This window comes from Brienomyrus brachyistius, chromosome 5, assembly GCF_023856365.1.
Source record: "Brienomyrus brachyistius isolate T26 chromosome 5, BBRACH_0.4, whole genome shotgun sequence".
In the NCBI taxonomy this organism is placed as follows: Eukaryota; Metazoa; Chordata; class Actinopteri; order Osteoglossiformes; family Mormyridae; genus Brienomyrus; species Brienomyrus brachyistius.
In genome coordinates this window covers 7,519,010-7,654,272 of record NC_064537.1, presented here as the reverse complement: position 1 = coordinate 7,654,272, position 135,263 = coordinate 7,519,010, and the positions used below count along the sequence as shown (strand labels likewise).

The 135,263-nt window shown below is 48.6% G+C and overlaps 2 protein-coding genes across 18 annotated transcripts; one reads left to right on the top strand and one right to left on the bottom strand.

Moving 5' to 3' along the window:
* Nucleotides 1-41,022: 41,022 nt before the first annotated feature.
* LOC125742189 (voltage-dependent P/Q-type calcium channel subunit alpha-1A-like) lies at nt 41,023-126,370 on the top strand. Of its 17 annotated transcripts, none has more exons than XM_049013937.1 (49): nt 41,023-41,301; nt 60,553-60,658; nt 61,196-61,335; nt 72,383-72,474; nt 72,697-72,849; nt 72,945-73,132; nt 73,794-73,897; nt 74,555-74,670; nt 75,673-75,729; nt 76,361-76,450; nt 77,034-77,237; nt 77,840-77,952; nt 78,513-78,625; nt 79,106-79,237; nt 79,361-79,433; nt 80,975-81,092; nt 81,297-81,364; nt 81,766-81,872; nt 82,563-82,613; nt 83,082-83,214; nt 83,298-83,908; nt 84,304-84,680; nt 86,640-86,784; nt 86,884-87,013; nt 87,426-87,485; nt 87,714-87,820; nt 93,385-93,484; nt 93,681-93,841; nt 94,106-94,243; nt 94,357-94,558; nt 94,640-94,804; nt 95,100-95,210; nt 95,842-95,925; nt 99,085-99,201; nt 99,387-99,452; nt 99,691-99,788; nt 99,888-100,038; nt 100,132-100,259; nt 103,837-103,933; nt 107,921-108,026; nt 108,534-108,641; nt 109,077-109,177; nt 110,392-110,501; nt 110,607-110,742; nt 112,461-112,574; nt 115,109-115,144; nt 116,098-116,254; nt 117,644-117,879; nt 118,590-126,370. In XM_049013937.1, exons 1-49 carry the CDS (start codon nt 41,024-41,026, stop codon nt 119,151-119,153), a joined length of 7,152 nt encoding a protein of 2,383 aa, XP_048869894.1. In that variant the 5' UTR covers nt 41,023; the 3' UTR covers nt 119,154-126,370. The 17 variants fall into 17 exon arrangements, 7 of the variants coding, with proteins under 7 accessions (XP_048869894.1, XP_048869893.1, XP_048869891.1 ...); XM_049013936.1 differs by lacking the exon at nt 103,837-103,933 and adding an exon at nt 103,035-103,131; XM_049013934.1 differs by lacking the exon at nt 103,837-103,933 and adding an exon at nt 103,035-103,131 and having other exon boundaries at nt 115,106-115,144.
* A 1,314-nt stretch (nt 126,371-127,684) lies between these two features.
* On the bottom strand, nt 127,685-130,095 carry ier2b (immediate early response 2b). Its single transcript, XM_049015304.1, has one exon. It carries the CDS (start codon nt 129,900-129,902, stop codon nt 129,375-129,377), a length of 528 nt encoding a protein of 175 aa, XP_048871261.1. The 5' UTR covers nt 129,903-130,095; the 3' UTR covers nt 127,685-129,374.
* Nucleotides 130,096-135,263: the final 5,168 nt, after the last annotated feature.

The window sequence follows — 135,263 nt, the reverse complement described above, 5'->3', positions numbered from 1 at the left end:
CTTGTTTTATTTGACTTTTATTTTCATTTATAGTTGTTCACTCAACTTTCCAATGCTTAACAAGAATAAAGAATCTGCAGTTTCTGAAATAAATGGAAACATGGTAAAAGCCTGTGGTGTGCAAAGACTTTGCTGGTGGTGTGTGTAAGAACAGTTACATTAGGCCTTAAATGTGAAGCTAAATATAAAATACAGCATGTTTTGATTATGACAAATGATCCCAGATTTAGAAATATTCAGTGAAAGACAAATGTCATTTCTGTCCTAAATACTCTTAGTCAGTCATTACATTTTCACAATGATATCCAAATAACTTGTCTACAGCAATGAATCAATGTGGAAGGAAAATCACATTCATATTAATTAGCATGATTTATATTTTCTTGGATTTTTGCCCAGATGTCTTTGTTTGTAATCTTCCATCAGATCAGCAGTGCATGCCTGCGACCGGACGTCTTCCAACAAACACTTGAATTCCTTTATCCATGCCAAAAGAGATCATAAAAAAATAAATTATTAATAATAATAATAATAATAATAATGCATCACCTGCCACATGGTGAAGGAATAACAACTGAACATTCATAGGTCACTGTAACAAATACCAACAACGGTTAAAATTCAGATTAAAAATGTCAGACTTGAGGTACTTTGCGTTAAGTACAGTGACCTAAGGAAGAATCCCACTGTGGTCTGTGAGTGCTGCGGACTTAGCCTGTCATTAGCCTCCCTGTTCTCTCAATTGTCTATATGCCTCATCTTAATCTTCTAAAGAGAAGCCGTTATTGACTTGTGGAGTAAACTTACAGAGTTAAATAAATAAATAAATAAATAAATAAATAAATAAATAAAAACAAATGAATGGAAAATGAATGAAGGCAACAGAGGCTACAGCTTAATTCACTGTACACTGGCAGTATGTCGTTTTCTCTTAGATTCCCTGAATAGAAAATAGAGAATAGGTCGTTATCTAAGTGGCATTTCCTCACAAATACAGGAAATAGCATGTTTAAAAGGCCTGCATTTGAAACTGATTCTTTTATGTCTGCTAAGCTGATCAAGCAGAAGCCGTGACAAAGATCCATGTAAATCCATTTTAAAGTTGAACGGTCTCCTTATTTTTAGCTAAACATCCAGCCTGGAGTTGTCTGCTTAGCGCGCCCCTTGGGATGCGCTGTGTCGTTTGGAGCTGAGTTCAGCCGCTAAACCTGGCGCCCCGCTCTCACTGCCGCCCCCTCACACCCACCAGCCCCTGCTGGTGAGAAATGGTAATGCTGGTGTGATAAGTAGCTGAGTCACTTTTGACGAGGTTTTTCATTATTTTAACAGTGCAGCGTGCAATAAAAAGTACTGGTCTGGATGGACATTTATGTGCGTGTATTCATGCATTCTAATGCAATTGTGCTTGAAAAAGGTGTTAAGGCAACATCTAAAATGGGTTAAATGTATTTGTACAACACGTAATTTACGAAAATAACCTTATAGTAATGTTCCTGTAATCTTCCTGAAATTTTGGATATTGAAATTCTAGATGGCTTGTTCAAGTCGTCACCACAGAAAACGTAAGGTATTTTAATTGTGTCCATTCATCCATCCATCCTATAACAGGACATAAGGCAGGGGCACCCCGTCCAACTAGTGTGGGTAGTTGAAAAACAATTATTAATGTAACACTGAGCGGTTCCAGTATTTCTGTGTCCATGTATGAAAACGTATACATACTGCTGAATTAATACAACCTTATAACTGAATTTTTGTGTTTTTCGTGTACAGAAAAAAAAAATCACCCCGAATCGTCTAGAAAGGCAAACAGATTTGTGTAAAACTCTCACGCAGTCTGTACAGACAGCGCTCACGAGCCGGTATGAGCTCATGCGCGGTCTTACCGGAGGGAGCGCGGTCGGCGCGTGCAGTTACTGTCCGCCGATCAAACTGAAAGCAGAGGAGGCGCGCGACTCCGCACGCGTCCCCGATGATTTCGCATTAAGTTCAAGCGCTTAACTGCGATGAATCAGTCTTGATTAATTGAATGGCATTCCTTAAGTAATACGACCGTACCATCGTTTTAGGCATATTTGATCGATTGAACGGAGAATACCTTTGGTTTACCGATGACGAAAAAAATTAATACTTGTATGCCTCTTTGCGGTTTGCGCTGAGATTAAAGATGGATATGTTGTCTTTGGCACTGGTCACGAACCTCGCCGCAGTCGGATCCCGAAGTATCGCCTTTATTACCCCAGAAGGAGGGTCGGATTTTCCCCCCATGAGTATTTCCCGTTGGCGGGGTCATTTCAAAACCTCAATCTAACTTTTATACGGACTCGCTCCAGCTGTCAGGTAAGTACAAGTGAACCTCGCTGGATAAAAAGAATCAGTTCCTTGTAACCCGTCTTGGCCGACTTCTTTGGTTATTATCCTGAAAGGGTGCTTTTGTTGGGCTGTCTTTGCTCCATTCTAAGTGCCCAACGGATCGAGACATCGCAAATAAAATATTTTCCTATTACTAACCTTTTACTATTTTTGAGTCGCAGACTGCATTTCAGTAACAAATATAATATTTCGCAAGTAATTATAAATTCGAAAACCTTAAGAAAAATGATGGGATTCATGTAAAACATTAAATCCGAGGCTTTGCGCGGAGTTACAAACCTGCTGGAGCGCGTTCACGATGCGGGTGTCCGCTAAACCTCACCAGTTAAAATGCACTGATCTGACTGACGTTTGTCCTTTTCTGTGACTGGTTTTGAGTGTACAGACATTAACGGTTATGATATGGCAGTGAGGAAAACCTCAATACTTTAACTAATATATGTAAAAATAAAAGATATTTAATTAAAAGTCGCGTCTAAACCAAATTTTCTTTGAGAGCAACCATGCCCGTAATGACTGAGCCGACGCGTTGCAAGTGTTAAAAACCCTAGTCTTGCTCCTTCCAAATTAAATCAGTACCGCCAAACCCGATAACTGGAAAAGTGAAAAAGGGATTTTAAGGCACTGAGAATGTCAGCAGTAGACCTGGTTGTTCCCTTGCTCTGATTTTGGGGATTGCAACGTTGAGAAGTGGTACTGTAATGGTATTCAAAGTGTTGAGAAGGAGAAGGGGTGTTGCGCTGTGCTGTAATTTTAACATTACAGTGTTGTGCTTGTTCTTACAACAAATCTGATTTGATTGAACATAAGTAAATGTTTAAACCTAGATTGTTGGTCGATTAATTTTATCCCTTTGTGTGGGGCTTTCATTTTTCGTTTGATGAGTTTCGTTCCTCTCTCGATGTCTGTGATATGGACAGATTGCTGTATCCCACGTTCACTTTCGGTGTCTGGTGATCCTGTTAACTGGTGTCAAGCGCGTTCACTTAAGCGGATTCGTTAAGTTTCGAGTGTCCCGCACGTTTGTGAAATACGACAAGCATGCATGCCAGAAAAGGTTGTAAAGGTAAAGTAGCAGCCGATGAATATAAAATTAAATCTCTTATGAATAAGATTTTCACTAACACCATAATACACATTTACATGTGCATTTATTTAACAGATGCCTTTGTGGGAAGCGACGAACAAATGAGTCAAATAGCACGCTACAATTACAAGGCTATCAAGGAGTTGACTTGCTAAGCTGTCAAGCCAAGCTGCTTTCCATGAATGTCAATATACAAATCAGGATCGTGCACCATTCAGCACCGAATTGAGAATGGCCCTGAAATTCCAGTTCAGTTTGTAATTTGAATTTAATTTGAGTTGCAGTTGAAAACAGGATGCAGAATTGGAATTCGAATTTGAATTTATGGAAGTAGAATAAAAATCGAATTTAATTCAGACAAATTCATACACACAGTGCAGGTGCAGCTTTTAGCAATACAACTTAATATTTCAGTATGAATTCTACATGAACATATTGCAGCATCGGTGTGATTTGAATACCCCGATGGGCTCGTGAGAACCTCAGTGTGTAACTGTTGTTAGCATAGATACACTATATTGCCAAAAATATTGGGACACCTGCCTTTGCACACACATGAACTTTAATGACATCCCATTGTTAATACACAGGCTTTAATATGGAGTTGGCCAAGCCTTTGTAGCTATAACAGCTTCAGCTCTTTTGGTAAGGCTGTCTACAAGGTTTGGGAGTGTGTTATGGGAATTTTTGAGCATTCTACCAGGAGAACATTTGTGAGGTCAGGCCCTGATGTTTGAACGAGAAGGCCTGGCTCACAGTCTCTGCTCTAATTCATCCCAAAGGTGTTCTGTTGGGTTGAGGTCAGGGCTCTGTGCAGGCCTGTCAAGTTCCTCCACACCAGACTCACTGAACCATGTCCTTATGGACCTTGCTTTATGCACTGGTGCACAGTCATGTTGGAACAAGAAGAGAACGTCCCCAAACTGTTCCCACAAAGTTGGGATCTTGTCCAAAATAGCTTAGAATGCTGCAGCATTAAGAGTTCCTTTCACTGGAACTAAGGGGCCAAGTGCAACCCCTGAAAAACAACCCCACACCATAATCCACCCTCCACCAAACTTTACACTTGGCATAATGCAGTCAGGCAGGTACCGTTCTCCTGGCAAACGCCAAACCAAGACTCATCCATCGGATTGCCAGACAGAGAAGCGTGATTCATCAATCCAGAGAACACGTCTCCACTGCTCTAGAGTCCAGTGGCGGCATGCTTTACACCACTGCATTCAACGCTTTGCATTGCATTTGGTGAAGTAAGGCTTGCATGCAGCTGGTCAGCCATGGAAACCCATTCCATGAAGTTCTCTCTGCACTGTTCTTGAGCTAATTTGAAGGCCATTCGAAGTTTGGAGCTCTGGAGCTATTGACTCTGCAGACAGTTGGCAACTTCTGCACACTGGTGCTTGATTTTATACACCTGTGGCTATGGAAGTTATTGGAACACCTGAATATGATGATTTGGAGGGGTGTCCCAATACTTTTGGCAATATAGTGTACTTGTTGCGCTGTGTACCTGGCCGGCGCATGTACCATTATGTGTGTTTGTACTTGGTTCTTGACTGATCCTGACGTGTCTTAGTCATTGTGTAGTTATACACCCTCTTTAAAATGTCATGCTATTCAGAACAAGAAAATTGGGGCATTTCAAGTGTCACCTGTAAAATAAATAATTTAGTTGTCAATTTGTGTACCATGGTTGATCTTCTCAAGGTTGAGTGTCTTCCCACTAAAAAAGCTGGATATAATTACTGTAGTGCCCAACCACGTAACTATTCCAAACTTGGAAGTCAAACTAACCCCTCCTCTGTCACCAAAGCGTCACATAATGTCACTGTATACCTGCGCCAACCAAGTTCTGGAAGGAAGGAAACTGAGCCAGTTTTCCTGAGCTAGCACAGCAAATACCTTGCTGTACTAGCTGACGCAGGCTAGGCCATGACCATTAATTTCTGTAATAATATAGGGCGATAGAGGATCCTGATGTATATTTTTAGTGAATGTTGGTTGCTTATCAAGATCCACAGTCTTCCCCAAGGAGGTATGGGGGTGTTGCTGTCCTGCTTAGCAGAGAATAGGGACTGCCCTTATCCTTTAGATCATACCTTAATAGTAACTTTATGCACCTTTATGCCATGGCAACCAATATTCTTTTAAAGTTGCTATTGATGATCATAATACAGAATGATGCAATTGTTTTAATATTTATAAGATAATGTTCTTGCAAACGACAGTTTTTAAACTTTTTTTAACATTTGGTTGTTAAAAAGCAGTGAAGGGCTTTGAGAAACAGGTTGATATTTTTAATGAAATATCAGCTAGCTTCTGCAGCTGAGGATCGGACCGCCAAGGTCCCCGCCTTTGGCCGCCGCCCAGATCACATGGCACCCGACCCCTATGGCCCCTCCCATGGGTGGTGAGCCCATTGGAGGGGGGACCCACGTGCCTTGTTCGGGCTGCGCCCGACCAGGCCCCATGGGTGTAGGCCTGGCCACCAGGCGCTCGCCATCGAGCCCCACCCCCAGGCCTGGCTCCAGGGGGGGGCCCCAGTGACCCGCGTCCGGGCAAGGGAAAACGTGAATCCAAAATTGTTCTCTTCATAAGTGGTCTTCTGAGCCTCACTTCGTCTGGTTCCTCACCCAGGACCTGTTTGCCTTGGGTGACCCTACCAGGGGCACAGAGCCCCATACTACTTAGCTCCTGAGATCACAGGAACACGCACACCCCTCCACCACGATAAGGTGTCGGCTCCAGGAGAGGCTTGGCTTGGGCTCTGGAACCAGTCTCCTCCCTTTTCCACTCTGGAGTTGCCCACGGGGAGAGGCGGAGCTGTCAACCGATCACTAGCTGGTGGTGGGTTGGCTCCGCTAATGGGGGAGGAAGCCGGCCAGGCCTGGCAGGCCCAAGTGTATAGTGAGGGTCTGCTGGGAACGTCTGGCGGAATCCCCTGTCAGGGAAAGTTTCAACTCCTAGCACCGGCAGAACTTCTCCCATATCCTGGGGGAGGCGGGGGGCAATGAGTCCGAATGGGCAATGTTCCCTGCCTCCATTATGGAGGCAGCTGACCAGAGCTGCGGCCGTAAGGTGATTGGTGCCTGTCACGGAGGCAATCCCCGAACTCGCTGCTGGACACCGGTGGTAAGGGATGCCGTCAAGCTGAAGAAGGAGTCCTATCGAGCCTTTTTGGCCTGTGGGACTCCAGACGCAGCTGACAGCTACTGGCAGGCCAAGCGGGATGCGGCTTCGGCGGTTACTGAGGCAAAAACTCAGGTGTGGGAGGAGATTGGCGAGGCCATGGAGATTCTAGTCCACCATCCGGCGGCTCAGGGCGGGGAAGCGGTGCAACATCAGCACTATTTATGGTGGGGATGGTGCGCTGCTGACCTCAACTCAGGACGTTTTGGGTCGGTGGAGAGAATACTTCAAAGACCTCCTTAATTTCACCGACACGCCTTCCGATATGGAAGCAGAGTATGGGGACTTGGGGGTGGACTTGCCTATCTCTGGGGTGGAGGTCCTCGGTGGCCGGGCCCCGGGGGTGGATGAGATTCGCCCGGAGTTCCTCAAGGCTCTGGATGCTGCGGGGTTGTCCTGGTTGACACGTATCTGCGGCATCGCGTGGACATCGGGGGCAGTGCCTCTGGACTGGCAGACCGGGGTGGTGGTCCCCCTCTTTAAGAAGGGGGACCGGAGGGTGTGCTCCAACTACAGGGGGATCACACTCCTCAGCCTCCCTGGCAAGGTCTATTCGGGGGTCCTGGAGAAGAGGGTCCGCCCGATTGTCGAACCTCGACAGTGTGGTTTTCACCCTGGCCGTGGAACAGTGGACCAGCTCTATACTCTCAGCAGGGTTTTGGAGGGTTCAACAGAGTTTGCCCGACCAGTCTACGTGTGTTTTGTGGACTTGCAGAAGGCATTCGACCGTGTCCCTCAGGGAATCCTGTGGGGAGTTCTCTGGGAGCATGGGGTACCGGGCTTCCTTTTAAGGGCGGTTCGGTCCCTGTATGACCGGTGCCAGAGTTTGGTCCGCATGGGCGGCAACAAGTCGGAATCGTTTCCAGTGAGGGTTGGACTCCGTCAAGGCTGCCCTTTGTCACCGATTCTGTTCATAGCTTTTATGGACAGAATTTCTAGGCGCAGCCAGGGTGTTGTGGGTGTCCGGTTCGGTGACCTCAGGATTAGGTCTCTGCTTTTTGCAGATGATGTGGTTCTGTTGGCCTCATCAGACCGTGACCTTCAGCTCTCACTGGAGCAGTTCGCAGCTGAGTGTGAAGCGGCTGGGATGAGAATCAGCACCTCTAAATCCGAGACCATGGTTCTCAGCCGGAAAAGGGTAGAATGCTCTCTCCAGGTTGGGGATGGGGTCCTCCCCCAAGTGGAGGAGTTTAAGTATCTCAGGATCTTGTTCACGAGTGGGGGAACAATGGAACAGGAGATCGACATGCAGATCGGTGTGGCGTCAGCAGTCATGCGGGCGCTACATCGGTCTGTCATGGTGAAGAGAGAGCTGAGCCAAAAGGCGAAGCTCTCGATTTACCAGTCGATCTACGTTCCTACCCTCACCTATGGTCATGAGCTATGGGTAGTGACCGAAAGAACGAGATCGCGGGTGCAAGCGGCCGAAATGAGTTTCCTCTGCAAGGTGGCTGGGGTCTCCCTTAGAGATAGGGTGAGGAGCTCAGTCATTCGGGAGGGACTCAGAGTAGAGCCGCTGCTCCTCCGCATCGAGAGGAGCCAGATGAGGTGGCTCGGGCATCTGATTAGGATGCCTCCGGGACGCCTCCCTGGGGAGGTGTTCCGGGCATGTCCCACTGGGAGGAGACACCGGGGAAGACCCAGGACACGCTGGAGAGACTATATCTCTCGGCTGGCCTGGGAACGCCTCAGGATCCCCCCAGAGGAGCTGGATGAAGTGGCCGGGGAGAGGGAAGTCTGGGCCTCCCTGCTGAGACTGCTGCCCCCGCGACCCGACCCCGGATTAAGTGGAAGATGATGGATGGATGGATGGATGGATGGATGGATGGATGGATGGATAACCGATCAGAGGGGCGGCATGGTGGTGCAGTGGTTAGCACTGTTGTCTCACACCTCTGGGACCCGGGTTCGAGTCTCTGCCTGGGTCACATGTGTGTGGAGTTTGGATGTTCTCCCCATGTCGTCGTGGGGTTTCCTCCAGGTTCTCTGGTTTCCCCCCACAGTCCAAAATCATGCTGAAGCTAATTGGAGTTACTAAATTGCCCGTAGGTGTGCCTGTGTGAGTGAATGGTGTGTGAGTGATTGGTGTGTGAATGTGCCCTGCGATGGGCTGGCCCCCCATCCTGGGTTGTTCCCTGCCTCATGGCCATTGCTTCCGGGATAGGCTCCGGACCCCCCACGACCCAGTAGGATAAGAGGTTTGGAAAATGGATGGATGGATGGATGGATGGATAACCAGTTGTAACGTAACCACTGACAGGTGGAGTGAGTAACCTTGATTTTCTCATTATAATAGCATCTGTCAATATTAGGCAAGTGAACAGTTCTTTAAGTTGATGTGCGGGAAGCAGGAAAAATGGGCAGCTTTAAAGGTCTGAGAGACTTTGACACGGGCCCGATTGTGATGGCTAGATGACTGGGTCAGAGTGTCTCCAAAACTGCAGGTCTTATGGGCTGTTCCCAGTATGCGGTGTCCAGTACCTACTACAAGTGGTTCAAGGAAAAGTCAATTGGCAAACCGGTGACCGGGTCATGGGTGCTCAAGGCTCTTTGAGCAACAGCTATCCTGTCCAGTCTGAACCCACAGGAGAGCTACTGTAACACAAATTACTGAATAAGTTAATACTGGGTGCGATAGAAAGGTGTTAGAACACACAGTACATCACTGCTTGCTGCATATGGGGCTGTGTAGTCATAGACCAGTCAGAGGGCCCATGCTGACCCCTGTCCACCACTGAAAGCACTTGCAATGGGCATGTGAGCATCAGAACTGGACCCTGGAAGAATGGAAGAAGGTGGTCTGGTCTGATGAGTCACGTTTTCTGTTGCATTATGTGGGCGGCCGGGTGCGTGTGGGTCGTTTATCTCGGGAAGTGATGACACCAGGATGCACTATGGAAAGAAATCAAGCCGGCGGAGGCAGCGTGATGCTCTAGGCAACGTTCTGCTGGGAAACCTTGGGTCTTGGCATTCATGTGGATGCTACTCTGACACGTACCACCTACCTAAACATTGTTGTGGACAAACTTCACCCCTTCATGGCAACAATATTCCCCAATGGCAATGGCCGCCTTCAGCAGGGTAATGCACATGACACACTGCAAAAATTGTTCAGTAATGGTTTGAGGAACTTGAACAGGATTTCAAGGCGTTAACTTGGTCTCCAAATTCCCCAGATCTCAATCCGATCGAGCATCTGTGGGATGTGCTATTCAGACTAGTCCGATCCATGCAGGCCCCATCTCACTCACAGGACTTACAGGATCTGCTGCTATTGTTTTGGTGCCAAATACCATAGGACACCTTCAGACATTTTGTAGAGTCCGTGCCTCGATGGGTCAGAGCTGTTTTGCCGCACAAGATGGACCTACACGATAATAGGTGGGTGGTTTTAATGTTATGGGGATGCAAAATCTTTTTTTGGAAATTTATTGGATGAAAATGGAATGAGCCTGCTAATTTACATAAACAATTAAAAACAAACATGCCAAAATAAACAAACTCAGTATATATCTATTGTCTATAAATTCACTATATAATTACAATATTTATGTTTTGCTATGTTAAATGGCATTTGTGTGTTGTGTGATTGCTCTGAATTTCTTTGAATTGAAACTAATTAAATTCATATTGTCATTCCAATTCAAATTCCAATTCATGAATGAAATGGGGCATAATTCATAAATTCGGAATTTTGCAGAACCCTGTTACAAGTGTAAGCAGTACTGGAGAAGTGTAAGCAGTACTGGAGAAGGAGCTGTACAATGTCTTCCAAAAAAAAGTCGATAAACAAAGTGCACCAATAAGAGCATTTGGAGATGCTGCAGGCTATGCAGTGGTGCAGGCTAGTAGAGTTGTTCTTGAAACAGATTTCATTTCATTACAGGCATTTCATTAATTGGAGCAGGAATCTAACACAGACAACTACAGAGGGTAGGTACCATGCAGTCAGGTTTTCGAAAATTTATGAAACAATGGGACGTTCTGAAAAGGTCAGTGAATTCAAGTGTGGTGCTATCATAGGATGCCACCTTTGCAATAAGTCAGCTTGTGAAATTTCTTCCCTGCTAGACACTGTAAGTGGTATTATTGCAAAGTTGTAGTGTTTAGGCACAACAGAAACTCGGTCACGATGTGGTAGATCATGTAAAGTAACAGATTTGCGTTACCAAGTGCTGAGGCACATAATGCGTAAAAGTTGCCAATGCTCTGTTCCTCTGAGAGAAAAGCTGTGCGCTGGGAGCTTCATGGAATGAGCTTCTAAGGCTGAGCAGCTGCATGCAAGCCTCACATTATCAAGTTTTGGATGAAATGGTGTAAAGCACACTGCCACTGGACTCTGGAGCAGTGGAAACATGTTCTGTGGAGTGGCAAATCACGCTTCTCTGTCTGGCAGTCTGATGGATGAGTCTGGGTTTGGCAAATGCCAGGCGAACGTCATCTGCCTGAGTTTGGTGGCAGAAGGCATGGGGTTTTTTCTGGGGTTGGGCTAGGCCCCTTAGTTCTGTGAAGAGAACTCCTAATGCTTCAGCATACCAAGATATTTTGGACAGTTCTATGCTTCTGAAGGCAGGATGTCTACTAATACAGATTCCACGGAGTTACAGATGTTCAGTAACCAAGGCTCAGAGGGGCCATGGGTTGTACAGATATTCAATATTACAGGCTCGAAGGAGATACAGATGTTCAGTGACGGAATGTTCAGTAACACAACCTTGAGAGAGATACAGATATTCAGTAACAGAGGGAGCTGTCAGAAGTACAGATGTCCAGTAACACAGGCTCAGAGGAGATACAAATGTTCAGTAACACGGGCTCGGAGGAGATACAGACGTTCAGTAACACGGGCTCGGAGGAGATACAGACGTTCAGTAACACGGGCTCGGAGGAGATACAGACGTTCAGTAACACGGGCTCGGAGGAGATACAGACGTTCAGTAGCACGGGCTCAGAGGAGATACAGACGTTCAGTAACACGGGCTTGGAGGAGATACAGACGTTCAGTAGCACGGGCTCGGAGGAGATACAGAAGTTCAGTAGCACGGGTTCGGAGGAGATACAGACGTTCAGTAACACGGGCTCGGAGGAGATACAGACGTTCAGTAACACGGGCTCGGAGGAGATACAGACGTTCAGTAACACTGGCTCGGAGGAGATACAGACGTTCAGTAGCACGGGCTCGGAGGAGATACAGACGTTCAGTAACACGGGGTCGGAGGAGATACAGACGTTCAGTAACACTGGCTCGGAGGAGATACAGACGTTCAGTAGCACGGGCTCGGAGGAGATACAGACGTTCAGTAACACGGGTTCGGAGGAGATACAGATGTTCAGGACCTGCCCGGCATACTCATGCTCAGTAGAATTGACATGGAGACCCTGTAGAATTTAAACATACCCAGTGGGAGATATTATGCATGATTTGACAGGCTGACAGCAACAAGCATACACTGCTATAAAAATATCAATTATTAAATCATCTATTTATAACTGATATTTATTTTTAAAAACAACTGCATATGGAAGGATATTTGGCAAACAGGTGGGTGCAGGCACGGAGGGGGGCTCATTTTTAGCCCTGGGTTTTATGCCCAAGACCGGCCCGTTTTGGCTTCATTCTGGGGGAACCTTGATAAATGATGCCACAATTCAGCCTTTATTATCACGATAAATTTATTACTGATATTTCAAGAAGGAAATAAATAATAATAGCGTATTAAACTGTTCAAGGAGTCTGACTTTTTCAGCCCTGCCTGGTCTCTTTCTAACATTCAGCATTCTAGTGGTGCCTCCCCTGAAACCGTGCACTGTGCTCACTCAGCTCTAAATGACAAGTGACCGCGTATGTGTGTGTTTATGTAGAGCAGTCATGGTCGTGTGTGTTACGTTTATATTATATTGTGGGGACCAAATGTCCCCCACAATGTGATAAAAACCTGATATTTTGAGATCTATCTGTGAATGCAATCAAAAAATGAAAAATGCCAAAAGTCTTGAACAGTGGAACCCTGGAACTCGAATGGCTCTTAACTCGACTCACTCGGACATCGAAAGGACCTCAACAGGAACCTTGGACCTCAACCGAATCGCGAGCCAGCTTTCTGGAACTAATTAAGTTAGTTTTCCAAGGTACCACTGTATTTTGTTCAGTTACTTATTGTTAAGGTTAGGGCTGGTTAGGGGTTTTCTGTCATGAACCCGAGGGGTTCTGGCATGGGGATAGGGTATGCTGCAAGCGGGAAGGAAGGGAGGGGGCATGGTGCAGGAAGGAAGGGATGGGGCATGGTGCAGGCAGGAAGGGATGGGGCATGGTGCAGGAAGGAAGGGGTGGGGCATGGTGCAGGCAGGAAGGGGTGGGGCATGGTGCAGGCAGGAAGGGATGGGGCATGGTGCAGGAAGGAAGGGATGGGGCATGGTGCAGGCAGGAAGGGATGGGGCATGGTGCAGGCAGGAAGGGGTGGGGCATGGTGCAGGCAGGAAGGGGTGGGGCATGGTGCAGGCAGGAAGGGGTGGGGCATGGTGCAGGAAGGAAGGGGTGGGGCATGGTGCAGGCAGGAAGGGGTGGGGCATGGTGCAGGAAGGAAGGGGTGGGGCATGGTGCAGGAAGGAAGGGGTGGGGCATGGTGCAGGCAGGAAGGGGTGGGGCATGGTGCAGGAAGGAAGGGGTGGGGCATGGTGCAGGAAGGAAGGGGTGGGGCATGGTGCAGGCAGGAAGGGGTGGGGCATGGTGCAGGCAGGAAGGGATGGGGCATGGTGCAGGAAGGAAGGGGTGGGGCATGGTGCAGGCAGGAAGGGGTGGGGCATGGTGCAGGAAGGAAGGGGTGGGGCATGGTGCAGGAAGGAAGGGGTGGGGCATGGTGCAGGAAGGAAGGGGTGGGGCATGGTGCAGGAAGGAAGGGATGGGGCATGGTGCAGGAAGGAAGGGATGGGGCATGGTGCAGGCAGGAAGGGATGGAGCATGGTGCAGGCAGGAAGGGAAGGGATGGGGCATGGTGCAGGAAGGAAGAGATGGGGCATGGTGCAGGAAGGAAGGGATGGGGCATGGTGCAGGAAGGAAGGGGTGGGGCATGGTGCAGGCAGGAAGGGGTGGGGCATGGTGCAGGCAGGAAGGAAGGGGTGGGGCATGGTGCAGGCAGGAAGGTGGACGACCCACTTGCGGCTCACAGGACAAATGGGGTTTATTGACAAAACATAAAACACTAGAAACACTTACAAAACAAAAACTAAAACTAAAAAGGGGATAACAATGATTAAGTACAAATGGATTACAGCAACAAGGAGCAGGTCGGCAGGCAAAATACAACTAACACAACTGACATACATACTGTAACCCACTCAGGAACTGAACTAAGGAAGGAACCTAAATGCACAACTGAACCAGGTAACGACACAGGAGAAGTGAGACATGAAACAATTAACCAATCAGGAAGGGATCAGGACACAAGTACTGCCACAAGACAACAGGCAACAGGTGAAACTAATGATTAAATCAAGGAAGTGGGGCAACCAGGGAACCCAAGAAACTGACGGAAACATGGAAACCAAATCTAACACTGGGGAATAACAGACAGGTAAAAACACAACCATAGGCACAAAGCATGAAACCAAAACCAAAGGCAAATCACTAGACACAGGAAATAAAAAATTCATACAAAAGAACTAAGGGAACAAAACACTAAACACTAGGGATCAAAAAATACAAAAACAGAGGAAGCAGGATTTCCACACACGAGTGAGGGGTTGACTGGTAGCCGCATGCTTGGCTCATTGAGCTATGCGGCCATCAAGAAAGCAGGGGAAACACTAATGACTAACAACGGGGAGGACAGGATGGCCAGCGACACCTGCTGGCCAAACGGGGAGAAGACACGAACGACTGGGGCAATCAGGTGCTGACCCTGACATTTTCCCCTTAGAGATGAATGGAGAGTCCCCATAAAATTACAAGTGTGTGTTTGTGTGTGTGTGTGTGTGTGTAAGAAAACTTGCTGGTTAACATTCTGAAGCTGTAGGGTTTTAAAGTTGTAAAATTATTTTGTTTCTGACTGGCACAACAGCTAAGGGGCCCAGTGCGAATTCTCCTGAGTCTCCTGATTGGCCACTTCGAGCCTAGGTGGGCGGCTGAATGGATTTATAATAAAATAATTTGTTATGGAGGTCATAGTGGCTCATTGAGTAGCAGACCCACTCCCTCTGTGTCATCTGTGTGCTCTCATGTGTCCCTTGCCCCAATTCCAAAGGCTTCATTTGTCCCAATCTGGAAATTCTGGGAATTTTGCTTACTGGGAGCCAGCTGTGTGAAATGGCATTTATAGATTGTCCATAATTCGTGACAGTTTGCCCTGAAATGGCCTGGCATCCCATTCAGGGTGCCTTTTGTGCTACGTTTCCTGCGATAATGTCTAGGTCGCCCTGCCACCTCACTTAGCATAATCGTTTGGTAGAAGTCTGGAGAGTCCATAATTTGAAGCATTAATATTGGGTCATATAGGGCTTAATATCCAGCTACCAAAGTACAGGAACACATTCGGATGCATGAATATATAAAAACAAGGATATGTAGTTCCCTGATGCTTATGAGAAAGAAGAGGTTGCACTTGAATCATCAAGTTCAACAGCCTCTTTTATTTAAGTCATTAGAGTGTACTTGAATTACTGCACCTTTGTCTGGATCAGCTTAAACATCACAAATCGCTCTTTGCAGAGGCCACAGCTCTGGCACTCGGACTGGTCTGGCTTCATGCGAAGGCCAAGCACTGAGCAGATTGGATCCGATCTGCCCAGAATATGCTTTCCATTCCCCGAATAGCATCCGCCCGCATGCCGCGCGGCTCAGGTGCCGCCATGGAAACCGCGTCCTCTGGCCATTCCCTGGTTCCTGCGGCCGGCGACGCGGAACCCGTGTGTGTCTCCTATGAAGGTCGAAACCCTTCATTTGTGCTCCGCCATTTAGCCTAGCTTGAAAAAACGCGAGGGAGGGGGGGCGAGAGGGGATGTATTTTAACACACACACGCCCACACATACACCTACACGGGGAACGGGTCGTTTAAAAATGATTAATCGCTGATTACTCAAGTGCATTAGTGAGTGCGACTCCTGTCAGTTTGCCAAACCTTGCTAGTAAAAGGAGTAGAGATCTATTCTCTAAAATCTGCTTCCATGCCTTAGTTCAGCTGTGTTTGTGTATGTGATTTATGGTAAGACCGTGATGTATTCATTTTACTCTGTGTCCTTTTGCTTGCACTGTAGTGTAGATGGACATTTACTCTTTAGTCTTAACTCTCCATATAATTCAATGTGCAAAGGCACTGATCCAATGGTGCACTATTCTTTACTGTTGTGCCGTGCAATTATGCAAAGACTTTGGTAACTTTGTGCTTTTACTGGTACCTATTGAGCAGGCCTCACAAAGTTCAAGCAGTTCCTTTATCGCGATTACTTTGTTACGCTTTCCGGGAAAGTAGAATGTTTTGAACCATTGGGTGGTTTTACATCAGGGGTCCCCGGGAGGGAGAGAGGGAGATAGAACGTTAGGACAGATCAATCGCATTGAGTAGATCTTGTTTGGGTTTAGTAATATGGAAACAATGCCAAGTGAACACGCATGAATGGCCGGGACTTTCTAGTAACCGATTCTAAATGAACGCATAATGAATGCAGAATTGCACCCACAACATTATTAAGGTGTATTGAGTCACTGTACTGCGTGCCAGTAAGGGAATCGTGGACGACACAAGCCGATACTTTACACATGTCACACTGACATGCCCAACCACGCTCTCAGGATCGCTTAGCCTGATGGGGTCAGCTCATAACCACCATGGGAAGTTATATACAAGGCTGCCAGGGCTGTTCTGTGGCTTAGTGGATTAGGGCACAGTGCCAGTAGGTTGCTGGTTTGAATCCCTGGGTCAACAGGGTGTTTTTACTATCGCTTCCCCAATGCGGCCCGTACTTTAAGTAAATGATTAATAGTATTTTACTTTAATAAACTGAAATGATTGTCTTCTCTTCCCCTTCTCTTTCTCCTTGCCCTGTTCCATTGCCCCCATCCCCCCTATTTCCCCTTCAGCTCCATGCTCTCCCCCCTGTACGCAGACAGCTCTGTGATCATACAACGAGCCCCTCCCTTCCAGCCGGCTCATGTGGCACAACCACGGGCGCACTACCACCCCAGACCAGGCGGGGGCAGTAGGTGCCGGAGCCCCACCTACTACCACGCTGTGTATGACGTGCGGGTGGAGAAATGCCGGGATGTGCCCTTCTCCTTTGGCCGCGCTACCAGGAAGTCCCCCGAGGAGGGGGTGGTGGGTGGTGCACTGTACTCGCTGGTGGCTGGAGACTTGTCTGCACCTCCTGTTCGCAGACGCGGGGCCCTGGTGGACCACAGGGATGTCATCAAGGCGCACCAGACCCACAAGATGCAGAGCACGCCACAGGCCCGTCGCAAGAACTGGGAGTGAGTAACATCTGATGGTCAATTCGGAGAGGCTGCACTGCATTCTCCCACCAATCGGTAACAAGCCTCATTCAGCGGCGAGGATTCTGCTTCACCCATTGACCAGAGCTTCTCAAAGGTGATAGCTTGGTTGTAGAGCGGTCTGTTGGTCTGAGCCAATCGTAACTTAGAAGGGTGGTCGGTGAAGCTGAGTGAGAGGGCTCAGGAATTTAACAGTGTAACCTGCATTTCACTGGGGTGAAAACAGGTGAAAATCCAAACAAGCCTCTGGTCTCCAGTGAGCAAATTAGGTCAACAGCATAGATGTATGGTTTAAGACAAATAAGTAGGTAAACTCTCAATCATTATATTTGTTCAAAGACGCATAGTTTTCACAGTAGGAAGGCTTGTAAAAGGCTTTGACTGATGATGAATTTTTATAGTGGTACGTACCACATTCATGAGTCTTTTGTGTCATGTGCTCGGCTCAATTATCCTGTTCTGCGGCTCACTAGGAGGAAAGTGAGAATAGAGGCCATGTCGCCCCCTAGCTTCCAGGAAAGGAACTGAACCCTGAAGGCTCACAGTGAATGACGGGGTTCCTGAACTCTGCAGCCCATGATCCCCAAAATAAATGACAGTGCCAGACACTTCCAACCTCCATTTTGCTAACCAGTTGGGGGGGGGGGGGTGGGGGGTAGGATTGACCATGATCGATGATTGTGGTTATAGTTACAGTTTTTTACTATTGTCATAAAGAACTCTGGAAATCCTTTTGCGTCTCCCTGCCAGAGTCTCGCGACTTTCAGTGCTGAACCCCACGCACATAAGGTGCCATAGGGAGGGCCACAGAAATACCCAGCATGCCCTGCCAACGCACCCAAAAGACTGCCAACCCTCCATCTTGGGCTTAGCATTTCGCCAGGTTACCACCAGTGCCCGCTGAGCGCTTATTGCGGAGGTGGATGGCCATTGGTCCAAAGACATGAGTCCCAAACTTTAGGAGAGTCATACCTCAACGAGGCTTTAGCACGCCGGCGTAGTGCGGTTATTATTTAATGTATGTGTTAGGTTCATATTTTGTTTGCTAAACTTGCTAATGGTGTTGCTAATTCTTTGCTTAGCTCTTTAAAGGGGCTATATACAAACAAACAAGGGGTCTTCAGCCAAATTTTCATGTCATATCAAAGGAGGGGGTTGCTGTATGTCTCTCAAGTGAAATATGATCTTTATGGTGTTTTTACCGAAATGTTCTTTTCTCCACTTTACGTAGCTTTTTAGTTAATTATAGCTCGTTATTGTAGGTCTGTGACGGATGTGGTACGTGGGATGGGGATATTTCTGTTTGCCCGGTATGTTTTTCTGGGCTGAGTAACACCAAGGGTCACAGCCTCTCAGCTGGACTTGCTGTTTGTACTCGGCACTGATATGGTAGCTTTAGGTTTTTCTCTGAACTGAAGGTGAACTACCTGGTCAGTACCGGGGGCGTCAGTGTTCCTGTCCAGCCCGTCGGGTTGCAGGTTCTGTACTCCAAAGCAAAGGTGGTGGGTGCCGATCGCCACTTCCCTCTCGCTCGCTTGCCACAATGCATCGGGCATCTCTGACGACGAGCTGGGTACCGAACAGGAGCGCCGTGCCCGGCTGGGAGACTCGGCTTCCGGAATTTGCTCTCCTGCTCTCCCTCATTCTTTCCTTCCGCTATTTCTCCCCCGCTCACAACGCTCTTGCAGTTTCCTCACCATCTTAACGCCTCGTCGCGCCCTGTGAGGACCAACGACAGCTAAGCGTGCGGCTCTCTCACACACACCCATAAATACTACCCTCAAGATGGCTAACAGTCTGATTAAACCTTAAAATACCGCTCTGCTAACAAACCCAGTAGCTGATTACACACAGCATGACAAGTGAGTAGCAGATTGAAGATAAGAGCTTGCTTGACAGTTCCCTATTTAGCACAACAAAACCAGCCCGAAAACGGATCATTCCGGAAGCTCCCTGCCCAGCGTGGCTGATTTAATGCTAATAGCGCCGCCCTGCTGGTCGACAGGCTAGGGTTCAAATGCAGGCTTCATTCCTAATCACAGATCCTTGTAAAGCTCCTTGTGGTCCACTGGGAAGTCACCTTGCTAGTGGTTACACCTCCCCCAGGACCGGGGACCGTCCCTGCTTGGTGAGTCAGATGTTGGCTTCGGGCCCACCGGTGTCTCCGGGATGGGGAAGGGGGATGGTGCTCGCCGACCTGAGCCAAGGCCGCTGTGCTCCTCCCTCTGTGAGGATTCAACCAGTACAAATAGGAGGTAGATCTGAGGTCAGGAGAAAAGATGAGAGTCAGAAGGGTGGACATGGAAGAACAGTGGAGTCACACACTATCACAGTCCATCAAAGATATCTATCTATCTATCTATCTATCTATCTATCTATCTATCTATCTATCTATCTATCTATCTAACCACATTTTTTTTGCAGACACTTTTCAAAGTGATATACAAGTGAGGCAAATAGCACATTGCAAACATACATGCTGCCAAGTTGACTAGCCATAAGCGCAGCTAGGCTGAGCTTCCAGTGAACAGCCAGGTACAGGCGTAAGCAGGACTGCAGCAAGAGCTACAGAACAACTTCTAACGAAGCATCCTGCCTTTAGCCAGCAGATACTGTTACATATATTTACTCTCATCATGTAGGTTAAATGCTCCGGCAGGGGAGTCAAGCTTCTTGCCAGGGGAAGAAAATGCACACTGGCTTTGATAGAAAGAGAAAAGGAGCCCAGAGAAGGGAAGTAGAGGTTGAGAAAGTCAGAGAGTGGAGGGATGGAAGGAAAGTGATGTAATGGGAGAGCTGAGCCGGGAGCGGTGAGGGGGGGCGCTCTGAAAGGGAAGGAGTGATTGAGAGGAAGTAGAGAAGGCTTCAATGGAAAATGATGATGCGAGCAGCTGGCCTCCCTCTTGGCAGGAGAGCCCACTGTCATCACTGAGATTAAACTCTGCCGCTTGCCCCCCCGCACCTTGTGTCCTAACATTGCCCCCCCCCCCCCCCCACACACACTCCACTGGCTGTTTTTTAGGATTCTCTGTGTTTTCCTTTATTCTTCCACCTACCACCTTTAATTTTATTGAATTTATATACATTTTACTAAATGCCAGCAGGAGTGATCGGATGCTGTGGAAGTAATTCAGCACATTACGTGAAATGTGGGAATGTAGGTCTTGCGTTTTTTTCTCATTTCTCGTTTTGAGCATGTGTTCGGGAGAGGGTGGGGGGTTTCGAGGAGGTTGCATATGTGAAAGAGTGAGCACAGTTGGGGGCGGTCAGGATATCGCGCAAGAGGGAGAACTGCAGGAGGGATGTTGGGGTCAGGATGCCGGGGGGAGAGGGAGCACAGGTGGAGGGATGTGGGGGTCGGGATGCCGGGGGAGAGGGAGCACAGGTGGAGGGATGTGGGGGTCGGGATGCCGGGGGAGAGGGAGCACAGGTGGAGGGATGTGGGGGTCGGGATGCCGGGGGAGAGGGAGCACAGGTGGAGGGATGTGGGGGTCGGGATGCCGGGGGAGAGGGAGCACAGGTGGAGGGATGTGGGGGTCGGGATGCTGGGGGGAAAGGGAGCAGAGCAGGAGGGATGTGGGGGTCGGGATGCCGGGGGAGAGGGAGCACAGGTGGAGGGATGTGGGGGTCGGGATGCCGGGGGAGAGGGAGCACAGGTGGAGGGATGTGGGGGTCGGGATGCCGGGGGAGAGGGAGCACAGGTGGAGGGATGTGGGGGTCGGGATGCCGGGGGGAAAGGGAGCAGAGCAGGAGGGATGTGGGGGTCGGGATGCTGGGGGAGAGGGAGCAGAGCAGGAGGGATGTGGGGGTCGGGATGCCGGCGGAGAGGGAGCAGAGCAGGAGGGATGTGGGGGTCGGGATGCTGGGGGAGAGGGAGCACAGGTGGAGGGATGTGGGGGTCGGGATGCTGGGGGGAAAGGGAGCAGAGCAGGAGGGATGTGGGGGTCGGGATGCTGGGGGAGAGGGAGCAGAGCAGGAGGGATGTGGGGGTCGGGATGCCGGGGGAGAGGGAGCAGAGCAGGAGGGATGTGGGGGTCGGGATGCCGGGGGAGAGGGAGCACAGGTGGAGGGATGTGGGGGTCGGGATGCTGGGGGAGAGGGAGCAGAGCAGGAGGGATGTGGGGGTCGGGATGCCGGGGGAGAGGGAGCACAGGTGGAGGGATGTGGGGGTCGGGATGCCGGGGGAGAGGGAGCAGAGCAGGAGGGATGTGGGGGTCGGGATGCCGGGGGAGAGGGAGCACAGGTGGAGGGATGTGGGGGTCGGGATGCTGGGGGGAAAGGGAGCAGAGCAGGAGGGATGTGGGGGTCGGGATGCTGGGGGAGAGGGAGCAGAGCAGGAGGGATGTGGGGGTCGGGATGCTGGGGGAGAGGGAGCACAGGTGGAGGGATGTGGGGGTCGGGATGCTGGGGGGAAAGGGAGCAGAGCAGGAGGGATGTGGGGGTCGGGATGCTGGGGGAGAGGGAGCAGAGCAGGAGGGATGTGGGGGTCGGGATGCCGGGGGAGAGGGAGCAGAGCAGGAGGGATGTGGGGGTCGGGATGCTGGGGGAGAGGGAGCAGAGCAGGAGGGATGTGGGGGTCGGGATGCCGGGGGAGAGGGAGCACAGGTGGAGGGATGTGGGGGTCGGGATGCTGGGGGAGAGGGAGCAGAGCAGGAGGGATGTGGGGGTCGGGATGCCGGGGGAGAGGGAGCACAGGTGGAGGGATGTGGGGGTCGGGATGCTGGGGGGAAAGGGAGCAGAGCAGGAGGGATGTGGGGGTCGGGATGCCGGGGGAGAGGGAGCAGAGCAGGAGGGATGTGGGGGTCGGGATGCCGGGGGAGAGGGAGCACAGGTGGAGGGATGTGGGGGTCGGGATGCTGGGGGAGAGGGAGCACAGGTGGAGGGATGTGGGGGTCGGGATGCCGGAGGAGAGGGAGCAGAGCAGGAGGGATGTGGGGGTCGGGATGCCGGGGGAGGATTTCACAGGTGCTGAACAGGCTGAGTTTGAAAATGCAGAACAAGGTGACCTTCATTCTTCTGAAAATTGATGCAAAGAGGATCCACACATGAAATGACATGAGTAATGCACTGTAACATGATTCCCAAATATATATATAAAGCACTGTAGTTCTGGGAATGTTATATTTTCACAGTGAAATCCACATTTACTTTAAAGCAGTTCTTCGAGGCAAATGGATGATACTCATCAGTTCGATCTGTTGTTCAGAGTAATTCAGGCATGCGATAGATCATAAAGTCACATGATAATCTGAGCACGTGAAAAAGTTATTTTTACTACAATCAGCATAACCAAGTTAACCCAGAACCAGTGATCTGATTAAAGTTTTGGCGACCCTCTGGTATAAAGACAAGAAATTTGGTCAGTTTATTTTACCTGTACAGTTTAAGGTGGCAGCATCCGTCAAAGAATATCCGGACAAAAAGACATCGAACACGACAGCGAGAGCAATCTCATAGTTAAAATGACGCGGCAACTTGTTCGGTCTACGTCATACAGAATGTTCAGTCTACGTCACACCCTAAATCAGTGCAGAATGTTTTCATATCTTTATTATCAGCCACTATTGGTTTAATACTAGTAGTGGCACAGACATGGAAGGCGATAACTTACACGACATTTCAGCAAACATTATATGGTTACGACATTTACTATTAACACACGAATACACATATTAATTTACACTATTTAAAGTGCCGTGTGGTTCAAGGCATGCTGGTAACTGCATAATCAGTCCGGCTGACCAACCCCGTAGCACCACATTTATGTCAGCCAATCGTGGATAGGGATGGTATCAGAACAAATAAAATAATTTGCCTTGGGGGAGCCTGTACATGCTGTGCAGTGAAATGATCACCGCAGTGATTATGATGCTGATTCCGTTAATTTCATCTGAAGTATACGGCCAGCTTTAGTGTGGTGCAGCTCTGTAAAGCCAGCTTTGTAAACATGTATATAGTTTAGCCTAACCCAGCCACTTAAGGGAGCAAGCCAGCTCAGCTAGGTGCCGGTCCCAAACCCGGATTAATGGGGAGGGTTGGCGTCAAGAAATAGAGACTGTATGTTCACTGCATCACTGATGTCAAAATGTGGGAAATATGCGGTTGTATAAATAAATGCATTAAAGTAGGTTAATGATTCTGTCTAAATTGTATCAAAAATGTCTAGGCAGAGCCAAACAAATCTCCTCCTGTCTGAAAAGGCGTAGAAAACACAATTTAGCCACTAAAACTTTACAATTTTTGTGAGGGACAGTCGAAGTCTCTCGTTAAGTTTTTTGTGACCCTGCACCTACACTTTATGGCGTGTTCGATTATTTCTCTCCAACTCGGAAGAAAACGTCACGAAACGTCAGTAAAAACGTCACTTCCCATCGGAAACAGGCCTCTTTTATGACGTTGATGTCGGACAGAATTTTCTTTTCCGAGTTTCCTCTGTGATGTAATTTCAACGAGGCGGCTTACACACTCAACAGTAATTCTATTTTATAAATCTTTAAAAATGTAAGAAATGTATTAATAGTTATAAATGCAATTGCACGTGTTAGATTTAGACAATACCATATCATGACCGTAAACAGTATCTTAGTAGTAATATCAGATTTTTACTAGACTTGTTAGTGTCTTTGCTGTGTGTGTAGTTTGTTTGCCTCTCGAAAAAAGAGCATCGCTACGAATGTACTAAAATATTTCGTAAAGCTTTTAATGTAGTTTGACTTATTAGTGTTTCTTGTTTTTTTGTCTCTTGGAAAAATAATCTCACTCCAAATCTGCTAAAATATAAAGCAACAACACACAGCAGTGTGTTCATGGAGGCAGCCATGTTTGCTCCGAGATGTGGTAGCTCAAACGGGAGATTGTCGGACGTGATGTCACTCAACTCGGAATTTCTGATTTCCGAGAGAAAAACGAACGCACCATTAAAACTCATCTCAGCACCGCCACATACACACGTACGTGCGTGCATGCGCGGGGGGGCGATCAGCATTTTGCCCCGGGGCCTTGTGTGCAGTTGTTCCACCACCGGTACGTAGGTGTTACACCACGGTGAGTTTACCTAAACTATGCTGCCACAAAAAAAATGATGTCACAGAGCAGATTCATGCATGAAGGACGCCCTGGGCTACACTCAGGCATGTAGCTGACAGCCATGTTCATGTCAGCCTGGTGGTATTGTGGGTGGGGACCTTGTGGAAGAAGCTGCTCATCTGGTCTGTATGATTCCAGCTGTAGATTTGAACAGTGTTCTCTCCGGAGTCTAAAATAGCCAACAACCAAAAAGAGTATGTTTGACAGATGCCTAACAATGGGTGCTGCTGAAATGGAAATACCCTCACAGCCGACTTTCAGGCACGGTGAAAGTGCCATGTCAGAGTGCTGCTCCCATGTCAGAGTGCTGCTCCCATGTCAGAGTGCTGCTCCCATGTCAGAGTGCTGCTCCCATGTCTGAGTGCTGCTCCCATGTCTGAGTGCTGCTCCCATGTCTGCTCCCATGTCAGAGTGCTGCTCCCATGTCTGCTCCCATGTCTGAGTTCTGCTCCCATGTCTGAGTTCTGCTCCCATGTCTGAGTTCTGCTCCCATGTCTGCTCCCATGTCAGAGTGCTGCTCCCATGTCTCAGTGCTGCTCCCATGTCTGCTCCCATGTCAAAGTGCTGCTCCCATGTCAGAGTGCTGCTCCCATGTCTGAGTGCTGCTCCCATGTCAGAGTGCTGCTCCCATGTCTGAGTTCTGCTCCCATGTCAGAGTGCTGCTCCCATGTCTGAATGCTGCTCCCATGTCTGAGTGCTGCTCCCATGTCAGAGTTCTGCTCGCATGTCTGCTCCCATGTCTGAATGCTGCTCCCATGTCTGAGTGCTGCTCCCATGTCTGAGTTCTGCTCCCATGTCTGCTCCCATGTCAGAGTGCTGCTCCCATGTCAGAGTGCTGCTCCCATGTCAGAGTTCTGCTCGCATGTCTGCTCCCATGTCTGAATGCTGCTCCCATGTCAGAGTGCTGCTCCCATGTCTGAGTGCTGCTCCCATGTCTGAGTTCTGCTCTCATGTCAGAGTGCTGCTCCCATGTCTGAGTTCTGCTCCCATGTCAGAGTTCTGCTCGCATGTCTGCTCCCATGTCTGAATGCTGCTCCCATGTCAGAGTGCTGCTCCCATGTCTGAGTGCTGCTCCCATGTCTGAGTTCTGCTCCCATGTCAGAGTGCTGCTCCCATGTCTGAGTGCTGCTCCCATGTCAGAGTGCTGCTCCCATGTCTGAGTTCTGCTCCCATGTCAGAGTGCTGCTCCCATGTCTGAATGCTGCTCCCATGTCTGAGTGCTGCTCCCATGTCAGAGTTCTGCTCGCATGTCTGCTCCCATGTCTGAATGCTGCTCCCATGTCTGAGTGCTGCTCCCATGTCTGAGTTCTGCTCCCATGTCTGCTCCCATGTCTGAATGCTGCTCCCATGTCAGAGTGCTGCTCCCATGTCTGAGTGCTGCTCCCATGTCTGAGTTCTGCTCTCATGTCAGAGTGCTGCTCCCATGTCTGAGTTCTGCTCCCATGTCAGAGTTCTGCTCGCATGTCTGCTCCCATGTCTGAATGCTGCTCCCATGTCAGAGTGCTGCTCCCATGTCTGAGTGCTGCTCCCATGTCTGAGTTCTGCTCCCATGTCAGAGTGCTGCTCCCATGTCTGAGTGCTGCTTCCATGTCTGAGTTCTGCTCCCATGTCTCAGTGCTGCTCCCATGTCTGAGTGCTGCTCCCATGCCTGCTTCCATGTCAGAGTGCTGCTCCTATGTCAGAGTGCTGCTCCCATGTCTGCTCCCATCGCCGAGGGATCCAGGAACAACACCGCGTCGAAATATCGCCATCTGTCCGTGTTCTACGACAAACGGCCAATGAGGCACCGCAGTCATCCGAAACACGGCAAATCCGAGCCAACCAACATGAAGAGATTTCATGTCCGATAGAAACGTTGTGGCAACAGGCTACAAATCTGGAGCAGGTGAAACAGTTCTACACAAACGAGTAGGGCAAGAACTCATCGAAGAAGGCGTGAGAGAGTAGGAACTGCAAATTAAGTTAGCACCTATGGATGCTAACAGATCTGTGAGAGGTGCTGAATTAAATAACTCATCTATTTCTGCACACTTTTGAGTTAGCATAGAACATGTAGTATTATATAGTATTGCATAGTATGTAGTATTTCATAGAACATGTAGTATTATATAGTATTGCATAGTATGTAGTATTGCATAGAACATGCTGTTGTTTGCTGTTCAGCTTATTGCTGTCAAATATGAATAATATATGATCAAATCATTATTTGTACCCTTATTAAGGGTTCACATACTTTCCTGTACCTGTATAAATCTATGCATCTTTTTTGGTGAAAGTGCAGGGTTGGGATTCAATTAAAAATGAATAATTAAAACAATGAGCTGGTTTGGTAATATGATGAGCGTCTTTGATCATGTAGCTGATGCGGGTGAGTAGACAGTAAAAGATAAGATGTTTATTACAATATTGATCTCTGTGTAACAGGATGTAATTATAGGTTGAAAAATACCTTCCGCCTCCATTTCTTCCATATCAATACCTGTATCATTTAATTTTGCCCGGCCAGAATGAGCTCCGCAAATCAGCTGTGAAAATCTATATTGCTACATGTCCAGCAACATCACCTCATTTTATTTCCCTTTAAATATTGCCTCCGCAGTCTCATCCCTCTAATCTCAGTGATGTGATGTTGGGCCTTCAGTACAGGGCAACGTTGTGGTTACTGTGTCTGGCTGTTACCTCGGACAGGTGAACTCTGCTGCTGTTTTTAGCAGCATTAGAGTTTCCCGATTCATCTCTGAAATGCCGATCTTATACCAAAACCGCTTGATGGAAGAATTGCGAAAGCCTTCCGTCAACTACAGGCAGCCATGAACCAATGCATGGTGCCAAGGGAAAATAAATACGAAGGAAAATCATTTCGGGGGGGGGGGGGGGGGGGGGTCAAGAGAGAATCCTGTGTGTTATTTTTGAAAAATTGGAGTGCAGACTGCAAGTCCACATGCTGTACATGATGTATCATGTTCCTGTCTTGGTCTGAGAGATGCAGAATTATTAGGCTGGCCTGACAGCACAGGATGCTGCTCCGTCGTCCAGTTCTGCTGATAAAAACGGCCCCGTCTGCGGAGTCTGTCAGCAATGCTGCCGTTAGCGATGAGGAACAGAAGCCGAAACCGGGCCCATGCCTGCCGAGCTGAAGGCCTGGCAACTCCTGGCTGAGTCACCCAAAATATACTCGTCCGGTCAGGGACGTTCTGGGAGGCGGTGGAGGGTTTGCTGAAGTCTCTCGCGTCTGTATGCCAATACTAGCAAAATAGCAAATATGTACAGGTTGGAGGGAGGTCTGCTACTTGGATATGCGGCGCTGCTGACGACAAGCTGGTGTCGGTGTGTCGGACAGAACATCTCCCACGCGAACGAGGACGGGCCACCTGGGCTGGCTTCCAGCGTGACTGGGGATTGTCCGTGACACTCTCAGCTTCTGACGTTTGGCAGTGCGAAACAGCGGCCACGGAGGGAGCGAAGGGGCGGAGTGGGAAGACTGGAAGAGAGAACAGATAGAAAGAGATTGGAAGCAGCACCGGGGAATAAGAAAGGGAGAGAAAGTTGGGGTCTAAACAGAGAGAGGATGAAAGACGACAGAGAGAGGCACAGAGAAGGGAATGTTGCGGTATGAAGCATTTCCACGGAAGCTTCCAGAGACCCCATGTGCCTTTGGTTGTAGGTTGTAGGTAACTGTCACACACTAAGGGCACCGGCGTCACCAAACCAGGCATCCCGTGTAAGGTTTTAGAAAGACAGGCTGCGTCGAGCGGAGCCTCCCAGTGAGTCAGAGCGCTGTGACGGGTTATGACTCACAGGCCACACGATCTGGAGAAGCAGAATGTAAAGGTATAAAAAACACCAGGGCTGCTGAACATGATGCCGCTGCGTCCAGACTGTGTGTTATTTGCTCTTTGTGTATTTTAATGATATAGCGTTTACAGTGCAGGTGATCGTGACTGGAGGGAAGCGTAGGTGACTCGGCTAATTCAGTGTATATTTTGATCGACACTTAGCAGCTCTGTTATGATCACACCAGAATGAGAGAGAACATGAAGAAAACACAGTTTGAATTTTGGGGGAGGGAGACATCTTTGGAACTCCGTGTCCGAAAGAAGATGCACCCCCCCACCTTTATTTGGAAGACTGTAATTCACTGGTACAGTGTGATGATATGTGAGGCTGTGTGTGTGTGATGACTGGCCTCTCTATATCTGGGTGAACGTATTTGTGTGTGTGTGTGTTAGTATGTGTGTGTGTGGGGGGGGGGGGGGTTGTTTTACCTCACGGGGATCAAATTTTTGAAGTCCCCACAATATAAGCCTCAGTTGTTAAAAAAAAAGACAAACTCAACTGGTCTAAAAGCTCAGATAGCCACAGGTCTTGCATTTTGTTTGGTTCCTTATGGTTAAGGTTAGGGCTGAGTAAGGATTAGGGTTGTCAGAGTTAGGATTAAGATTATGCCCATAGAAATGAATGGAGGGCACCCACAAAGATACGAATATATGAACTCTGCATGCGCGGGCGTGAAGCTTGTGTATGACATTACATACGTAAAGGAAAGGAGAACAAGAGCTATTATTAGTGCCAAAGAGGTACAAGGCTGGAGAGAAACTCCAGTAGTAGGCTCCCTGCAATATTAATGAGCGGGAAGATATGACGGCAAGAAAAGAGCAATGGCTCCCCCTGGTGTCTACTGGCTATATAGCAAAAAAGAACAACAAAAATGTTGACACAAATAAGCGATTTTGTCGTTAGTATTATATATAGATTTCATCCTGATTAAGTTATTCACTGTTTACATAATGAATCTCCATTCTAATTTCATTTTCTGTATCATCTCCATACTCTCAATTTCTCTGTTTCAAAGTTTTCATCAGTTTTCTTGCACCCAAATGCCCTCGTACGCAAATTCTAAAACACCCAAATACGAACTAACAAGACTCTATTCCATGGGCTATTAAGGTAATAGGATAGGAGTAAACCAGGCTCACAGCCCATATTGACAGTCTTTCTTTATCGATATGAACCGAATGGCTTTAATCAGCTAAATTACTGAACACGGATACTGACTGCGTGCTGCGGTCAGCGCCAATTAAGCTCAAACTCAATGAGGTGCAGCCACAGTCTGCGCTTCTGAGACAGATGCGGATCCCCCCCCCCCTTTACCGGGACTCTGCGCTCACAGTCGTTTTGGCAGCATCGAGCCGCGATAGCGATAAGCTCATGCAGGTGTCCAAGCTGTTGCTCATCGGGATCGTGTGTGTATTTTTATAGGTTAACAGCGGCGATTAAACGGCTTGGTGCTGCGCAGCTCACTGCAAGATCTGACGGTGAGAGATGTGCACAGGAAGCTGCCCGCGGGTTTGGCCGGGGGGGGGAGGGATGCCGAACATCGACTCGCCCATCGCATCACCGATACACTCCCGCCGTACCGGCAGAGACGCCACGCATTGTTGTCAGCCTACGCTGGTGGATCCGTGTCAAATTTCAGCTCTGCATCAACTATGGCGCAGACACCCACAAGAGCCGTCATGGAGCGCTGCTGCCAGAGGAGCCCTAAAAAGTCTGGCCTGGAAACCCCATATATAGGGTACCTACTTCGCACGGGAGGCGGCTCCTCCTGGTAGCTACTGGGGCTTCTTCTGCCCCGCCAGCCCTCCCCCGCCAAAGCAGATTATGAGTGCAGTCATTGATCTCTTCTGGGTGCTTTTTTTGCATTGCGGGGGGGCGTCCCCAAGCGACTTCTGTAGTGTGGGGGCAAAGCTTTTAAACTGGCATCAATTGCATTTGTTTTTTAGGTTATCGGCCAGTGTCGTATGTGTGTGTGCGTGTGTGTGTGTGTCTATATATATATATATATATATATATATATATATATAAACAGGATATGCTTTTTTCCTTTAGGCTGTTGTTAATGCATTGGGATGTAATATTAGTTTTGTGCGTGTCTTTTCCTAGCACAGACGCTCCTGCGCTCTCTTATGACACCCTGAGTAGGCAGTGGGTCTTAGTGTAAAAATATCTATGATTTCAGAGATTCACAATGCAGTATGAAAAGGTATGTGTTCATAAATAATACCATCCGTGGAAAGGTTGCATTTTGATTAGGATTTAGGTTGGAAATAGGTGAGGTGGGACACGCAGCATAGGTTTGCCTATTTTTATTTCAGAATATAGGCTGCCACGTGTAAAATAGGCACTTGTGGGGCAGATACTGTGAGTTGGTGTTGGAATGGGCTATTTAATACTGATATTGGCCACTCAGAGCATGATAGAGGGCTGATTCCATTTGTCCTCCCTGACTGCACCTTTCCAGGATGAAAAGCTCCGCCCCTCCAGTCTGTCCCCGCACCCCATTGGCCAGTCCAACCTGGGAGACCGTTACTCTTCCTGCCTGCTCTTTTCTCAATGAACTGCCATGCAGTTTGATTTACAGGAGTGGCGTGGCAGAGCAGGGGGAACCCGAATGACAAGCAGTGACAATGTCACATCTATCTGTCCAAATTTCTAGCTATCTGTCTATGTTTCCAGTGCAGCTCCTTCTACATTGGTCTCAGCAGGCTTGGTAGAAAAAAGTGACTGGGGGGGCTTAAAGTGAGAGAGGTGAGGGGAGGTAGTTTGCTGGCCAGGTAAGACCTCCCACTCTGACAGAATAATTACATTTTTACATGAACATAAATATATATATAAATATGTAAAAAAAAAAAAAAAAAGCTAGCAGGTCATGACATTTACATGTTATTGTGTGATCGATTGATCTATCTATCCTATCTATCTATCTATCTATCTATCTGTCTGTCTGTCTGTCTATCTATCTATCTATCTATCTATCTATCTGTCTGTCTGTCTATCTAGGTCAGTTCCCTCTCAGCAGGCTTGGTGGAAAAAGAAACGATTGTGATACATCACTTAAGTCACACTAATTAAATGCTGATTGGGTATAATGAACAGTTAAGTCCTACAGAATAAGCAAAGTAAGCCACCTGATTTATAGGGTGATATGTATAAATTTCTCTTTGCCCCCCACGCCCCCATATGCCCCCCACCATCTCCCCGTTCACTTCTGGAAAAGGTTCTTACTCATTCCTTAGATCAGCCGCTTGTCTTTCAAATGCTTCATTAAGGCTCTCATTTAATTACTCCCGGAACTCTGCACCCCCCCCCCCCCCCCCCCGAGGATGGAGGGGCCCCCGTGTTTTCTTCCTAATTGAATGGCAGTCAGTGATGAATCATTAGATGGGATTTGCCGTTCGCTGTTAGAGAAAAAGCCGCTCAGCAGAATGGATGGATTAGGTGGGGGGGCGAGGGGCTGACGTGGCTGGTGGTTTCAGCCAGACTCGCTATTCCCCCCCCCACTACACACACACACGCCTACACACCTCCTCCTCATTCTGGCTGGGCTGACACACCCCAGCTCCACAGTCCCTTCACTCATCTCAAACTAGAACATTCCCCCTCTCCGTCTCGCTCACTCTGCCTCTTTCCTGGTCCTCTTTTCTCCGGCGTAGGCTGTCCTCCCCCCATTTAGTCTCCCTCTGTTATACATTACTATCCTTCATCTGGCTGGCCAAACATTTAGACCGTCCCCGGCTTAGTCCCGTATCGATTTATACAGCAAGCCTACACCGGCGGGCAGCCCCCCGTGGGACTAAAAATGGCAGCCGGCCAGATTTATATGTGTTTCTAACGCCACTGTTGGCCGGCCCACTTTAATAACCCACCCACCACCTGTCACGTGTCAAGGGGCGTGTGTCGGCTCCCTGTGTGGCGGCCGGATTGGGTCAGACGTCAGGCGGGTCAGGGAGCTAATCAAAATACTCGTTTGTGCAGGTATGAAAGCTAGATGTCTGCAAAAAGAAGGGGGAGGTTTCGGATGAGGTTTGCGTGACTGTGCATGTGTGTGTGTGAGTGTGCACTCGTGTGTGTGCGTGAGTGTGCACTCGTGTGTGTGCGTGAGTGTGCACTCGTGTGTGTGCGTGAGTGTGCACTCGTGTGTGTGTGTGAGTGTGTGTGTGTGAGTGTGCACTCGTGTGTGTGCGTGAGTGTGCACTCGTGTGTGTGTGTGAGTGTGCACTCGTGTGTGTGTGTGTGAGTGTGTGTGTGTGAGTGTGCACTCGTGTGTGTGCGTGAGTGTGCACTCGTGTGTGTGCGTGAGTGTGCACTCGTGTGTGTGCGTGAATTTGTTTTTGTAAGTGCTGACCATCCACAGTAGAGTGCTTACTCCACACTAGTGTCCAACCCATTAGCTGAGTCCAGCACAGCAGCCAAACCCACATGCGCCCACCCCCACCCCACATGGCCCCTCCTGGCAGCTTCGTCCCTCCCCGCCATACCATCATCAATCAGCGGATCAATTAATACGCACTCAGTCTTTTTAAAAACAAGCAGGATGGCCAAAAAATGCCAATCTCCTAATTACTGGGGACCAGCTGCAGTCTGTTTGCATCTCTCTCCACTCCCCCCCCTCCCTTTCTTCCTCCCTCTTCAGCTGTAACTGGGTTGACCGGAAGAGCACACTTGTACTCACCTGAGAATTCTGAGCATCACTGCTCATCCTTTCACTCCATGTGTCTCACACGCTTTTCTCCTCTGCAAATTACTCCGTGGCAGCATGTGCTGACCAAAAAGGCCGCGGTGAACAGGTTATATTCACAGCAAATAATTTTAGGGACCCCAGCTGAGTTCTGCAGCTGTAAGTTGTTTTAACATTCAGTCCTTCGTAATGCAGGAACTCGAAGCACATTCAGGTCATTTGCAGCATCTTACACCACCTGCGGTTACACTTGTATTCATAGCTAGATATTTACTGGAAATTTCCATTACGTTGTCTGATTGAGGGTTCAACAGCAAGGCCATTTTCTGCTGCTTCACCGCTATGCAACATGCTGATTATGAGTAAATGATGTCTGATTATGACCGAGTATGGAGTGTGATTATGGCAGAGTATGAAGCAAGGAGTATAATTATGGCAGAGTATGGAGTATGATTATGGCAGAGTATGAAGCAAGGAGTATTATTATGGCAGAATATAGAGTATGATTATGGTAAAATATGGAGTATGGTTATGGCAGAGTATGGAGTACGGAGTATGATTATGGCAGAATATGGAGTATGATTATGGCAAAGTATGGGGTATAATTATAGCAGAATATGGAATATAATTATGGCAGAGTATGGAGTATGGTTCTGGTAGAGTATGTAGTATTATTGTGGCAGAGGTATGGAGACACCCTCACGCTGCTGCCTGACCCTGCACACACCCAGTGTGCTCCATCCGGGGGTGCATTGCCTGTGTGAGCAGCTCACCACCAAGCTCTTTGCAAGATTAATTATATTGTATATGATGTATGTGTATGTAATAATAGTATATATAAACAATATAAAAATGATATATGTGGATATATATATATATATATATACACACACACATACTGTCTGTGCAAAAGTCTTAACCAGTCAAAGGAAATGTTTAAGGGTATTCATCAGGGTAGTTATTGTATATTTGCTCAGAAGAAAATACATTATTTAACATTAGAACATATGCAAATTAGGAGTAACAAAATTAAAAAAATGAATACACTTTCTTCTGTTCAAAAAATGTTACCGATATCTAGTTGGATATTTAGGACCGCACTGCCTCAGGGGCACCTCAGCCATTCCATGTATTTGTATGTATTTCACCACCAGTTCAATTCATTATTTTTAATTAAGGTAGTTTATTAAGTTGGTGAAGTATTGATTAATGAATTGCATGGTTGCTGTGAATGATCTCCGGGGCTGCGTATGGAGCGTATGTTTGTGGTAGGGCGGCATGGTGGTCTCCGCCAGTGTTCCGTGTGGAGTTTGCATGTTCTCCCGTGTCATGGTGGGTTTCCTCTATGTAATCTGATTTCTTCCAGGAGCCCAAAAACATGTCGAGGTTAATTGGGGATGCCAAATTGCCCATAGTTGTGTGTGGGTGAGTGGATGGTATGTGAGTGAAGCCCTGCGATGCATCGGTGCCCCATCCTGGGTAATTCCCTGCCTTGCGCCCATAGGCTCTGGACCCCCCTGAACAGGATTAGCGGTTTCAGAAAATGGATGGGAAGATGGATGTTTGTGATAACTTGATACATATACATCCTGCTCTGCAAAATTTGTCGTGCAGAAAATGTGCAATGAAAATAGACATCCTACTTCAGAAATGTTGGGGTGACGTTAGGCGAGTTTCACAGCAACATGAAGATAATATAAAATATGATTTTCTTTGACTGCTTAAGGCTTTTGCAACATACTGTACAGACAGACACACTTATAAAATTTAATCATTTATTGCCGTTGGTCCTAGACTGAGAAACGCGGGATGACCCTGCACTTTTCCTGCACACGTTCCTTGCCGTTTAAGACCATACCATACACACACTGACACATGAGCCCTCGCGTCGATGGGCACACCAGGCAGCCCTGGGAGTGTGCAGTACTGCTCCTGTATCCTGAGGTCTGATTCCCACTTTCTGGGGCTGTCAGACCACCTGAGCCCAGCTGCCGGTTCAGTCGCGCCCCGCTAAGCGAGACACGGAGCTCCCAAACCGCGCCACAGCAGCGCCTGTGTCATCCCGTCCAGACCGGGTCGCCGTGCCCTCGGTAAGTGGGTTAAAATGCACGGCTCCGCACTGCAGCCCTCCGAGCAGGCTGCTGAGTTTTCCCTCCTTATTTTTTCATTTTGTTTTAATGGCCAATGTACGGACGATACATTTGGCACACCATGCGCTTGTGTGTGTGCATCTCCACCAGCGGGGCCTTCCGGCCATGCCCGAGACCATATCCTCCACTAGACCATGATGCATCTACTGCGTTAGGGCGCATTTGCTTATATGGAAGTACCCGACTTGCAGACAGACCCAGGAGATCTTGTAACCGTGACGATTGTGCAAAGCCATGTGGGTGATGCTAGCTAGAGTGCCAGAGTCACACCATGCGGGGTCTCAGTAGGCGAGCAGCAGATCATCTGAAACATCTGCTGCTCTCCAAGTGGACATGGGGGGGTCCCGTGCCAGGGACAGCCGTCCTGTGGAGAGCCGCCCCAGCTAGCACTCGGCGGGAGTGACCTTCAATGATGCTTGGCGACACCTTTTATGTAGAGTAACACCACTCAGTGTTGTTAAAGCTCAATCAAGGAAAAGAACAGACGTTGGAAGAAAAATCATGAAAGAACAATTAAAATGTTCTTTATTTCTCCCAGTCACAGTGGAAGACATCATTGAAAATATGTTCTACAGATATACCTGAGGGAATTAAAGTACCAGCCAGTAATTTGTGGATGAAACGATTGTCAGGGTGCCAAGATCCTCTCTGTTATCTGTAATAACACCTCTTTACTCTTTCTCTCACTCCTGCCCCTCCATGCTCATCCCTCTTTCCCTCTGTCTTTGTCACTCCTCCGCTCTTTCACTGAGCCTTCTCTTTCGTCACATTCTCTCACTCGCCAAACCTGGCGATCAGCGTTGTGTGTGTGCAGGCTGTGCTAAGCCAATCTGCAGCCACACGTTTCCCGTTGACGTTCGGGTTCTCGCATCTAGAATTAGAGGACTGTTTGTCCGTGGATTGTGGTCATAAGCACAGACACTCACTGGCTGTCTGCAAATGTGAGGCCTTAGTAGATTGTTTTGTGGAAGTAAAAGACTTTTCTTTGCCACCAAAAATATCTTTATTGACATTATTCCTGTATTATTACTTCCTCTGTTCATGTTATTGTCTTTTAAAACATTTTAGTTATAGCAGGTGTCTTCTTTACACTCCATGTAATATTAGTTCCACCCAGGTGAACCATTTCAGATGCTAACCTTAAAATACTTGTGCACAAGATTAACTTGGATTTGTTTTACTTTTACTCACAGCTACCACGTCAGCAATGTTACGGTTTACTATCCGGCTAATTTGAAATCTAATCTGAGTGGTTCCCACCTGGAGCGATAGAAACTTGCGTACAGCTAAAGCAATGATGTGCCACATTAAACAAGGGTGGCGCCGGTTAGAGAACGTGAGTAATGACTGGATCTGGTATGAAAACAAGCCAGCTTGAAACCGGCAGCGGCTCAGTGGAACGTGGAAATGGCTCAGCGTTTTTTTTTTTTAAAAAAAGCGCATCTCGGCTCTGGCAAATTCCTCTTTTCTCCCTTTCTGTGCTCTATTAGCCACCATGCATGTCAGGAAGTAGCAGAAAATCCTCGAATCGTGAGAAACGGCGAGCATCAGCCGTGGGGGGGGGGGGGGGGGGGGGGGAGGACAAACATTCAGGGGCGCGTGGAAAGCAAGCCCATCTGCTGCCGAGGGAAGATTCGCGGCGATAATGCCGCTCCCTCGCTGTCCCGTAAATGGCAGTTTAGGGTTTGCACGGTCCCCTTTGAGCGCACGCAGATTTATAACACGAAGTCTCTTGATTAATTTCCACCACCCTAAGTGCCTCTTCTCTCCTTTTCTACTCTGATGAACGCACAGTACGCAAACCCGCCGTTTCCCTTCGCTGCGCCAGCTATTGCATAAGTCTTCGAAGAAAGCTATTTTTTGTCATTAGTACTTTGCTGACTCTCTTTTTCTAAAGCTGCAGTTTCGGTTATCTGTGAATTATGCATCACGGAGGAGTGCGTGTCTTAGGAACAGTCCCAGTTGGTATTCCAGCTTAGCGTTATCAGCCCGAAATGGCACCGTGAACCGTGCAACGCTAAATGGGCTCTGCTATCAGTACCTATATTAATGCGCAGTTTTCCTGAGCAAAAATCCTTATGTCTGATGAAAAACATAAGCAACATGATTACAGTTTAGGTTTAGCTTGATCAGATTGAATGAATAAAAAAATAATATGCACATAATAATCTGGAGAATGGCAACCCGAACACAATCTACGGATTGTGCAGCGTCTATGCAGCGTATCTGCTGGTTTTACGTTTAGTCCGACTGCCAATCAAAAAATAAGTGTAAGCTCCATAACTTATGTTCACTATAACTCTGTACTGGATAAGCGGTAAACAAGATGGGTGGGTGGAGTTTACTTATGTTTACCATGGTACACAGCTTCTTACTACAGGAAACTGCAGCCTCAGGATACCATACTGGTGGGGTAGCTCCGTCTTCTTGAAGCACCCCCAAGCAAGCCAGCGATCTGTGATGAAAATATCATCCTAGAGTAAAATCCTTGTTGCGCATGTGCCTCTATCTCTGTCCCTCGTCTATGAAGTGTGTGACCTCTCTGGCTTCATGCATCATGTGCGCAAATGAGGGTCTACGGATCTGGAACATATGGAGGAGGTTACGGTCCCGCCACTGTGAGCATGGCTGCCCTTGGCTGTCTGACAGCTGACACTTTGACAGATTGGACCTGTCAATAAATCCCCTCCAACCAGCTGAAATGTTTTAGAGATCGAGTGAAATAGCAAAGCAGAGCATAACGGGTGGATTGTGAGGGAAGGGGTGGAGGGGGGACTCTGTCTGAAAAGCAAGGGGAGAAATTTAACAAGCTCAGGTTTACTTTGAAGGGGTACAGCGACACTCGGCCTGACGCCCTGGCAGGGGGTGCGGCTTGTCGTGCGGCTGCCCTGCCGCCGAACCCATGCCCCCCCTTGGCAAGCTTCATTCGGAATTCACCGGTGGGACTCTTATTGTGGGGGTAGGGTGGGTGTCTAAAAATGAGCAACTTATGGCACAATCTGGACTAAAAGAAACACATGGATCATTTTCTTGTGTCGTGGGGGAAAAACTGATGAAATATCGAGTTGTAGCCTATATATCAACGGGCAACTGTGACCTGGATAGACCATTTCAGCACCCCGGATAGCTCCCAGACACCCCGTGACATTGACGGTTATGGAGCAGGACGGGTACGTGAGTTTCTATATATTTTAATGAGCGGTGAATCGTTCGCAACTACCCTGCTTATGAATGTAAAACGTCCCAAATTGACGAAAGGGATTCGTTTCCCTCTAAATAATGCGATTTTCTTGAGTTTAGTTGCTGATTACCAATATTGCTAAAAGAATGAGTTGGTTCATATTTGACGCCTGTCACATCTGCGTGGATGATGGATGAATGGATCAAAAGGAGTTTCACGCTTCATCGGGCCGCACAGCGATGGGTTTGCGGCGCATGCAGGGCTGGGGCGATGGGGTCGTTGTACTAATAATTTGTGCTCTCTCACCCCCTATCCCGTGGGAAACCTCGAATCAGATCCGTTTAAGTACGTATATAAACTACACATGGAGGATGCTTCCGAGGGAAAAATCCGATTCGGGCCTTTCAAAAATAGCCTTCATAAGCTCCTGCTGGTCCCAGTCACCATTTCAATTGGAGTCGACCATAACGGTAGGAAAAATATAATTAAGCATGCAAACAACAGTCGTCCTTGAACTGCGTACTGTGCAGGCAAGCAACTTACGTGTCGTATTGTATTCGTTTATACGTTATATTTGAGCGAACATCCGCTTCTTGGTAAACGTTGATTTCCTCAATTAGGTTAACAAGCTCCATTTCGTAAATTGTCTGTATGAGATTTTTATTAGAGAATTATTCTTCATTGTAGGATTAAATGAAAAGTTTCTAAAATAAACCATTATTAAGAGCTGGCTACGGTTTTTTGTAATTACGTTTATGCCGTAGATATCACAAATGTAAATGAAATACTTGTAAGAAAATCTGGGTTGAGTAAATCTGGATGATATGAGCTTTGGCGTATAAAGACGCGGCAGTATGCTTCGAAAACAGAGGTGGGAGTCGTGAGATGTGATTATCTGAAGATCTGCTTTAAGCAGATTTTGCGATTGCTCAACTGCAACTCAACCATGAAACAAGAAAATAATAGCAAACAGGTAAGAAAATAATTGCCATCATATGTGTAAACCATGCTATTCTCCATGAGACATTTTATCCATATTGCAGTTTTTATAATATTATTGAATCAAAATTCTAACATCAGAAGCCTGTTTCTCTTGACACTTAAACCACGTTATGTTCTAGTGTGAGCCAGTTTGATTCTCCTGGAAAGAGCGAACGCGCCTGAAGCCGGGGCTATATAGAAATAAAAATAAATGAACGTTATTCTGGGAATATCTCACATATCCAAATATGTCCACGGCTAAGAATAGTCCACGCTGCCTGTGCATTATTTCTGAGCGTAGGGGTCCCCAGAGATAACCCCCCCCCCCCCCCCCCCAAACAGACACATACTACGGAATTAATAACGGGTTGTGTTAATGACAGCCCGTCCAGTAACACGCGTAATTTGGAAATCTGACGGGGTTTTTTCCCAGACCACTGAAAAATACGAAACCGCACTCACGGCCCAAAATACCGATTGTCTTTGCCCCCAGTCTTTCGACAATGCACTGTTTTTATTCAGATCGATGGCTGAGTAAATGCAAAAGGTGACAGCATGTTGATACCGGTGGGGCCTCTGTTGAGTGGAATCGCTGAATTAAATTTATAGCTCCGTCGAAATGGCAGAGAGGCGAGCGAGTTATTTGGTCTGATGCTCCGGCTCCTTGCGGAAACATTTAGGCGGAGCTGATGAAGGAAGAAGCTACAGGAATCAGTGGGAGGCGCGGGCATCATGTGCCGTAAGAGTTGGCTTCAGGATGGTTTCAGGAACCTCCGACAGGGTTAAATCGATCAGATGCTCCTTGTAGGCGAACCTGCCAACTGATCGGAGCGCATCGCGTTTCCTCGTCTGTTTCCCCCCTTTTCTTCCTCTTTTTTTGCCTTGGCTGATGTCGAAGGAAGGCAGAAAGCCCACGGGGGCGCTGGACCGCGACTAGTAAAAGCGAAGCAGGCGGAGCGGAGCAGTACGGCCGGGCTAGGGGGGCGGGGGACCGTGCGGGGCGGGGGCGGCTTACGGTTCCTCTGTTGCTCTCTGTCTGGTGGCGGAGGGACGCACGATGTTGCGAGACACTTAAGTAGTTTGCCACCGTCTCCTCAGGTTTTTATGATGCTACTTACGGCGACCTCAGTGCTACTTTCTCGGGGTTTTTTTAAGCCTGGATTTTTCTACCGACCCCGGAGAGCCGATGATGACCGAAAGGCATAACCCGTCTGTCCAGCGAAAGGAAACGAAACGCAACAACGTGTCTTCTTTTATAGAAAAGTGAACAAAAAAACAAGATCCGCGCATCCATAGAGGCGATCCGCGTCGACGTGAAACACCATTCAACAAATGTTTGATCGGTCCAGGGAGAGCCGATTTTCTATGGACTGGAGGAAAGAAAAAAAACATTAAAACATTCCGGATGTTAATGAAATATTAATGCAACGTTTTTGTATAAAAAAAATCCAAGATGCTGAGTTGAGGAAAATTACGATTTGTTAACGTTTTAATGCACCGTTTGTATTATTGATTTTATTTTTATCTAGTTATTGCTTGTTAATCGTTTTGTGATGACTGTTTTTTTTTAAATAAGGCTCCTACTGGCTTCCCGTCGGATGAAAAATGTCCGTGTTGAGGAAAGATGAACTCATCTAAGAAGTTTAAGTGAAATACGTTGGAAATACACTTTTTTCCCCGTAAACGGCACAGAAGACGGACTGTACTGCACTAACGCCCAGACCGACAGCCGCCAATCAACCAGCCAGCCATACCGTGACAATTTTATTTAGTAATTTAATTGAAAAGTTGCACTATTCGCATACAAAAACAGGGAAAGCTTCTACCGTCATTCGGTCTCAGATGAGATCGACTGGAAGGACGTAACATTTGTATGTTTAAGTCCTGGAGCAGAAAGGATGTAATGTGGTGTGGATGCATTGAGTGCTCCTCTCCATCTCGGCTGCTTCGTAACGATTGGCGTTTGGTGTCCGTAGAATGGCGCGGTTTGGAGACGAGGGACCGGCCAGGTACGGCGGCGGACCTGGCCAGGGCGGCTCTGGCCGCGGCGGCGCCGGCGGCGGCGGCAGCAGGCAGGGCGGCCCGCCGGGAGCCCAGAGGATGTATAAGCAGTCGATGGCCCAGCGAGCCCGTACCATGGCCCTTTACAACCCCATACCGGTCCGGCAGAGCTGCCTTACAGTCAACCGGTCCCTCTTTCTCTTCAGCGAGGACAACGTGGTGAGAAAATACGCCAAAAAGATCACCGAATGGCCATATCCTTTTTCTTTTTCCCACCCAGATGCCAGATGCCCCCTCCTCCCCCCGGGGTTAAGGTACAGTATTGCTTGGATCAGTCTGCACGACGCTGTCAGCTGGGAATCCTAATCCCGAAAGCATACGCCGAGTCTTTAATTACAGGCCGATGCGATAATTAACTTATAACGTGTTTTGACACTTGATTCGTACGAGGAGTGTCTTTTAAATGGAATTTTAGTGTGTTGCTGTGTCGATGTGATCGCTGGCGGGTGTTCTTTCCCTCGTCGTGCTCCACGCCGTGGAGGGCGAGGGCGCCAACTGCATAAGCAGCAGAGGTGCCATTTAAAGCGCTCCATCAAAGGGGAGTCTGTCTGTCTCATTAATCACAATATTTAGACGCCTGTCCCCGTCGATGGTACCTATTTCTTTTCCGTCGATCACTGCGTGCATTTTGTTGCATCTCAGTGCCAGTATTAAACATTTCATTGCAATCCAGCTACACCGTTTTCAGGAGATCCCCTGTTTCTCAGGCTGTTGTAGTAGGCAAGGGGGTGGGGGTTCCTCTGGATTTTACGCCCCCACTATGCCACTCATCTTCCATATTTTTTATGCAAGTTGGTGCATGCGCACACATCGATGTGTGTGGAGAGAACACAGGTGACGTGTGAGACACACTTTGTGACTCGTACCAGCCACACTCAGCTGAACGGGGGGCTCCATCATGCGGAGGGTGGCCACCAGCTGCTGGGGGGGGGGGGGGGGGGGCGCAGGCTCATCTGCTGATGTCAGCACGTGCGAGGCTTGGCATCGAATGGGAGAGGCAGTCAGCAGGAAGGCAGAATGGGCGCAGGTGTGTATATATATATATATATATATATATATATATATATATATATATTATATATATATATATATATTTCATTTTTTTTGCTAATATAGCAGTGTGGGGGTTTGGGTGGGTATGATGTACAGGTGGTCTTGGGCATCCGGCTGTGGGTGGATGCCTGTATGTGTGTCAGAGTTTTTTGCTTCCTGACTGACAGCAAGCGTGAGAAGTTCCCAGTGGGCAGATGGGCAGTTGGTGTCCTACACTGTACAGTTAATCTCCTCTTTGCAGCTTAAATGCCTTCCTCATGGCTGGAGGTTTCTGGCCCTCATTCAAATTCCAGGTTTGAAAGTCTTGAATTTCAGCCACTTTTTCCTGCTAATCATCAAGGGCATTTAAGCTCCTCACTTTTTTAGGGGAATCCAAGGGACAGCTGTGTCCCTCTAGTGTTGGAAATTGCTCATGTATTACATTTACATCACATTTAATTAACAGAAACTTTTATCCTAAGCGAATTATAGCTGAGAATGTAGGATCAGCCACTTCCTGGAGCAAGGGTCTTGCTCAAAGGGTCCAACTTTGACATCGCCGGCCATAGGATTTGAACCTGCAGCCTTCCTTTTATGGATACAGAGGCCTTATCCACACACCGGTCATGTGATATAGTATATAATTTATAATGTTTGGGTTTCAGTTTGGCTTTACTCACCTTATGGTGACATCAAAGGGTGGATTGTCATGTGACCATTCTTTGAAGTGCTTTGTTTTTTCCGGATCCTGACGAAACACTGGCTGTTGGTATACACTGGTGTTTTCCGACACGGTCCTTGGGGACCTACAGACAGACCATGTTTTCGCTCCCTCTCAGGTCTTTGCCAGACAGTTCATTGGGAGCTGGGCGGTAGCAAAAACGTGGGCCATCTGTGGGACCCCGAGGACTGCGTTAGAAAACACTGGCATAGACTGACAGTCCTACTAAAACAAAGAATGCTCAAAATTCTCAATTTTTGATTGACAGGCACTCATTGAGCTGTCCACGCTAAAGACTGGGCCAGTGCGACAAGTCATGCCAGCTGGTGAGAGTGGAAATCAATCGATGTTTTGCAACTGAACACCTTACAGTTTATCAAACTAAAAATAGTCCACTGGAATTCTCCTTTTGAGTTTGGCCAAGAAATAGGTTGTAATTTGAGTTTATCTGGGTTCTCTCTAGTAAACGCTGTCGCAAGTTCTTTTGTGCTACAAAAGTTCATGTCACGGTATGGAGGCATGTTGGCATCCTAATGCCTCTGAAGTCGCGGGTTCGAAAGCAGTTCCACTTTTTCTGGCTGTGGATCCGGCATGTTCCCCTCATGCTTGCCCAATTGGACACTCGCAGTCCAAGCGTGAGGCTGATCGAACCAACGACTTGGAATCGGCCCAAGTCGGTAAGTGCGTGTATGTATTAGCGCCCTCCGATGGTCCTTTTGGCCATCACGCTTCCTGGGAGCGCCTCAGCTTCACTGTGTCCCAGAATGCATCAGGGGTTCCTGAAGATAATCGGATAGATGCCTTCCTTTTTCTCTCTTGACTGGATGCCAGGTTTTTCACACAATGGAAGTCGATTAGTATTGTGGGGCTTATTAGAGTTTCAGGCCCCGTAAATCTGCCCCTCCCACATCTTCATTATTACATTCTTTCTGACTGGTAACCGTATTGTGAATCGAGATGTGCTCGTGGTATTTGATACGGCTGAAGGAACTTCATCAGCTCTAATGTGGCCAAACAGCAGGAGGAAGGAAGTAGCCTTGTAGCCAGACAGCAAGACTGCCCCCTAGGGGTGGAGAGGGGTAGAGTGATAAGGGAGGGTTGTGGACGTGTCAGAGGGAGACTGTGTTCCTGCATGTCTGCGGCACTGTACTGGACATCACTCTGTGACCATCTGTTAGCACATTACTTCACTGGGCATCGGGTTTCTCCAAGGGAGAGGCACATGTTGTGGATTTGGCAGTGCTCTTGGTTGCACGTGTGGGACAGTGGTTCCAAACAAATGAAAAGGATGGGCTGCCATCACTGCCCTAAGGGCGGGTCTGTGGAAAGGAGGCATCTGGTCGGGCATGAAATCCAAAAAAGATATAGGACAGGGCAGGGAGAGCAAAGCCACACCCAGCTCTGGGCAGGGGAGCAAGGCCACACCCAGCTCAGGGCAGGGAGAGCAAAGCCACACCCAGCTCTGGGCAGGGGAGCAAGGCCACACCCAGCTCAGGGCAGGGGAGCAAAGCCACACCCAGCTCAGGGCAGGGGAGCAAGGCCACACCCAGCTCAGGGCAGGGGGGCAAGGCCACACCCAGCTCAGGGCAGGGGAGCAAAATCTGGTGTCTGATGGCAGCACACAGTATGGCGGTCAGGGAAACTGGCTCTGTGACCAGGTTGTTTTTGGTTCACATCCCTATAGGGGTGGTCCCTATCAAGTCAGTGTCCTTAAAACGAACGCCTACGGAAAATTCTTTTGACAGATCTGCTTGCCAATCAGCCACTCAGTGTAGCACATTTTGAATTGATGACTTTAGATGGGTTTGCCCAGTATACTACACCTCTCTGTATGACTGACCTGCCGTTGATCACCTTCACATAAAAGGGGGAGGATAGAGGAATGGGGGATATGTAAGTATGAGGGTGTTGGGTGTTGGGGTCCAGCCATCTTGGCTCTGCTCCCAAACCCTCCATTTTGACCTTTATTGGCCCAGTTTTCTCAAAACCTGTTCCCAGAGGTTGGGGGTCGGGGCTGTCATTACTTCTGACGTTTACCCAGCCCTGTCATCCTCATCAGGAGGGTTAGACAGCCACGGTCGGTGGGTAGGGAGACTGGAGCTGGAAGGGAGAGGAGAAGCAGAGCCTGCACTGCCTTGGATAGGCTCCGCCCTTGCCTGCCGCCATCTGTCTGCTCCATCAGGCACCAGTGCCAGTTCTGGGTCAGGCCCAGAGCCCGGGTGTGTGGGGGGGGGGCGTTACCTGAATGGCCGGTGTGTGAGCGGCCAAGCCTGTCATGTTGACGTCCATCAGATCTGACGTTTGAGACTAATAAGCTTTTTTTTTTCCAAGATTGCTTCTATGAATGTGACTGCACTCCTGTCAGCAATATCGAGAGGTAATATCTCGGTGTTCTTCTGTAATGTGTCCGGTAAGCGTCCGCCCTGGACATTTATGAGCTGGTTACAGAAAACAGCGGCTGTTTATCTGCCGGGCAGATCAAAGCATTAGTCGACTGACAACACGGCATTTGCCGCCGATTTTCCAGGCCATGCTAGGATGTTCCTTCCTTGATGACAGCAGTCTTCCCGCTCTCTGTCTCTTCTTCTACCCTGCCTCTGACTTCTTTCTCTCTCTCCTCTTCCTCCCTTTCTCCTCCGTGCCTGGCAAGTTTTCACGGTGTGATGACAGGGGGGGCCAAGAGATGCACTAAGCATGACTTGAAAATCTGCCTCGTAGCATGAGTAAGAGGCGACAGGTTGAGGAATGTATTTAATTACAGTACGCTTAATTACTTTTGCTCTGGTGAATGTTCTAGAGCATAGAGGTTGCATCTGTTAATGGAGAAAGATGTAGGCAGCTTTAGACCGGACGGGCGTGACTTCCATGGTTTACAGTTCCCGCGGGAGGAGGAAACGCCACGTGCGGACGTCATGAACATTACTGAGTGGCACGTTGGTGAAAATCACAGCTGTGGCGCTGATTCCAAACCCGACGTTCTTATTTCTCATTTTCATTTGAGTAAGAGGAGGATTCAACTGTAGCCCAAACTCTTCCCATAATGCACTGGGAGTTTGGATCTCATGAGCTGACTGGGCTTCTATACCATGTGGGCGATAAGCACTGTGCAGGTCTCGCCCCTTCGGACCTTGGTGTCTGGGTGGGGTGGGTTCAGTGGGGGGCGGCTTATTTGGTGTGTGACGGTAAATGGGTGTCTGACCATCCATCCATCTTAACCTGTACCTTAACTTCTGGGGGTTGGGGGGGGGTTGCCTTTGCCTTTAGCTGTTTATTTCTGAGGGGGCTCAGTCTTGTGGGAGAGACGGCAGAAGGGAAAACAAGGAAGGATGAGCGAGAGAGACAGAAACAGACAGAGAGAGAGAAAGAGAGAGAGAGTCATGAGCCAGAGTTTTCTCTCCCGTGTGCAGATAGTGATCTACATTGAATCTGCAGAGTCTAAATTATTTATTGGCTTGTCTCCAGCTACAGCCCAGATCGGCTTCTGCGATCAGACCACCGTGCAAACGACGGTTCTGCTCCCAGTGCTGATATCTGACAGGTCGGGGACGTGGAAACAGGAACGTGAAGCCCATTGGGCTTTATCTGGAAGATGCTTTTAATGCAACAAAGCACAGCAGTACATCCCCCTAGGGCACAAAACACAAAGCGGGGGGATAAATTGCACATAGAGGCAGCTGCATGGCCATAGAAGACTCACCAGCTGATCTGTGAGTTCAGGTAAACGGGATTCGACAGGGGAAAATGCTGGTGCCTATTAGCAGGTAGGGATCTCGCTTGACTCCTGGCTGTAGTCCTCAGCCAAGCATCCCTGTGGCATCCCCGTTGATGAACCTTTTGTTACCCTAACTTGTCCCTCTAACGTAAATAAACCGGACGTCGATAATATCGATATCATTTACTGAGCCCAAGCAGGAAATTCTGGAAAAAGAAACATTTAATCTTTAGTAGAAAAGGAGACACGCACTTCATATGGACGGAGCGGCCGAGAACGGGAATGAAACCCCTGACCGTTAGCTGACGTAGCTACGGCGTCGTTTTTAAAGAAGCAGCCGCAAGCTGAAGCTCAGGATCCTCTGACTGCTGCTTGGGGGTTTCACGTTTGGCCACAATCTGGGGGTGTCCGCAAAGGCCCCCCCCCCCCACCATGGTAAGCCTCTGGGAAAGACACACGGTTGATGCATGTACAGTTTTGTGCAGGCGCTGTGACAGTCACGGTTTGATGGCCGCTTTCTGGCGGAATGAAAGCTAGCGATTGGGCCGCAGTCGGGGCCCTGGTATTCTGAGCACAGCGTGGAGCACGTGTCCTGTTCCCCCCACCTCCCCCGTGGTCCTCAGCTTCTCTCTCTCTCACGCCCTCGCTGTCACTGTTTTGGGTATATCCCCGCTCCGTTACCGGGGTGATGGAATCTGCAGCTCTTGTCTCCCGCCCCTCCCCCCCCCAGCACTATCGCCTGCCTGCTGCCATCTGTATCGCACTTCCTCATGTGTTGCTCTTCTACTCGGCTCGTCGCCGCTCCGCCTCTCCGATTCAGCATCCTCCACCCCCCTTCCTCCTCCCTCAGCCTTCGTCTTCTCCTTTTCTCTTTTCCAGTTCCAGTTCTCTGTGTCACGCCCTTTTCGCTGTTGTTTTTTTCTCCACCTGCCTCGCTCCATCTCCTTCTTGCTCCATCGTGCTCTCCGCCCTTTACTCTCCTTCTCTCGCGTTTCATGAGGATGCAGGGCAGCCATTTGAGTCCTGCCCATTACCAACCCCACCCCCCCATCTCTCTCTGTCACTCTCTCCCTGCCCGTGTGCTCCCACTGTTCTGCTCCCACCTGCTCTCTAGCGCCCCCCTCTGGCAGCAATCCCTGCTCATTTGCTTCTACTCAGACATGTCATGGTGCTGGAAGAGGAAGGAGTGAGGGGGTGGGGGATGGGGGGAGAATTGATTTAGCACCCCCATGGGGATGAAGTATGTTTCTTGCTGTGTGTGGATGATGCTGTCCGTAGTGTCTCATGAGAGGATACTTACTATGTGTTTTGAAGCCTCCAGGGCTTCTGGTAATAGCTTGCTTTGCTGATAGTTTGCCGAAGGATCCTTTATTTGACTGGATCGGTGTTCTGTACACGACAGCAAAGAGGCAATCACATACACCCACCTAGTGGGTGCCATTCACATGTTTGAACAGCAGGAGGCGCTGTTGCTAGTGTGCCTGCCCTCTCATAAGTTTTGGGGCGGCTAATGGGTTGGAACGACAGAGAGGAATCCGTTGCTTGCTTTGCTCCGCGACGCAGCCCGCAGCGAATCGGAGCCGTTTGTCTCTGGCGGGGAAGGATAACACTGGTGTGTGTGCGCTGCGGTCGGCGTGATGTATGGTCTTCGTGGGCCGTGTAGAGAAGCACAGCCGCAGCCCTGGCGGTTTCAGATCGTCGCAGAGGATGTGAAGAGCAGAAAGCGGGTGTGTAACAGCATTAAATGATGCACTGCTGGGGATCCAGGTGAAGAGCAGCGGGTGCCAGATGTTAAACCGTACTTAACAGCTCAGGTCTGGGAGGTGCAGGTACAGTGGATCTGATCCAATCTGCTCTACGGCCGAACTGGGCAGGCGAGGCACAGGAATTAATATAGTAATGATCGGTAGCTACAGGAGGCGAGGGAAGTCTTTCATAGCAAAAAGCAGCACGTCAGTCTCACGTCACATAAAATCCACAAGACAGAAGAGCATCAGCACCAAAATGGTGGATCAGCATCTCAAGAGTACTTACGCGAGGCTCCATCATGTGACTCCATAGAGTCGCTGAACGTTCGTACCGATCTCTGCCACTGGGCGCACTGCTGGAGGAGATCATTGCTGGGAGGTCCTAGTATATTCACCGAATGTAGGCTGTGGAAGAAGAGGGATCCGAAGTATTTATATTTTCATTCTTTATTGGGCATTTGCCTGGAGTGAGATAAGGCTTTTAGCACAGTGTCTACATGTAGGTTTAATGAAGTTACTCAGCTCAAGATGTACCCAGCCTTCTTCTGGGAACTCTATGGAGGCCAGCTCCTTGACCACCATGGAGCTTGCTGTCCTGCCCTCCACCCCGGTTTTACCAGAACCATTACCAAGTCCCATTACCAGACCAATTACAGTCCAATTACAAATCCAATTGCAAGTCAAATTGGATCTCCCCCGTATCAGTGGAGAATCGCCATTGAGTCATTTTGCCATAAGCCTGCCTGAAGGCCACTGGTCTGCTTTGGACAAGGTCTAATCTTGAGTAATCGTGTTGGATATTATGCTCTTGAAAAAAACTTAAATTTGTGTTCAGTTATAATCAGACCACGTGACGGCTTGACATGCCGAGGGAATCCACCCAGATGCAAATGACGTGAAATACGTCACAAAATACCAAAAAAATTATATACTTTGCATACACGATTGACTCACTCATGCATACATGTACACAAATGATATTTTCTCTGCGAACATTCAGAGATGTTCCAGAGATTTCTAAGGGCACCTCCAAGCAATGAGGCTTCCACAGCCGAGGATTTTAACAGCATGTTCTACCTGATGTCCATCCAAATGCCACTTCCCGTGCTGTGTTTCCAGCGAGGAGGGGGAGCAGCTGGCCTCTGGGTCCTGTAGCAGTAGGGACATCCTGCTAGCTGTTATTTTGGGGCCTTCAGAAATGATGACTTCATTGGACAAGATGTGCTTTTTTCTTGTCTGCCGGTGGGTTGGTCTTTCATGATTCGGGTGCTTTTTTGCAAGCGTTGTGTTTTGGTCTGGTTGGGTGACGCAGCCATTAGATGGTTTGTGGTCATCACACGTCCATGGTCTGTCAGAGTCACATTCAGACCAGCTTCATCTCAGTTACCATTCCAGAATCCTCCGTACGTGTTCTGCTGGGTTGAGGTGCGCTGACTTGACTGGCCGCGGCATTCGGTCTGAAGCTCTTCAAACCTTAGCCTTTCGGTGACGTTTCATCATCTCAGAACGACCCATCGGGCATCGCCCATGCCTTCCTGTAGGATGAACTTGTGTTTCCTGAGCGTATTCTCAGAGATCAGGTGGACCTAAACCATGCCAGGAAAATGCACCTCACACAGGCCAGAACTTGCGGAGCCGTACATGGTGAGAAACAAACAGTCAGACCTGCAGGCACCATTTGCCATTGACCACACATGGGCTTATCTGCTGAGAACCTGGTGAAGAGTGACTCATCTGACTGTATGACTTTCTTTTCTATTGACCAGCAAATATCTATTCTTCTTGAAAAAATATACAGTATATTTCTATGTGTATCAAGGCAGGGCTTCCCAACTACGGTCTGTGAACACTGTTCCAGTGGCTTGATAAAATACTAAAAATAAACTGCATGTTTTCATTCCACACCGTTTTTTTTTTTAAAGACCCCAAATGTTCCCATGTTTAATAACAATGCACGCTGATAAACGTATGAAAGGCTACAGGGGTCTCCTCTTCGGTGCACAGTAAATGGAACAGTGACCACTGGAGCACGCTGAGCATTTTGACACGTGACCTGACGCGTAACTGGCTTCTTTGTTAGGTGCACTTTTGCAGAACCGCCTCCTGTTGGCATGTTCATGCGCTCAGATCATTCTCCTCGATATTATTTGCTTCCTGTCAAGCTCTAAGCCCAGTGGCACGAGTACCATAAATTTATCTCCGGAGAATGAAATGCAAAACCAAAATAATTTTGTAATTAAGTGTCTTGGCAATGAAAAAAAGTCTATAACCCAGATTTTGTTTTTTTTTTTTCATTTCGACCAAAAATAAACAAGTAAACAGAGATATAGGCTAATAATGATGTTTTACCTCCTGAGTGACTGGCAGCAGCTTGTGCCTGCATATTTCCTCAGAGTTTAGCTTGTGGGTATAACGCTGGGGCCCTTGTCCCTAACCAGCGCCACCTACTGGTTGGCATAATTATGGGATGTAGGGGTCAGCCTTAGAGACAGACAGACCCACTGTTCGCTGTTCAGTAGAAACTGGAGATCCAGGTTGCATGATCGCAGTTTGCATTTACATGGTGACATGTCCGAGGCTCCCGTTCCTCATTAATTAGACGCAGGAAATATGTGAGCGTGCTGTAGGTGCAGCTGGTGTGGGGTAATGCAGCCACCAGAACCCAAACACTATGCCGTGTCGGGTCTGTATAGTCACATCGCAGTGAGCCACTGCGGCCTCCGTCTGATCCACCAGGTGACCAAAGGAGGAACTGAAGGTTCCGGATGCGCAGCTACTGACTGAAGAGTGTAAGCCAGTGGTTCCTAACCTGGACTTCGGGGACCCTCATTACACAGTCCTACTCCCAACACACTGGTATGAGGTATCCGGTGTTCTTGATTGGCTGGGAACAACAAATTTGGGCTGTTTGGGGCTTCCTGAGGTAGCGAGACATTAGTCTAACCCAAGCCTGAAAATCCAAGTCATGTCTGACCAAGAGCAGTTGCTCAGCCAATAAATACTGTCAGATAAATTGGAGAAAGTCACGTGTCACGTTGGGTCATCAGCTGGTGCCAAGGAGGATGTAGAGGTGCACGTGTGCATGAGTGAAAAACATCGTCTGTACATTTAAAGTGCATCTGTGTCTGCTAAAATTAACCTGCCCACTCACAGCTGGAGGGAGACTGGTGAAAAGAGAATGGTGAAATGATCCTTAACTTATATTTAAATATGCATACGAGAAGGAGGGGTACCCTCGCTTTGATGGAAGATATTTTTATCTTCCTCCCTTTGGTTCTACTAGCTCATCCGCCCCTCTTCCCATCCTGGGGTGCTGGGGAGGGGGGGGGGGCAGCATTCAGCTACTCGAGCAGAGACTCTATGATGGTTGGAGGGGTGGGGGGGGGGGACTCAAATGATCGATGCTCAGAGTTTTGCTAAAAATGGAGCAGGGTGAAGGGGTAGAGCAGAGGAAGAATGAAGGTGGGAGAAAGCTGACAGAGGAATGACAAGAGCGTGGAAGAGGGCAGGAGGTGGGGAGAGGAGTGAGGGAGGGTGAACTGATACATGTGTGGAGACATAAACCTAAATGGAGAGTATCAGGCAGAATGAAAGAAAAAACGACTGGCGATGAAAAGGAGGAATGGAGGGAGTGAGGGAGATGGGGGAGATGAAGAGATCGATTGGGAGGACAACAGGAGGAACTCTGGAGTAACGGGGGGGTGATACTGGTTATACTGAAGGGTGACTTAGGGTGGCTTCTGCTCCTTAGGTGCCAGTTATTATTATTATTATTATTATTATTATTGTTGTTGTTTATGCTTTTATTTAAAGCAAGATATGGCAGCGTCTGCTGGGTTCATCACCTTCCTTTTAAGGAAACAGGATTCCTCCTGGGCCTCGAACCATGAGCCTCGTCTCTCCCTGAGCCTAGCTGTTGCCCCTGAGCCCGATGTGCCCAGCAGACTTGTGGGCTGTACTTTCCCTCTCCTCCACTCTGCCTCCGATCCCGCTGATTCCGTCTCTGAGCCTCCAGAGGCTCTGCTACCTCCCGGCCTGGCCGAACCACGCATGTCGCCGATTTCCTCGGGCCGTGTGATTCTGCCTAACCCCCCCCCCCCCGTGAAAGCCGCGGCGGGCGGGCCACCCCATTGGGACGCCGTGCTCCAGGACACCCACCTCGACGTCTCGGTGAATCTAGCCTCCAGCTATTACTCCTCGAATGACCAGTGTTTAAAAAAGAAAAAAAACTGGCTAATCTGGGGAGGGAGGGGGGGGAGATGGAGCCGGGAAGAGGAGTTGGGGTCTTTTATCTCGCGTGCAGCTATTTTTATCTGTGTATAGAGAGCGAAGAGGAATGCGTGATGGAAGGTGGTGGCGGCACGGCTCACAGACGCGCCCTCGCATCATTGGCTGGGCCGACGGCACACGCAGGCGCCCAGGGAGGCGGCTGCGTTCCCGATTGGCTCGTTTTACCAGTATTCAATGGAGCCGGCGGAGACTGAGACCGAGCCACGATGGTGCCTGTTGGTCCTCGGAGGAATCGCTGGCCCCAATGGCGGTCAGATGGCAGCATAGAGACGGGAGGCCGACCACAGCCACACCCCCACATATCAGGCCCCAAATGTAATGATTGGGTTTGGGCATCGGGGCCAAACCACAATGTCGAGTCTTGGTTCCTAGCCACTATAACATATCTGAGATCCAAAGTTTTGGTCCAAACCACAATTCCCTGCTGATTCCCCCCCCCACCACCCCTGGTTTTTTGCCGGCAAAAATTCTCTCACCTGTACTTCCTGCGAAATGTTTCCTTTATCCTCCATTTGGCTGCCCGAATAAAGGAGGGGATTCTCTCCAGAATCCCTCCAGGTGTTCTGCTTATCAGATGCCCGCCATTACCAAAGGGCTTTTTCAAGCCCGGAAAACGAGAGATCTCAGTGTCTCTGTCCGTCTGTGACATTTGGCGTCTTTTCCGTTCTGTGGAGGCAGGACCGGCAGTCCCTTACTTGGCCTGGAGGCTGCTTTTCGACCGAAGGCATCCGAACACGGTCCAGTGCACCACGCTCGGGCAACTCTCTGTCATTCGACACCCAACGCCGTTAAAAGGCTCCGGAGTGTTCCGTTGGTTTAAGTGTGTGCCCGCTGGCTTTCGTAACGGACAGCCGGTGACCTGGCATGTAGGAATGGGGAATTCTCACCCTGTGTGAGGGTGACACAGGATTCCGAGGTGTTTAATGGAGATATTTTTAATGTGCTGTGACCATCAAAGCATTGGGCCATGAACATCTCTTGATATCGGGAGATATGAAATATTAAATTTACCTGAGCAGGGGGGTTTATAACCTGTGCTCCACAATCCCCTGGGAGCCCACCGGACAGTTGTTGGTTATCATAAAAAAAAAAAAATAAAAATAACGGACCCCCCGAACAGAAAAGGAAGCATTAAAGCTCCCTCCAAGTGTAAGTTTGCACTTGCGGGAGGGGGGGGGGGGGGGGCTACCTCTGATCTATTTTCATTTGCCGCACAGAAAAGATCGAGAAATGCTGACATTTAAAAGCTTCACAGCTTTACAAAACGTCTTAAACGGTTGAGAGTCGTCAACGGCGGTGCATTCCTGACCTTTGACCTGTGACATACAGATCTGGAACTTCAAAGTGAGGCTGGGTCCTAGAAGACAGGGGGCCGAATGCGATTGGACAGCTGGGTCTCGCCGATTGGTTCTTCATCACAGTAGCTTTCCCAAGGTGCCCAGTCTGAATCACATCTTCACGCCTCCAGCCTTCTGGCTTTTGTGGCTCCGTCCTTCCTGGGCTCTTACCTCCCTCCCCCGCTGTTTATGTCCAAAATATTGCAGAAGACCCTCCCCTCCCCACCCCAATACATTATCATGGGTCTTTTTTCGGAACACTTCTTCCTGGCTTTGCTGATCCGCCTGCTCAGGATTCCTGGACAGAGCTGCTGTGGTGTGAGTGCTTCTCCAGGCGGAGCCAGGCCTGGCCTTTCTCAGCGCCAAACGCTCCCCGCTGGGCTTTCTTCTGTAGGACACGTGGAGAACCGGCCACTTGACAGCCCGGCTGCTGCACCGGCACGCGGCGACCCGGGTCCCATCTGGCGCTCGGCGCGGCTGCCGATGTCCCAGCTGCTTGGGCGTTAAGTAAAAGCCACGGGGAAGGCGAGCAGTGTGGGCAGCGGAGAGGAGTGGCTCTCTCTTTTTCTGCTTTCTGTGAGATTCCCTCATTCTTGTGCTTTGTTCTCCACGCCTGTCTATGTGGAGGCAGGTCCAGAGGTACAGCGTCCCATTAAAATCACACTGACTGCTCTTTTTTAAGGTCCCATAATTTATACAACGGTGTCAAACTTTTCATTAGCCAATGATATGCTTTGAATTTGTGAGTGACAGGGGATGGGGCACTCCAGGGGCCAATCAGCTTTCATCAGGGTCAAGCGCCTCAGTGGCTCTGCTACTGTACATGCTGCTTCTTCACACACACTCCTTCACTCCTTGGTCGCATGGGGGAAGGCTTAAGTGAGTATAGCTCAGGGGGCTCGGATGTGTTAAAACCTCAAGGCCCCAAAGAGCGTAGCAAGACATCAGTGAAAGAGGGGGCCTTCACGAGTGTTTCTGCCCCCCCCTCTTACAGGCAGATGCTGCCATCAGGCAGTTTGCATGAAATCAGCAGGGAAGGGGGGCCGTGGCAGGCCGGACGCGGGGAGAACTCCTGGGCCGGCTTCCCATCCCCCGCCCACGCACCACACTGCCTACACTGTCACCTTACTGAAGCCAGCTCCCCTCTACTGCCTTCCGATGTCGGTGCATAACTGCAAGAGCAACTCACTGGCTGTGCCTCTGAGTGTGTGTTCAGCCATAGTGACCCGATATTCTGCTCTGTATTTATAGTAACTTGTGACTCTCTTCTGTAGTGATAGTAGCATGTGACTCTCTTCTGTAGTGATAGTAACATGTGACTCTCTTCTGTAGTGATAGCATCATGTGACTCTCTTCTGTAGTGATAGCATCATGTGACTCTCTTCTGAAGTGACGTGACTCTTCTGAAGTAATTGGTATATGTGACTAGTTATACTAACATGTAACTGTTCTGCAGTGATAGTGACAATAGCTTATGACTGTAGTCATAATAATGTGAATCTGCAATAATAGTACCATGTGACTCTGTTCTGTAGCAAAATTATCACTTGACTCTGCAGTGATAGTAACTTGTGACTCTGCAATAATAGTACCACATGATTTTTTTTCTGGAGAGATAGTAATGTGTGACTGTCGTAATAGGGAGCCTGGCAATTAATCGAAAATGAATCAAAACCAATTAGAGAAGCTCTAATCGACTTAATCTTTCCCATGTCAGTTACTTTGGTTTTTTAAATTCTGTTAACACTTTTTCCCAGTGTGTGTTCATGTACTGTCCCCTGACTCCGCCCCCTCCAATAACATATGGCTGCAGCCACCTTTCTCAGGCCTCGCTGCTCTCGTGCCACTTCCGCTTGGGTACACACATGCACAGACAACAAAGAAACACACTCTTTATCCGTTTCACAAGTTTCGAAGTGAAGTTTATCTATTTAACGTGTTTGGAAAAAAATGTGCTACGCATATATTTGTGGATGATCTAAGTTTCATGATTGTCAGTGTATTATAAATCTAAACATTTTATATCTTGATTTCATTTTTTTCCTGTTCAGAGTTTTACTGTAGAATTCGCACAACAAAAACGCAAATAGCGTTTTTATTGATATCAGCAGTTGTCTACAATACCTTGTCAAAGTCGTGCCTAGATAGTTATTGATCATTTAAAATCAGGTATTCCTTATATTAGTTGTAACATTTTCAATATCATAATGGTTTGGAAACATCTACCGCATAATCTGTGGTGTTATTCATGTTAGATACATGTAATACATTTACATCAGGGATTAAATTCATACTGAAGCAATGTCGTTACATTATGACCATGATCATGCGGGGCCATAAGAGTAGCGAGACTTGCGAATGGCGAATTATTCTGTGCATGTGTGAACCGGAAGGGGTCTGAGAGAGGCGGGGTCTGAGCAGCAGGTTCTGAGAGGGGCGGGGCCTGAGAGGGCAGCGGGGCTGAGAGGGGTGGGGCCAGAGAGGGTGGTGGGGCCTGAGAGGGTGGCGGGGCTGAGAGGGGTGGGGCCAGAGAGGGCAGTGGGGGCAGAGAGGGCAGTGGGGCCTGAGAGGGGTGGGGCCTGACAGGGCAGCGGGGCTGAGAGGGGTGGGGCCAGAGAGGGTGGTGGGGCCTGAGAGGGTGGCGGGGCTGAGAGGGGTGGGGCCAGAGAGGGCAGTGGGGGCAGAGAGGGCAGTGGGGCCTGAGAGGGGTGGGGCCTGACAGGGCAGTGGGGCCTGAGAAGGGTGGCTACAACCGTATACTCCTCCATCCAGTGTGTGACATGGAAGCAGCATGGAGGAGAACTCGAACTGGAACGGCCTGTACCAAAGTAAAATACCATGTCCGTCATCTGGACACATTGTGGCTTTAGTGAAGACAACGCCAAACAAAAAAAGGTCAGATATAAAAAGTGTGAAAAACAGTTTAATCTACCAAAGATAATATCACCAATTGGTTTCAACACTAGCAATATTTAAAGTACAGTGGAAACTGCTTATAATGATCATGGTTATAGTGATCATCCGTGAATATGGATCAAAAAGCTTGGGACAGAATCATTCCTGTACAAGTACTGTTTAAATAATTCACTTATAGTAATCAAGTAGTGTTCTTTTGGGTCTTTTTATATATAACATGGAAAAAAAATTGAAATTATGATAATTCTCCTTTATTTTACTTGCCTACTTTGCCTTTCGTTAACCAGTCTGCTTCTGGCTAGCTACCTGAGGCTAATGCTGCATGCACAGAAAACATAATGGGAAAAAAGAGACATTTTCTCTCAGTTACGAATATAGACTCATCAAAGTTTATGATAAACATGCAGTAGTGAAACTACAATAAGATATAGAACTTTCCTAAATCTTTATTTTCATCAGGAGTTTTTGTAATGTGAGAGGACTCTTTTTACTGACTCTGCAGTAAAAGTACTGTGTAACTCTGAAATGATAGTACTGCGAGACTCTACTCTTTAGTGATAGTAACGCATGACTTGCATTAATAGTACCACATGACTATTCTGTAATGATAGTACTGCGTGACTCTGCAGCAATAGTACCGTGTGACTCTGCAGTGATAGTACTGAGTGACTCTTCAATAATAGTACTGCATGATTCTGCTCTGTAGTGATAATAACGCATGACTCTGCAGAAATAGTACCACATGACTCTGTCCTGTAATGATACAGTAGTACTGTGTGACCATGCAGTGATAGTACAGCATGAGTCTACAGTGATAATGCTGCATGACTATGGAGCAATAGTAACACATTCTCTGTCTGTCTACTGACCTGTGCATACAGCCTTTGTGGGGTGTGGCTTCATCCGCTCCTAACTCACACAGCTCCCGGCTTCCTTATCCAGCCTAGTTGGGCTCGCGGGTTTCTGTGTGTGGGGGGAGGTCAGCCCCTGTAGCAGCCGGTCCCAGCTCAGTGCCAGCCAGCCTCACCTCGCGCGTGACGCCTGTCAGGGATTATCCCAGCCATGCATGAGTAATACCACTAGAGGTGCAGCTCCTTTTCCTGCTCCATCTGCGAGGCACCCGGCGATGCTGCTTGCTGCGCCTTTGCGGCTCTCACCCCTGCTTTCTTCGCCCAGGCAAACTCGCCACCACCAATACGGCCTTTAAGTGACACAGTCCAGGTTCACATTCGGCCAGGATTCCAGTTTCTTGAGCTCTGTGTTTCGGTCTGGACATACGTCGCTGTTGTCTATTTTTTATTTTTTATTTAGCTTCGTTATCGATCATTAAAATTGGAGCAATTTTAGAGACCCACGCAGGTGGTGTGTGGTTCTATTGGGTTAGAACACTGCCGATGATCAGAAGGTTTCTGGTTCAAGTCTTCGAGTCATCGGGGAAAAAAGCTGAAAAAAAGGCCCGGTTGCCCCAGGCCCAGGCTGATCCTTGTATGTCGCTTTGGATAAAAGCATCTGCTAAATGAAACAATCAGACTTCTGTGTGTGCTCTTGTGAGTATCGCAGAGAACGCTCCTTTGTTTCCAAGCCGTCCAGACCATCTTCCAGACGTCACCTTTTTTGCTCGGCCAGGAAGTCTGTGTGAAGCGGATGACTTGTGCTGGCACGGTCCTCCACGACCCCCCCATTTCAGAGCCATTTTAATTAAGCAGAGAGGAAGCACTTGTTGCTGGGGGGCAGCTCTGGCATCACTATTGCCTTTTATTATCCTAATACACATTTTATTCTGCTGATGCAGAGATTTGTCTCCTTGGGGCGTCCAGTGCCCACCTCACTGCACACGTCCCCACGCCCCTGCCCCCCCCCCCCCCCCCCCAACTGAGTCCCGCATTAGCGTTTTTACTCATTGCGGTTGCCAAGACGTTGACATCACCATCGCAGAGCTCCACGTCAGTCTCTCTAGAGCTCTGCCTCCTCCCTTCATCCTCCTCTTCCTCTCGCAGCCACCGCCTCATTCTCCAAATTGAACTGTGAATTATTAACGGTCCATTAGGGGCAGCAGACAGCTTTAGCGCCGTGATTGAATATCATTTTCCGGTAATGTACCATCATGTGTTATATAACCGAAAAGATTAGCCGAGGACTGGGAGCTTGCGACTTTACCGGTGTCGTGTCCTGCGGGGGGCCCTGGCCGGGACAGACACAAGCGCAAACCCAAGGGAGGGGCCAAGTGGGGCCATTCTGCTGGGGATGAATGTGATTTGATTTCAGGAATTATGGGTAGATGTGTTTGGGCAGCCGCGATCTGGTCGGGCAGTTGGTTCGGTTTAAAAGGCACGGTCGTGCCCTTATTTGATGGACTCCCCGTGTTTCAAGTTTCACCACATGTTTCTTTCGCCATGTTATTCTGAAACCGGACCCCGTCTTTGGTCACCGGGCTAAATCCCCGGCCTCATTAATGGTCCGTGAGTCACTGGGCTGGTATTTACGGTAGTTTCCAGCGGTCGTCACGCATTGCCTGGAGAACGGGACCTGAATCCCTAACGCCTAGCCTGCCCGACCCATATGGGATCTGTCGAGCCTATTTCCCCGCTATTACTCATAGGGGTCAGACCTGTTTGTTCCTGCGGGATGTGCGTCGATCTCCACCCCCTGCCTCATACTTGGCAGGTCCTTTTTGTGACGCCGTTGATAGAGTGAGAGGGGTTTGGCGTGTTCTCTCGCTTGGGTTCCTCCTGGGATCTGTGCAAAGCAGTAGAACTGAGGAAATATTACAGCATGTTACAGTAGAAGCATAATCTACTCAAACCAAGCATGTTCCACTCTGAAGTTTGCCTCCCACTGCCCTTTTTCTGAGCGGAACTGATCTTCAAACAGTTTCTGTCTTCGGCCATTTGAGGCTGTGGATTAGTAACACGTGTGATTTGATTGGTCGGCAGAAGCAGGAGCAATCTTATTGGGCCCAGGATGCCATTTGGCTGCCTCATGTTCATGTGCTCCATCAACCTTCCCCATTCCTCCTTTTTCTCACCCCCCTCCCCTCCCCGGCCAGTCCTCCATCTTTGGTCTGAAGTAGAGAGAGCATCTGTCCTCCACACAGGTAGGAAGAGGGGCAGCAGGTTGTGTTCACATCATTGGATCTGCGGGTGGTGGCAGTGAGAGCCGTGCAGTGGATGACGCTGTCTGGACAAGCCAATGGCTTGACAGACGATGATTTCCTGCTCCGCTCTGTTTGTCTCTGCCCTGCGACACTAATCATCGCCCTTGACAATAGTCATTATAGTGGAATTATACCGTTAGCTTGACTTGCGCTTTCCGGGCATTGTGTTCATTAATTTATTTAAGTATTATAATAACCGATCACCCGAAAGGTCACATTAGTTGTTAATGAGTATCAGATTGGTGACTTTTTCCTTATTAATGATTGGATGTTAGGGAACTCCTGATTGGTGGGAACCCTCTCTTTTTAACGATTGGTTATTAATGAGTAACTGATTACCACAACCCTGCAGAGCATAAGCGGGTATAGAAAATGGATTAATGGAAGAATGGATGTTTCTTAGTACTTGATTGGGAGGTACCCTGTCTTAAATTTGCGATTGGCTGTCAGTGACTACATGTTCGGGGGTAGGCTGCTCTGGGTGGTGTTTGTCTGCCTTATACGTCTATGGAGCTCCTTGACCCCACATCCTCACTCCATTTGAGTGGATGATCCTCACCACCATCATCGCCAACTGCATCGTCCTGGCCCTGGAGCAGCACCTGCCCGAGGATGACAAGACGCCCATGTCTGCACGCCTGGTGAGCCACCTGCACGCGCGTGTGCACACACACACACACACACACACACACACACACACACACACACACACACACACACACACATGTAGGGTATGCCTATCCTTATGGGGACCGCTCATTCACTTCTATGGGAGAAATGCTAACGCTAACTGTGACGACATTAACCCCCACCCAGCCCTAACCATAACCATAAGTAACCAAACAAAATACAAGAGTGTTTGCATTTTTAGTTTTTTCATAGCAGTCACTGATTTTTATAAAAATTGAGTTTTCGGTTATGGGGACCAGGAAACCGGTCCCCATAAGGGGAAAAAAAACGGATATTTATCACATTATGGGGACATTGTGTCCCCATAAGCATAGTTATACCCACACACACACACACACAAATATAAAGCAAACAAACCTGAGGGTGGCTATGATATGGAGAAACACTCACTGTAACTCGCTAACTGTGCACGAGGAGGCTGTGTGGACGTCAGAATAACCAGACGTCCCCACACCCCCCCTTCAACGGCCCCTGCCTACCCCCCCCAGGATGACACAGAGCCCTATTTCATCGGCATCTTCTGTTTTGAGTCGGGCATCAAGATCCTGGCCCTGGGTTTCGCCTTCCACAAGGGCTCGTACCTGCGCAATGGCTGGAACGTCATGGACTTTGTGGTGGTGCTGACTGGGTGAGTGTGACCCGCACGCACACACACACACATACAGCCTGTCGAAGTCAGATGCGCTAAGCGAGTAGACTGAAGGTGGATATGGCAGCTTGGCTAGGCGGGGGGGCGGGGAGCAATGTGCGGCTGCTGCGGACACACAAATTACACTCCCACACGCCGCCGGGATCCTGCCCAAGGAGGTGCCGGGGAAGCAATGCAAACCGTGAGGACAAGTCTTGGTGTGTGTGTGTGTGTGTGCGTGTGTGTGTGTGTTTGTGGATTATGTTTATATTACATTGTGGGGAACCAAATGTCCCTCACAATGTAATAAAAACCTGTTATTTTGATGATGTGGGGACCGTTTTTCAGGTGTGGATGAAATCAAAAAATTAAAAATGCCAATGTCTCATATTATGTTTGGTTACTTATGCTAAAGGTTAGGACTGGGTAGGGGTTAAGGTAATTTAGATTAGGGTTTTCCCCTTGGAAATGAATGAAGAGTCTCCTGAAATATATTACAAACCTGTGTCTGTATGTGTCTGTGTTTGTGTGTGTGTGTGTGTGTGTGTGTGTGTGTGTGTGTGTGTGTGTGTCTGTATGTGTCTACGTTTGTGTGTGTGTGTGTGCAGGCCTCTGTTGGTCAGCCGGGAACACCTTCGTTAGTATTCAGGAGGTGAGTGAGTGAGAAATGCCCTTTTCTCTCACTGAAGAGAGTGGGCTACCCCTCTCCTCCCCTCCCCCGGCCTTCATGTGATGTGCAGATATAAACGTGCAGGAGCTGAGAGGATCTCCTCTGTGATGGGGGGAGGCTGGGGGGGGTGCGAGGCAAACAGGAAGTGGGCATGTGCAGTCCGGCAGGGAGTCCCGAGCAGAATCAGGCACCTAAGGAGAGCCAACGCTACCATTTACGCCTCTGATACGGATACCGGCAGGTGCTGGGGGCCCGGACGGCAACGCCATTACCCCCCTGCCTGAAAATCCAATGCACACAGGTGCATGTCTATCACAGGCAACCAAGGTCAGGGGCGACAGCAACAGATGACATATGCACATGTGCATCACATATGTGTGCATCTACATGTATGCATCCATGTGCGCATGTTAGCAAAAGCATATTTATACTGAGGGAATGCTTTACCCTTGAAGGTTGTTGGATCAAATCCCACGGCCGGGTCCCTGATTGAGGCCCTTAACCGCCAATTGCTCAAATGTATGTAGCTTTTGGATAAAAGCTAAATAATTAAAATACCAGATAAATAAAAATATATGACTACATCTAAATATTCAGCACAGAAATGCACTCCGGTGTGTCATGCTCTCCATGGCCGTGGTGGCGATGTCACTCAGGGTGACGGCGCCCCCTGTTTAACAAGATCTTCTAGCTGCTCCCCGCTGCTTCTGCAACCTTAATGAGGCAGGCAAGACGCAACCGTGATCACAGCCCAGCTGCGGGAGGCCCCAACCAGGGCCACCCAGGAAAATGTCACCTGAGGAGAGAGAGAGAGAGAGAGAGAGAGGCAGGGGGAGGACGGGGGGAAGACAGGAAGGAGAGATCGCGGAGGATGAAAGGTTCCGAGGAGACTGGAGAAGAGCAAGCGAGAGCTACTGTGGGTGGGAGGGAGGAGTGGCAGGGTGGGGGGAGGGGGCCGAGGGGGGGGGGCGGGAGAGGGAGAGATTAAAGGAGCAGAGAAAGCCGCGAGGGAGAGGCAGCTGTGGAGAGCATTAGCTTCAGAGAGGCGCGGATTACATCATTAAGCTGCATGCCCGGCACCTTCACGCAGGCCTAGCCGCCTCCCTCGGATTCATTCCATTATCCGGCTGGATGTTCCAGCAGGGCGGCACCTGGGGGGAAGGTGAAGGGAGACCGGGAAGGTGCTTCTGGGGCCCAGGAGCGAAAATAGTGTGACCTAATGGGGCTCACACTTCCAAAGCACTTATCCTGAGAGAACAGGGGAGGCTGTGCTTAGCCCGTAGACAGACACACATCTTTTGGGGACCATCCATTCATTTCTATGGGCAAAATCCTAATGCTAACAATGACAGCCAATCCCCATCCAGTACTAACCGTAACCATAAGCAACCAAGCAAAATACAATACTTTTGGCATTTTTAGTTTTTTGATTACTGTCACATATTTTTAGGAGTTTCCTCCTGTGGGAACCGAAAAGGTGGTCCCCACAACGTAATATTTGCATGTATACACATATTGTATATATTACATATATACATATATACATGATCCACATACACAAACGGTCAGATCCTCCCTCCCTATGTGTTAAATGGTTTAAAGTGGAAGGCCACGCCCCCCCCCCCCCCAAATCCTCTGGCTGTCATTAGTAAGTCCGCCCACTCCTGCTACCCACAGCTATGCCCAGACACACGTTTAAATATTAACGCACAGCGTCGCCGCTTTTTAATTTGGGCCGGGGGCTCACCCCTGAGTGACTCGCGCGCAGAGTGATTTCTCACTACAAGCAGAATAACCATGATGATTGTGACAATGAGTGTGGATGGCAGACTGTAAATGGTTTTAGCAGTGCTGCGTTTAAAAGGCACTGCCCCCCCGCCCTCCCACCTCCAACATGGCTTCAGGGTTCAGTAAAATCCATTGTTCTTAAAGGCGCACGGCCAGGACCAGCAGACCTTGTCCGTTATAGGCGATATTCTGTTATAAGCGAATTTACTATAACGGGATTTTACTGTATTTCACTGTTGCTGTTCTGATGGACCCCTTCAATTGACCTCCAAGCATCATACATCCAGCCAATGTTCAGGCATCAGTGGCCTGGGCCTACAGAGAACCCTGTGCACTGTTTGTGGTTCTGAACTCTTCCTCAAGTTCTGAGCTCTCTCCCTGGCTATGGACAGAAACTGGACCTGAATTATTCTCTGGTTCCAAGCTCTCTCCCTGGCTATGGACAGAAACTGGACCTGAATTATTCTCTGGTTCCAAGCTCTCTCCCTGGTTATGGACAGAAACTGGACCTGAATTATTCTCTGGTTCCAAGCTCTCTCCCTGGTTATGGACAGAAACTGGACCTGAATTATTCTCTGGTCCTGAGCTCTCTCCCTGGTTATGTACAGCCTGTCCAGGGGCCTGAACACTATTCATGCTTTTGAACACCTTCCCACAGTTCTGAGCCCATTTCTTGGCTGGTTCCTGGCACCAAGCTCCCTGTTGTTCTTTTTGTTCCCTAGCCATTTTTGGAGCCTCGTTCCTTATTCCTAGCTATGCTGTTTGTAGAGAGCCTTGTTCTTGTCCTTGGTGCTGAAATCAGCCACTGCATTTTTTTTAGCTCCTCTGGCTCAAAGACCAGTCAGTTTATTACAGTTGAGCTCTTTTCATGCTTCTTATCTCTGTCTTGAGCCTAGATAAGCAGCAGAGTGCAGATCTCTCATTCTGCAGCCCGTCATTCTGAACCTAATCCTTAGTACTGAGCTCTTTGTCTAGTGCTGAGTTTCTGTTCTTGTTAGTTCTTGTCGTTCTGTGATACTGAGCCCTGCCCCGATACTAAGCTCCACCCTGATACAGAGCCCCGCCCCTGATGTTCAGCTCCGTCCCTGATACTAAGCTCCACTCTGATGCAGAGCCCCGCCCCTGATGTTCAGCTCCGTCCCTGATACTAAGCTCCACCCTGATGCAAAGCCCCGCCCCTGATGTTCAGCTCCGTCCCTGATACTAAGCTCCACCCTGTTCCGCTCCGTCCCTGATACTAAGCTCCACTCTGATGCAGAGCCCCGCCCCTGATGTTCAGCTCCGTCCCTGATACTATGCTCCACCCTAATGCAGAACCCTTCCCCAGGTGTTCAGCCCCACCCCGATACTAAGCTCCACCCTGTTCCGCTCCGTCCCTGATACTAAGCTCCACTCTGATGCAGAGCCCCGCCCCTGATGTTCAGCTCCGTCCCTGATACTAAGCTCCACCCTGATGCAGAGCCCCGCCCCTGATGTTCAGCTCCGTCCCTGATACTATGCTCCACCCTAATGCAGAACCCTTCCCCAGGTGTTCAGCCCCACCCCGATACTAAGCTCCACCCTGTTCCGCTCCGTCCCTGATACTAAGCTCCACTCTGATGCAGAGCCCCGCCCCTGATGTTCAGCTCCGTCCCTGATACTAAGCTCCACCCTGATGCAGAGCCCCGCCCCTGATGTTCAGCCACTTCCCTGATACTAAGCTCCACACTGATGCAAAGCCCCGCCCCTGATGTTCAGCTCCGTCCCTGATACTAAGCTCCACCCTGTTCCGCTCCGTCCCTGATACTAAGCTCCACCCTGATGCAGAGCCCCGCCCCTGATGTTCAGCCACGTCCCTGATACTAAGCTCCACCCTGTTCCGCTCCGTCCCTGATACTAAGCTCCACCCTGTTCCGCTCCGTCCCTGATACTAAGCTCCACCCTGATGCAGAGCCCCGCCCCTGATGTTCAGCCACGTCCCTGATACTAAGCTCCACTCTGATGCAAAGCCCCGCCCCCGATATTCAGCTCCGCCCCTCATACTAAGCTCCACCCCTGATACTGAGCTCTGTTTCTGGTGCAAAGCTTCTGGACCTGCTATTCCTGTCATCCTGTGAGACTCAGCTCTAAATGTCCTGCTGGGGTCTCGCCCTGATCCTGTCATTAGCGGTGAGCTCTGTCCATCTCTGGGATGGCCCCCTGCAGTTGTGTGATGAGTCATGCCCACGTTGGCTGCTTCCATGGCTCCCAGAGAAGGGGAGAGCTCACTGGCACTTTTCCCCCATGTACGTACACTGTCACACGCAAACATCCCCCCAAAAATACCCTCATTGTAGTGTCTGTCATGCCTGCCCCAAAACTCAGCCCCATGCAAAAAATACAGGAGGTTTTTTCTGTCTTTGAATCTTTATGAATTTTCTACTCCATAATTTTGCACTGAATAAGCAGATATGGATGGATGGATGGATGGATGGATGGATGGATGGATGTATGTATGTCCCATAAAGATTCTTTATATGTGACCATAGCAAGTTCAGTTGATTCAAAGATTGCCTGATTTTTTTACATGACAGATGTGGCTAGAATCCACTGTTGTGTCTGATTTTGAGCTATTTATAACAGATGATTACATCGTGAAATGTACCAGTACACAAAATGGGAGTTTCAGTGTGCATCCTCCATGCCTGTCTGTTGGAGCCGGAGCACAGAAGTCACAGCTTGGGGAATCCGTGGCGATGATGATGGTTAATGAAGGCTAATGGTGAGGGAAATAAGCAGCGGATTCAGCTGTGGGGGCCTCTACTGGAGATGGAAAGGACAGCGTTATTAAGGCACATGTGGACATACAAGCGCAGGTGGCATGTGATCAGGGACACTGCTGCTCTCCTCATGCCAGAGATCCCACCCCCCTTCGTGGAGACGCACACGCAGACCCCAGTGTGGTCAGAAGGAGAGAGGGGGCTGGTAGGGGAGTGGGAGGAGAGGGGAGGCATGCACTGCAATGTAGCTGATGGGAGCTACAAAGGCCATGGTTGAAGGAACAGAGAGGAGGAAACATCTATTAATCTGAGCCTGCCTTCCGTTTGGGAGAGAGATGGAGGTATGAGGGTGTTGTCTGTTTGCTGTTGTCATGGGGTGGGAGAGGGGTACTATTAGCGAATAGGGAGACAGTCAGGCTAGGCCTCGGGGTGGAGCCTCGATGGATCGGGGGCCGGAGACTGGGAAGGCCTGGAGCAAGGGGGAGATCATACAAAGCAAGTATTATTCCCAGAATTCCCTCCTCCACACCGAGCTGGCTGCTGTACTGACCACTAGGCCTCGCCTGGCGTGCCCACCTACCTCTCTGCTGGTTCTGGGCCGCATCACGCCCTTCGCCCCCGCCTCTACCATGTGGGGTTGCTATGCAGGTGTCCCATGGAAATTTACCTCCCAACATCACTCAAGAACGACGTAGTTCATGTGACGATTGGCTGGTGAATGGCTCACGTGTATAAGAGTGAGACAAAGCCGCATTCTGGAATATGCAGATGGCTTATAGAGGCATCAATTAATCTATCAGCGCTGGACGAGTCGAAATGTCCCGCTCTTCCTCTAACACGGAGACAAGCCATTTCCAGGCATGTGGCAGCTCTTCGGAATGGCAGGAAATCGGATACTCAGTATTCCAGGTCCCAGTTCTGTTCGCAAGTGTGAGGTGGTTTGTGAGGCAGATCGTCCTTTAACTCGAAACCTGGCATCCGTGAATGTGCATGTGGAGAACGGAGCAGAGAGGCTGGGAAGATAGGAAAAGGTAGCAATGTCCATGTCTGGGCTGGAATTTGCACATTTACGGCATAATGTAAATACGGAGAATTTAAAATCTGGACACCTTAACGAGACAAGAACAGCTGCTTATGTTTCTAATTAAATGCAATTTGTGTTGATGCTCATAACTTAAGATATTTATAGCTGAATGCTCAGATACAGAACCTCCATTTGTCAGAGTGACCTGGATAAGTGAGGGAGAGAGAGTGTGTGAGTGTGTGTGATTGTGTGTGTGTGTGTGTGTGTGGCAGGAGCAGTCCTTTGTGGGTCAGGTGATCATGTGGAACCGGGAGTTTGGGAGAGGCAGCAGGCTGAGTGGACAGGAGTTCATGCTGAGACAACACATGGCGTGGCCATACTGTCACCTCGCACACACACACACACACACACACACACGCACACACACACCCGTGCATGCACACACATACACACACACGCACACATGCGTGCACACAAACAAACACCCTCGCGCACACACACACACACACACACATACACAGGTTTCTAATTATATCTTTGGGGACTCTCCATTCATTTCTATGGGCAAATTAATTAACCCCTATGCAGCCCTAACCTTAACCATAAAGCAAGTCCATAAAGCAAGGAAGAAGCCCTTCATTAATGAGAAACAGAGAAGAGCCAGCCTGCTGTTTGCAAAAAAAAAATGTATATTTTACAGAGAAGCAAAGAGCAAGAGTTGTATGTCAAATATGCGCGTGCATAGAGTGATATGCATTCAAAAGAAGAAACAGGTCACACACACTGCCAGAGGGTGACAGGCAGATACAGAGTCAGAGTCACACACACTGTCAGAGGGTGACAGGCAGATACAGAGTCAGAGTCACACACAATGCCAGAGGGTGACAGGCAGATACAGAGTCAGAGTCACACACACTGTCAGAGGGTGACAGGCAGATACAGAGTCAGAGTGACACACACTGCCAGAGGGTGACAGGCAGATACAGAGTCAGAGTCACACACACTGCCAGAGGGTGACAGGCAGATACAGAGTCAGAGTCACACACACTGTCAGAGGGTGACAGGCAGATACAGAGTCAGAGTCACACACACTGCCAGAGGGTGACAGGCAGATACAGAGTCAGAGTCACACACACTGTCAGAGGGTGACAGGCAGATACAGAGTCAGAGTCACACACATTGCCAGAGGGTGACAGGCAGATACAGAGTCACACACACTGTCAGAGGGTGACAGGCAGATACAGAGTCAGAGTCACACACATTGCCAGAGGGTGACAGGCAGATACAGAGTCAGCGTCACACACACTGCCAGAGGGTGACAGGCAGATACAGAGTCACACACACTGTCAGGGTGACAGGCAGATACAGAGTCATAGTCACACACACAGCACATACCTAAAAATATAGACACAACATGCTGATAAATCCAAACATATATGTTCATTCCCTCAGTTTTATCCTAGTGTGCCAGCCTTGTTTAGAAGTGCGTGTCTGGCCTATTCTGGTCGTAAGATCCTCTTGTGTACGTGCGCACACAAGCAGGTACATTGCTGACGTGATTATTTAATCTGGTGACTCTTCTTGAGTCAGTTGTATGCATCTGCGTAGGTGGCTGTTTTACTGAACGTCCGTCTGGGCACTTGTGCTCTTCTCTGTGCCTTTTGTGCGACAGAACAGCACACATAAGAATATTTATACACATATAAAAAAAAGAGAAAACGGTAAAGGAGCCATTGCTCTGCCTTGGTTGCTGTGCTAATGCCAAGATTCTATCAATGAGCTAAGACCTTGTTCCCTAGGAAACGGTTATGAATGAAAGGTAGCCGGTAACCGTGGAAACCGGGCGAGTGCAGAACGGTCCGTTGCTATGGCGATGCCACAAATTAAAAAAAAAAAAAGACTGTTGGTGGGAGACTTCAATCATCATCATCACCATCATCATCATTCAAATAATAAGTAAACTAGGAAACTAATCACTAGATCTGAGTCACTGAGAAATAGTGTTCTCCCCACACACACACACACACACACACACACACACACACCGTGAAAGGGGTCTTCCCAGAGAAAACCTATTTCTCTTTTAGGAATAGTACTTGTATTTCTGAACATCACCTTCTTCCCAGCGCTTGTCCTGGTGACAGTCTTGATGCAGTATGACCAGCGGTCACAGCGGACACTCCAGCCTGCTCCAGGGGATTCCCAGCTGTCCGCAAGTCAAATGGGAGATAATCCCTTTGGTGTGTCGGGGGTCTGCCCCAGGGTCTCTGCCCTTTGGTACCCATCTGCAGCTCCCTAGGCAGCCATCCAAGTGACCTGAAGTAGCAACTCTATTTTGAAGTTCCTCCAGATCCCTGAACTCCTCATCCTGTTATGGTGAAGCCAGATGCAGCTTCAGGAAAGACACCAAGAGGAACCAGAGTTCCCTGCCTGGATTGCAGTTACAGCAACCTGCCACCGGGGGGCGGTGTTTGCTGGCAGGTGTCCGGATATGGATAGGCACAAACACACGCCCACTCCAGCCCGGCCTGTCTCCCCGGCAGCGGCTCCCTGTCATTCACGGTGCGATCTCGCTGTTTTCCCAACTGGGCGGTTGCGTCCCAGCTGAGAGTGCCGCCGTCAACGCCTGCCAACCACCTCCCCGCTCGGTGTGAATCTCTCCTTCCATGCACTCAGCCATCGCCTACACCCCCCCTCAGTCTGCATCAGCAGGCTCCCCGAAACGCAGCAGGGGGGGCCCTTCCCAGAATGACTCCCTCTGTTTTCACCATTTCACACTGCAGATCCCTCCCAGAGCTTCCGTGACGGTGGCCTTTTCCAGTGAATCCAGAATTGCGGTTCCCAGAAGGGCAAGCTGTTGTACCTTTGAGACATGTCATCGGATTTTACCAGCTTTGTTCTACTAAAAGCAATCCAGTTCCATAAATGGATAAAAACGTCACATAGACCGAAGAGTGACGCCATCACTTTTCCCAGAATCCCTCACACAATATGGCGACTCCCAGTATTCTTAGCATCACCGCCATCTTTTTTCCACTGGGAGTAGTTTGAAAGATAACACCACACCTGTCCCTCCCTACTTTCGCTCGTCCAGTATCATTGGGGTGTAAGCCCCTGACTCCATGTATGTGCGTGTTGCATGTATTTCCCATGTTTGTGTATGTCTTCCCCTATAGTCCAAAGCAACGCAGTTAGGTGAATAGGCATCTCTGTAGTGGCCTTAGTGTGTTAATGTGCCCCTATGGGTGGACCGACATCTTGTCCAGGGTGTCCTCTGCTTTGTCCCTTGTGCATCCTGGAACTGGCTCTAGACTTATAGTTATCTTGTACTGGATAAGGAGTTATGGAAGATGGATGGATGGATGATAAATATGGATCAGGATAGTCCAGTCGCGGCTGCCTTATAACCAGACCCTCCCTTGTTATAGATAACTTCACAACCGCTTGGCCTTGTCAGATGCCAGCTCAGAAACCACGCCCCCCTAATTTGCATATCAGTGTTGGAGAACCAATGGCAGGATGCCATGCCGACCCTCAAGGCAAGCAGGGTGTCGGTTGCTTATTTAACATGCCCCGGTCATCGGTCACCCGTCGTAACAGACTGTACGTCTCTTTATCCTTCTGTCTCTCTTTTTCCCCTCTCTCCGTGTGACTAGTTTTTTCCACTTTCCATCTGCTTTCCCCCCTCCCTTTTAGGTGTAGCCCAGCAGATAGTGTGCACCTCTCCCTCTAGTGGCAGGTCCTTGTAAGTGCGGGCTGGTACCCTTAACCCTCCCCCCCCCACCCCTACAGGGGGAGGGGGCAGGAAAGTGATGCTGATTTACAGCTGGTCGATAAACAGAGAGGAGAGGTGACAGGGAACGGCGTGGCGTGGCAGGGACAGATCCGGCGCGGGCGTCCACCGCCCTTCCTGTTCTTCACTGCTCTCCGCTTCTGGCCCGGGCTGGTGCCGTTAAAATCTTTTTGGCTGAATGAGTAACAGGGCTGTATATCACAGCTTTTAATGAATGAGCTTTTACTGAAATTAGCATCTTGCGTACCAGATGGGGCGGGGGGGTGGGGGGGTGCTTCTGTGAATGGAGATCCATGCCCTGGCTTGACCCCTGTCATCCTCTTTCCAATCTCCCTATTTCATTCCCCCCCCCCCCACCTTCTGTCCTCCCCCATTTATACTCGCAGTGAGCTTTTCAGTTCGCTTGTATACTGTCCCCCATGCGCCCCCACCCCTCCACACACACAAACCCCAGAAATTTCTCACGCCACTTATCCTTCCAGGTGCATGCTGGGAAAACTAACCGCTCCATTTAGCCGGGAAATCTAAATATTAATTAACAGCTTTCATGGGAATTAAGTAGTGAATCCTCCCTGAATGTATGTAAGGCTTGCCTTACCTGTTCCGTTTTTTATTCTCTGTAGTTTGTATGTATTTTTTATTTCTAAGTATTTGTGAAACTGTGTTCTGTGTTAATGAGTGTATTCTCGCCACAATGCTACTAACTACTTGAAAGCTTTGCCTAGAGCAGCTAACATGATCTACAAGGCAAACCACTCAAAGGTCCAACAGGAGTTTCTAAGCACTGATTCTGTCTGAACTGCTGACACAGTGTTGGTGACATCACCCTACAGACTGACGGGAACAGTCTGACAGTTCCATACTCTGTATGGGGTGGGATCACCACTCGTCCTTGTTTTACTAGCTTGCTGTTCTAGCTTGGCTAAAATAAAAGTTGCCCCCCATGTTAAATTGCAAGTGTGATATGCTGTTTCTGTTACCCATTGAGCATTTCCCCTTGGCTAATCATCTAGGCATCTTACTCTCTACCGCAGGATCCTGTCGTGGGTGGGGTCAGACTTTGACCTGCGGACCCTGCGTGCTGTCCGGGTACTGAGGCCCCTGAAACTGGTGTCTGGAATTCCCAGTGAGTGAAGCACCTGAGCTTCGGGTGGTGGGGCGGGCGAGGTCTCGGCTATTGGAGAAGTGGCAGAATGCAGGAAAGCAAACTAACGTGCTACAAAGCACAGTGTTGGTTTTCTCATTTACTTAACTTCTGAACCTGGGTTCGAGTCACTCAGAATATGGAGACGATTGCTATAGTAACATGGTGTGTTGCCTTGCAGCTGACCTGTGCTTCCTCCCTCAGGCCTACAGGTGGTGCTGAAGTCCATCATGAAGGCCATGATCCCATTGCTGCAGATCGGCCTGCTGCTCTTCTTCGCCATCCTCATGTTTGCCATCATTGGCCTGGAGTTCTACATGGGCAAGTTCCACTTCACCTGCTACGACAACGAGACCAGTGAGTGCCCCGTCGGGCCGTGACCGCAACGCCACTGACTGACGGCTGCATCTGAGGTGCCCTCGAGCTCTGTCCTTTTCCCTCTGCTTTTCCAGACGAGACGCTAGATGAGCTGCCCTGTGGAATCTCCGAATCGGCACGCCAATGCCCCAGCGGCACAAATTGCAGTGGTAACTGGGCGGGCCCCAACTACGGCATCACACAGTTTGACAACATCCTGTTTGCCGTGCTCACCGTCTTCCAGTGCATCACCATGGAGGGCTGGACCGACCTACTCTACGTCGTGAGTGATGGCCCTCACTGGCTAGCCAACCCCCCCCCCCCCCCATCACCTGATCCTGTCCCATCCGTGTACTCTTTCACGCTCTTCTTCCTGCTGCTAAGAGGGATGTCCCTCCCTGGAAACCGGGGGCGTTATTCCGTCTGGGCCACGATGAGTCACACACCAGAGAGAGTCACCTGACAGCTCATTACTCACGACTGCCTCAAGGGGGCGCTCACAAACAGGCACAGATACACACAGAAACGCAAACAAGCTTATTCAGTTTCATTATTAGCAGACCCCTTTGTTCTCGACCCATCGCCCTGCTCATCGTTCTCTGCTGTCCTCTTTCACCCTTTCTCAGTCCTGGTGGCAGATTTAAAAGCTACTGCTTGGCCACAGGTATCCTTATGGGAGTGCGAGGGAGGAGATAGATGGGGTGTGTACAAGAGAAAGGAAAAAAGCGGAGGGAGGAGGGGTTGGCTCCGGTGAAGGAGGGCAGGCCCTGTGCTACCCCGCCCCCGATTGGCCAATGTGACGTTACGGAGGTTTGCTGGAGCACATACACACCACCCTTCTGCGACACCCCTCCACTACTACCCGTCACTGTATGCTGGTTCTAGAAACCGACGCTAAGCTCACTGCAGAAAAGCGGGCCAGACCAGTTTATCTCCCCTTCCAGAGCAACGACGCCGCTGGGAGCGCCTGGAACTGGATGTACTTCATCCCACTCATCATCATCGGGTCCTTCTTCATGCTGAACCTGGTCCTCGGGGTCCTTTCCGGGTGAGTTGGGCAACCTGTCCTGCTCTGCTGTGCGGCCATAACCTAAAGGATGTCCATCTGTGACCCGTACACATGACACACGAGAAGCAGTGCCGCTGACTGAAAACGGTACAATCATACGATGTGTAAGCAGTAGCTGAGCCAGAAATCATAGCATGTGTGGGCTAGCAGACAATCAGGTGGGCCAATCCCATAATAATTTACACTACAGAGCTGTGGCATTAATAATAACAAGTGAATAAAATGAAAGAAAAATCTATTAATCTCTATACAGCACATTTTCTCTGATTGCTCTAACAACGAACACACATACGTGTCAGACATGGTCATTTTATCGTACTGTGTCACTCACTCTGAACGCTGAATGGATGGCCCTGAGTTGGATCTGGGTGAGCCCGGGACCACCCACCCATGCTGCTTCAGTAGTGTGTGGGTGTTCCAGGTGTGAGCCACATCACTTGTCTTCCCCAAACGACACAAGTTGACTTTCAGCAAAATAACTAAACCGGAATCACAGCTTTTCAGCACTACTGGAATCTGTCCCTTGTGGTGAGAGCAGTGAGCTGTTATTTTGCACTGACACACTCTGTGTGTGTGTGTGTGTGTGTGTGTGTGTGTGTGTGTGTGTGTGTACGTGCATGTGCGGGTGTGTAACAGGGAGTTTGCCAAAGAGAGGGAGCGTGTGGAGAACAGGAGCGAGTTTCTCAAGTTAAGGAGGCAGCAGCAGATTGAGAGGGAACTGAATGGATATCTGGAGTGGATCTGTAAAGCAGGTATGCAGGATGACTGACACTAAAACTGAATGATCTGCTAGCATACTAACTGGCTCATTGACACACCAGCAAACTGACTTACACACTGACACACACACTAACACACTGACTGAAATGATGACTGATATTCTGACACCGCTGACTGACACACTGAGTAACACAGTGACACTGCTGACTGCCACACTGACGCCATTGACTGACACACTGACACCACTGACTGACACACCGACACCATTGACTGACATGCTGACTGATACAATGACACCGCTGACTGACACGCTGACTGACACATTGACATGCTGACTGATACAATGACACCGCTGACTGACATGCTGACTGACACGCTAACTGACACCACTGACTGACATGCTGACTAATACAATGACACCGCTGACTGACACACTGACACCACTGACTGACACCATTGACTGACACGCTGACTGACACATTGACATGCTGACTGACACTGACATCGCTGACTGATATGCTGACTGACACGCTGACTGACACATTGACATGCTGACTGACACTGACATCGCTGACTGACATGCTGACTGACACGCTGACTGACACCACTGACTGACATGCTGACACCGCTGACTGACACGCTGACTGACACCAGTGACTGACATGCTGACTGACACGCTGACACCACTGACTGACACGCTGACTGACACATTGACATGCTGACTGACACTGACACTGCTGACTGACATGCTGACTGACATGCTGACTGACACACTGACACCGCCGACTGACACGCTGACTGACACATTGACATGCTGACTGACACTGACACTGCTGACTGACATGCTGACTGACACGCTGACTGACACATTGACATGCTGACTGACACTGACACCGCTGACTGACATGCTGACTGATCCACATTGTGACCCAGTCACTAGCTTGTATCCTGCCAGTTTGATTATGGGAACACAGTGATGGGCTGAGCTGCCTTTGGCCAGCTGCCTGAATGAGCTCTTCTCCCCCCTTGTTTAGAGGAGGTCATCTTGGCGGAGGAGGAGAATGACACCGGCGACCGAACGCCTTTTGACGGTACGTTCTTCTCCTTTATTCCTTATTCATGTTCTTGTCTGCCCTTTCTGTGGGGTGGATGTCTCCCTTCATTCTCCTATAGCAGTGACAGCTGAACGGGCCGTGCTGGGTTCCTGAAGGCCAGCATGATTGGGGGGGGGGGGGGGGTGGACGTGTGCAGGATGGAGAGGCTGGGGCAAAGAGGAAGAAAATGTGGATGGGAGATAAGGAGACAAATGAGGGAGAAGGCAGAGAAAAGACATAAAATAAAAGGTGTAGAATAGAGGCCAGGAAGAAGATATTATCACCTCTGTGTGTGTGTGTGTGTGTGTGTGTGTGTGTGTGTGTGTGTGTGTATGTGTGTGTGTGTGTGTGTGTGTGTGTGTGTGTGTGTGTGTGTGTGGATTATATTTATATTACATTATGAGGACCATTTTTCAGGTCCCCACAAAGATCTGCAAATGTAATCAAAACATAAAATACAAAACACTAAAAATACAAAAAGCCTTAACTTATGGTTAAGGTTAGGCCTGGGTGGAGGATACGGTTGTCATGTTTGATTAGAGTTTTCCTCATAAAAATGAATGGAGAGTCCCCACAAAGATATATTCACAAACCTGTGTGTGTGTGTGTGTGTGTCTATCATCCTCAGGATCACGACGAAGACCAACCATCAAGAAGAGCAAAACCGACCTCCTGAACCCCGAGGAAGGGGAGGACCACCTGGGGGACATGACTGTGGGTAAGAGAGCCCCGCAGGGGGGACAGATGGTTACATTATTGGGGGTGGGGGGGGATCGTCAGTGCGTGGGGGGCAGCCACTTTAAAACAAAGTGTATTAGCACAGAACCTGCCTGTTGTATGCGATTCATACCGTAGAGAAATTCCTGTCTGGGTTCAGTTTAACCAGCATAACAACTTTCAAGCCCAGTCAAGAAAAGCCCTAACAGCTCACAATTAGAAAAGACAGGGGGATTGTTACTGCGTTCAGTTCACAGCATGTCATGAAGTAGCATTAGAATGACAGAGTGCCCCCCCCCCATGGGTGTAAATAGCTGTCATAATGGACGTGTAATTAGGTTTCCTACCCAGAAGAGGCCAAAGGAAGCGATCCTGCAAAACCGTCTTGGAATTTCCAAGCATAGCTGGGCTGGACCAGCTTGTATCCGCAGCTCTCGGTTGCCATAAAAATTCAGACGTCTCGTGTAAAACGAGCAGAGCAGAGTGGCAAGCAGACACTGGCATGCCGACGTCACGCTGTTAACGGCGCACTCTCCAAGGGTTTCACGTAACCCTGCCGGATTACCCACAATTCCCCTGCACAGGGTCCCCGTTCGCTCGGGCCAGCATCAAGAGTGGCAAGGAGGGTTCCAACTTCAGCAAGAAGGAGCGCCGCTTACGGTTCTTCATCCGGCATATGGTGAAGACACAGGCCTTCTACTGGACCGTGCTCAGCCTGGTGGGCCTGAACACGCTGTGCGTGGCCATCGTGCACTACGACCAGCCGGAGCTGCTCTCCGACTTCCTCTGTGAGTCCCGCCCCCCAGCCACTGCCCCTTCCCGCCCCCCAGCCCCTGCTGGGATTTCAGGCCCATCCCATGCCTCTCAGTCACCTTCTGAGCTATGGATACTGCTCTGTTTTTGTCGAGCGCTGAATCCTCGCGTCTGCCTCACTGTCAGCGTGTTGTACATTAAATCGATGATCTTCCTATAAGCCCAGCATCTGATGGCGAAGCAGCATTGTCCTCTTTCTACCCTCTTTCTACCCTCTTTCCTCTCTGTCTCCAGTTTACACCCCGGGACAGAAAACTACTGGCTCCCTGAAAAGAGGGAACCAAAAGTGATTTACGTGATATAGCTTGGATAGTTGTAACGTGAGGGACTCTGTGTGGCTCATTGGGTTAAGCCTCTGTGTCTCTGATCAGAAGGTTGCTGGTTCGAGCTCCACCCTTGGCACATTTGCAGCTCCATAGGTACTGTTATGGGTGCCTGCCCTTCGCGGCCAGCTTGTTCTCACCTACAGAGAGCAAGTTGGGGGAAACATAAAGAGAATTTCCCCACTTGGATCAGTAATGTATCTCTTCGTTTCCCTCACTCCCCTTTTTATCTTCTCCTTTCCTCTCTGGACTAGTCTACGCCGAATTCATCTTCCTGGGCCTCTTCATGCTGGAGATGCTGATAAAGATGTACGGACTGGGCACTCAGCCATACTTTCACTCCTCCTTCAATTGCTTCGACTGTGCTGTGAGTCGCTTTCTGCCTTGTGCTCGTCATGTGGAGACTCGCTTAGCCTCTATGATCAGGTCGGTGTGTTTCTCTGTGGCTCTGGATGACAGGGTCACTATTTAACTCTCGTGGTCAGCAGAGTGATTTCAGCGCTTGGCCCTTGAGCCCAGTTGCTCTTGCGATTGACCTGCCTTTTTCTTTCAGTTGCTGTCTGGTCTGTACTTGTGCTACGGACAAAAGCATCTAATAAATGTATTATCAGAAGACACAAAAATGTGCTTACTGTGGGTCAGTGTTTCCCAACCCAGTCCTCGGGGTCCCACAGACACTGCACATTTTTGCTGAAACAAAAATGTGGACTGTCTGGTAGGGAACTCGGAGGGAGCTAAAACTGGGACCAACCCTGGTTCTCCGAGGACTGGATTGAGGAACACTGCTCTAGATTGTGGCCAAATTAGCTTGAGCATTTTTACCATACATTGTAGCCAGTCCATGCTACCACACACTAATGGGTGTAGCTTTAGTCTAGTGTTGCACTGTAATTAAGACAAAGCTGTATGCATGTGTGTGTGTGGCAGGTTATTGTGGGAAGCATATTCGAGGTGATATGGGCCATGATCAAGCCAGGCACCTCCTTTGGGATCAGCGTCTTGCGAGCGCTCAGGTTGCTGAGGATCTTCAAAGTGACCAAGTGAGTCGCCACACGGGGGCGCTAGCACGTCCGCTTCATGCACGCTGCCATGTGTGTTGGGCCTGTCCCTTTTCACCCTCAGCGTGTTGAAATTACGTCTTTTGAAATTACATGGCGCAAAGTCTGATGTTTACTTTGAGGTCTGATATCCCCTGAGCTGTAAGAACCGGGGTGATTATGATGACTTTGATGATAATGATGATGGCGGTGGTGGTGATGACTGATTATGATGATGACTGATGATGAAGTTGATGATTTGATGATGAGTTCGATGACAGTGATGGTGATGACGACGATGACTGATGATGATGGTGATAATGACTTTCATGATGAAGTTGATGATGACTTTCATGATGATTATGATGATGATGATGACTTTGATTATGGTTACGGTGATGATCATGATGATGGTCGTTTTTATTTGTGCAATGAGGAGGCTGACTATAGCTATGAATCTGTAACTGGGTGCCTTTATTGCAGATACTGGTCCTCCTTGCGCAATCTGGTGGTGTCCCTGCTGAACTCCATGAAGTCCATCATCAGCTTGCTCTTCCTGCTCTTTCTCTTCATTGTGGTTTTCGCCTTGCTGGGCATGCAGCTCTTCGGGGGCCAGTGAGTACCAAACCACATTCCCGACACCCAGAGGGCTGCTTCACAAACACCCGCTCCCCATGCTTTGCTCCCAGTAGATTTGACTGCCTTTTTCACTCCTTCCCTTCTAATTTCCCATTGCAGGTTCAATTTTGAGTCCGGCACTCCGTCCACCAACTTTGATACTTTCCCAGCAGCAATAATGACAGTGTTTCAGGTAGGAATCATTAAAGACGAGTGACGACAGGTTCAGTCTCCTTCCTGCCTTGTTTCTCATGTGGTGGTTGCATCCCAGAAGTTCGTCCGCCTTTCTTGCTGTCCATCACTTCCATTCTCTTGCATTTTGAAGATGGAACAGCACCAGTGGCAGCAGCTTACATGTCAGAGAATAAAGATTACAATGAAATCTTTCAGCACTGTCAGAGCTCATAAGTTTCATTTCAGTTAGTGGGGCTGACTGGGAACAGCATCTCCACCAGCAGTCTTTAATTTATACACTGAACAAAAATATAAACGCAACACTTTTGTTTTTGCTCCCATTTTTCATGAGATGGACTTAAAGATCTACAATTCATTCCAGATACACAATATTACCATTCCTCTCAAACATTTCTCACAAATCAGTCTAAATGTGTGATAGTGAGCACTTCTGCTTTGCTGAGATAATCCATCCCACCTCACAGGTGTGCCACATCAAGATGCTGATCTGACATCATGGGTAGTGCACAGGTGTACCTTATACTGCCCACAATAAAAGGCCACCCTGGAATGTGCAGTTTTGTCTCACAGCAAAATGCCACAGATGCCACAAGCATTGAGGGAGCGTGCAATTGGCATGCGGACAGCAGGAATGTCAACCAGATCTGTTGCTCGTGCATTGAATGTTCATTTCTCAACCATAAGCCGTCTCCAAAGGCGTTTCAGAGAATATGGCAGTACATCCAACCGGCCTCACAACCGCAGACCACGTGTAACCACACCAGCCCAGGACCTCCACATCCAGCAGGTTCACCTCCAAGATCGTCTGAGACCAGCCACTCAGACAGATAATGCACGGCCCCATGTTGCAAGGATCTGTACACAGTTCTTGGAAGCTGAAAATGTCCCAGTTCTTGCATGGCCAGCATACTCACCGGACATGTCACCCATTGAGCATGTTTGGGATGTGCTTGACCGGCGTATACGACAGCGTGTACCAGTTCCCACTAATATCCAACAACTTCGCACAGCCATTGAAGAGGAGTGGACCAACATTCCACAGGCCACAATTGACAATCTGATAAACTCTATGCGAAGAAGATGTGTTGCATTGCATGAGGCAAATGGTGGTCACACCAGATACTGACCGGTTCTGAGTCCCCAGACCCCCAATAAAGCAAAAAACTGCACATTCCAGGGTGGCCTTTTATTGTGGGCAGTATAAGGTACACCTGTGCACTACCCATGATGTCAGATCAGCATCTTGATGTGGCACACCTGTGAGGTGGGATGGATTATCTCAGCAAAGCAGAAGTGCTCACTATCACACATTTAGACTGATTTGTGAGAAATGTTTGAGAGAAATGGTAATATTGTGTATCTGGAATGAATTGTAGATCTTTAAGTCCATCTCATGAAAAATGGGAGCAAAAACAAAAGTGTTGCGTTTATATTTTTGTTCAGTATATTAAATTAGTGGTTCTCCTTTTGTAATGATCCCTGTTTTTTATTTTTTCATATTTGATGTTGGTTGATTGATTGAATTTACCCCCCCCCAAGATTTTAACAGGAGAGGACTGGAACGTGGTGATGTACTATGGAATCAAGTCTCAGGGTGGCGTTAATAATGGCATGATCTACTCAATCTTCTTCATTGTCCTCACGCTCTTCGGGAACTGTATCCTGGTCAGTACTGCTGTTGATGTGGAGACGCAGCACTAAGTGTATCGCTGGAAGATGAAAAACCCTGTATTTGTCACACCTACCCTACCATCTCCCATCTGGTTCCCAGTACAGGAGTACAGGTGGGCTTTGAAGCTAATCGCAGAAAGCTAAAGGCTGTCATATATATGGTGTGTACTCTTTAACTTTTCAATCTCAGACACTTTGCTCAATGTATTCTTGGCCATCGCCGTGGACAACCTGGCCAATGCACAAGAGCTGACCAAGGTAATACCCACACCCCCCGCCCCACTCCCCTACAAATTCAGCTGTGAAGATTCTGCTGGTATCACCCAAACTTTCATTCATTTTTCTCCTTCATTCTCTTCCTAGTCATGACTGGTTAGGAGACTCAGCACATGTCTTGTACGCTGATACAACTCATATGTGTTTGTATCAGTCCTGTTTGTTTATCCTTCTAAAGGTTCAATTTAATGTCATGCATTCATAAATGTCATATATTACTAATTAAACCCACCTCATGTATGTGTACATCAAAAGTACATCTTTCTGCTGAGGCAACTTGTGATCCGAAATCAACTTCTGTAAGAGCTTATTCGTACCCAGTATCGTACACTGGAAGTGTAATCGCTGCCAATCTCAGCATTCCTCCCCGGAATCTCCGGCAGGATGAAGAGGAGGAGGAACAAGCCACCAACCAGAAGATCGCCCTCCAGAAAGCCAAGGAGATGGCAGAGGTCAGCCCGCTGTCGGCAGCCAATCTCTCTATCGCAGCGTAAGTACTTTCTCCTAAAGTGGATGTCACAGTGAAAAATGCTGAAAATCTGTCTACTAGCTGTGGATGTTGATGCTTCACAGACATCCAGAGAGATCAGGAGTTCATTTCTTTGTGGAAAGTGGGCGTAGAATCGCTGCCCTATCACTCCAGTTTGACATTTGAGGATTTTTTACTCATTTTTATTAGAGCATTGAGTCCCCGGACTCTCCTACCATTGATAGGAGAGTCAGTAAGCTCACACGCACAAACTCATGTTCTGACCTCAGATCTGATGGTTTTGGCTTCATAGAAATAGACCATCATGGTGAGGCGAGCTGTGAACATCAGGCAAGGTGTGGCCATGATGACTATCTTTAACCTAGATGGAATTCATCGGCACTGGAAACATGCCAGAAATATGTAAATGGCAGCTTGGACAGCAGACTCGAGAACTTAAAATATCGAATCATTGGGACCATTTCGAAATCTGTACTGTTCTGTAAACCATAGAACCATGATACCATTGTCTTAGTACTTTGAAGATGTCATTAACAGAAGATGAGGATCGTTTTCAGCTCATTTGCATGTTATGCACTTGAGCCTAGATTGGAAAAAAAACTGTAGAAAGACCTTAGAGGAATATATCAGGTCTCTCTTTACATTCCCATGGTCCATAGTGTCATCTCACCCCAACTGTCTCCTCCTCAGAGTGACAGTAAACACTGAGCGTCTCAGCAACACAGAGACTTTTCTGAACTGGTATTTATTCATTTACTGATTCTTTTCTTTTCCTTTGTTCTCCTGTTAATGTTTCCTCTCCACTTCTTTGGTGTCTCGTTGTCTGCTCCTTCTCGCTCTTCTCTGTAGCTCTGCCGCGCACCCTGAGGCTAAGCATCTTCTTCGGTTTGCCTGTGGAGAGCAGGGAATTTTCCCTACCCATTTCCGCTGATTGCTGCACTCTCTTTGAGACTCTCATTGTTTTTACTCCTCATCCCCTTTTCATTGTCCGAACCATTACAAGCTCCATGGCTTTTCTCAAATCAGAGCTCCTGGATTTGAGAGGAAGATGGCTGTTGGCGTTGTGCACCATCTTGCCAAAGCTCTTGTCAAAGCTGTAGGCGCTGGCATTGCCTTTTTGGTGTTACCTAAGCCATTTCCACGATGGCAGCTGACATCTCCTCCTTCCCCCTCTTCTGGGTCTGTTCTTTCATTCCTAACTCTGATTAGTAAGGAGCAGCAGAAGAACCAGAGGGCAAGCCAATCAGTATGGGAACAGCGGACTAGCGAGATCCGTAGGCATAACCTAATGACGAGCCGCGAGGCATTATACAATGAACTGGACCCCGAGGACCACTGGAAGGTGAGGATTAGCAATTAGCTGATGAACTTAGAGGATGATAGGGAGCATTGGCTCAAATTCTTCTATGATATCTGGTCTGTAAGCAGGTGGCCTACTCGCGACACATGAAGACCCACCTGGACCGGCCGCTGGTGGTGGAGAACCGCAACAACAACACCAACAAGACCAGGCCCAGCGACCCAGTGTCTCAGGACCAGCGACTGAGCCAGCAGCGCGCCGAAGAGTTCCTACGCAAGCAGGTGCGCCACCATGAGCGGGCCGGGGGTGGGGGAGGGGGCGGCAGGTCCTACGAGAGGGCGGACTCCAGGGAGCAGTACCGGGGCCCCCACAGCCAGAGCCAGCTGTCACTCAACCACCTGGACTGTCCAGAAGGGCGCAGCTGTGAGCCATACCGCAGGCAACCCCACAGGAATCCAGCGGGCCGGCCTAGGGAAGGCCGCAGCCGGACCCCATGCGGAGAGGGGGGGGGCCCGCCAGAGCAGTGGCGGCCCCGACAGCACCGCCGGCCACTGGAGGATGAGGACGGAGGAGGAGGCCGGGGGGCCAGGCGCCGAGGACCCGATGAGGTGGAGGACGCCGACAATGCAGACGCTATGGAGAGGAGGCCGAGGCGAAATCGGCACGGCGTTCAATCCAGCGCCGACAACAACGGGAGGAGGGACAGGGAGCATGTGCGGCCCCACCGCCCCAGGAAGTGAGTATGCAGGCAGCTGGGAAAAGATCTGACAAAAGAGCACAGTACCGAACCAAAGAGAGCAAAATCAGCCTGTGAAGGTAATCATGGAGGCTGGTAAAATCAGCTAGCAGGTTGGGCCACATAATCGGTTGTGGGTTTGAATCCCCACTGACAGTGTGAAGGATGTCCTCCCTCTGTTGGCCTGGGTTCCACTTTCCTCCCACATGAATATTAGATGAATTGATGTCCCTCTGAGTATGAGTGTGTCCCCTATGATGGACTGGCATCCCGTCCAGGGTGTCCTCTGTGCTTCCTGGGGTGGGATCCAGGCTCCCGTGCTTAATCATGTGTGAGTAATGTTTGCAAACTGAGCCTCATGCTTTTGATTTCTCCCGTGCCTCCTCCCGTCGTAGAGAGGGCCAGGGCAACGGCCCCTACCTGTCCACCATGCGGCCGGTCCAGCAAGGACTTCCCCGGCAGGACAGCCAGCGCAGTGAGGACATGGACAATGTGAAGAACAGCCAGCTGGCCACGCAGGCCCCGGGCATGAGGACCGCGGTGGGACTCAGCCGCAGCCCCTCCCCGCCAGCCCTGCCTGCCATTAACGCTAGGGAGCTCGGGGCTCCCATCTCCTGTCCCCAGCTGCCCGGCGGTAACCCTGGGAGAGCCCCCGAGGGTGGCTTTGTCCCTATGTGTCCTGACAACTTAAGGAAGAGCGTGGCCACCAAGCTGGAGCACACAGTGGTGGACATGCCTCCTGTGTACCCCTCCAGCAATGCCATCCTGCAGGGTAAGGAGGAAGCCGCACCGGCCTGCCCATCCGGTGGCATAGGCAACTGCATAGGGCGCCACCTTCTGGTGGGGTGCTGACTTACAAGCATATTTCACTATGTCTCAGAAGCAGTAAATCTAACCTAGGGCACTCTCTGAGCTTCTAACAGTGCTGGAATGAAGACATGCCTCTCTCACCCTCCATACTGGCGGATGTCTATCTGTTTGACCTGCATGCATTCATCCATCCATTTTCCAAACCGCTTCTCCTACTGGGTCACGGGGGGTCCGGAGCCTATCCCAGAATCAATGGGCACGAGGCAGGGAACAACCCAGGACAGGGGCCAGCCCATCGCTGGGCACAGTCACACACCATTCAGTCACACATGCACACCTACGGGCAGTTTAGTAACTCCAATTAGCCTCAGCATGTTTTTGGACTATGGGGGGAAACCAGAGTACCTGGAGGAAACCCCACGATGACATGGGGAGAACATGCAAACTCCACACACATATAACCCAGGCGGGGACTCGAATGTGTGAGGCAACAGTGCTAACCATTGCACCACCATGCCGCCCCACATGCATTCATATTCAAGATATTTTTAATTATGTCATAACATGATTTCCCCATGACATCATGGGGTATCCCCAGGGATCGCTGCTGCCCCCCCTCCATTACCCCACTGGTCTTTCAGCAAAACAAAAATAACCGCATTGAGACAGTGGCTTGTGTCACTTCATCTGCTTTTCAATAAATTTCCACACCTTGCTTTTCTGCCTAGGCCGTTTATGAGAAAAGTGTTGTAAGTGTAAATTCCAGGTAAAAATATGGGTGGGATTGACAAAATGGGAACACATGACGAAAGTGGGCTATTTTTAAAAACTGCAGCATAAAAAAAAAATTGCAACCACAAAAGTCTGATATTACAAAAAAGTTTCTAAATAACTTTTTATAAGATACAGAAGAATCACATCGGCAGAATCACTCTTAGATAGTAGCAGTATGTAATTAAGATATTGCTTTACTTTGTTCTTTTCATTAACTGAATACGATAAGAAACTCCAGCAGCTTTAACTACATAAATCACAAACGGCTCTAATATAATTAAGCATGTACAGTCCTTAGAAACCCCTTTTTAAAACGTCTGTATTATGGTACATTACCACAATCAAAATCCATCCATCCATCCATTTTCCAAACTGCTTATCCTACTGGGTCGCGGGGGGTCCGGAGCTTATCCCAGAGGCAATGGGCATGAGGCAGGGAACAACCCAGGATGGGGGGCCAGCCCATCACAGGGCACACTCACACACCATTCACTCTCACATGCATTCCTACGGGCAATTTAGCAAGTCCAATTAGCCTCAGCATGTTTTTTGGACTGTGGGGGGAAACCGGAGTACCCGGAGGAACCCCACGGCGACATGGGGAGAACATGCAAACTCCACACACATGTGACCCAGGTGGGGACTCGAACCCGGGTGCACTCAAAGTGTTAGTATTAATTCCACGTCATACTATTGCTATCTATGGACAAAGTAAACTGACATTTAAAATAAAGATATATTCAAATTATGTGTATTTGTTTCTAAATACTCTTTGAACTTTTTTTGAACTGTGTTCTGAAATATGCCCCCTCTCATACCACTCTGAAATTATTCATCTGCCCCCCCACCGCAGAATAGACAAATGTTTGTGCTGGTTTGGTTTGCAGCTTCTTTCATTCCGGGACACTTTAGTCCCTGGTTGCGTCTGGCTGTTCTGTTTCCTCTATGATCGCCTGTGATGAATGGGAGTCGCCCCATCGCCCCTGTGAGAGCCCTGCCCTGGGTTCGCTCCCCATCCTGGGTTTAACCCTTCCTTGTTTCCAGGATAAGTTTCGGAGCCCCATGATTCTGTATATACTTTAGAACAAAAATGACTGGCTGTTAAGTGAAATAAATTTCTACCGCAACCCCATCCTGGTTCTGCCAGTGAACAAGAACGCCAACACAGAACCGGCACCCAAGAAGGACGAGGAAAAGAAGGAGGGCGAGGATGGAGACGGAGAGGGCGACGAGGACGGGCCCAAACCCATGCCCCCCTACAGCTCCATGTTCATCCTGTCCACCACCAACCCGTAAGCTCCCCCGCCGTCCCGCGCATGTCCGCTGGCCCAAAATCGCAGTGGAGGCGGCTGCCGATTCGCCGCTGACGTCGTCTCGTTCCCCGCTGCCAGCTTCCGCAAGATGTGCCACTACATCGTGACGCTGCGCTACTTCGAGATGTGCATCCTGTCCGTCATCGCCATGAGCAGCATCGCCCTGGCGGCCGAGGACCCCATTCAGCCGGATTCCCCTCGCAATAATGTGAGCTGCCCCCCCCCAGCCACCACACCCGTCCCACACTGGCCAAAAAATCTGTCCGTTGTTAATACTGCTGCATCTCCTTCCTTGGGGGTGTCCTGTAATTGTCGCGTCTCTTCGTTAGCAAAATAAAGATGGCAGCAGCTGCTACATGCAGCTGTTCTGCTTCCTTGATCGAGGATTTGACCTCACAACGTTCTGGAACATATTTGCTAAAAGCCAGACTGACATACAGACTGGTTTGGACGTCCATTCTTTAGAACACTCTATTACTCTGTGGCTTTCTTCCTTTCCTGATTTTTTCTCACTACCAGCGCCTTTACATTGCGTTCGCCCACTTTTCGGCTCCGCCCACACCCTCTCGTACCCTTGCGAGGCTTCAGGCCCATTCCAACCTGTCGCCCTGTGTTCTCAGGTGCTGCGGTACTTCGACTACGTGTTCACCGGCGTGTTCACGTTTGAGATGCTCATCAAGGTGAGTTCTGAACAGTGCTGTCACGTGCCACATCCAGGGAGCTAGCGGAAGATGCTAAAATGCTGTACCTGGGCAGACTTGGTTTGCGTGATAATCGCTTGACAAAGTTGGGAATTACTGGGTTCTCCTTATATCACGGGAGGGTTCGCTGTGTTCGCCCGCATGCTGCATGGAGGTCTGGCTCAGCCCGAGCTGCAGCCAGCTCACGCCCGTCTCTCTGTCTTGCAGATGGTGGTCCTAGGCTTGGTCCTGCACCAGGGCTCCTATTTCCGCGACCTGTGGAACATCCTGGACTTTATAGTGGTTAGTGGTGCCCTGGTGGCCTTCGCCTTCACGTAAGTGCTCCCCATACCCCCCCACACACACACACACCCAGCCATCCTTCCTCGGGGCCTGGTCCTCCACTCATGCCATTCGGCCGTCCTCACTTCTCCACTGCGCCTTTTCCGCGTCATTGCCCACGTGATTGCCGCAGACTTCACTGTGCTGTGTACCCCCCCCCCCCCCCCGCCCCCCCCAGCAAGCTGGCCCCTGCACCCACCTGCTCAGGCCGGAGCAATTTAATCCAGGCCCCGACTCTGCTCTACATCCCCTCTCTTGACTCTCTAAGCTCATCTGCAGTCCATCCTCCTTGGCTTCTCTTCGGGTTTCTCCGTGGCTCCGCCTTTCCCTCATTTGTCCGTCGCGGCACCATAACAGTGTCAGTCCACTAGGCCACGCCCTCCCTCCATCTCCATGTAACCACATTCTTCATATGTCAGTCATTTCGTATCAGCAGTAGCCCCACCCCTGGTCCACCCTGGCCCCTCCCCCCCTGCTCAGCAATTGGCCGACCCATGGCTCATTTCCGTGGGGGGGACGACCCCAGGCACCTTTAACCCTTTAGTGCCCAGGTGGTTCAGAAGCAGCAGGCCACAGTCCCTCGGAGCAGGTATTTCAGACACCTTACTCTGCACGGCCTGGGGAGCCTGCTTGGGGGGGGGGGCGGGGTGCGGATGAGGGGAGGATGTGGGTGGGTGAAGGGCACGGCCTGGGGCTTGGGACCTGGGGGGCGAGCTGGAGCCTAGGAGGGGTCTGATACATCCTAGAAGTAGGATGATTCTTATCTCCAATGTCCAGAAACACGGACATATGTGTGCCTAAGACACATTAGCAGATACGGACATCCTCCTCGTTCCCTCAGGTCCTGCACACGCCTGTGCTCTGGTTTCATGCGAGGAACTGCAAAAAAAATAAATAATTGCATTTTAGTTTGCATTGTAATACATGGACTGGGATCCTGCGATGCCCGAAGAGGTGACACGGCAGCACACCGACCCCCCAGAGCGCGAAGTGACGCATGTACGTGTCCCCCCCCCCCCCCCCAAGCACTGCACTCTCTTTCAGATCACAGGGATCCATGTATTATGGCATGCAGAGGGCGGGACCCTGGCAAGTCATTGAACGGCCTAGTAGCCGCACAAAGTTTCCTGTCACCGTTACCCCTAACAGAAAGGGGGCGCTGTCTCACCGCTCGTTGGGTCCATGCTCTGGATGCAGAAATGAGAAGTTCTAGCCCACGATGAAAAAAGTCCGAGTTCCCGCTCTGCTGCTCTGTGTCGCCTCCCTGCCTGTCCGTCGATCCGCCTCCCGTCCAATCGATGCGCACGTACATGCTGGGTACCACCACCCTGCCCTGGGGGGGCCCTCACACTGCATCCGGCTTGTGCTCCCCTTGCCGTGTTTCTTCATGTTGAACCTGATGACTTGTAACACTAACCGAGTCCCTTGAGCAGGGCGTCAGTGGACGGGCGAGGAGGCCGGAGACCACAGGACTGAGGAAGGTGTACATACATGTGTATGAATATGGTATATATGTGTGTCCATCTAGATGTGAATGGCTGTATAGTAGATAGTAGCATTTGGACAAAAATGGAAAAAGAGAAACCTATCGACGTCCCGAGTATGGCGAATACGTACGGGCCGATAGGTTTGTAAACTTGCCGATTAAAAAAAAAGCAGGAAGTCACCCCACTGCGCTTTCTTTCCGGCATGTTGTCCTCAGGGCATGCCCCTCCCCTCCCTCCATCTGCTAGGGGCTCGACGACTGTGCAGGAGAAGGGTCCTCTGACCAGGGATTGGCTGAGGAGAAGGCAGTCGGTCGTGCCTGAACTGCGGAGGCGGGTGTAGATCGGAGGGCTGGGTTTCTAGCGCCAGTCCGGTGTAATGCGCCAGTCCGGCATGTTATCGCGATCCTGGGTTCTGGTCTGAGACACCCCCGGGATTGTGGCGGCCTGTAGGAGCGCAGAGTGCCTACGTTTGACGTTTTTGTCAAGTCTGTATTGTGAAAGGCACTATATAAAAATACATTTATTTCAATTGATGCTTTTGTGGGAAAACGCAATTTATAGAGCCTGAGTTACTGAAACTTCTAGAATCTATCCTGTTAGACTGGGCCAGTGCAACTGAGCTTTCTATAAAAGGAACTCTTTTAGACTGGGCATCCTAATTTCAATGTGCTCCTGGGTCAACAGTGAAGGGGCTTGAGTTTCAATCCTTTAACCAATCACATTCTTTGTCATATGACATTAATGGCTTCCAGTCATTCCAGTTCCCCCAGCACTGACGTCTGGCTTAGCAGGCTAATCCTCTATGCTCGTAATCAGAAGGTTGCTGGTTCAAGTCTTATTTTTATTTTTATAACTATTATTATTATCATCATGAAATAAAGACGCACCCTTACATTGCTCTGTTCGGCCTTCGCAGGTAAGTATATTCCTGTTTTGTCGGCGTTTTTGCTATCAAACACTATAACTCTTGAAATCTGTGCGTATTGCCACTTAACAGAAAACACTGGTTTTAATTAATGCGGTGATGCAATAAAGACGTTGATTGGTTAAGTCAAGCGCAAGCCCCTCCCTTGTTGACCCAGGGACACATCGAACTCTGCAAAATCAGGATGTGCCGTTTAAACTAATCAAATTATAGGTACAGCCTAATAAATGTGCAGACTGGTCAGCTGAGAAGCTTTTAGGCCGGGGCTTATGGTTAGCGCCCACTCCGAGTGATTGACATGTCGATACAGCCAATCAAGGCTAGAAAATGATACTGTTGATGGAAAATAAATGCAAGAGAATAAGTATGCATTCATTGTTTCAACAAAGGCGTGTACGAGTGACGGTTTGTCCCCAGTGATGCTCGGAACAAAATTAAATGAGCTCTTTCATTAAAATATCTGCTTGGGGCAGATATTTTTGTCCGGCGCTTCAGAGCACAGACCCCACAGGGAAGCTTCTGATGCCCAAAATCTGTCAGCACCAGAAGGCAGCGTGATGGAGTGATGAGAAGGAGATCAGACAGATAGCCTGACCCATTCAGTAGGGGCCCCTTATGTTTAAGTTGTTAATTAAGAAATGAGTTTTTCCCTGAATGGGAGTATGTTGTAATACGGGGTATTTGAAGGTACAGCTTTGACACGGCGTGTGTGTTTGTGGCTGCTTTGTCAGACCAGCGCGTCTTTGAGCATCATAGCTGGAGAGAGAGGCAGGCGTGTCACAGGCGTTGCCGTAACCACGAGATCACATGCCACACATTCATTAGCCAACGAGGCCGGTCAGGGTAGAGAGTCGATCTCCGGGGGCCGCCTATGACACTACCCCCATCAAGCCTGCCCCCCACCCAATCAGCCTAATCCCACGTAAGACTCTGGGGCCAGATCTTACACACTCCATGTCCCTCCATATGAGGCCACACCAGACCTGGGTTACTGACAGCACAGCGCCCCCTAGAGCCCACTGCTGTCAGGCTCATTCCAGCAGAGCTACTGCCAAAAACTCCCAGCTACTTATTTTGCAGCCAATTTACCCATAAGTCTTGGGCTACGGGCTAGTCATTGGGTATTCACACATTTACCCTGGTGTACCAGTATCACAGCGGAACCCAGGTCTCCAGGACTCTATAGTAGACATCTGAGCAGCTGCCTCACATGGTTTTGTGATGTACTGTGCCCCTCTACTATAGAAGAGCCAACTCATATGGGAGTGCTCCAGCTTAGAGTGTACCGTGTTTTCGGTGTGTTTGTGAATGTCAGGCATAGTGTGACCAGGGGTGGGGGCTAAAGGGGCAGCCTGCCGTCCCACGCTGCAGGGAAGGGGCCCATTCTGCTTGCATGGCATAAACCTGGTTCCACGTGCCACCGCTGTCAGAGGACTAAGTTCCCCTCCCCTTGGTCAGCTGGCTTGGTGGGGGGAGGGGGGACAGGTGGCAGGATGGAGCTGGGGTGCTTCCCGAGGACAGGGTACTTGGGATGGTGGAACACAGATGTAACAGCACTGAGGGGAGTGCAGGGCAAGCCTGGTGATCAGGATGCTGTGTGGAGCTGCTCCCCTGCGGCGAGGAATAGAACAGCCTACATTCCATAAACTCCTGGGCTCGACTTGACTTTTTGAATATCTTCCGAGCTATTGGACGCTCAGATAAAAATCTTGACGGCCAGGCAATTGGTGACCGTGAAGAAAAGTGGGCTCTTTTGACAGACCTAGCAGGCTGTGATTGTCAGATTCCATCTGTGTCCTCACACTGTGTAGCGTAGAGCAGACGGATGCTTAGAGATGGGCTGTTGAGGGGTAATGGAGGTGGATTTGGGTGGAGTTTTTGGGGATTGCAACTGGGACGAGCCTTGCCGTCTGCACTTTCTGTTGTCTGTCTCTCATATGGATGTTTTTCCTCTGCCGGACCCCTCCCTGCCCCCCCCTTCTCTTTCCTCTCTGCTCTCTTCCTGCATCTCTCTTGCTGTCACTGATCCCTCCCTCTCTCGACCTGACCACATCAACAGGAGCAGCACCCGGTAAAGTTCTCCTCCTCACTCTTGTCCTCTTGCTCCGCATGGTTTGTCTGTCACCCAGAAGGCTTTCCTCTCTCTTTCCCATCTACCTGGCCTTCTTCTTGACTCTTTGTCTGCCTGGTTATTTCTTCCCTCTCTAACCACTAGTCTGTCTATGGCCGGTCCTAGAGACTAAACAGAGACCAAACAGAATGCACTGTAGATATCCAAGTCTATTGTCGATTCTATGAATGATGACGGCGGTAATGAATGAACGATATTGAAAACTTCTTTACTCCCTTGTAACAAATATACTAGGAAATTACAGTTTGTTATTAACAATGATGTCAGAAAGACATGTTAAGTACAGAGCGGGCCCTGGGGACATGCGATCTGGAGACCTGGGGACAGTCTTCTGTCTGAATCACATTAACACCGCCATGCTTTTTTGGGTACAGATTGTTGCATTAGTGTTATGCTTAGGTTGAAAATACAGAGGAATACAGATGAATGGAGAAGGTTAACAATGGAGACAATGGAGGTGCAGCGTGCAGGTCGTGGTTCTGTGGGTGAAGGAACTGTTGTGAGGGGCGGGTAGCCATGAAGGTCATCAGGCTCTGGGTTGCATTCTTTGAAGCTTTTACTTGTGATGACCCAATGAAGCTCCATGAACCACTTGCTGTGTTTTCTGAACCTCACTAGATGGCGCTCTCTGTTCATAAAAGGGCTTGATTCATGCCCTATAGCAAAGCAAGAGAGACATCTAGTGGGGTCAAAAAATACAGCAAATGGTTCATGCAGCTTCTATTGTCCATCACTAGCCTCTACATCATGATGTTCACCAAGGCACCAGGGGTGCTCACCATGAAACACCATGAACATACTTTCAAATGTAATCCTGCATAATGTTTGCAATTTAAACCAGGAGTTATCGAACATGCCTAAGCTAGCATTCCAGCCCAGAAGAACGGCTTCGGAATTATAGTGTCCAGAATGGGTGTCTGAGCTGAGCAACATCCCTTAACTGACTATCACTGCCAGCCTGCAAGTCTACCCTTTCCCTCCATTCTTGACTGCTATATTCTGGCTGGCCTACAGGGGGAGCAGTAAGGGAAAAGACATAAGCACTATCAAGTCCCTGCGGGTGCTGAGAGTGCTGCGTCCTCTGAAGACCATAAAACGTCTGCCCAAACTTAAGGTACCGATCTTGATTGAATCAAACATAGTTTTGTACTACATTTGTACTTATGTTGTACTTATGTCTATCACCATAAGAGGTTCATGGGAAATTTCAGCCCAGTGTACTTGTATGTGGGTGTGTTGAAGTCACACGGGTTATTCTTTGCCCCCCCTCAATGACCCAAGCTTGTGTTTCTCTCCAATCCCCGGGACAGGCTGTGTTCGACTGTGTGGTGAACTCCCTGAAGAATGTCCTCAACATCTTGATCGTCTACATGCTCTTCATGTTCATCTTTGCCGTGGTGGCCGTACAGCTGTTCAAGGGCCGTTTCTTCTACTGCTCCGACGAGTCCAAGGAGTTTGAGCATGACTGCAGGTGGGGTGGGGGAGGTCAGGACATGAAATGGTGACAAGTGTCACACTCAGATGCCACAAAATTGGCCAAGTGTAACTGCTCCTGGCTGCGGGCCTTAATTAGAGCTTAATTAGAGTTTGCACACCTGGAGATCCGTCTGATTCTTTCCTTAATGGCTGTGTTTTTTTAAAGCCCTCTTGGAGGGATGCGTTGTCGTGGAAAGTCTATGGCAAAGAGATGCATCTGTGTCTTGGGGAGTGCTTATGATGTCCCTTGCTGGTTCAGGGGGAAATATCTGGTGTATGAAAAGGAGGTGGTCAGGTCAGAGAAACGGGAGTGGAAAAAGTACGATTTCCACTACGACAACGTGCTTTGGGCCTTGCTTACCCTCTTCACCGTGTCTACTGGAGAAGGATGGCCAGAGTAAGTGTGTCTGACCTTCGCAAAGACACACACACTCACCTTTATATACAGAAGCTCTCAAACAAACTGAATCACATGCACATCCCATTTAATGTTAATTCCCCCTCCCCCAGCGTGCTGAAACATTCAGTGGACGCGACCTATGAGAATCAAGGCCCGAGTCCGGGGTACCGGATGGAGATGTCCATCTTCTACGTGGTCTACTTCGTCGTTTTCCCCTTTTTCTTCGTCAACATCTTCGTGGCCCTCATCATCATCACCTTCCAGGAGCAGGGAGACAAAATGATGGAAGACTACAGCTTGGAGAAGAACGAGGTGAGCCCCTCTTCCAAAATGCCACCATGCATCTTTACAGGAAGGTCACATGCGTTGCATCTGTGCATTTTTTTTTTTCAGAGAGCCTGCATAGACTTCGCCATCAACGCCAAGCCCCTAACCCGTCACATGCCACAGAACAAGCAGAGTTTTCAGTACCGGATGTGGCAGTTCGTGGTGTCTCCCCCGTTTGAGTACAGCATCATGGCCATGATCGCTCTCAACACCATCGTCCTCATGATGAAGGTGAGATTCTGGTTTACTGCCAACAGACACAGTCAAGGGCATTTATGTCACCTTAATATGGTGGACAGATCTAATCCATGGTCACTGCAATGCTTTGGAATGGCAAGAAAATTTTCATAAGCTTTTGATTCATGAAAACTAGCATAACAGTTTATATATACGGATCCTTGCTTATTCGGCACTTCCTGTTCTGCTGCATGTGAGTTTTTTGTTCCTGTTACTTTTCTGTTTTGTGTGTCTCTCTCCTGGTTCTTTCTGCTTATGGACCTGCACATATATTTGTGTGTAAACCCAGTATGACGGATCCTCCAAGGAATATGACATGGTTCTGAAGAACCTCAACATTGTGTTCACCTCCCTCTTCTCCATGGAGTGTGTGCTGAAGATCATTGCCTTTGGATTTCTGGTGAGTCTACGACGATCTACAGTGCTTTGTGTTTATAGCAGGGTCGCCAACTCTCAGGCATCTGCGGTGACACCCTCACGTAAGAAGTCTTACAGTAGATCTGTATTATTCCATTATAAACCTAAAATTAGCTGCATCGAAAGGTAATAAGATTGTCGCATCCACGGAAATGCACACGCATTTGTGCGCCGACTTGTGGCGAATCGAAAATCTCACTCCAGCCAGCTGACCAGAATTGGCGATCCTGTTATATCTCGCTTGTTTATACAGTTGTACCTGCCGGGGTTAGATTTTACAGCAAAGTACAAAAAAGTGTGAAAATGCTCAGGCAGTTATAATCGTGACTAAGACCAGAACATGGCCTCGTGAAGGCGATGTAAAGAGGTACGGAAATGAGGAAGGCAGACCGTACTGAGCAGGATATTCTGGTAGGTTTTACAAAGTATTTGGGCGAATCAAAAGTAAATGCATGTCATATGGGTGTTGTGCTTCCGGTTGAGATGTAGGTCGGACCACGTGCTGGCTTTTGTTGATTGTGACTTTGCTTTGTTGTTGAAGACTAAACCGCCACCATTCTGGACATGCAAATATGCTAACAGGCTTCCTCCTCTCTGTTCCCTTCCTACTAAAGAATTATTTCAAAGATGCGTGGAATATTTTCGATTGTGTGACAGTCCTTGGGAGCATCACTGACATTTTAGTGACGGAGATATGGGTAAGTAGGGTGGAGGCGGGTGTGGTGAGATGCTGCTATGTTTGTGTCCGCTGTGTAGCATGGTCTACTCTTGTGAAGTATTATGAATCGAAAAGGCAAAACTCCCGTAGAACTGTCTCATTGGTTACTGCAAGAGTATCTTCTGACAAAGAATCATTTTGCTATGACTAACATTTAATCATAGAATACTGAAAGCTAATCGGGATAATGGTTGGGTAATGTTAAGGTGATTCTGTTGATTAAATGTCTCTCTGTGTACAGGTTATAATAAGAAGAGTTCAGCTTTTTTGTATGAACTTTTGGATATGTAGTTATCTAGTCTGTTTAGATTGTGTCTGGTGTGAAAATGTGTTGCATATGTCTAAAATATCTATACCAGCATTAGTGGAAGGGAGTTTCTGAGTCAGACTCTGCCTGTTATGACACGTGATCACAAAATGATAGCTTGCATATGAAAACATTTGATTAAACTAAGTATATCCGTACAGTATAAGCATAATGATTATTTCTTTTTTTATCTTTTTACATGCTTTCTTTATACCGCTTTGTTGGCGTCTACGCCTTCTGATAAATTCATCCAATCAAAATGCACTATATAACTCGTGTTCCATCCATGAATTGGTGTCACCATGACAACCATGTCTTTTGGTTGCTAATCAATGCACTCCTACCCATATATATATATATATATAACTATTGTTATATATGTATGTATATATATGCTCATATATATATATATATATATATATATAACATGTGTATATATATATGTCAATGTAAACCATTCACTTGCAACGTCTGTGTATAGCAACCGGTTGGTTCGTAGTTCATATAGCTCTAGTGCATTTATTGCGTGATCTCATCGCATGTGCTTCTGTAGCCTTGTAGCTTTGAGCCCTGTATGCCTGATAGCTGTCACACACACACACATGCACAGACACAAACACCATTAATTCACACATACATATCGTGTCTGATGGGAGGGCGGAGTCAAGGCCGACGACACACCGGAGGGGCAGATAGCACGGGCGTCCGGCGTCTGACTCTGGGACAAAGGCCGCGCACACCGACCTGTCCTGCCGCCAGGAATCGTGATTGGATGCTCCTGCATGCGGTGCACTGAGCAGAAGGTCCCCGTCTGGCTGCGGGCCTTGAGATGCCCACACACGGACAGCCTGCGCGCTCGCTTTCTGCTACGCCCTGCTTTGTTGCAGCGCATGGAGCACGGAGAAGCCCTGTGTCGGCAGCAATGGCACGCTGAGATACACAATACTGCCACTCATGCAGATTCCCATGATACACGCACGTGCACACACACACACACACACACACACACACACACACAGTAGGTACAGGCAGACCATGACAATATGTGGTACACGAGCTGTTTTTCCGAAGCGACATAAATAACGTAATTTACGATGTAATTGAATAGAATAAAAAAGCAATTCCTCTCTATTTGACGAGCCAAATGAAAGCTTTGACCGCTCCATGTCTGTCTGTGTTTATTCCTGAGTCATGTGCCCACCTTCGGCCGCTCGAACTATTTACCCACTCATTCCCGAGTAATGTGGGCTACCTGAGGTGTCGTGTCCTGGCTGGCCACCCACGGAGGCCAAGACTCACGCCCTGGGGAGGGACACGGGATGCACAGAAGGCTTCCTCCGTCACCATGTCCATCCGCCATTGTCTAATCTCATTGGCTCGTCACCCCAGCATGTTGCCGCCACATGTCTGTCCTTGCATGCGCTGGACAGGATTTTTAGCGGTCTTCTGACGCATGGCCATGACTCCCCCACCCCAACCACCCAGCACACGGTACTGCATGAACGCTCCAATGTGACGCTCCCCCCAACTCCACTGCCCTGCCCCCTGCACACTCTCTGCCCGTGGGGTCGATGGTGAGCTGACATCCAAGTAGTTAACAGCCACTCATGGATCTCTTAGGCTTCGGTTGCATCTCCTGCCTGCGACCTATCAACAGCTGACTGAATTGCTTTTAAATTGGGCGTGATGTGGAAACAAAGAAATAAATACCCCCCCCCCCACCCCTTTGGAACATAAAAAATACAATGATAGGACCCATGGTCTGTATATGGAATGATACCTCTAAAGAAACATACAGGAAGTTATTGTAACTTTTCAAAATTTGGCAAAATTTCGCTGTACTCACTCACAGTCACGCACACAGACACTCACTCACAGTCACGCACACAGACACTCACTCACAGTCACGCACACGGACACTCACTCACAGTCACGCACACAGACACTCACTCACAGTCACGCACACAGACACTCACTCACAGTCATGCACACAGACACTCACTCACAGTCATGCACACAGACACTTTATTCACTCGTTCACACAGATACTCACTCATACAGACACACACACACTCACACAGATACTCACTCACTCACTCATGCAGTCACTTACTCATTCACACAGACACTCACAAAGACACTCAGTCTCACACTCGCTCACTCACACACTTTCTCACGTAGATACACACTTACACAGACCCTCAAATACATAGACACCCCCCCACCCCTGCCCCTTCACCTCCACCCTCCAGCCATCATCTTCTCGCTGGTCATCATGACACTGTGAACCATGGAGCGTCACATGACCATGGAAGCCAGGCAGCATTTTTTCGGGGTAACAGTGCTGGCTGCTTTCTGTGTGTGCAGCGTGCAGATATGTCCCGGGCCGCCTTCAAACTGTTTGGCTTGCTTGTCCTGAAAGATCAGTGCATTTGGTTGTCTTTTTTTTTTTCTAGAATTTTTTTTTCACCCCGTTTGAATGGAGAGGGTTTGATTCTTTAGTTCCTATATTAATGTTTTCCTTTTGTTATGTTCAGTTCAAACAAAGCGTTCTTCCATTCCTATAGTCCCTTTAGTCTATTTTTGTTTTTCCCCCAACTTTTTTGGCCTTTGAGACGGAACATGTTGGCGACGTACTAACATATTTTTTTTCCTCTCTCTTCCTTTCATTTCTCCCTTTCTCTCTCTCCCTCTCTATGTGTTTTGTCTCATTTGTGTTTCACTCTCTCTGTCTCTCTCTTCGTCTCTCTCTGTGCTCCTTGTCTGCGTTGTGTCCCTCTCCTTCTCTGTCTCTCTCTCTCTCCGCTGCGGTCACACACTTCTGCATTCCAGGATAACTTCATCAACCTGAGCTTCTTGCGGCTCTTCCGGGCGGCCCGCCTCATCAAGCTTCTCAGACAGGGAGAGACCATCCGCATCCTGCTGTGGACCTTCGTGCAGTCCTTCAAGGTATGTGCGCTGCACGGGCCACGGCCACGAGCACAACCCCCCTCACCCCCATGCACATTCAGCAGCCGAGGCCCAGAGACTCCAAGAGATCCTAACACAGCATTGTCACCATTCGCGAGTCACGCAAACTTGACTGTGCCCTGGATTTCTGGTTGGATGATTGGCATTTTTGCTGACCCCTGTAGGCGCTGCCCTATGTGTGCCTGCTTATTGCCATGCTTTTCTTCATCTACGCCATCATTGGGATGCAGGTTAGTAAACGGCTGATGCTTTGTCCTAATCCCACATATTCCCACGTATTAAATTTTGGTATGACTATAACTACTGAACATTCAATGGGAAGCCCCCCAGCTGGAATGAAAACAGGTGATACAAACAGGTGATACATTAGGAATTAGGAGTCACTGTTTGTCACAGGAAAAACCCTGGTTTAAGCTGAATTGTTCTGGCTTAGAGCAGGATCTGACGGAGTTATTGTTGGCTTGACAGCTGTTTGGAAACCTTGCCCTCATCGAGGACGAAGACAGTGCGATCAATGAGCACAATAACTTCCGGACCTTTGTTATGGCCCTCATGCTGCTCTTCAGGTACTCCTGTGCTTCTGCTCAGCTGTGATTGGCTCTCTGTTCTCTAACCCCACCTCCTCCATAATAACCTTGTCCAATCACACAACTCCATGGACACAGGAGCGCTACAGGAGAGGCATGGCATGAAATCATGCTGGCATGTCTTGGAGGGAAGGCCTGCGATCCACGTTCCGGGAATGTTAATCCGGAGTGTGGCAGCGAGTTCGCTTACGTCTACTTTGTCTCCTTCATCTTCCTCTGCTCCTTCCTGGTAAGGACGTATCTTACCCATAAAACTCTAGACGCCATCAATTGACATTCATTTCTGAAGAGTTCTCATCTCGATCTCCTCTTCTGCGTTTAGATGTTGAACCTCTTTGTGGCTGTCATCATGGACAACTTTGAGTACTTGACAAGGGACTCATCCATCTTGGGACCTCACCACCTGGACGAGTATGTTAGGATTTGGGCCGAGTATGATCCTGCTGCCTGGTAAGGGTCTAAATGTTCACAAGCACTCACACGCAAAGACTGGCACTCGATGACCTTTTGACCTGGATGCTTCTTAAAGACATAATACACTTTCATATACAGACAGGTAAACTCACACCCATGATAACTATATGGAAGAGAGTCATTTTACCTTCTGCTCTCTCAGAAGCATAAACTGCTTACAGCAGTAGCAACGATGCCAGTCCAGGCCTTATTTAAGCTAAAAGTGGGATTTCACATTCTGTTAAATCACGAGGCATAGCCATGAACGACTAGACATAAATGATTAGGACATCTATATTGTTGAACGTGCCTCTGCTCTACGCACACGCAAAAACACAGTAACATATCAGTACCATTATCTCTGTCCATTTAGCAGATACAGGGTTCACCAGGTGGGAAGTGTTTCACAGGAGGCCAAAAGGGGACCTTGGACAACACCTGGTCTGGAACCTTGTCACCAGCCATCCAGGGTCACTAGAAGAGGGTTACCACTCCCCTCTCTCATAATAAGCCCTCCCTTTACACCCATGTCAGGTTGCCCTTAGGCTACTAAGTTTTGTTGTTTGGAATAACATTTCAGTGTTTGGTAATAACCCCCCTCCCACATATTAAAAAAACAATAAAGAAAAGACTCAGACTCAGGCAACCTGCCCAAGCCCATATCCTTGCTTATGTGATAACTCAAGCCCACACCCTTGCCTGGGTGCTAACCCAAGCCCACGTCCTTGCCTATGTGATAGCTTAAGCCCACATCCTTGCCTATCTGGTACCCTAAGCCCACACCCTAGCATAGGTGCTAGCCCAACCCCACGCCCTTTCCTGTATGCTAGCCCAAGCTCATACCTTTGCAAAGGTGCTAGCCCAAGCCCACATCTTTGCCTTAAAGCTGCTGCCAGTGTGGCAGTGTGTGAGACTGGGTGGAGAGCAAGACGACAGGTTGGGTGTTTCTCGTTCTCCCACCAACCTGCTTACCCCCTCACTCCCTCTGCCCTCTGTGTTTCCTTCCACGGCATCCAGTGAGTCGAGTATGCTAAAGACTCCCTGTGGAACTGCCTCCGTTCCAAATCCTTACTGTGCCTCCCACCAACTCCACCCAACCCCGCCCAGAAAGCCTAAAGCTTTTAAACATGATGTTCCCCGGTTCCTGCATCCCTAGTGTGCTGTTCCAGGGATGGCTCTGCGAAATCCTGAGGGTAGGAATGGTACGGACGGGACAGTGGGAAACAGAGCCTAAGGAATAACACAAAGACACAAGATTCAGTGCCAAGATTTCCAATAAAATTTTTTAGGGACTGATAAATATGTATTAGTTTGAGTTTCTGTTTCTCGGTTGAAATAGCTCAAAGAAGATGTTAAGGAAAACTCACATTCACACTGGTATGGGGATTAACACAATGCTTGCCGTTTTTTACTAACATAAATAATCTCTCCAAGTCCATCAGAATGGCTACTGTTTGATTATACATGAACAAATGAACAGAAGACACATATAGCCTAAACGTTACAATTACACGCTTTACATTAGCTGCACCTTCATTATGCCTTTATAATGCATTTCCAGAACATTCAGTGCACCTTCATAAAGCATTCATAGAACATTCATAAGTAGTATGTAAGGGTGCTTCCACCGCTCCAGGTACCATACTTTTGGTACGGTACTTGGTATTTTCCCTTTTCCTTTGACCAAAAGTTCCAGTACCTAAACTACCAATCCAGCTGGGGTACTTTTTTGGGTACTTCAATACTTTGGAGTGGGACTTGCAATGCCTTAGTATACCTTAACATCTTAACATACCTTTACAGCCTATTATACATTTATAACAAATAACATATATGATAATAATAAACATTATAATCTTATAGTCGTATAATGTTTGTTGCCATTAAAGCATTTTGGGATGTTAAGGTATACTTACACGTGGCTTATGAATGATCTGTGAATGCACTATGAAGGTGCACTGAATGATCTATGAATGCACTATGAAGGTGCACTGAATGATCTGTGAATGTACTATGAAGGTGCACTGAATGATCTATGAATGCACTATGAAGGTGCACTGAATGATCTATGAATGCACTATGAAGGTGCACTGAATGATCTATGAATGCACTATGAAGGTGCACTGAATGATCTATGAATGCACTATGAAGGTACACTGAATGATCTGTGAATGCACTATGAAGGTGCACTGAATGATCTATGAATGCACTATGAAGGTGCACTGAATGATCTGTGAATGCACTATGAAGGTGCACTGAATGATCTATGAATGCACTATGAAGGTGCACTGAATGATCTATGAATGCACTATGAAGGTGCACTGACTGATCTATAAATGCAGTAATGAATTCATTATGAAGGTACAGTTAATGTAAAGCATCGCCCAATTAAACAGAGAGGCAAAAATAAATGAAAGTATAGTAATGAACATTCATCTACAGCATGTGCGCTGTCTGACAACGCAGTCTCTCTCACACTTAGGCACACACTACGCCTTAAAGGTACATTTCATAATTTCGGCAGTAGACGTAGAGGAGGGTAGTCAATGAAATGGAGGGAGGAGACAAAGATCAGCGTGCGAAGAGTTAACCGTTGAGGTGGTGCTCGGGGTCGGCCGTTTGCAGGTCTGAGATGGGTAAGGGGAACCTGCACTGGAACAGCACCCGGACCTCAAGCAGTGACAGAGTGTCTTGTGTGTGACTGCTGTTTCTCCTAACTGTGTGCTCTTCTTCCAGCTCTCCCTGCTCTAACTGCCTGTATTCTTCTTCCAGCGGGCGCATTCATTATAAGGATATGTACAGTTTATTGCGAGTTATCGACCCCCCCCTGGGCTTAGGCAAGAAATGCCCCCATAGGGTGGCCTGCAAGGTTTGAACTCCGCTAAAACCTTAACCAACTGCTAGCATCGAAACTGGAATGAATGTCGCTTGTCTTCTTTCTCATTTCCGTTCCGTTCTCTCACTCTGTGACTTTCCCTCCATCCCTCTCCTCCATGCCAACTCAAAGCGAGAATGCGCGGGGCAATGCGACCGCCCAGAGACGCATGAGGCGGGCCCATTTAAAGAGGCTCTTTTAAGACCGAAAGCGCAGCGTGTCGGATTTTCGGCACGTCTACATTGTTTTTGTTTTTTTTTTGGCTTGCTGTTCGGCTGTGGCTTGGTACAGTGGGTACAGCCGCCTGCATCAAGGTGGGAGCGGCGGTGGCCCGGGTGGGGGGAAGGGGGGTGGAGTGGTGGTGTTTTACTGCATTGACATCACTGCCTTTGTACAGATAAGTAGTGGGTGCTTTCTGCCTGTCAAATACCCCCTGCTGTTCTATGCCCAGCTTGCATAGAATTGTTTTTAACCCTAATATTGGCCCGCCTTTTCCTCCCTCCCATATTCCTCTGTGCAGAACCATTAAACGCAATCAGATCAAATCTCTCCCCAGACCTGACCAGCCAAAACAGTAACCTTGCTCTTCTCCTTTTCTTTTCCCCTCTTATTTTGATGTTTGTTTCATTTTATTATTATTATTATTACTATAATTTTTAATCCCATATATTCCCCCCCGTGTGTTTTCTGGCACTGCAGTGGCAGGATCAGTTACAGTGATATGTATCAGATGCTCAGACTCATGCCCCCCCCTCTGGGTCTGGGGAAGAAATGCCCGGCCCGGGTTGCCTACAAGGTAGAGCGAGCCGGATGGGGGAGCTGCTGGCGCTGTTGTCTGTAGTGTTGGTGTTTTTTGGAGTTGCCCGGGGGTGGGGGGTTTGGTCGTGGTTGTGGTTTTGTGAAGGGTCAGTGAAGCCAGCCCGGTGAGCCTGTCCGCTAGGAGGGGGGGAGGGGCGACCTTGTCCGCTTCTCTGTGCCGCACTCTGCCCACGTACGTCCGCCGTAATCTGCGAGGCGGGGGGCCAGCTCCGGGCTGCCGTCAGCGCGCCGGTGACCGCGGCCGAACGGGAGTATCACGCGTCGAAAGGCTCCCCTGTTTTTTCCGTGTTTCCTCCACCGAGACCCATGAAAAAAAAAGATACATTAAAGTGGAAACTCTAATGTATGGCGTGTGATTTTTTCATGAGACCGCCTTCGAAGCCAAAGTAGCGAGGATGGCGGTAAGGGCGTCCTCGAGGAAGGCCCCAGCGCGGGCGCACATCGCGTAGGGCAGCCATGCTCGGGCAAACGTGAAAACGTGCGCGCAGCCGTGCAGATGCAGAGAGGCGGATAAGGGCTGCAGCTCTTCGGTCCCCAATGTCTTCCCTTCCTGCGGCCAGCCACCCGGCAACGTCCCGCGCACACACGGCAGGCAGGCTGGGTTTCTCTCTCTTTCCCAGAATCCTGTGTACATTAATTCACACACATACAGCTTTTCCACTGGCTGAGGAGAATATCAATCATGTTCGAATGGGAAGATTTAAATTAAAAGTTACAGTGATAACAGGCAGGCATTGTACTGAATGAGAGTCTCTTCCTAGCAGACAGTGTAGGGATCCTGTGGACTGACTTTTCCTTCTGTCCTTTCTTTGTTTATATCAATGCAGTTAGTCTTTTACTGATCCCTCCAATCTACCTGCTGTGCCCAAGTATCTCTTCCCTTTGCTTTGCATGCCACCCCCCTAAATTTTAACCACCATGCCTAGCCCCCGCCCCCCTCCCCCCTCCCAGTGGCACGGGGTCAGACTAGGTCTTGGCAGACAGGCCTGCTCTTCTCTCCCCCTCGCTACCCTTCCTGTTCTCCCCATTTACCTGGCCGCACCCCTCAGAGCTCCTTTTTCTATTCATGGTTGACGTCCCTCCTACACAAGATCAGCTCCTATTTCAGTTTCGCCTACTGGGTTAGCAGGACGTTCAGGTCACTGCTTTCTAAATGCTTTCGTGGCCAAATCCATGATTAATGAAGCCTTGGGCTGCAAACGGAGCAGCGGAGACGTTTGCACGGTTTGAATGTTTAAGCTACGTGTCCTGTAGAAGCATATAGTAGGACACAGTAGATAGGGGAAGGATATTTAAGATTATGCTGGCTCCTTGAGGACGACGGGGAAGCTGGTTTGGGAGAGTGTTCAGCAAAAGCTCACCCCAGAACGGAGGCCGCATAGCCTGGTCCTCGCTTCCACCCCACATCCTCCCTAATTATCTTCTGCCGCTGCTGCTCCATCCCACCTGAATCTTCTCCCCCCTCATGGTTGCTTTCCCAACGTGCCTGGGCCTGTTGTCCAAATGGACCCCCTCCCACGGTCCATAGCTCAGCTACTGTGGGTTTCTGTACTGATTAAATGGGGGAGGAATAGATTTACATAAGAGATTAAACATACAGCTCTGTAAAAAATTAAGAGGTCACTCTATATTTAAAATAATTCTGCATTTTTAATCCTAGTATAATCCTGGTTCTGCTGGAAGAAGGGTAGACTGTAAGACAGGCTGCTTCCCAGCTCAAAGTTCCTAAGACGGCACTACACAAGAACAAGGAGAAGCAGGAGACACTAGCAATGACCACAAAACCAGTCAGGTAGAAGGCAGAAGCAACTTTCTAATGATGAGATGATTGTCAACTTATCCAGCAGTGCCTCATAAATCGGTATTTTGAAGTAGCCTTCAAAAAAATGGGAAGCATTAAGTGTTGTGAAGTTCACTGCCAGGACAGTTTGTGTCAGGCTCCTAGAAGCAGCACTGAAGACCCAGAAAGCAAGGAAGAAGCCCTTCATTAATGAGAAAGAGAGAAAAGCCAGGCTGCAGTTTAGAAAAAATATAAACATATATTTCACACAGGCGCATACCCTGTGCAAATGAGAAATGAGTGAAACTGAAAGGTTTGCTGTGGTGTCTTGATGTTTTCCAGAGCTGTATGTCAGCTCCCAGCAAATCATTGTGTGTGCACTCCAACCACGCCGATGAGACCGTTTCCCCTAACCTGAAAGTGAAAGCTCATGGCATCGTGTGCCTTCCAGAGCCCCCAGTCACTCCAGATCTTCCATAGTGAGGCTGTAGGAGCTTCAGCCTTCAGTATGACCCCTGCTTAGTGGACACGGCCAGCTTGGATATCGTTGGCCAACTTGGATATCGTTAGCCATCTTGGATATCGTTGGCCAGCTTGGATATCGTTGGCCATCTTGGATATCGTTGGCCAGCTTGGATATCGTTCCTTATTTCTTTGCCTCACATCTCCTCATCCTGTATCTGCTTGTCTTCTTCCCACCTCCGTTCCATGACTCCAATTACATTTTTTATTTGAATCTCTAACAATGCACTTCCTTGTTCCTTTATTTATAGTATGACCCCATAACTCTACAATAACATTTTCCCCTGCATTTGCTCTATTCTCCCTAAATTTGGTTGGTTAAACCATTACTTTTTTTTCCCCACTTTCTCTGAGGAATGTTAATATAATCTAACCCTGTAGATTGCACTAACGTCAGACTATCTGTAAAAAAAAATCTGATTAGCACCATTGTTTGTAGGCTAGTGGTGAATGAGTCTTAGTAAGTTTGTACTCAACTAATAAAAACTAAAAAAATTTTATTAACCGAACCAAACCAGCAATGCTTTCTGTGCATGGCTGCGCTGCTGCTCGTCCCGTTGTGAGTGTTATGCACCTGCTGCATGCTGCACGGGGTCCGGGAATTGTCTTGCTGCATGGCTGCGCTTGGGCAGTGGAGGTGGCGGGCATGCATCGTGGCGGCACATGTGCCCAGGCGTGTTGAGCGGCCAGCCTGACGCGCTGACAGCGATGTGCTTGCGAGTGCTTCAGTGCTCTGTGGTGAACGAGAGAAACGATAAACGAAGGCTGAACACAAAGCATTCCACTCACTGTTTCCAATCCTTCGTTCATCTGTTGGTTTGAGCGAGGAGCTATTCTGTGAAGAATCAGGGAACTTCCTTCGAGGTGGGGTGCTCTATGGCTGGGCAGGGTTTACCCCCGCCCCAAATATCACGCTAAGATGAGAACATTTGAAACGCTGATCGCGATGCTGCTGTTCGATGCTTGTGGGGGTCCTTATTAGGACAATTTATTAAAATCCAAACATTTCTGTATTAGTGGTAAGGACTCCTTGTATACGAGGCGTACCAATAAACATCATTTACACAGCTATAAACATATTATACAGAAGGGCTCCTTTGCATTCATTATTATGGGGTTACACTGAATTGCTAAGCTGTAGCTTGTGTTTACAACTAATTATATTGCTTAAAATGAAACACACCTAGCTGTATATCTGCAGAAGTAGTATGGGTTGACAGCGCTTGCTGGTGCACTTTGACAGTGGATTCCCACCTGGGATCAGAATTAGTAAATTAATAGTTACCAGTGCAATTCTTGGACTGGAAATCATGGCCCTCACAAGCACTCGAGGACTTCAATGGATTAGTACTAAAACTTTTGTAGGGTCCAGAGCATTCTGATCATGGCAATTGACTGGAAATGAAAGTGATGATAGGCAAGGCTCCATTTCTCCCAAATTCTGGAACTATAAAGAAGAATCGGTGAAGCAATCTTGGTTCTGGTCTTATAAATGACGCCAAATTTGGTAACGCAGAAGCATAAGGACGTCAAAGTCTATAGAGCGCCCCCCCCTCCGAATCTCGCCTCCCCTGTCCCTCCCCCCTTCCATGAGGATCAGAACATGCCAGCTTGACCTTCCCAAACCCCCCTCCCTCATCCACTTTGACTGACTCTCCACAGAGATTGCTAAGGATGGACTTGCCAGTCGGTGACGACAACACTGTCTATTTCAACTCTACCCTCATGGCCTTAATCCGCACAGCGCTGGATATCAAGATAGCCAAGGGTACGTGAGGATCTCAAAGTCCTCTTTCGTCTTACAGTCATCAGGCTGCCATTTAGACAGTGAATATTCCATTACAAGTAAAGCCTCTATACTGTTAGATATGACTATCCATCTGTACTGATATCAATAATAATAGGCTTGTATTAACATTTAATATAACATTCCTATAAGTAACACAAAGGTAATCATACAAATAATAATATTTTAGGGTGGCGAAAGTAAATCTGCTTTTCTACTGATCTCTGTGGCTGTAGATCCATTGGAGTGACGTGGCTTAGAGACAATTCCTCCCCTAAACAGTGTAATCACAGTGGGGGCAACCTTCTGGTGATGTCTGCAAGCACTTATTCACAAAAATAACCACGCCCACGTGTAGATGCGTGCCTGTGATTTAGTTGTGTATTTAGCCTGTTGTATGCGCGTGTGGGTGCCTGTACTCCCGTGTGTCCATGTGTGTGTGTGTGTGTGTGTTTGTGTGTGTGTGTGTGTGTCGATGCCCATGAACAGGGGGTGCAGACAAACACCAGATGGATGCAGAGCTGCGGAAAGAGATGATGGCCATATGGCCCAACCTCTCCCAGAAGAACCTGGACATGCTGGTTACCCCGCACAAGGGTGAGCTGCAAAGGGATTGGTTCCCCAAATCACCTGACCACTAGAAGACAGCTTCTGTCTCATCCAGCACCATTCACTGCTTAGCACCCCCTGAACAAGCATGGCATGCCATTTCTGCTTCCATACTCCGAATTGTTAGACAGCACTGTACTGGAGCACAGCCCAATTCAGTCCTATACAATACTATCCAGTACCTTCTCAGTGACTGGGAGCATCATGTGACACAAAATGCTGCAACCAAGACCACTCCACACCTTTCCATAAACGCTAAATCCACTCAGAATCAAAGCTGGTTTTCTAGAACATTCCTGATTGAATATTGTATGCAACTTAGCATGCCTGAGCCTCCGCCCATCCGCCACTCCCGTTCCCCTCGCCCGAGGTCCATCTCACGTCGACTAATCGCTCATGGTAACTTTTTGTTCCGATTGGCAGCAACCGACTTGACCGTAGGGAAGATCTATGCAGCCATGATGATCATGGAATACTACCGACAGAGCAAAGCTAAGAAGCTTCAGGCCCTACGGGAGGAGCAGGTACCGCTTTGGCTCACATTTCCTCTGCAGTCTGCAAAACTAGAGCTCATCTGTCCCAACAGTCGATTGTTCAAATTTGTGTTTGCCTGAAATATCCAGCCTTTGTTTCTCCTTGACAGAACGACACGCTCAGTGGTGCCTCTTTGTGGTCCTGTTATGAAGCAGATCAGGCATAGCGTCAGTTTCAAGTGTAGGGTGACTTGAGGCCCATAAAGAATATAATTACCCTGTATTCAATAAACAGACCCCCCCCCACCCCCCATTAAATATATTCCTTCCCAAGGAACTTCCTACAAGGTTGTTTTACCTGATTCATGGACACCTTGAAGTCCCATCCCGTGAACTTCATCCCTTATGAGACTTACGGATGTGCAGCTACAATACGCAAGTGGATGAGCGGTGTGTGGTTCCAACATCACCTGTATTGCCTAACAGTGAAATCCTGCCAATTTCGTACACAAATCCTCTCAACATCCATGGATGGTTCTGTTCACAGCCGGAGTCTGTATAGGACTCGCATGGTCCCTCGGTGTATAAGATTTCCTCCTACACTCCAGCCCGTGGCTCAGCTTCTTTCCTTACCTCAAATTCTTCTGCACCGCTTCTTACGCATTGTGGCATGACCGTCCTGTGTTTCTACAGTCTCCGATCAAGTTCCTCTGTTGATTTCAGATCGATGATGTACATTTCTGCTTGTTTATCCTCTCACTGCCCTCCATTTCCAGCTGTTGACGTGTTGGGTTTGTTCACTTTGGTGAACGCTGAACTCTGAAGGACCCAGATCTCCTCATCATCTTTAGTACCGTTGTGCCACAGGATTACACACATTTTGAGGCAATTCTATGAATCCCTGGGTGTCAGTTGGCAACGAGACGCAATTATCTCTAAGCTGTTTTTTGATATACCGGAGAACATAATTATTCTCTGGTGTCCCTGTGCCTTTAGCTAACATACCGCTGTGGTTTATTGTTCTCCAATAATGCAGCACGCCCAGCTTACAAGAACCACAGGGTCGCTGAATCAAGCTCGTTGGACTACTTCTTTCGACGGCCAGTCTTTTTGTATATTAGCATAATCAGTTTCTGGTGCCTGCAAGACAGCCTTTGGACTCCCGAGATCGTTTCCAGAGCCCTTTGTTTGTACTGCAGACGTTGTGATCCGCTTTCCCATTAGAGTGTGATACCAGTTACAGAACCATGTCGTATCTCACTCAGAACCGTACGCCGTTAATGTTTCAACGCATGGAGCCCCCTTCCCCGGCCAAGGACGGGGGCCAAGGAGTCACCCACCCCCCGGAAACGCGTCCAGAACCAGTCAGCACTTTGTAAGTTATCTCCTCTGTTGTAGTTTTCCTTAAGGCCACAGGTGGATCAGAGTGTGTGTCCCCCCCCCCTCCCCCAAACTTAGATTTCCTGTCATACTCTCACAGGCCCCCAGCAGGAGGCATGACAGACAGCCAGCCTTGGGTGGGCTCACGCTCACAGGAGATGTTCCGGAAAGCTGACAGCTGGAGTCCAGAGAGACCACACCAGGATGACCTGCACAGCAACCAGCATGACCCTGGGGTGAGACACGTACACGCAAACACAACACCCCAGATATTGACTTGTAGATACATTTTGCGGCATCTCAAACAGCCACAGAGGGCAAAAATAGTCAAATATATGAACTTGGACTAGTAGCAAAAAACTATCCGTGTTTAAGTGATAACATTTGAATCCAGGAGAACCCATGGACTGTTGAAGCTGACTGGTCTTCACTCTATACACCAGTGCATTCTCTCTGTGCCGAGTCACATTCATTTGCCACTTGCGAGTGATTGACTCTCCTTTGGAGAGACCTGTGGACGATTCAGGATGCAATGGGCACAGGCGCTTATGAAATGTGCCGGTAAGCATGGAGGGCGTGCCGCTGGAAATGAATTCTGTTGAGGAATATGTGCCTTTTCAAAAAAATGACAGAAAGACTTTGGAGACGGTGAGATGCCCGGTAGGACTGTGGTCAGAATTTTGCGCCACAGTGTAGGCCATCATTAGCATCTAGAAGGGTCTTGCGTTGCTCAGTCAGAAGTCCAGTCTTATCTTGGTAACGCTGTTGTGCAGGTATGGCTGTGCAGGGTTAATGTATCACACAATGCAAATCTCTGGCACCAGTGCTGAAAACACAGTTTTCGGTTAAAACAGTGAGGAAGATATTTCATTCCAACCTTTCTTCATTGTGCACAAAGCAGACACTCATCAGCTTCCATTATAGGTGTGTGTCTGTGTGTCTATGTGGATTAGGGTTATATTACCTTGTGGGGACCAGCAAAGCAGACAACAAAACACAAAGCAGCACAGGCAATAAGCAACACAATGAGCAACTGGAGAAAGGACCGGCACGTTTTCACATAACAAGGGCTTCCACAAGGGTCAGGTACGGGCTATCATCAACCAAACAGTGTGACTGGGAGCAACAAGGCACAGCTGAGGGTCATTACAAACACCACGGCCTCAAACAGTATAGCCAGGAAAAGGGTGAACAGTGACACCTGCTGGCCAGACAGGGAAAAAACAGGACAGGGTAGAGGGTGATCCTGACACAATTCAGATTAATCATATTGCAGACACAATCAATGGAACTGGGCAGAATATTGCCTCTCATCAGTTCCTACAGCCCTCTTTTAACAGGAATAATGTGATAAACACTCAAACAATCTCTGTTAGTCGTGTTATTTAGCCTTTAAAATCAGGCACAGATCATATGTGATCAGCCCCATAATGTTCCCAACCCACAATTCAGTTTGTGTCTATGCCCCCCACACCATCTACTCTCCTCCAACAGACTTCACGCAGTTCCATCTCTACCCCCCCCCCAAAAAAAAAAAACAGCTCACAAATGAGCCTCCATCCTCACTGTCAAGTTTTGACTCCCGTTCTGGGTCCCTTCCACACCCATGTTCCCCCCCCCGGCAGAGCGTCCCCATCAGCCCAGCCCGCGACATCCCACGGTCCCATAACCGCTCCCTCGTCCCTCGTCCTACTCTGAGGAAGCTATTGGCTCCCGCTCCTCTCTCCTCACTCTGTCTGGGGTGGCGACCCGCCTTTGACGCGGACGGACAAGCAGATGGATTTACGGAGTGGTCGTTAGAGGGATCGGGGCAGCGGCAGATTATGCCGGCATGCCTGGGCTCTGCCTGGCTATCTTCCCTGAGTGCCTACTGATGCACAGCTGGGCTAAACCAGGTCTCACTTTGGCCACCCCAGACTAGTGATAGTCACACCTGCACCCCTTTGTTTTGCAGACAGTAGAGATGAGAGAGATGAGGCGAGACGGTTACTCGGACAGTGAGCACTGCCCCCCAGTGGAAGGCCATGGGAGAGCCACTTCCATGCCTCGGCTTTCAGCAGACTACCAAGTGAGCACCATCACCCTTCCACCCCCTGCCCTCTCCCCATCCTCACCTCTCCCCATCCTCTCCGCTCTTCACCTCCGGCCCGTCGCTGCGCGCTCTGTTACTCCGTTTGTTTCCCAGAATTCAGTCCAGAGCCGAGGACCTTGAAAGAAGGGGAGCAGGTTCGCTTCCATGAGGTGCTGGTGGGGTCATTAATAAAGGTTCTAGAATATTTGGTACTGGAATATTTGTAAGCTGGAGAGTGAGGGACAGGCACCTAAGTGAATTGGAGAGAGGCGACCTAGTCAAAGGAAGAATACAGTCAGGAGGCAATACAGTAGAACGCCCCCCCACACGCTAGTAACCCTAATCGCCTTCTGTTTTTGTCTTTCTCTGTCTCCTTCTTCCTGTCTTTTACAACATCGGTCGAGTCTCAGAAACTAATGTGACAGGCTTTTCCACCAGGTGGCCAAGGTGCCCGAGCCGACCTCTCGTCAAAATGGGCGTGGCCCTCGGGTGCTTGTTCCTTTTTAAAACATAGGTAGGCAGGGCAGCTGTGGGTCAGTGAAAATAAACCCCACCATGGCAACAGAGCAAGAGGCCATGGTGGCATGTGTGTGTGCCGGGGCCTGACCTCTCTCCCTCAGGGTATATGTGGGGTATCCCCTGGGGCCTGACCCCTATCCCTCATGGTGTGTGTATGTGGGGTATCCCCTGGGGCCTGACCCCTGTCCCTCGTGGTGTGTGTGGGATATCCCCCGGGGCCTGACCCCCGTCCCTCATGGTGTGTGTGGGGTATCCCCTGGGGCCTGACCCCTGTCCCTCATGGTGTGTGTGGGGTATCCCCTGGGGCCTGACCCCTGTACCTCATGGTGTGTGTAGGGTATCCCCCGGGGCCTGAGCCCTGTCCCTCATGGTGTGTGTGGGGTATCCCCTGGGGCCTGACCCCTGTCCCTCATGGTGTGTGTAGGGTATCCCTCGGGGCCTGAGCCCTGTCCCTCATGGTGTGTGTGGGGTATCCCCCGGGGCCTGACCCCTGTCCCTCATGGTGCGTGTGTGTGAGCTATCCCCTGGGGCCTGACCCCTGTCCCTCATGGTGTGTTAGGGGTTACCCCTGGGACCTGACCCCTATCCCTCATGGTGTGTGTGTGCGTGGAGTATCCCCTGGGGCCTGACCCCTTTCCCTCATGGTGTGTGTGGGGTATCCCCAGGGGCCTGACCCCTATCCCTCATGGTGTGTGTGTGTGTGTGTGTGTGGGGTATCCCCAGGGGCCTGACCCCTGTCCCTCATGGTGTGTGTAAGGTATCCCTCGGGGCCTAAGCCCTGTCCCTCATGGTGTGTGTGGGGTATCCCCCGGGGCCTGACCCCTGTCCCTCATGGTGTGTGTGTGTGGAGTATCCCCTGGGGCCTGACCCCTGTCCCTCATGGTGTGTGTGGGATATCCCCTGGGGCCTGACCCCTGTCCCTCATGGTGTGTGTAAGGTATCCCTCGGGGCCTAAGCCCTGTCCCTCATGGTGTGTGTGGGGTATCCCCCGGGGCCTGACCCCTGTCCCTCATGGTGTGTGTGTGTGGAGTATCCCCTGGGGCCTGACCCCTGTCCCTCATGGTGTGTGTGAGATATCCCCTGGGGCCTGACTCCTGTCCCTCATGGTGTGTGTGGGATATCCCCTGGGGCCTGACCCCTATCCCTCATGGTGTTTGTGTGTGGGGTATCCCCTCGGGCCTGACCCCATCCCTCATGGTGTGTGTGTGTGGAGTATCCCCTGGGGCCTGACCCCAGTCCCTCATGGTGTGTGTGGGCTATCCCCTGGGGCCTGACCCCTGTCCTTCATGGTGTGTGGGGTATCCCCTCGGGCCTGACCCCTATCCCTCATGGTGTGTGTGTGTGGGGTATCCCCTGGGGCCTGACCCCTGTCCCTCATGGCGTGTGTGGTGTATCCCTCGGGGCCTGACCCCTGTCCCTCATGGTGTATATGGGGTATCCCCTGGGGCCTGACCCCTATCCCTCATGGTGTGTGTGTGTGGGGTATCTCCTGGGGCCTGACCCCTATCCCTCATGGTGTGTGTGTGTGTGTGGGGTATCCCCTGGGGCCTGACCCCTATCCCTCATGGTGTGTGTGTGTGGGGTATCCCCTGGGGCCTTGTGAGCCATGCTACTGTTCCATCTCTCCTTCCGTCTCTTGCGGTCTCCAGTCTCTCTTTGTCTAACTGGCTTTTCTTTCTGCTTTCTCTTCTTCTTTCATTTTTTCCTTTTTTCTGGTGCCCCCTTCTTCCATTCCTCTTCTCTTCTTGATGCCTCTGCCTGCTCTTTTCTCCTGCATGCCCACCGCTTAACCCTCCTTTCCACTCTCCTCTTGGGGGAATGTTACGAATGTTATGCTTCCTCTCACCCTCAACCTCTTAACTCTTCTCTGGCCCTAAAACCCAACCTTGCACCCCGTCCCTCTTCCCCGTCCTTCCTGGCCTTCTCCTCGGTGGCCTTGTACTGTGCTCGTCTGTCCCTATAATGTCACTGTATTTGTGAACTGCCCGCCTGCCTGCCTGCCTGTTCAGCAGCGGAGACGACCCAGACCCCATGGAAATAACCTCAGTGTATGTACCCCCCCCCCCCGACTTTACCAGTCCTATAATCCCCAATTTAGCAATGCCACTACAGGGGCATTCCTCCCAGATCACATGACCAAATTTGGGGGCACTTAGCCCACCTGTATTTGACTGACTGTTGGAGAAGAAGTTTCATCTCTAAAAAAATTTCTATGTCATATAATTCCAGCTGCATTTAATAAAAAAAAAATTTTGCTTTTAAGCAAAACAAGATTACGGACGTTCCCCCCAATTCAGGCCCTTCTTGGCCTAAGGGTGGCACTAAAACCAGTTTTAAATTGGCAATAATTACTGCAGTTAAGCCTGCGAGCGTTGCAGCTGCCCAGAGCCGTCCTGCGGCCGGGATGCTGCTCTGCTGGGACACTGCAGACGGAGGAACTCCTCTCTTTGGCCTGCTCCCTCCCTGCCTGCGACATGGCCTGTTCCCATTGGCTGTCGCTTCTCCCGCATCGTCCGGGGCGCCGGGGGCCCCTCCGCCATCCAGCCTCATGCCTGAGAGGCGAAGCAGCTCTGGGTTTCGGGATGGAGGAGAGACACCAACAGGAAGATAGCTGAGTTCCAGGCACCGGTGCGGACCGCCTAGACCGGGGATGGGTCAGCCATGAAGATGAAGGCCTGGAGATGGAAACCCACTGTGCTGTGAGGATGGGGATCAATGGTGGGGGCGGAGCACCGGATGACAGAGATGCCGAGCTTCAAGTCCCGTGAAAGTAAAGGCACATGCGCGGCTTCCAGCACAGCGCCCCCCGCAGGGCAGGACCATCCAGGATCCCGACGCATGCCTGCGCTGACAGCCCTGCCCACAGGGGGCGAGAGCAGAAACACCCCCCCCCTCCAGTGACACTATAATCCTTGATCCCCCCCCCCCAATGTCCACTATCTCTCCATAGACCACCGCTGACGCTTCTCCCCTGAATTTTTTCACTTGCTTCCGTTGACAGGGACGTTCCGGGAGGAGCATGCAGCTGGACGACTACTCGCTGGAGAGGGTGATCCCCGAGGACGGCCAGAGACACGGGCACCGGCGACACGAGCGGAGCCACCTAGCCTCCCAGAGGTCGCTGAGCCGCTACACCGACGCAGACACAGGTCAGGGCTGTAAGTGTGGGCGGCAGAGGCCCAGGTCCACGTGGAGCCTCGTGAAGACCTGGGCCGCGCGGGAACACATGACAGGGGTCAGGGACGCATTCAGGGACGTGCCGCTCAACGCCTGCAGCTCGTAGAGATATAGATGCCGGGTACAGGCCAGAAACACTGGGGTCAGAGGTCGCGGGTGTCATAATCATCCACAGCCAGTTATATAACCAGAAAATCCAGACCTAACTAATCGATACGAAAAGTTGTGCATTCAATCCATCTGCAGAGCTACACGGTAGGTTCTTCTGAACGGATGGTCTGTCGCTTTGCTGTTGCTGGGAGACAGACTGACACACCCTGAGACCCATTAGGGACGCCCTGCCGGAGAGGGGGGGTCCTTCCTATGTATCATACTATAAGTACAGCTTGCGTTAATATATGCCAACTGAATGTAGTTAAATGAGAAACTGCATTCATTTTCAGTGAAATATCTAGGGGGCAGTATGGTGCCTCAGTAGATGAGTGTCACATCTCACACTCCCCCAGGCCTGGGGGCCGTTTTGCATCCTCCTCAAGTGGCATAGATTTCCTTCTGCTGTTCAAACACATGTGATTTGGGTGATGTGGTGTGTCTAAATTCCCCATTGGGTGTAACTGTGTCTGTGTGTGTGTGTGTGTGGATTTGGTTTGTATTACATTGTGGGGACCAAATCTTCCCCACAATGTCATAAAAGCCTGTTTCTTGATGTGGGGACGATTTTTCTGGTCCCTAAAAAGATCTGTAAATGCGATCGAAACTGGCTGGGATTAGACTTTTCCCCATAGAAATGAATGGAGAGTCCCCACAAAGATATAATTACAAGCGTGTGTGTGTGTGTGTGTGTGTGTGTGTGTGGACTAACATCCTGTAGAAGTGCCCTGTGCGGATTAGGTTAGACTGCCCGCCCCCCAAAACTCTGCACTGGATGCGTATTTCCTCATTAAGTAACGGACGCATTCCTGTAGGATAAAGTCCATATATCCATAACCACCCATCCAGTAGTGGATTGCAAAGTCTGAGTCTGAAGGCTGTACCAGGGCATCATTTAGGGTGGTGGGGGCTGGGAGGGAGCAAAAACCTGACCTGTCTGGGGATCCCTGAGAACTGGGCGAAGAAACACTGGTTTAGGGGACACCTGGATGCGACAGAAGGAAGCGTAATCGGGTATCATCAGGTACATGTGTATATATGCTGCAGCCGAAGCAGACCTCCGTGGTGGCAGAGCATCGCTGTGCCCCCCCCCCGCCCTCCCCCCCCCCGTAGCATACAGAAATGCCGTAGCTTTGGTACGACAGGGAATGAGACACAGAGTAGATCCACAGTGAGTCCAGAGGAAGACTGAGCGCTGGGCCCTCACTGGCTGTGATCAGCAGGGCTCGGGACCGACCTCAGCACCACCACGCAGTCCGGGGACCTGCCGGCCAAGGACCGGGACCGGGAACGCGGCCGCGCCAAGGACCGGCGACACCACCACCACCACCATCACCACCACAGCTCCATGGACAAGGAACATTGCGGCCACGAGCGAGGAGAGCACGGCCGCAGGCTCCACGACAGAGAACGCCACTGGTCCCGCTCTCCCAGCGAGGGCCGGACCCACAGACAGGTGGGTCCCATGCCTGCTGACCCGCCGGGAATCCAAACGGGGGCAGAGCAGCCGTGTACTCCCACGCTGAGCCACGTTACACACCGTGTCATACACTGTAACAGGAGCTGGAGATGGAAAATGTGGGGACTACTGTCTAGAACCGGACTACATACTGTGGGGTATGATTTTAATGAAAATGAATGAGAAGACACAATTTAAACCAATTACTGTACATTTATTTGAAGTCCCCCTATAGGAGCTCTAACGGTGCCCTTGCAGTGAACTCACAGATATACTTTAAGCACTGATCTTAGAGCTTCTTTTATTTATGTGACACGCACATGGGCACTCAGCCATTTCCCGATGAGATCGTCCCCACGGTGTCACATGTCCGCCTGCACAGACGAGCCCCAGCCTGAGTGCAGAAATCAGACGACTTGATTCCTGAGCGCTCATATAAAACAACTTCTCTCTTTCTGTCGTTGTTGTTTTTTATCTTATTTTGTCCTCGTCATTTTTTTTTTTTTCGTGTGCATCCATTTACTCTCTGGGATTCCTCGCCCCTCTCTCTCTCTCTCTCTCTCTCTCTCTCTCTCTTCCTCTCTCTCCCTCCCCCTTCTTCCCTCCTCGTCTTCTTCGTCTTATGGTCTGGCTGCCGTCTTCTTCCTCTCCTTTTGTTGGTAATTTTGTGGTGCCTTTTTATTTTCTTTTTTTCGCTTTTCGTGTAGGGCAGTAGTTCTGTGAGCGGGAGTCCCGTCCCCTCGACCTCCGGCACCAGCACGCCCCGGCGCGGCCGCCGCCAGCTGCCCCCCACCCCCTCAACGCCCCGGCCACATGTCACCTACTCCCCCGTGGTCCGTAAGGGCACCAACACCCCCCAGGGGGGCCAGCAGAGCCGACTGGCTTCCCCCACCCTTCGCCGTTTTTCTCCTGAGCCCAAGCAAGGCTCCCCACGCTCTGGCCGCCACGCTCAACACTGGGCACCCCCCCCGGACAATGACAGTGCCCCCTATAGCCAGGACTACAAGTACGACCGGCACGAGCCGCCCGCCTATGACCAGGGCACCCCCCAGGGCAACCCGCACCCACACTCACCTAGGACTTCCCGAAATCCGCCCAACCCCCACGTCCACCCGCCCCCCCGCCGTCTGCCCAATGGCTACCGCTCGACCTCGCCCTCCCCCCACCGACGCGGCCCCCACCTGGCACCTCACCGCCCCCCCCACCCGAGAGGACCCAGGAAAGGACCTCACGATCCCTACAGTGAGACCGATGAAGATGACTGGTGTTAGCCACAGGGGGTGGGGGGGCCAGCCGGAGGCAGGTGGGGTGGTGCTGTGGGACTCCTGGATCTATGAGAAGGTGGAGTGGGAGGCAACAGCCTGAGGCAACAGCCTGAGGAAACAGCCTGAGGAAACAGCCTGAGGAAACAGCCTGAATCGCAAAGCGGGAGAGACTCCATTTTGTTTTTTTTTTCTTTTTGTCTTTTCCATTGCTTTCTAAAAAATCTGCTGCCGTTTGGCATCCGCTCGAGAAATGGGGGGGGGGGGGCGATCTCAGGAGATCACTGGGCAGAGGAGATCACTGAGCGGAGCAGATCACTGGGCAGAGGAAGCCGGAGCAGAGGGGAGACGCAGGCATAAGAGAAGCCGCGTCGCTCTGCATGCTAACGGATGCTAAAGGCTACAGGCTGGCTGTCTGGAAGCACCTTTACGTGAGGTTGTGGAAGCGCCCCCCCCTGCCACCAGGAACATTCCGGGTTTGTATTGATATGTACTTTCAGGATTTCATTCATTCGGCATTAAACACATTGAGCACTAACATGTTAGAGGTACGACGTGCACTGAGCAGGAGTAAACGGCTAAGAAATAACAAAATGTGAATTTGTGCTGTACGGCACACAACAAAACTTATATTTTTATGTATGAAGCATGAAAAAAAATATATATATTTAGCGTACATTTCTATAAATATTTCAATATGATGTTTGGGTCTTTGCCACTGAGACGGTGAGAGCATGGCGTAACTAACCGTGCTGTTAATATACCAACGTGCTTGTCATAGCACCCCCTACTGGTATTCTGTCTTGGTACACCAACGTCCACTTCCTGTCCAAGTGAAATGCTTCCGGGTCGAGCTGCCACCGCCTGATATGAAGGTGCTGTCCAACGCCTAGCCCAGAGCTTATTGGCTGTTCCCAGTACAACAGGAAATATCCCCCCCCCACCACCTCGTAATGCACGACCTACCCCCAAAGCAAACACACGCACACATCCTTGTCCCGTTTCCATGGGAACTAAGAAAAAACAAAAAAGACACCCTTTGCCTCCAAAAAAACAACCTTGGAAAAAAAAAGGGAGAATGGTCACTTTTCCTTCAAAGACTGAACTGCAATTATTGCAAAAACCAACCTCCATGTTGGCCGGTATCGATGAGTTTTATCATCACTGTTTACTGTTAGTGACACTAATGCTGACTGTGACTTCAGCTCCCCATGTGGGCAGCAGTGTAGCAGGGCGACATCAAGACAGTGTTTTGGGGGGGTTGGGAGGATGTAAAGATGAATGCCTCCTGCCACCCACCCCCCCTCCCCCCCCACTTTCCATAGTCCCTTATACTGGCCCAAACCAGGAAAACGATGGAAAAGGAGGAGGGGTTCGCCTGGAAAAAAAAAAAAAACTGACAAATCGTTAAGCATTTCTTCTATTGCTTCGTCTAATTCTACTTGAACATTCAAGCTTGATTATTTTGTTGCACCTGTTTAGCCTTGTTTGACCCTTTAGAGTAAAATCTGACGGAATCCTGCATGAATGATAAATATACATATATATTTAACAGAGAGAAGCTTTACTGTGTGATAGGAGAACATCTCCCAGTCCTTTTCTAAGTCTGTAGAAATTCTTTCTTTCTCTCTGTCCATCGGAATAAAATGTTGTGGAATCGGACAGTGACGCATTATTCCACTGTATTTTTGTAAGTCATTCCAAAATAATGGTAGCAGAGAAAATGTACCATGAAACGTATGCACTATATCATTATTATTATTTGCTTTTTATATTGATAAATACAAATGGCCGGGGTGGGGGTGTTGAACGGGTTTGTACATAGCGGCCCCTAGTGGAGCCTCGTGTCTTTGCTTTCCCAAGAGAAAAAAAAATAAATAGATAAGTAAAGAAAATATAAAAAGAGGAGAATGTACAGAAGAGAGAAAGGGAGAATTTCTCAGCTTTTAGAGTTAATTATAATAAATTATTATAGGTAACTATATAATGATGGTAATGATGATGATTATAAGAGAGTGGATCTCTTGTAAACTTGTTTTATGTGTTTGGAGTCAGCTGTGGTCACCTTGGGGACCATTATTGTATTCTCACTTGTTTTTTCTCTGTTTGCTGTTCGGGTCCTGGAATTGTGAACACAATGCGGCTGCTTGAAACAGGTGCATTGTGGGATAGATGCCATGGCATTGAAAACCAGTTCTTAGCTCCAGATACCAATAACCATGTGATGGCTGAGACTGCTACCCTTCTAAATGAATAAGAAGGCAGAATGGGGGAGGGGCAGCTTGTTTGGCATTGGGTGCTGGACCACATTGGCGTTTTGTGGTGCTGACCTGTTAATAGTGAAAATAGCATGAACGTAGAGGCAGGTCTGCGCCACGGGCGTAGATTTGGGTATGGACAGCAATGTCCCTACAAAAATTTTGGGATTACCATGTATATTTAGAGGCACGGGGAGGGGGTGGTTGGCGCCAATTTGGTCCCTACCAGTGTTGAAATCAAACCCACGCCTTTGGCCTGCACCTGCACCTCACAACTGGGGTTCTGAACTGGACTGAAACCATAATGGAGGGGTCAAGCTTCAGCCGAGCTGATGTAGCTACACCTTCTCAAAGACCCAACAGCGACCCCTGATTCACTCTGCATGCCCCTAGATTCCAAGCCGTTGATAAATTCTGCTTGGAGGCATCCCGTACCAATCTGAGGCGCTTCTCGAACTAATTCGAAGAATGTTTCGTTCAGTTTCCTGCTTACCTGAAGGTGATGGAATGCACACTTTCCGTACGCTATGAATTTCGAGATGTCTGACTGTGTTTGTAGTTCCAAATTTGGGTGAACGAACAATAATCGGAATATCGGTCATTAAAGGCATGATCAAACACTGCAAAATCCTTTCCGATTTCTGAATGCACTGGAAACATCCAGAAACATAAGGAAACATACTAGACAATATGAAGCAGTGCTTCTTAAAGCGACATGCATGTGAAATGTGAAACAGGTGAGTGTTGTTTGTTCATTGACTGTAGGGTGGCGCTGTTGAGTCTTTGGGGAGCAACTTAGGAGGACAGGGCTTTCCATTATCTTCAGACACCAGGAGTTTCTGTAACGACAGCCTGCTGTCCTTAGTTTCATAATTTGAAGCTGTTCACCAATTTGCTTTTACTGAGATGGAGACAAGAAGACGTGGCCTCTTCAGTCATACTTGACTTCAGTTTCCCCTGGCTTTCTTCACAGTGAGCATGTTCCTCACCATCATCGAGCACACCAGCGAGCAGTATGCTGATCGGTTAGCACTACTGCCACCTTCATCTTCGTCATCATCTTCATCGTCGTCATGGTTATCACCCTCATTCTGTTTGTTGTCGTTTTCACACCGGTTGGCCCTCAGTCACTTCACCTCATTTTGACCTGTTCAAAGTTGAATAGAGCATCATACATCATACATACCACTCTGTAAAACATAGATACTTTTGCACGTGACTCAGTCCCTATAGATGCTAGCACACACAATCTTCACCTTACTTAATATTACACTATTATAACATTACCTGGATATTATAAAGTTCTGAGTGTATCTAGAAAGGTCTCGTTTTATGCAGATGTAGCGTCCCAGAAATAAAAAACACAGGAGGTTCTCTGCTTTGTTTAAAATGACCGCCACGACACTGACAAGATACACTTTTCTCTGACTTCTCTTGTGATAAATCATCACAAGGTTCTCTTGGACCCAAAAGCAGTTGTCTGCAGTATCTTTTCTCCCTGACTTCATCTAAAGTGTCACAGGACATGAGGCTACTGGAAGATCTAAGCTGCCTCTGTCTTGGACTTCCATTGATCGCAGGCCATTTTCGTTCAAAATCAAACTTATAGCTCAGATTTTCACTTTTTGCCGTTTACTGGCACAACAGCGATTCTGGAAAGACAACAAAGACACTCAGAAAAGTTAAGCCTAAGACACACAGTGTTTCTGCTGAGAAATAATAATGACTTTCTGCAGTGCAAACCTTCGGTTGTTTCTTGCCATCGTAGCCGGTCCAAATTGTGTCTTTGTGTTTTTGAGTCCGTGAAGTGATGGAAGGATATCAGCTACAGTGATTCCCTTCCCATCTCATCTCATTTCATTGCCTTCGCCCACCAACTTTTTTTTGAGTACTTCTATATCCACCCCTAAGCAGTCTCCAATCAGTCTCAGAGCATTTGCTCAGCCTAAAACCGGCAGACCTGAGAATTGTGGCTTCTCTCTACCATGTCCTGCAAGCCTGTAGATTCGCCTCTGGCTAACTCTGAGCCTTAATCAGTCCCAGTGACTGCTGGTATGCGGTTTTCCCAGTGACAGACAGGAGACCCAATGGAAGAGAAACCCCATCCGTTTCTCCAGGAACAGGACCCAAAGCTGGAATTTCCATTCATGCGGCAAAAAGCTCAGCAAGATTGGAGAAGACGGCGAAGCTTTTCCCTGCATAAAAAAGGCTGTCTTCCTAACTGGGAATATGCATTGCTGAGTTTTCTACCTGTTTTCTAAGTACGTTCTGTTTCTTTTTATACGTGTAATGCCTGTACGTTCCACTAGTGTCGGTTTTTACCCCAGCGATTTGGTAGTTTCTAGCAACTTCTTGTTATACAGATAACATAGAGGAAGTTAATTAAGTGTCCTTGGATTGACATTGAAAAAAAAAACACACACAACTGCTGGATTGTGCTATTCTTTCCTCTCAGGTCTTGCAAGAATTTCACAAATGGGCAAGTCTTTCCTGTCAGTTAAAAAAAAATCCTTCAGTCTCAAGTGATCTATTATACCGTATATTTTTCTCTCCTGAAACTTGCACTTGATAGTGAGTATGGATGGGTCACATGGACACGCAGGTCCATTCCAGCTCCACGTGCAGCATGTTCATCGATAAATAAATGGATAAATGCCGACTTTTGGCGTGTGATTCCACGGTGACAGACACAACGTCTGTACTGCCGTCTGTGCTCCACAAACAGCGTTTCTAAGGTCGTGTCATACGGCCGTCCTTCAAATATGCATGTTTTTTTTTTTACATTTCTTTTAAAAGCTGCCCCTGCTTGGTCTTCTCCAAACTTTCCTTCTATACGAAACTGTTGGAATTCTGTCCATTCCTGGCCTCAGTCTCCCTCTTCCCTAAGATAAGAGCTTGTTTAAATCAATATGCTCAACCCCGTTCTTCTGTTCAAGTCTTTGTCCCCCCCCCCCCCCCGACAGTTTTGTGAGTCTTTTGAGGATTCGTTCACGTCGACTCACTTTTATAAGGGCTTCTCTGGAACACTGCGTCACGTTGTCCCCCAACCAGTCTTCTGTCTCGGTACAGAAACGCCTACGTCTGTGTTATGGTACACACCGCGCCCCTTAACGGAAAGCACACAGGGTGGGCCTGACGTCACAGCCCTCCGTAATGGCTGCGCTTGTACGTCCGTATTTGGTGTCCCAGCCATAGTCAGAGCGCATTGATTCCAGTGCCTTAAACCATAAATTCCATCACTGTCACCACCAGCCCCCACCACCCTTAGATGCCATGTTTTTATATCTCAGTGACTGGCACACAATAGTAGATCTTTTACATGTTCATTGGCATACAATGGTTTTCACTGACCCGCTTCCCATTCCTGAAACCAACTCTGCTCTCCATGAGACATAGTTTTGAACCATGAGAACAATTCAGAAGTAAGATTTGCGATCAGCTACCCTTTCTGTTCTCACACCAGGTGGGTGGGGCTCTCAAGGTCAATCACCTTCCTTTCTGTACATTTGTCCTTAAAATCACTGTTTGTATCGGTCATAAACCTTCAGAAACTAATTCCCTCGTCTCCATCCTTTTTTTTCGTGATTCACTGTCTCTCCATCTCCATGATGTCAGTATGTCAGTGTGATGCCTGTTCGACGGTGGCTTCCGTAAGAGACGTCCCACGCCTTTCCAGACGTAGGTTTTCCGTAAAGTGAGTGACTTTACACTATACTCTTCAACACACAATCTGCAGGGTAGTATGATTGGCGTCGTAACCAGCACATTCAGAAATTCAGTGTCATCCTAGGTAACGGTAAATGATAGAAGCAACCAGATAAATAGGTCAATAAGAGATAGAGGAACAACGTGAATATAAGCAATGGTTTTCGGGGCAGTAGCCAGGATTGTTAAAATACAGAGGTCAAAAGTGTGAGCCCTTCGTAGGGGTGTCTCATAGCGGATCATAGTTATTGGATATGTAGAATTAAATATGAGGACTTGACCGTGATGCCCTCAATGGAGCTGATGCAAAGACCCTTGTAGCTAGAGTACTTGCTCTTAAGTGAGCCTACTGATGTCTGATCTTGTTGGATCACCTGAGTGTTGAGCTTGGCTGTGAGGAGCCCAATCAAGATGCAGTGGACAACAGAAGACAGGATGACTTTGACTAGTTCGGTTTTGGTCACCCTGCATTTCCGGCCAGACATAGCTGTCTGCTGCCCTAACCGTATCTGTGGTCAAGCAGATATAAGTTTGGCATTTAAGCTAGCTCCATTGTGTGCCTATGTTGAGCACCACAATAAGTACACATTTTTTTTGGGGGGGGGGGTCTGTTTGCGCCCCAACTAGGAGGCATCTGCCACTGTCACAGTAAACGGCTAACCTTCTCTCAGCATCTCTCATCTCATTACCTCGCATTTCCAGAATAACACCACCAGTCCATCAAGTGGATATGTACCTAAACGCAGGAGCCACCAGGGAATTCAAAAGACAAATCAGAAGAGATGATTGAAGACGAAAAAAGAAAAAAAAAAAAAAACCTACTTACAGAACTGCATGTGTGATGTGCGATGTGTGATGTGCGATGTGCATGCCACTGTGTGGGCTCATCTTCAGGAACAAAGGAATAGCAGAAAAGTACACACTTACATATGAATATAGATGCTTTTAAAAGCAACGTGTTCTTTATTCTATTTTTAAAAGCAAGAAATGTATATTTTATTTCTCTAGACAGACGTTCACAGGGGCCTGATGAATCAGACAGAAGTCATTGAAATGTCTAAAAACAAACAAAAAAATTGCTAAATCACTCCTGTTGAGCGTAAGAAGCTGCTTGAATCTGATCAGCTTACTTATTCTGGGTAAGAGATCCGTCTCTGTCTTGCTGTCTTTCCCTCTCTTACTCTCCGCAGTTTCTGTCAGTGCATTTTGTAATTCCAGAAAGAATTCTTCCCACTGAATCAGAATAAACCAGAGAGAATGCAATGTCTGTCCTCCGCCTCTTTTTCGGGTCCTCCTGCCTCACTCGTCAGAACGCAGAACATTGTTTAATGCATTGAGAAATATGTATCGGCATTATTATTATTATTAAGTACGCTCTTTGAAAAAAGGGTAAAATTTTGTACCTTTTCTTGTCACTGATGCTGTACCCTTGTATTTGTACCTTTTAAGGTACAGAAATGGACTCTGGGGAACATCCCAAAGGTAAAAACGGCATTAATGTACCATCAATATCGTACAGAAATGTTCCTCAGAGTCCACTTCTGTACCTTCAAATGTACAATTACCTACAGCTAAGGGTACAATTGACAGAGCTTTGATTGTACAGCCCCCGTAACAAGCAACGGTACAAATTTTTACCCTTTTTTCTGAGTGTAGTAGTAGTTGCTCTGACAGACGTTCTACACCAAGTGCTTTACAGTTCCATCAAATACAATAATAAATAGCAAATAAATTGATCAAGTAGAAACACAGTGGAAGATGCTAAAAATGAATGGTGGTGTGATTTGGAGGTGGACTTTGCCCAGTGGGGAGGCGGGGTCTTGCCGCTCCAGTAGACGTGTGGGATGGTTTGTGACTGGTGACATAATGTATACTTTGAAATATCTCAAGCTGTGACAAAAGTACAACCGTCCTGGCATCCTGGTTCGCTATTGCTTCCAGTCTCTTAGTATTTTAGTAGTATTGGCTGTACCGAGCAAGGAGCAGAATAATAAATAACGATAAACCACAACGATTAACAAAATTTTCAACAAAAAAAAAGAAAATTTAGGCTACAGTTGATTGACACTTCCTCCTTTACACCAATAACGAACGGTGGGGTGATGAACGGATGTCCCGTTCAGTAAGTGCTATGTAACTACCCCACATTCCTCTCACAGGACTCATTTCCTGCTTCCTGACACCCCCTTCCCCCAGGACACCACACGCTCATTTTCTCGGTGGGTGTGCGTGTGTTTTGTGTGTGGGGGGGGGGTGCATAAACAGGTCCGCACATGTAGGTTAACAGAGAAATGCTTAGTCAAAACATTTGGTGCGGCATGGGGCGTTCATTAAAACGGCGGCGTGGGGTTCGATCAAATCTAGCTGGCATTCATTAAGACATAGGAACCAATGGGGTACGGAGGGACCTCAAGTGCACACCCCTCTCCCTAAAAAATATAACTTTACATTTAAATTAAGTTTCCCCCTCCCCAATATCAAACGCTCTCGTAAACCTTTGCATAAAGATACAAAGAAAGTATATCGTCCAGCTAAACATAACGTATTTTTATCCAACCACAAAAAAAGGCAGAAAAATAATTTCGAAATAGTTTATTACAATTCCGTTCAATTACCATAGAAGAAATATTACATGATAGTACTCGAAAATGTTTAAGCTTTTAACGCCTTCAAAGGAGTGGATATTTATGCGTCTCTTAATTCCAACGCAGCAGGTACAAGTACTGCTTTACTACTTATAATGTGTCAGGATCGATCATCACACAGTAGTATATTGTTTATTTATTTTTCACACAATCGTGTACCGCAAAGATTGCTTTTAGCATTTAGTAACACACCGATACGGACCTTTTGTGAATAAAAATTAGGTCAATTATTTTAACATATCAACAAAATATCGACACTATTAAAATGTAAACGCAAATGCGTTTTGCACCGGCATACTAGGATTGCTAAAACTAATGTAAATTTCGGTGTTCTTGGCTTGATAACGAGGCCACAATTCACTTAAAGAGCTACACTTGTTCTGTCGGGTATTGCAGGGATAATCAAAATATAACATAGATCGTTGCACAATTTGCAAGGTCTCGTCCTAGTAGAGAACAAATTCCAGTGTATTTTGTGCTCACCAGATGATTAAACCGGGGCTATATAACAGGCAAGTGGCTAATTCACGATGAAACGGTCACCTTCATTTCCCGTTAAACTCCACACCCACCCATCTAACAGATTACCGTGTATATATGTGTGTGATACTAAATACGCCTATGCAGTACCATTCTGAAGTAGCTTTTGTCCACAGAACCACTTCTGGGGCAGGGAGATTTATCAGTTATGTGCATCTCGGGATGTTATTTTTCCATCCGCGGCCTTCCTTTCAACTTGAACAAGTCGGACTGTTTCCGTCGAATCATTGTCGGGGATTTTCAGCCGTAGAACTGGCCCTGGATGCATTTTATCCCGCTATTCTCTAAGTGTAGCTCGCGTATAACGCGAAAATCACGCTAAGCTGGTCGTTCCTGAGATACCAGAACCACCATATGTGGTACCAGCAATCACGCCATGTTCGAAAATGCCCTTTTTAGCTTATATAGGCCTACATACTTTGCAAACGCATTTTAACGATGGAGACGTAAATTACAATTTAGACAATAATAAAAACTTACAATTCATAAAACATTTAAATTTCCTTTACCCAAGTTACCCAAGACATTGAATTACAAAATGTCTAAAACTGGGGGGTTAATGGCATTTAAATTAAACAATTTTCGCCACTTAAAGAATGTACACGTCTGCATACACCTGTACATGGACAAAAGACTCAGGTCGACAGAGCAAATACGGCACAGGGATCAAAATTAAGGGTCACATTTAAACAATCGGGGAAAAGCAACGTTGTTTGATCCCCAACATAACTCTGCTTTCTTCAGGGGTCCGCGGCTTCACGGGATATTTGCTGCCGTCTTGCTTTCTCCGCTACTGTAGTTTTGCTGGAGTTTTGAGCGCAAGCAGCTGCGACCAGGTGGGTTTGACTCATCGGATGAAACTATGACTCAGCGCACTGACTGCACGGTCAGGATTCCCCTGCCCTGCCCGTGACTCTCCCTTTTGCTTCACTTCGGGCATGTTTTGACTTCACGGAGGGTGCAGAGGTCGGCGATCTGCCTTTCATGCTTCATCCTCCGCCGTCTGGGCTGCGGCTGGGCTTTCCCCGGGTCCCCGGCTACTGGGGAGCTTTTTAGAATGACTCCGCTCAGGAGGTCCCATATCAGAAAGCCGCAATGGCATGGGCCAGGGGCACGGCACTCAATCCATCCGTAGCTCGACACCAGCTCACGCCGACACTCATAAATGACACAGTCCTGCCCTCCTCCCCAGTCTCCATCCTCGCCCTTTTGCTAGGCAGGAAGTCTGGCTCGCCGGCCGCTTTGCTCCTGCGTTTCCTCGACTGACGGTCCGCTTTGGACGGTCCCCGGTTCTCCTTGTCCTCTTTGCTTTTCTCGCATCTGGAGAGCCTGGGCTTCCACTCTCCCTCCGATGTCTTGCTCTGCCCCATGCACGGAGCCGCAGGGGTCTCGGTTTTGGGTTCCTCGGTCGGTTCCTGGACACACCGCGGTCCTGACGCTTGGCTTTCGCTGATCACACGAGAATTGTGGTAAATGTTCCGGGCAGACTTCATTACCAGTGACAGCATTAGGCTCCTCTGGAGCCTGAGACCGCCGCGTTGGGAGCGTAAGCCATAGAGCTTAGTGAGGGACAGGGCGATGATTCGCTTGGCTTCAGCGCTCACATCCATTGCAGCTCTTTTCTTGCGTTTGGAGAAACTGGAAACCCCGAAGAAATCGGAGGTCACTTTTGTGAACTGTCCTTTTTGTTGTTAAATAAAAATAAACTTTTTTGTAGTGTTTCGCCGTTCAGCACAACGTATGTTTCTCTCAGCAGCCACTCGCTCGCTCATCACTCACATTAACTTGTAGGTGCCACGGGGTGGGTGTTTTATTGCGGCTTTGACGTAATAGGCTGTCGCCGGTGCTTGATTGACAGCGAGCGCCCCGCCCCTTTTGCGGTGGCTTGTGTTATAGAGAGGATAAAACGTACCTTAAGTACAGTCTGTTCCGATTTCTCGATCGTGCGATAAAAGACAAATGAGGCGGCATATAACACAATATTTAATGTCACAAAAATATATGAAGGTGCATGCATATGATCATGATCAACGTTTCCACAATATTTGTGCCTTGCAACAACAAACCCAAAATATGCATATTTAAGCCACTGTGCGAAGGTAGAGCTTAGGGTTTTATATGCTTTTTGCGTTTTATGACTTGCATGATTCATATGTATGCGATGTGCACCCGTCTAATAATAATGCATGCATAATAATATTAATAATAGCAAGAAGAAGACGAAGAGCAACAATAACAATGATAATACATGAAACTGGAAGTCGTTATATGTGCCAGGCTGTACCGTAAGTGAAAGGGTGTTCTTTTCACAAACGGGGAACTGAAGAGTAAGTTTGCAAAAGTACACCTGCTCGTTTAGAGATACACAGCCAGGTAATAATATACAAGACAATTAATACAGAACTAACAACTAATCAGCCAATGTCAGAATAGTGTTTTATAATGAAATTGTTAGTTAATCATTATTTACCGGGGCAGTGAATTCACACTGGCATGTACAATGATGTATAATACCTTTTATGTAAATATAAGATTAAAGTTGACTTTATAGATGCCAGTTGTAATTAAATCGAAATTTATTGCCGACGCAACACCAGACTGTTTCAGCAGTTCTAGCAAAAAATATATATATATATATTTTCAATGGCCTCACCGTCGCCAACATTTCGAGCTATTATATTCGAATAAGACTCCGAGATGGTTTTGTTTCGCTGACGTCACGCCAAATGCCCATATATGACACATCCGCGTTTCCTACGAGTGCGCGCAGTGGAAAATGAGGTGACGCTCGCTTCGTAGCACTTCCTTTACCATATATAGTGGAAGCTAAAGGGGATTTGGCCATCGCCCACGCCGACCTGCTGCCCAGTTTTCTCATTCTACACAGGGGTGCAGGTCACCACGTGGGGGGGGGGGGGGAGGGGGGATGTCAGTGTCTACTTCCACCTTGAACAAGCGCCTCTTCTGTAGCTGAGCAAAAATATACATAAATAAGTATTGCTGTCCTTAATGTGCTGCACCAGTATACTGCATACTGGGGAGGCAGTTAGGATGATTCCAAGGGCCTGGGAATTGGTCTGGACTGAGGGGCCCATTATGATGTGCTTTCATGGGGCCCAAAATCTTTACCAATGCCCCTGGTTGCATATTTGGTGCCTACTTTTACCCTTAATCTCCAAATAGTGTATGCAGAGTAATAATTCACTGGTCCAGAATACACCTTGATCAGAAATGCAGTCATGAAAACAATAAAAGGAGTCTGTCCATCCATTCATCCATCCATCCATCCATCCATCTATCCATTCAGGGTCATGGGGGTCTGGAGCCTATCTGCGAAACTACGGTGCAAGGCAGAGAATGACTTCGGATGGGTGCCAATCCATCGCAGAGTGCACACACCATTCACTCGCACACACATTTTGGCAGCTTGAAAGGAGTCATGTTTTTAAATATAAAATTTGCTCCCGATTCTGCTTGGGGGCCGCGGCTGGCTGGTGAGGCACAGCCATGATCGCTGGCAACAGTGTGGGACACTTCAGGGCAGGACACGCCCCGTCCTGCTGCTGCTGCCTCCAGCCATGACATTTTTAAGCTGTCACTTTGAATACTTTATCCATAAAGCATGGAGATCTAGCTGCACATCTGCATATGTGATTCTGTGCAGTGCAGGTGCTAGAACTAATCTGATGGGGGCGGGGGGCACATGAGGGGAGAGGGGTGTTGTTGCGTAAGCAGATAATCCATGTCCAAGTGTCTTGGGGAGACCAAACATATTTGTATTGGAATAGACACATCGATTAGTAATATAAAGTAATATACACAATGGTGTCGTTGGTGGGTGGTGTTTGGGGACGCACAGTGATAGCGACCCACTTGTATGGACTTTCTGGGTCACATCAGACTCGGGGAGTTCTTGGGGGGGGGGGGACACAAGAGAATCTTGTGGAGGAGGAGCAGGGGTGAGGACCATGGCGGAAAGAGGAGGAGCTAAGAAGGGAAGTGGGAGTAGGTAGGGTGATGTGGGAAAAGAGGACCAGATGGGCTGGGAGGAAGGAAGGGAGTGGAAGATAGGAGTCAGAGACAGTGGTGGGTGGGGCATCTGCACCAAGGAGCAGAGGGGGCGGGGCTTAAAGGTCACACTGGGTCGGCATAAATGACGTGCTGTGAAATGTTGGTCGGGCTGCCTGATGGACACAGATACTGAAGAAACCAGTTGCGCTGATGTTAGGGGAACAAGCGTTCAGCCTGCCCAGCCATTCCTCAACAACAACAACAACAAATTTATTTTTATATAGCGCATTATCACAACATTACATTGTCTCAAAGCGCTTTACAGTATCCTCACCCAAAGCCCCCAGTGAGTAAGCCATAGGCGACAGTGGCAAGGAAAAACTCCCTAGAAGGAAGAAACCTTGAGAGGGACCAGACTCAAAGGGGGAGCCCATCCTCCAGGGGCCGGCAGGGATAGTCAAATAGAGAGAGGAGAGCAAGGAAGATGATAAGCCAATGCCGAAGCCGAGTCTTCCAATTGCCAGGCAACCAGAGGTAAGGCAGCGGGTCATACATGGAAGATCCTCATCCTCTGCCTACAATTAATGACCTCATACGGAACCTGCCAGAAAACATAAAATAGGAATAACACACCATTCTACAGGGTTTAACTGTAGGGCACATGACTAGTTCTAATTAATGATTTTCCCCATTGTAGGAGACAGGGAGAAGCAGTGTAATGGAACACACTGGCTCAGTGAATGATGTGGCACTGCACAGTGTACATTCTAGGGGTGTGTTAGGCCTTGCCTCTCCTATATGGGTAATTAGTTTTTAAAGATTGAGGAAAAATTAAGAGGAAGAAAACTGCTATTGTAATAGTGGGTGTGACCATCCTGAGGATGAACACAGTAAGTTATTTCATGTGTCCCTAATCCTTGAATATTACATAAGGCTACTCCCATCTGGGTAATCATGCCCTGAACCCATTCTTTTTAAGACTATAGAGTGGGTCTCTTAACTTTTTCCTGAGCTCTATATATGCACAATAGAACCGGATGATTCTGAGCTGTTTGGCTGGCCATTGAAATAAGCTAAGAGAGCCCTAAGCCACCCAGTCTAGTTAGCAATATAACTTATTTACGAGCGAAAAATATTGCAACATTATCTGGTTATATATTACAGGTTCAAGGTTCTCTGGTACAGTGCAGGAAATCCTGGTGTAACATCCTGTCATTCAATAAACATTCATGTTAATACCCTTATTCTGACAATGCTATTCATTACCTACAAAAAGCCAATAATAAATCTACCCTGTCCCAGCTGTCATTGATCAAAGGTCTACAGGGACCGGTGCTGGGAACCAGTACTGTTTTGTATATCTGTACTACTGCTGAGGAAGATCATGGAACAAGCAGGAATTAGTAAGACAAACCAGACTGACCAATCAGGCCCTGGATATAGCCTCTCAGCACAGCCTTACATTTCAAAATCCGAGGGTTTTTCCATTAGATTCAGTTTAAACATTTCAAACTACTCTCTAACAATCAAAGATCTCACTTTAAGATATATAGCATGTGTGGCAGCCAATTAAGGCTAAGACAACAATGAAGACAGCAAGCAAATGAACTATATAAGACAGACATAAATTTGCAGAATCGGCTTTACTGAATTATTCACAGACATTGGCTGAGGTCATTATTTGAAATATCCATGGCTCACATCTTAAAATCACCGAGTGCTATGGACATTCATAACTTAGGACTTTTCTGGGGTGTATTCTAGATTAAATGGGGACATGAATCAAATAAAGTCATCTCAGACCTGTACTTTCTTAGACATGTTAACTTGCTATCCAACGAGAAGTTTGTACTGTTCAAGATTCAGAGAAATATATCTAACGGTAACGTGTAGAAACACTGATGGCCATTTTATACCTCACTGTTCTCATTTATTTCAGGACTGACTTTGAAACCTGGCCTCAGTGGAAAACGCAACATCTGGTCCCTGTTTGATAAATCAATTTTCCTTTAATAAAATGCATATTTATAATAATTTCTTTCTATTTTATGATATGATATTTTTTTATTTTATAATAACTCACAGTGATCTTTCTAGAGATAAGTGAAAAACGGGAAAACATCCAGAATGTTGATACTGGGAAAATGTGAAAAAAGTCCAACTTCCTTCTAATGAGACCAAGTGTGATTAATGTCATCCAGCAGGAATTCACTCTCAGATCTCTGGATTAAAGGTTTCTTGTAGCTCCTACAACAAACACAATAACTCTTGGCGGTAAAGAGTAAAGCTACAGAGTCCTTTAAGCTCTAGAACCGTCAACCACAGTGATCTGAGTATGCCAACCTAGATCAAAGATCACCTATTTAAAATTCTCTTACCTCGGCATATTTTCTAGATTAGTCTCAAATAATACTGCTGATACTGCTAAATACAACTCCCACTTTGCAGACGCCCCAAGGCCGGAGGCAGATCTGGACAGTATCAGTGGCTGTGCTGACTGAGGGCTCCACTTAAGTGCACTGCTCTAGTTCTAAAAACACTTAGATAATTACTGTACTTCTGACTGCTGTAAGGCTAGTACACCAAAGGGGCAGTGGGGCGGGGATTGGACAGCCGGGTGGCTTTTAACCTCCAGAGGCTTTTCTCTCTTCTAACTATAACATTGAATTTCCTGTCCTGCGCTGCCCTCAGGCTCACCTTTTTAACATTGTAATTACCACAGTGTACAGGGTCACGTCAATGCGCAGCCTCACCTAGGAAGCACAGGGCTCAAGGCAGGGAACTTCCTGGACACGATGCCTGTTAAATATTAATGTTTATAAACAAAATGCTGAATGACAAAGGTATTGACTTTGAAAATAAAACGTCCTCATCGTACTGCATACATTATATTTTAATTAACTTAATATTCTGGCGCTATTGTAAAAAATTTGAAAAGCAATGGATAAAAAAAAATGTAC

What these genes read in the sequence shown, in the direction of transcription:
- LOC125742189 (XM_049013934.1), top strand. Translation starts at nt 41,024, where the DNA reads ATGGCGCGGTTTGGAGACGAGGGACCGGCCAGGTACGGCGGCGGACCT. An exon ending in GCTGCTCTCCGACTTCCTCT is followed by an intron (nt 77,238 to 77,839) that starts GTGAGTCCCGCC and finishes TCTCTGGACTAG; the next exon opens with TCTACGCCGAATTCATCTTC. An exon ending in CAGCAATGCCATCCTGCAGG is followed by an intron (nt 84,681 to 86,639) that starts GTAAGGAGGAAG and finishes TGGTTCTGCCAG; the next exon opens with TGAACAAGAACGCCAACACA.
- ier2b (XM_049015304.1), bottom strand. Translation starts at nt 129,902, where the DNA reads ATGGATGTGAGCGCTGAAGCCAAGCGAATCATCGCCCTGTCCCTCACT.